Genomic DNA, 143,732 nt, shown 5'->3' on the forward strand with positions numbered 1-143,732 from the left:
CAATGATACCAGGGAAAGAGTGTATGTGCCACAAAATGATCCACAGAGCTCCTAAATAACAAAACAAACATATATGGCAAACTAAAACATTTAATCAGAGAACAATTACAATAAATTTAAATTTTAAAGGCCAGCTCCTGCACTCTTTTGAAACAATATTTTATGGCTGCATTTACCTCAACATCTTAGTGAAGCATCAGCTCTATGAACGCCATCCTCACTCTCCACTTGAGCTCATCATTATTTAAAAAGCTTTCACATATCAGTGAGAGAGGTGACTTCGGCATACATTAATAACAGATAAGGCTACAACAAAAACTCAAATGAACACTGTTTAGGGCAGCGTTTTCACTTTGGATTGAGTTCTGATCCAAGCTAAATTATAATCTGAATAAGATGGTTTTTAAAGGTAGGGTCTGGAGGATTTTCCAGTTGCTGTTTGTAAACACACATTCAAATTCGGCCCCTCCTGTCAGGCTCAACTCTCCCGGGTGTACGGAGCCCGGAGGTACGGAAGAAGGTTTCATTTGTATATGTCTATATTTTGTTTTGTTTGAAAATCCTCCAGATCCTACCTTTAAATGTACAATTTAAGGGACATTTGATTTAACTAAAGTCATCCATAAACAAATCAACAGAAAATTCTTTTGCATTGTTTGGAATATTTAAGCTGTGACACCATTGCAGTTACAACACCATTTCATCAAAGGTCATATAGACGTTGGTATTTGAGTCAGGCTCTTTTGATGTTCTCTTTTGGTGTTACAGTCAGAGCGGGTAACAACATTGGGTGTGGTTAAATACATTGACTAGAACTATCACTATGCAAAACAAAATCCCAAGGAATGAAGTCTATAGAAGAGCAGTGTTAAATTTAAATGAATTTAAATGTTTGCTGCAAGTTTGTTTGGTGACAAGAATCTTGTCATGAATTACTAAAAAAAAAAAAGATTCATCTCCATTTAATGGAAATCTGTCCTGGTGACAGAATAAAATAATCCAAGCTGCTTTTTAATGCAGTTAAACATTGCTAGATTAATTCAAAGTAGAACATACAGTACACATAGGGATCATCATTATATCATGCAGGTCATCTGGGGACATCAGTAGTACGCAGCGAAAATGAAACTTAAGGAAGACAGCTTGTTTTACATGCAAATACAACCATGTGGGGATGACTCACCTATGAGCTCAGCTATAGCGCTGAAAGGCCAGGTGTGGCTGGTGGAATTGGTATGGAGAAACTTGGGACAAAGCTGCAAGTAAAGGAAATTATTAATAATACAAAAAATGCATCAAAGTGGCCTTTTTTCGCATAATGTGTCCTTTAGCTTAGTCAATGCAGTCAAACGAGGAAACTCTGAGAAACTGTTTTTACCCAAACTACAGAGTGTATTGCACTTGTCAGTATCTTACTAATGAGGCTTGTTTTTATTTTGAACAGTACAAACAATGAATGTTGCTCGACTGGCAGAACCTGCCTTATGGGGAGTTTAAACTGCTTTTTAAACCAGGATAACCTGATCAAGGCTAGTTTGTACAAAATCACTCAAATTTTGGTCTTAAATGTGTCACATTTTTTAAAACAGATGCAGCACATAAACATTGCTTGCTGCACACAGATTATGTAAAACACTGCAGAAGTTTCAGTCACACAGGCAGAGGCTTCATGATTTACAAAAAGGAAGAGACAGCATTTGTGCTCGTATGCAAATAAAATAATGTTAAATTGTTGCTGGTTTTGTACCTAGAAACCTCTTGCTGTGAGGTGACTGCTACTGCACAACCATGCAACCCAGCCTACTGGGTGAGGTCTTTTTGCATGGAGCTGGCATGTTTCTCTGGGTTCTCTAGCTTCCCCTTTCAGCCCAAAGACATGCAGGTTAGGTTAACTAGTGACTCTGAATTAGTTGTGAATAGTTGTGAATGTGAGCATGGATGGTTGTCTGTCTCTATGTGTCAGCCCTGTGATAGTCTGGCGACCTGTCCAGGGTGTACCCTGCCTCTCACTCAGTTTCAGCTGGGACAGCCTCCAGCCCCCTATGACACTGTACCAGGATATGCAGTTAAGGATAATGACTGAATGAATGTTTCTGGTTTTCTTGTGGGATTCAGCATAAACATGAAACATTTTCTAAGAGGTTTATGCAAGTCTATTTAGAATAATCTGCCATTGCTGTGTTTCTTATTTACTGGTGTGCTTTCATACTAAAAAAAGGTATTTCTTAACCATACCAATATTCACTTGGGTTCAAACCTTTGAATCCATCTAGTCTGTTGAGTTCGAGCTGACTGAAACTTGATACTGGAACTGGAGACGCAGTTTAAGGAGTTGATAATAATGTCTCATATCAGGCAACATCAATGTAATAGCTCACTTTTGACAATTTAGATAGATGTGGATTATAGTGACAAACTCTGGAGGTACTAATCTGACACCTGAGTCTTACCACGTGTGTTTATAAATGGAAAATTATTCGGGTTTCTTATTTTATTTTATTTTTTTTACTTTCACTTGACACAGTGTTGACAGAGATGGTAAATGGGGGCGATAACAGAATGAGGGCCGGATGTCAAGCAATAAACCCCCAGTCACAGGATGCCCAACCAACATCTTACAAAAGACGCCTTTATGCAAACATACCAGCCCATGTGACATAATATTTTGTTTTCACAAATGTAATAAAAGCAGCGTGTACAGTTATACAGTGTCATGTGACGGGTGACAACAGTCATATCGTGAATACAAAGTTAATGCCTGTTTGATTGTTTTAAGTGGACTAACAAAAGAGACGAGACATTAATAGTGAACTGGCGAACCGGAGGTCACCATTAGCCTTAAAAAACCTCCTGCCCTGACGTGAAATTCACAGACAGCGCTGCTACGGGAGCAATAATAAATCGTTAGACGCTGACTAACATCAGTAACGTTCACTTCTTAGCCGACACCGATAAATGCGAACACATGGCTCTGTGGAGTCTGTTTAAACACAACATGGCTTATGAAACAGTTTATTACGCGTACAATATAATCAACCGCTAAAAATTAAAAAAACAAATGAAAAAATTCTACGAACCGTACTCAGTGGGACCCCGCGATCTGTTTGCGCCGCCATTTTTCTGTCAATAGGTAGAGTAGGAGGACCCGGAAGTGAAGTCGACCCCGGCTTGGTCAATGTAGTTCAAGACAGAATGAAAGTATAATAACAATAATAATAATTATAATAATAGTAATAATAAAAATAATAATGAGCAGTATGCACGAGTGCACCTAGAAAGGTAAACAGCTGTCTGTCAAAACACTCTCAGAAACACACTTTCTGTTTTCATTTGCTAATTAGCTAATTTAGCTTAATTTACACAGCTTGTGCTCAGTTTTCCTCTCATTATGTATTCCAGTTGATATGTAAATAATAAAATGGTAAAACTATATATTGATGTTCATATTAATGTTTATTATTTGTTTTTCATATTATTATTAAACATATTAAATTCTAATATTGACCTTCATGGATTATCTACCACTTCCGGTTGGACATTTTCCAAAATAAAAGCTTTACATCAAATTACAACCCTTGCAATACTGACTAAAGAGTCATTAGCAGTACAAGTAATATATTCTTTACATTGTTTTCTGTGGTGATAGATGTAGATAGCCCAATGGTAGAGGGGTGTGATGGTGGCATTCAAAGGTGTGGATTTTGGCAGGACATGTACGCCTCAGTATTTACAACATGTGCAGAAGACATTTACACCTTAAATTAATGCATAAGAGGCACACATTTATGCATACAAATGTACCCAAATGCAGGATATTGTTCGATGCCAAATTTTCTGGCGGAGGACCCCCAATCCCCCTGTTTCATGTGTCCACTTGCAATTTTGAGAGAGCTGCATTGTAATATAACTACCAGGGGTTCCTGCTGGCAGAGTTTAATTGAAGCTAAATAATGTTTTCTCCTCTCCTCTATTAAACACATTATTCACTCATGTCTGTTTTGTTTTTGTTGAAGTTACATTTGTTCTAAATGTAAGGCATTTTTCAGCAGTATTGTAAAACTGGATTGTACCCTCACTCTCTACCTCATTTGTACAGTTATTTCCCCATTTTCCACGGCCGTCATGGGTCTGAGTTGTGGCAGCCGATTAAGCAAAGCAGTCCAAACTTGCTTCTATGGTACCACGTCCTTCAGCTCCTCCTGTGGGATTTCAAGTTGTGGCAACACATGTAGTATAGAAAACTTTATTATGGAAAAGACATGTTTGCACCATGGCCGAAAGATGTCATTGTGTGCAGTGATGCTGCATTGTATATTGTGTGGATGATGTGCATGAAAATTAACACTTGTGTTTCATGCTCATTCACCTGTTCACACTCAAACACAGACTTAGCAATGTATTTCCAGTGCAAATGCAGACCAAAAAAAGCAACTTAAGCTGTAATTTATGCTTAATATTTAATTTAATGAGTCGTCTTTCAGTTAATTCAAAACTTGACATGGTCCTTTAAACATCCAAAATAAATTACTTGAGCATTCAGCATTGTGGAAAAAAGACAACAGACAGTTGTAAAAACTATCCATGAACAACTACAAAGAAAGGCTGATTCCCTTAAACACCAAAAATGGCTAGCACATAAATTAGCGGAGGTACCCCCAAAAATATTTCAGAGGGTTTTTCCGGTGTACACAAATCACATTCAGTAACTTACTCATACAATTCTTAACATGAATCTTAGCCAAAAGTTTGTGAGGTCCCATAATGATGTATCCAACAACAATAAAAGAGAAAGTACCTCTGCAACAGCAGCCATACACTGGAGTCTTTACATTCTCAGAGTCAGACAGACGTAATTATGCACGCACCAGAGAGTGTGGTTAACCGAAGGTTATGAAAAAGTCGAAAGAACATATTAACAATACTTAATGAGGTTCTTCACAGTGATTCTGCTATCTGGTGTTAAACTAAAAAATATTTACTGGAACGGCTGTTAGTATAGGTTGCATGCCTAATAAGAACAATAGGCAGTCATTTGAATCTGGTTTACATAATACCTGTTTTTGTGTTGACATTTTTTAGTCTAAAACCACGTAAAGCAAAGAGAGTAGACACCGACACAATCTCAATGTGTGAATATCTGCAACTGAGATGATACTCATCCTTGACACAGAAAGAAGCATTCTACAGTAACTTGCAATAATATTTCAACCACGTTTTTTGCAGATAACCAAAAAGCTACATACACACATAGCTACAACAAAGTCCCTCAGCTTTTCCAATACAGACTCAGTGTGAGAGAACCTCAGAGGTACACATATTCATGTGGAGATCAGACAAGTTAAAACATTTAAAAAACAGAATTCCAAAGCATTTCCTTTTTGTCTTGTTCACAATACAACATCGTCATCAGTTGTGCCTATTTTAGGTATTCCACTCATATGGCTGCAGGTAAAAGAGCTTGAGAAGAGGACTTAGTTCATGAAAGCTTCATGCTTGAGCTCTAACTCTCCATGGGGTCCAGGAATTCTTCTTCAGTGATGCACTCCAGCTTGTTCAGGACTGCGCCTGCACTGGCTGCTGGGTAGTCTGCTACTGGGAAGTGGGGCATGGGGTGGCTGTACGGGGGAGGGGACTGGAAGGAACAGCAAAGGGTGCGAAGGAAAGGCAACAGCTGGGTGATGGAGGACAGGGACCGTTGAGTGAGGAGGGGGAACTCCAAATGCTCCGTGGAAGATTCCTCACTGAGCCCATTTAGCGTCTGGAAAGATAAAGAGTAAAATTTGAGAGTCTTGGGCCCAAAAATTGAGGGGGGAAGGGCAGAGTGCCACACTGCTTTGTTTTGTGGAATATATTTACGCCAGGTCCTCTTTATTCTATATATGGACACCTATTAGTGCCCTTAGCCCACAGTTAGTTTTAAAAAAAAGAACTCATTTAAAGTCATTTAAATTCATGGGCCACACACGGCCCAATTTGATCTTAGATGGGCCAGACCTATAAAACTTTTGCACAATAAACTATAAGTAACATCAGCTCCAATATTTTCCCTTTTTATGTAAAGAATTACAAGAACATCATGTAGACATTCACCCTTTTACAAAACAGATGAACAGCCTGAGATGTCTCAAGAAAAAAAAGAGCAATTTAAACAGTATGTCTCTTCAGTTTGTCTTCTTCTCACTGTCATTACATGTGCATTTAACCACACATTTCCTGATACAGATTATTTTGAACTGAAGCTGCTGATTGAAAATATTTTGCACAATGTTCAATATCTTTAAACATGGTCACTGCAAGTATTCATTGTTATATCAGAGAACTGTCAGGGTGGGAAAGCCTCTGAAGCAGAATTTTATTTAAAGTATTTATAACTCTGCTTACCTAATTTGACCTAGGTCATGTTGTCTGTCCCTCAGGTCGCACACACAGTGAATTTTAAAGGGAGACAGTAATCCTGTTTAACTCTGGGGCAGGGAGCAGGATATCTCACCCTAACCTTGGTTGCTATAGAGACTGAGCCAGCCAGCCTTTCCCAATCAGGGAAGCAGCGCTCACCCATCATGACTGAGAGACGGAGAGAGGAACTGTTGCCTTTCTACATTTAGGTTTACAACTGACCTGAATGTGACCTCGAGGCACGACTATGTCATATTACCTTTGGCTTACAGAAGGAAGATCCTTTATATCATGCAACCATATTCTGCTGCAGTGCACACACAGCTCATGTTACGATGCGATTTGTAAGGAGGTTTTGCATTTTGAAATAAGCCGTTTGTTGTGGTGAAAACTCTTGCTCCCTCCATACTGTTTGCCCATTGCACTGGCTCAAATACTACCGACATTTGGTGCATAAATAAATCTATAAAAGGCTTTTTATGGTGGAAATATGGTGGTATGAAAAATACTTTGTAGCTCTGGGGAGGTATTAAGGAACATTCCCTAACATAAAAGCATATCTCGAGACTTGGACAATGACTTTGTTAAATGTTTAAACCTTTGGACTTAAAAGTATGTTTGAGATGTACCTTGACCAAAAATAAAAAAATTCCATTGGGTGTGGTACAACTGACAGTAATTCTAAGCATCTTATTAAAATGATCATTCAAGAGTGTAGACTTTTACATGACGATGACTATCTAGAGGTTTGAAATTGACTTTTTGAACCCACGTAGTATCTTACCCCATATCGCAGTTGTATCCCATCCAGTACCCTGACAACATGGGGTACGCATCCCTGCTCGCCTTCTATCAGCGCATTCTCTGGGCCACTGTAGCGGTTCACGTCCACCTCTGGGACAAATGCCCAACGATACCTGTGCGTAGAACATAGACAATAATCATACACAGACAAAATAATCAATGTAACACCACAGTTTATACAAAGAAATATGTTAGCATGTTTTTTGTCCTAAGCTCTTACATCTGAAAGAGTGGTATCCTCTCTGGAGGAAAAGCCAGCGAGGTGTCCAGAAACTTGCAGGCTGACAGGTACATGTCCAACTCTGCCTGAGAGAAATTCACTGGTCCATTTTTTTCAGGGGCTGATCGCACCACTTTAGCAAGCCTGGGTTGGTACACAAGTACACAAGAAACGACTAAGTACTTTGAGTAAGAGCGTCAATGAAATACGAATTTGTGAATAACAGAATCAACTCACTTTGAGACGTCTTTATCTGGCTGCAGAGCTTTCTCTAGACGTGCAAATATGCGAATCTGGGTAAAGAAAAGATATTTCCATTACGACAGTTAAAACAAACACTTATACAGTACTGACTCTGTGTATAAAGTCAGGCTCTAAGAAGATGGGATCTTACCAGTTCTGTGACCATGATTGGCCAAAGAGATGTGAGGTGCTGGGATGAAATCCGCAACAGGAGAACACGAAACATCAGGAACATCTGGGCTAAAACACCAGGGCTAGGGTTCATGCGCAAAGCCTCGGTAAGGCGCTCTGAAAGGAGGGAGAGTGAAGTTTTCGTTAAAAACACAGTCAATTTGTGTGCCTGTCTCTATCACTAAGGTGAAGATGATTACATAGAAACCTACATAAATACACAGTAACAGCAACACACCTTGGATGAGGGGCAGATACAGATGATACTGGTCGAGTTCGCCACTGAACATGGCAAATGCCTGGCGCTTCAGCAGCATGGGTTTCTGGTCTACGTTGGTAAACAGTTTCAGGGAGCCACTCTGCATGCCTGCAGCACAAATACATACAGGAGGTTTAACTCTCTTTTCTTTTTTATAAATTGATACTTTCAAAGTGTCACAGATAAGCTTGAACCTTTGGACTATAATTGCATCTTAACAGCACCACAAACATTTGTGAGAGGCTGTACTCACTCAAGATGTCTTTAAACATGGTCTTCTCATGAGTCAGCAGGTGGTCAACAATGGATTTCCAACTACACAGGACAAAGGGCAGTCATTAGACATTGGCTTTCAATTCATTTCTAATTCATTTATGTAATATCAAATACACCTGACAGACAAAATATGTCTTTATAAAGATGCAGCTAGAAATATTTAAATTTAGTTTTAGACACTGTATGCACACTGGGTTTTTCCCCCCGCTCCAACAGCCAGAGCTGTGAGCTTGCAACTGCCCCCATGCTGAGCTGAAAAGATGAGACTGAAGTAAAAGAAAGAGCGTCATAAAAAATCTATCAAAAACCCTGATAAAACACATGTGCAGGATTAACCAGAACATGCTGTGATTGCTAGGCGAGAACAGCTATTCCATTAGGGCAGTCAGTCAAAGCATGGGTTAAGGCTGAACGATATGCAAAAAAAAAAATCATATTGAAAATACTTCTGGCAAATACTGTGAGTGCAATATGAGTCGCTATTTTAATGGGAATGGGGATTTTTGCATGTCATTTTCACAGGAAAAATAATAATAATAATGATGATGTGATTTTTGCTGAGCTCTGTAACAAGCAAGCATGTTCCCTTCCATCTGGAATAGGATTTTAAGGCCTGGGCATCTCTGTAGCACCACAATGCTTCATGTATAATGGTATGTTGTGACACATTTTACCTTTATCAAAAAACTGCAGCTCCTGCGATATGGATATTGCATTCGGCCATATTGCGATTTTGATAATATAGCTATCAATTGTGCAGCCCTAGCATTCATTCACTCCTCTGCCTGTCAGGTCTTGCCATAAGTCACACCCAACTACAATTTTCACACCAACATCTCCTTCAAGAGTCCTGGGCATGGCATATTGGATATTAAATTTGATTATCATCAGTCACCACCTGCCGTTTAAGTTGACATCTATAACCGGTTTGAGGTTCCTGTTGTTCAAGAGTCATATGCATACCGACATGAAAAGAGGAGGAAGGGTAATATGAAACTCTCTGAACCTTCAGTCGTGTCAACTCCTGGATTAACTTGGCAAATAAAGCAGCTTGGTAAACACATGACCTTCCCATCTGCTGCAGCAGACTACTGCATGGTATGGCACAGCTCTACTCAACATTAGCACCATCATTCCATGGTTGTGGATAGCACTTGGGACTTTCTTTAAATATCGCCTTGGTCAGCGTTCAAAGCAAGATGAGCTTATACAAGATAGTGGCACTGGGGGGTGGGGGGGTGACACACACACCAAAGGGCCGTGGATTGGACTCGAACCTGAGCCACTGCAAAGGACTCTACGAAGGGAACTAGAGGTTGCCCTGCAACTGCAATTTTTTATTACACTTGACCAGTCGAGCTGAACCATGCGGTGCTAATGCAGCTTTAGAGGCTCTCCTCTACTCTCCTGTAAAACTGGTAAGCCTCAATTCCTGTGTAATATGGCTTTACATGAAGTCCTCTGTCATTGTTCTCTGACATTACTTATTATGACTCTTCTGTGTGTTTGCATGTACGTTATTCAACATTTCTGAAGTTACTAATTGAGTGGTGATTAATTGAAAATAAATTCTATTCTATTCAGCAAATAAACATACTAACCTGGGAGCACAAGAGGCATCCATGGTGAAGAAGAGTGGGTCCATAAAGAGCTCAAAGACCTCTTTCCTCCAGGCCCTTTTGGTATAGGCATACCCACTTAGACTGCTCAGCAGCTGAGCACCTGCCTCAAAGCTGGGCATGTTGTAGGCACTAGACGAGAGACAGCCCAAATTAGAGGAAGCCTTTTAAGACCAAAAAGCCTTTAGATTTAAGACTGTCCTGCAACAAAAGTTACCTGTGGTTCTTAAGGTAGGGGAAAACATAGTACATGAGCCGAGAAATGAGAGGAACGGCTTTCTCCTTCTCATCACTGCGGTATACCATGTCCAGAAGTGGTGCCAAGACCTACACAGTGAGAGAATGTGTTAAACAAGACAAACACACAGAGATTCATCCTTTCACTCTGTCACCATAAATGAAACCTCACCTCAGCCAGAAGTACAAGAGCCTGCACGCTGTACACTGAGGGCGCTGAAGAGGAAACCATGGTGCTAGCTTGAGCCATTGATTCTGAGAAGGACATAAGGACAGAGAGAACAGTGAGTTTGCTTATGACGGTTACCCTGCTTGTAATAATTATGGGATGGAGAAACATGTGCAAATACATATTTTTGGGTTTTGGGTTTTCTGTTTGTTGTGGGTTTTTTTTCCTTTTTTCGTGTTATGCGTTCATGTATAGTCTTGTTTCCTGTTTTGTTTTATAGGTTTACTCTTCATGTGTCATTTCTGGTTTCACTTTCTGCCTTTGTGTGTTTTTCTGCCTTGGTGGTTGTCTGATCCCACCCTGATTTGTTTCACATGGTCCCCATCAACCTTGCTGTCACTTGTCCCTCTTCATCAAATCGATACAGCATAGTATCGCGATATTTAGTGCAGCAATATTGCTCCACTAAATGATTTCGAAGCTCTTGCCATCTGAGCGCTAATAACAAACTCTAAATTGAATTGAATGACGTCAATTTGATATTTTAATTATGCCATCTTGATCCAAAATCAATCTCAGGATTTTTACACACATCACTGAGCACAACAGGATGTTAGACTGTTTATTAGTTATGTTTCTCTACACTGTTATTCAGGTTTGTCCTTTGATTTTGTTCCCCATCCGCATACAGAATGACAATAACCCTTCTGCATATTTCAAATAGTATAGCTGTGCCTCTCCCAATGACACCACTTATCAGCACTGCTTCCAGGCGGTACCTGGGGCTACTGCAGCAGCTGGGCCGCTGGGTTTCCATGGATACCCTGGCAGGCCTCTATTCTCAGGTCAAATTTTAAAACCAAGTAAAAAAAAGTCATGTTCATCCAGGGAATACTAAGCTTAACAGTACTAGGGAAAGTGCAGTGTTTCCATGGCAACAGCAGTGATTTGTAAGCTGACAGAGGGCTTTATTTATCCCCAGGGTTTTGTTTTTTTAACCAGTGGATAGGGATTGCGGATGAGGTCATGCATGTATGTATCTGTCAGAAGCTACCATAATGGTCACCATCGGCGTCTGCGTCGTCAGGCTCCTCTGCTTCAGCGCACACCTGTGGCTGAACTTTGACCTCCAGGCTGCGGCTGAGCCAACTGGTCTGCTCCAGAGAGGACCCTGCGATCCCACCCACTGCCTCGAGGATCCGCTGAGTCACATCCTGCATGATGACATCACCGTTACTATCACCACTGTATCTCACATGCACTCAATCATAGCTACACAACATGCATCATACCTGCAGATCTTTAGTGTCCTTCTTGTTGTCCAGGTTGGGGAGCCTGTTGACAAAGTCATTGAGTATCCTGCAAGACAGAAACCATTGATGAGTGTCATATTGTCCCAAAGGAAATAAACAAATGTCACTAACCCACTGGCCAATTATTGTTAACATCATAAAATTAAATATGATGAATATGGTTTTTAGTCTGAACTGTCTGCTGAGCACAGACATGGACTATAGAGCCTTCTGAGCTGTTTTGGTGTGTGAGCTTTGATACTGTCTGTGTAAGAGTACTCTGTAATACAGAAGTATTGAATATGTTGAAACTAACCCCAGCAGCAGGAAGTGCCCAGGTGGTGCAAGATTGAGCTGAACAGACTCCCGCAACAAACTGAGGAGAGGAGCCACGTTTTCCTGCAGAGTCTGAGCTGAAATGCTACACAGAGAACAGAAATGATGACAAAAGTGAGTATTTGTAGAACAGTCTTATTAAACCTGAGGTGGGGACTTGCACTGTATTCCCTACTTACCTCTGGATATAGGCGTAGCTGAACTGTAACATGGGGATATCTACCAGGGTTGACTTCTGACAGAGAAAAAAAAAGCAGAAAGTGTTGCAACAATTACATAAAATTGACTTCAGAAACTTCCAGAATACAAGTTTTGAGCAGCTCTACATGTATGTTTGTCTGTATACCTGTTCTCCTTTGATCTGATGTGGCTTTTTCACCACCTCCTTCACCAACTGTAGGATGGTATCGGTGTGCAAGGTGTGCAACGATTTCACCAAAGCCACGATGGTTAGACGAGACTCACTGGCCACAGGTAAAACCTAAAGAAGACAGGAGTATAATGAAGCCAACAAGAGCTCTAAAGCTTTTCAGGGACATGTGTGACTGTGTCCTTTCTATGTATCTAGAAACACTGCAGTTCTTACCTGGTTTCTATGTCTCCTTTTACTCCTCCTGCTGCTCCACACTGCTCCCAGTGAAGCCATCAGCTGGATCCCATACTGCCCAGTTAGTGGGACCAGGAACTCCAGTATCCGTTGACGTAAGATCTAAACAGACACCCATGGTGAATGGAGGAAATTTTCCATAATAATCCACAAACACACAACGCTTAATGAAACAGATCTATTATTACACGCTGTACATTTGTATTGGCATAACAAAATGCAGAAAACATGAATATGTAACACACACCTTGGTGCTTTTAAAGTACACAGAGGTAGAAGTGTGTCTGGTGCTCTGAGCAGTGTCAGATGCTCTCCTCTGGAACTCTTCCTTCATGACCACCCTCCACAACAATGTCATGCTACTGAGCATGTGCGGTAGTGCCTCGATCACAGCGTTGCGTGCATTACGGATGTCCATGGGATCACAGGTAACCAAGGACTGACAGGAGGAGAATGGATGTTTACATTCTCATACACATAACAGGTACACATCTGTGTGTGTGTGTGTGTGTGTGTGTGTGTGTGTGTGTGTGTGTGTGTGTGTGTGTGCGTGCGCGTCATTCCTTACCCTCTTGTTGTCCAGTAGACAATAGTGTGTGATGGTGGTCAGCCCTTCTAGCAGAGTCAGAGGGTAGTCAGGAGCAATGTTCTCCCTCCTGCCACTCAGGCTGATCAGAAGACAGAAACACAATCAAATTTAAATTAAAAAAAATCATTCAAAGCACTGGCTAAAATTTAAAGGAGAGAATTTAGGGATTTTGTGATTGATGGCTGCTGCTGGTTCTTGCACATTTACCGTGACACAAACTGGCACACGCAACTACTTACACTGATTATCCTCTTGAATTATGAATACTGTTGGCAAGCAGTGTGTCTTTGCGCTAGTTTATTCAGCTTGTGAAGTGGAAAATATTCTTCCATGACTTTATTTACTTTTTTATATGAGTCACGGATTCTTTGTGGGTTTGACTACTGGTTGACATAAAAATCTCACACGTCAAGAGGGACCTGCCTGGCACCCCTAAACATTAAAAACTTGTCATGTTTCTCTCAATCTTCACCTTTACGTCTGGTTTCAGGCCTTTTCTTGTCTCAGACTATGGTAATACCATTTACAGATTTGCTTGTCCCACTACTCTGACCAAACTTAGCCCACTTCATTATTCCGCTTAGAGATATATTTTAAACTCAGGCTACAGGACTCATCACTGCACACTGTACAAAATGACTGGATCTTTTTTATTTTATAGGCATGGGATGCAGCACTGGTATATTTTAATGTACAAGGCCAGGTTACCCATGTACATATGCTCCAAGTTTGTATTTGTCCAAAATACCTGCAATCTGAAATCTGAAACTGTCTACGCTTAAAGATGCCACCTGTGAGGACAAATGCTGTAAAAAGGAGTCTATTTTATTGATCTTGAAATGACCTGCAGACTAGACTTAATCTAGACTCTATCATCTCTCTAACCAGTTTCAAACAAAAGTTAACAGGTTTTTATCTGGTTGGATAAAGGTTAAATAAAAAAAGCTGTAAAATCGTGACAGTGTCAGTGAGAGTTTGTGTTGTCAGTGGAGCTCAATCTACCTCTGATTTGCCTTTCCTCCATCATGCTCGTAAAGCTTGACCAGCTCGTCCAAGTTCCTGCAGATCTGACTGATGAGCGGAGCCACGATGATGCCTAATGAGCGACCCAAGTAGGGCAGACATGAGCACAGCAGTGAAACCCAGTGGGGGTGCATGGCGTAGCCGTACTGTGGCTGCAGAGCCCTGGCTGCGGCAGAAACAAACATCCCTTGGGCTGTGATGGGATGGCTCTGGACGTACTGCGCTGCCTTGATGGACTGCTGAAAGAGAACCGCTGTTTGCCACTCACGAGCAAGCGGGGTGGTGGCGGTTGGGGATTCCCGAGGTTCCCCGGGCTGGCCAGATGCTCCACCTGGCCCAGCTGCAGAGGCAGCCCCAGCGGGCCACACGTGGTACTCTAGGACTATGAGAGCCTGGAGGAGTTTCAGTAATTCCATTTGTAAGGGGTACTGTTCCTGTCCACCTCCAGCTCCAAGATTCACCAGACTCTCTTCTGACAGGCCTCCCTGCTCATCCAGCAGCTCCAAACCCTTGGGAAGTCCCTTGTCCGCTCCCCTCTGACTGACATACATGGATGCAGAAAGTGTAAGCAGAGCATATTGCTGCACTTTACATCCTGAGAGGAGTCTGCGGATGGGCTCCAGACTGGCCCCGTTGCCCTCTTGTCCCCTTGCCTTGCAGCCAAGCTGGTTCACCATCCGGGTCAGCACCTCCACACTCTTCACCTGAACCTCCCTGTTCCCCTGCAGGTCAAGAGGACTCAGGCTCAGATAGGAAGGGTAATGAGAGCGCAGGAAACGCAGGCACAAGGAAACCAGCAGTTCAATAAGCAGGGATGGGGGCACAGAGGGGGAGGAGGAAGGGGAAAGCAGGCAGCCGTAGAAGCCGTGACCATCCTGCGCCTGTTGGTGGCGCTGCAGGAGGTTGGAGACCAGGTTTAAATGTGCAGCAGAGCTTGTGTCCAGAGAAGTGTAGGACAGGGCATCCACCAGAGGGCACTCAGCACTGCTCCTCAGCAGGCTGTCAAGCAGTGCCAAGCCTTGGAGCAGATGGCGCCAGCCGCCCGCCACAGGATGCAGAAGGACATGGCGGAACAGAGAGTCGATGGCCTCTCTCTTCTCACGCTCCTGTTTTAACAGGCGGGACCTGGCCATAGCCTCCAGCTCCAAATCCTCCTCATCCTCACTTGACAGTGAATCAGATGCCTGCGTGTGCTCGGACTCTGTCCTCCGCAGACCGTTGACCACACCCTCCTCTACGCTATGGGAGGGGACAGAGCCAGAGCTGGAGTTCTCAGCGGATACCTGGGCACCACTAGTGTCAGCTGACTCAGTGTGTTCACTCTCAGCTTCCTCCTCCTCCTCCTCTATAGCCTCCTCCTCGACTGTCTCCTCACTTTCACTCCTCGATACCACTAAAGTGTCCGGCGGCTGGGCCAACTCTGGGCCATTGTCTAACTCTGCCCACAGAGATTCCCGGTCCACAATGCTCATGAGATTTAAGATGGTGACCTCTGTTGCCATGGAATCCATACATGCTGCAGAAGTTTTGGTGGAGGTTCGACTTCTGTTGCTCATACTTTTCAAGTTGCCTTTCAGACAAAAAACAAAACACACACACACAAACAAACCAAAGAAGTCAACCAAGTGAAATTTTACTCATTTACATGACTAATATGACACGTGCTGAAAAATGTGCTTACCAGCAGTGAGATTTTGTTTGATGCTCTGAATGGAGCAGCGCTGAGTGGAGGGGTGAAGCAGCAACAACAGAATAGGCTCCAGGATCCGAATCACGTCACTGAGGGAAAGAGCCCGGACCAGCCAGCACTGAGCTGCTGCACTAATTGAGCCATCTGTAGAGCTCAGACTTTCCACCACAACACACAGAGACCTGAGAGAGAGATACACATGTCAACAGTCAGATTTAGTAAAAGAGGATCCCAACCCCAAAGGAAAATCATTATGCCTTTATCAAAATAATTTAAAACTGTTCACACAGTGTTTCTCAGGATGGTTTATAGATACGAAGACGCAGGCTCACATCTTACTCAGTCTGCAGTTTTTTAACATGTGACAGTGCTTGTGTGGACGGGATTTTCTTTAAAAACGAAAGAGGGAAACACTGTTTTCAAAAGTACGTGAGTCAGTGTGGACTAGGCCAGACACAGTGATATAAATTAGTAAAAATAACCCTCTCCATCTATCACCACCTACTGTCACCACCTACAACTATGTACTAACCGGTCAAAGGAGCGATTGAGAGACATGGTCCTGTTAGACTGGATCTCCCGGGTCAGGTGCCACAGAACTGTAAAGCGGTGTAGCGCTTCCAGCCTAACAGCCTGGGGCAGACAAACACAACTAATCACATTTCTTGGCAGCTCAGTTTATGTTTCCCAGTTAAACTGACACACCTAGGAGATGTCTAGAGAACATTAAAATGTGAATAAATTGTGGTTCAGCATGAGTACAGGCATACACACCTTGTCTTTGTGCAGTAGCGCCTGGCAGATGATGTCTTCACAGATGGATGCTGACGGAGCTAGACAGTGAAGCCTGTAAAAGAGTTCCACACAGGAAGTGTGCTGCTCTCTCCGCTCCGTGTCCAGCTGGCTCCACAGTACCTGGGACACCCTCTGAGACACGACAACAACATCTTAAATAACGCATTTATGTAACAGCTTTGAGCAAACCAACATGTTCTGTTTTATAATCTAACCTGATAGAAATCTGTGCTTTCCTCTATGGCACGAAGCACAGCGGGGGAGATCGGTGGCAAAGTGACCATCTGCAGCCGTCCGCTCAGAGGGTTAGAGTCAGATGTCTGGTAGCGTCTGTGCTTGTCCTGGATGACCAGTGCTAAGGACTGGGAGTGGTTGATGAGTTCCAAGAGGGAGGCCACTGCAGTGTGCTGGATGCTGTAGTCCCTGGACAGGCAGCACAATGTCATCAACGACCTCAACCACATTGGCAAGCTGCTGACGTCACTACCTGTGGAAAACAAAAAAAAACACTTAAATGACTTCTGTGGGTTAAAGTATGTAGCTGACAGTAGTATTAACTCAGCTGGACCATCTATGTGCTGACCTGTGGGGCCGAATATGTCTGCGTGGAGAACCAGAGTCTCCTCTTCAGTTAGGTAGACAGGAAAGGTGGTGCACTCCAGCAGCAGGTGGCAGGTGGCTGTGAAGGCCTGTCGACAGGCCTCAGAGATTTCTGCCTTGCTCCTTGGCATGTAGCCAGCCGCCCAGTCCAGACCCCCTACAGGCCCACGCTCCTTTTTCTTCTCCACAGGTGCTGCTAAGAGCTGAGCGTCAGGTGTAGGCTGGGCTTTAGACTTGTTTGGAATGAACAGTTCAGTCAGTTTGTCTTTAATTTCACGCCCCCCTATGCCTGGCAACAACGTCTTCTGATCCACAGAAGTAGCAGTTAGGTCTGGCTGGGGTACTTCCTCTGGTCCCGAGACATCCTCCACCTGCACCAGCAGGTATCTGAAACATGGTAGGAGTGAAAACATTTAGAAATAACACTTAATAAAAGAGGTCAATATAAATTACAGCTAATTTATTAATGGCTGGGTAGTTTACTTTGTGGCTATGAAGGCCAGGATATCCTGCAGACACTGGGTCATGGTGTCTATAGTGCCTCCTCTCCTCCACACTGTCTCGCCTTCATTGCAAATTCCATTTCCCTCCTCGCCCATCCCCAACCCTGGTGGAAGCTGCTGCTCGGACGGTGAGGCGCTGACGCCCAGTCCGCTGTCTTCAGACCTGAGCGTTGGGTAAATACCATCTGCAGGCTCTGCCTCGTCTCCTCCATCTCTGTTCAGCTCTTCATCTCCATGGTGACCATTAACCTGACCAACGCTGCCATCTTTCTCTCCCTCTGTATCCTATAGAATAATTGACACGATGAGGAACAGTCAAACATCGTAGATATATCTCAAAAATAAACCACATTGGCACAGACTGTAAAATGCCTAACCGGAGTCGTTTTGCTTTCCTCCGCAGGTGACTGCAGCTCCATCTCGTCTGTCTGTGCCCCTGACTCGACATCCATATAAGCCACAGGCATCTGGATTTTACTGAGGACCTTGAAGCAGGCACGCAGACCCTGTGTGACATCTTCCAGGCTGACAAAGTCCATTTGGCTGTGCAGGGTCCGCAGCATGGTGCCCAGCATCTCAGGGAGAAACTGGGACTGGATGTCAGCATGAAGCTCCTGAGGGGGGAAAAAAACAAACATGCAAAACACACTGTTTGTGTATACAAATTTCTTTAAATGTGCGTATGACTCAAGAGTTAGGTCAACCAGTGCTGAATAATAGTCAATATTTGTTTGAACCTAACTGTAACTGAGCACCGCAGGGATGCAAAAAAGGGTCAACCACATAAAACCTTATCATTATTCTCTATTTTAACGAAATACTACTATTTGTAGCATTTGTTGGAGTTGCCAAAATTCAACTAACATTTATTTTACCAATCAAATCTAAATTTTTTTTAAAATATTACTCACTGAATCAATTTTGTTTCACAAGGGAGGGAACCAGTGGTGTGAGAGTGTGTGAGTTGTTTACCAGAGGGAGAACGTCGAGCAGGAAAATGATGAGATTGGACATCTCTGTGACAGACGGAGCAGGATGATTGAGGTCCTGCTGAGGAGGCGTTGGTGGGTCATCTTTGGGACTATAGAGTAAAGAAATAAAAACTACGGATGTACCAGAAGAGTTTGGTAAAGCATAAATAAAACGATGAAAACAGATATTTTTAAATGATAAGGACACGTTCGTGCATTATTTCTTCAAAACCATTCATATCATTGTTGATGGCCAAAACATAAAAATGCACATTCTGTTTGCAACACAGGACTTTGATTTTACTATCTAGTTGTTTCATGTACTACACATTATTGAAAAGTGATCGTTATATTCTGATCGCCCCACTGAGTCAGCACACATCATGTGCTGGAGTAGTGACACAAAACCCCGATGTGGCGGCTGGATTTCTTTCAAAACTCTACAAATTGTGCATCAAGATGGAGCCTAAAACATGTAGGTTTTAGCTGTATGTGTTAATGTCGTCTACTTTAAAAAACTCAGTTGAAATATTGAAAAAACAACGCTCTACCTTGACTTTCAGTCAAAATTCCTCTGTTTAAGATGTACGCTGTATTAGCCATAGGTTTCATGGAATTTTGACTTAGCGTCCACCAACACCCTATCAATTATTAAAAGCTGGAAAATAAATGTGAAACTAGGACACAAAAGCCCCCTGAAATAAATAGAAGTAGTATTTTGAAAAACTTCCTTTAAAAAAAAAAAAAAAAGTACAGAATGGGGATATGGAAATATATTTAATAATTAATTATATGCCATTATGAAAACAATCTGATGCTTTGAAGGCACAACACTTGTGTCTGGTCTTGGCAATGTTTATTTTGCACAGAAACACTATCTAATTCAGCCACTGGCTTTCTATAGTGTCGCCACTGTTGTAATAAAGCTGTACTATATATGATGATATCAATGCAGACTTTTCTCTATAATCTCGCATTTTTGGCACAATATATATTGGGGGTTTTTTCATTCTTTTAACATGCAGAAATCTCATTTATATACAAGGATTGTGTGTCACAATCACTCCTGCCATACCTGAGAGAAGTGCAGAAGCGTCTGGTCATGTACTCCCACAGGTATTCACTGTTCATGGAGCTCACAAGCATGTTCACCGTCTTTATGATCTCGGATGCGTTCTTGTTCTCTTTTATCTTGCTGTTTTAAAAAAGAGCATTGTTAATTTCCTGTCATCCATTTGCCAGGTACAATATCTGTATTCAATTATGATCTGTCCTATCATCTATCGCTCTCACCTGGCTAGCAGGTTGCCTGAGAGCCCCGCGCTGGTGATGGTTTCCTCCCCGACCATCTCTCGACAGTATCTGTAGAAGGCTCGGACCACCTCCAACATCACACTGCTCAAGACCACTGGACCTGCACAGAAACACTGTCATTACTACAGTGATACATACTTAAAGTTAAAGCTGAGACATTAACAAAGAGCGGTGGATCAAGTAATTCAGCGTTCAGCCATAGTTGCTTGCAGAGACATTTCTTTTGAGTTTAATCTTGATGATAATCTCACTGGATGGATTTAAGGCTTTTTGTGAGAGTTAATGGCGTCCTTTCAAAAAGCTTCACACATTCACTGGTTGTAAAAGTACATACTGGAAGAGACACATTATAAAGTTTGCCAATGGTTCTGTTTTACTATGCCTCCTGAAAGAAGAGAAACTAGGTCATGGGCAGGTAGTTGATGACTTTATGTCTTGATGTAGGGAGTCTTTTCTTGAGTTGATTGTGTCTAAAACCAAGAACATGATCATTGACTTTAGGAAGTTGGCACCCTTCCAACCAAACGTAGATGCAATTTCTGAAAGGGTCCAACAACATCTGTTCTTCTTGAGAAATATGAGCTCTTTTAGACCCTATCTAAACATATGCAGATACTTTTGAAAACATTTTTTCCCTCTGTTTAATAAAATAATTCTATTCACATGACCTTTGCTTTACAAAATATCTCTGTCCACACTAGAATGCATAAGGACTCCAAGTGCTCGCAGGCGTTAGCTGTCTTCAGCAGTGTCTCCTTGTCACAAAGGTAGTAAAATGTGCAGGCTAACGTTCGAGATCTTATCATTGTTGATTCACATTCAATTTAGAGATGAAGGAGCTCACTCTAACATATGAGTAAAGCTCTGGACATGCCAAAGTTTTCCTTCCAATCCTAATAAACAACAATCCCACTCTCAAAATGTTCTCCCATCTGTTGATTCGACTGGGCCTGTTACAAAAATGGTCATTTTTGGTGGATTTTACAGTGCAGACGTTGTGGTGGAGCAAAAACAATGGGTGCAGGAGATGCCTCAGTTTGTCCATGAAGTGGTGTAGCAATACTAAGTTGAAGTGTAAATTAATCTTTGACCAAGCAGTGCTAACAAAACATATATAAATGTAAAGTAGTTGCCACTAGTCGGTTGCTTTTAGCATATGCTCATTACATCCATTAAGCAACAATGGGTATGCTCAAGTTAAAAAGTTGACACACTGTTTCCAAATGCTCTGTTTTACATGTCCACACATATGAACAGTAACCTGAGTTTGACAGTCTGCGTACAGACAAGAGGCCAAAATGCAGAGGAAAGTATCTGTTCATTAAAAATATCCAAGGCCTTAATTTGTGCGCTATAATGATGACTCTGTTTGATAGAAGTTTCACTAAGTGTGCTCTGTTTTTCTTTGTTGTGACATGGTTCGGGAACCTGAGTCTGGCCAATAAGAATAGGCTTAGCTGGCTTGTCAAAGTCGCCAGCAAAGTTATTGGGCTGAGTAAACTGCAGGAAAGCCCAGGGTCATATTGAACTGTCCTGCTCAGAGGACTAAAAAAAATACAAAGTCTCTTTCGTTTGCACAGAAATTCATAGCCTGAATTAGCACATATGATGTGGGCACCTCAGCACTTTATTATTGAGCATTCAGCTTTGAAGCATCCGGCATTTGTACTGTTTGTCCCTGTTATCTGACATTTGACTACACGGCTGCAACCAAATTTCCACAGGTGGGATAATTAAGTTTGACCTGACCTGTAAGTCAGCATGCTGACATGTCAGTGCTGCTTACCTATCTCCGGTTTATCCAGCAGACTGATGATGATGCGAAAGGGCCTGAGGTGCCCCACTACATTTTCTGGGTCGCTCTCCACATCCTTCTGTTTGAGGATGTTAATTAGAGCCTGAAGTCACAGAAACAAACAAGAATTAGAGAAACAGGTGACAAAAATACATTGGTACTGTGTTTAAACAGACACACCTGACCAACATGTGACAACTGAATTATGCTTCCTTTAATTTACTCTCCAAGCTGAAATATACCCTGCTCATTTTTTTCTTTATTATCTTTACAGTAATCAGTTTAGACATTTTGCTAGTTTAGTTGGGTTGAGTTGACTTTTGTTTAGTATATTTAGACATTTTGGGAAATATGGTTATTTGCTTTCATGCTGAGGGTTAGAAAGAAGTTATCTGTTGAGAAAAATTCTCTGCTTGATGTAGTCACTTCCTCATTCCTCAGCTGGTTGCCTGGAACCTCACTGTGACGACAGGACACATCACTGCTACCGGCAAAGAAGTATTCCCACACATAAACCTCCGTATAACTACAACTTGTCATTTTCACACTTCTGCTTTTTATGGAGTAAACAAACAATACATAACACCTTGTTTAAAGAGCTTTAGAAGTGCTTGTAGAGGGATTTTGTGTTCTTTGGAGAGAGCCTGTTTCTAATCATTATGCAAAGCTAAGATAACCTGCTACTTAGCTTAGTTTGAGTAGTATTTTAAGAAAAATATGTCAAACTTTTCTGATTGTAGCTTCTTAAAAGTGAATGTTTTCTGGTTTCTTTACTCCTCTATGACAGTAAACTGAATACTGTTGGATTGTGGACAAACTTTGAGTACGTCATATTGGGCTTTGGGAAACACTGATCAACATAATTAAAGACCAAACAACTAATCCATTACTCAAGAAAAACATTGACAAATTAATCGTCAATGAAAATATTTGTAAGTTCCAGCCCTAACTGGCTGCAGCTTCATAATTACCATACAAACATGAGAGTGGTATCAATCTACTTATCTAAATTTCCGCAAGAAGGCAAATAAGCATATTCCCATAATTTCCAACTTTTTCTTAAACAAAACTGACAAATCAGGTTAAACTAAAAGTGAACACATTTATGATTATGTTTACGTGTCTGTGTGGTACCACATGGGTGAGTTACCTGCACAAGGAAATCTCTAGAGTAGGTGTTGAAGTAGTATGATGTATGTTCCTCTGTGGTAGTGGAGAGGGTGGGGTGTGGTGCCACCATTCCTCCTTTTTTGTCGGTCCCTATAACACACACAGAGGCAAACATTACCGAGTTAAGTAGGAAACTGAGATGGTAATTCATTACTGAAGGGTACTTCAGTGATCAGCACCTAGGAGCCAGGCGTAGAGGCGTCTGTTGAGGGACATGTCTCTGCGGAGTAGAGTCAGTGAGGCTGCAGACACCATGGTCACCATGTCTTTACCGCTCAGGGCGATACCGGCCTCAGCTGGGTCCTAAACCGACAATACAGAGAAACAGTTGGTCCGAGGAACAACAGTATAGAATGGGAGCGTGGTGACAGGATGGAAAAGAAATGAAGAAGGTAAAGAGGTGGTATTTGAGACAACTCACAAAAGTAATTCACAGTATTTTCAAGCAGCAGGGTAATTTCTTTTTCCCCTGAATAACCTGAATCTAATGATGTTTGCAGAGTGATTTCAGGAATAGAAATGGAGTAGAGCTTTACTTTGATCACTTCAAAGATGTTGCCCAGATAAACATGTGGTGAGTGTGTGTTTGCACCTACCAGGCATGTAGCAAAGGGAAAAAAGTAAAGCAGGATTTCCAGCATGTTCCTCTGCACCAGGACATTTGCATCTTGCAGAGAGAGACACACCGACTTTATCTGAGGACAGATGGAAGCCAACAGAAGTTCAGACAGATGATAAGAGATGGTGGCAGAGCAGACTGCAGCACTAAACTGACACATGACTGAAATATGTCCACAATACAAAAATATCCCCATATCACATGTGTGTAGTCAGACAAACAAAGACACTCACCACCAGTCGATGGTCGTAGCCTAGCATGTATGATTGCTGGCTCACAGATGCCATGCAGTCAAAGTGTGTGACGATAAAGACGGAGGCGGGCAGTCGCACCATGGGGGTGACCAGCATACTGCCCCATAGTGCACCATAGAACACCTGCTGACCCACCAGCAGTGACAACTTCAGCAGCAATGCATCAGTCCTGGACAGAGAGAAGACAAAATGGAGACAGCTCATTGATTATTCAACAGCACATCCACTGATTAATCTATATTTCTGATCTAATCTAGTGGTTAGTGATGTCATACTAGCCAAGACAGAAGTATCGTTTAGCAGTATGCAATCCTGACAGGTCATCTGACTCACCCAAAATGACCCCTAAAAGTAACTAGAGCAAGTCTGTCAGCATATTAGCTGCTCATTCTGTTACAGCCACATCTGTAGAAAGTCTTTAATCCAAACTCATGTTCAGTGGTGTCATCTTCACTGAAGAAATGACGCAGGTTTAGCACTTCCTGATACACTCTTTGATAACAAGATGTGGCATCCTGTCTACATGCACTACTGTGTAAACTCAAACTCAAACATTTACATCCCTAAGTATACAAAGATTGTCTAATTCCAGGGTTAGAATACCCACAGTTATGAGTCAAAGGGATACTTTGCCAATTTACAACCAGCTTTTAATCATACCCCTGTGGGTAGTACGTGTTATTAAACTATGGTAAACATCCCTCCATCTTCCCAGTGCCCAGATCTCCCCACTCATTTGCCAGCAAAAAATCCACCAGATGATGCATTTCTTGGACTGTTACTTAAACTACCGATTGCGCTTCCTCATTTTTGAATGCCATGCGCCACCACAAACACAAAGAGTATAGAAGTGGACCAAGAGAGAAAACCACCATCCCCCTCTCTCTAACTCAGACACGGTAAAACTAGGCATTACTGATTGAGTGCACACCCACTTTCTCTTCCTGTATTGCCTATTTGTTGCCTAAAATGTCTTCAGGAACATATTTTAGTGCACTGTTTGGCTGTAATACGAGAGTTTGTGAACAGATAATGGGAGCTGGCAATATGGCAATATACCTCAAACAAAGCCATTCCTCTTTAGAAGCTTATTACATACTTAGCCACACTATTGGTATAGGATTATAATGTCATAAAAAAGGGCTGCTAACAAATCACATGAAAGAACCAAAACTGTTTATCTCTTATTTCTTTACCACTTCCTCGTATGTGGCTCTCAGTCCCGAGGTCATTTGTTCCTTTTCTAACGAGTCACTAATGTATACTTTCATTAAAACAAAAAAGGCAACAAAACAGCTGGGGACTGTAGTCTTTAGCTATTATTACTAAACCTTGAGTAGCCTGAATGGTGCACTTTTGGGGACTATTTTCAGCTGCAGATTAAAAAACAATTGGATATTTATGGCAGCAGGAAGGTGTCTGTGGGAGTGACACAAAATAAAAGAAAGTGCCCAGGTTCATTATAATGAAGGAGCATGTCACCCAGTGTGACAGTGTGGCTATTTGATGAGCTTTTAATAGCTTTTGTACAACAATGGAGCTCTATGGCACAGAGAGATAAGCTATATCAGGCTTTCTGTGCTTTGTAAGTAGCACAGACAACACTTGTTAGCAGGATCGGTCATTGTTGGTTTTGGTTTTTCCATGGGGTTTTTTGACAGTAAGAGAAATGCAGAATATTGTCAGACATGCTTTAAAACAATATATGCTACGTACCTGTCGTAAACCTCCAGTCCCTCCTCCAGGCCTGGCAGTAATCCTGTTATAAAGGCCTGAAGACTGGGCAGCAAAGCCCTCTGCAGCGGGAGATAGTAACGCTCGTACAGTGTCAGCAGCATAGGCTTCACTGCCATGGCTGCATGGCCCAACAGTGGGAACAATCCTGAGCTGAAAACCATAAACACACACGTTATACCATGAGACGCTGTGTACATTATCAGGTCAGCTCTCTTTCTGAAATAGTAAAAGCTCCCGACTCCTTACCTGTAAATGAACAGATCCTTGGCCAGCCATTTTGTTCCGATTATTTTGAAAATGATCTCATAGGTCTCCAGAGCCTTGAGGTGCACTCCACTCGGCAGAGCTGGGTGCAGGCACTGGGCGAGACGCTTCCCTATTATCAGCCTCTTGGGCAGGAGGGAATAGCGAAGGTTACTCTGCAAGGCCTGAAAGGAAGAGACAGAACACCAGAAGAAAACAGGTTGGCCATGTACCAATAGGTTTACATATTAACTTAGAATTCGGTACGATCATCCAATAAAACAGTAAACCCACACGGGGACATCAGGTGAGATTTTGTACATACTGTCATTGTACAGTTTCATGTTTAAGGGACACAATGTGTATTTTCCCTCGCATTCTCTGTGTACTTAAAGGACTAATGTTTTTGCATCAACACACAAAGGCACTCCAAAGTAAACACATGCTCTGTAGGAGAAAAGAAAAGTAGCATGTTTACTGCCCAAAACAAATAGCCAGAAGTCTCGAGCAACAAGGGTGTTTAACAGAGGGAGAGAGTCTCAAGAAGAAACAAGAACTTCCCCACAGGTACAGAGAACTGAAACATAAAGCAGCTGTGAAGATGTCACCCCCAAAATATCAATGACAAATATGAAAAGAGAAAAACTGCAAACGGTAGTGTGACTTCAGATCAGATAATAGACTAAATGACAAATAGAAAGAGCATTAGCAGCACATAGATATATCCAGATAAATATATAAGCAGTTACGTATTTCCATGGCATCAAGTCCACACTGTACATCACAACGTACCTTATTGAGCTTGCCCAGGGAGGAGATGAGATCTGCCCACTCACTCGAGGACTCAAAGTTTCGCAGCGCCTTCTCAATGACCGACGCATAGTTACGGTAACGGTAGTCATTCTGCAGCTCTAACTCCTCAGGATCCATGATACGTCAGTCCGATCACAGCATATTCAACACGATATTTCTGGAAAAGAGGCGAGACAAACGAGAGGTTTTGAGGAAAGGGACTTTTTTGAACTCACAAGAACTATCAGCTCTAGGATAGTATCTGTCTGTCTGCAGCCTCCTGGATGTCCCTCTGCCTTTGAGGCTGGATTATGGCAAATAAAATTACCCAATTAAGTCTATTCGCTGATATTTTATGCACATTCTGAGGCTGTGGAGACAAATGTCCTCATTCATGACTGGTTCGTGTTTGTCTAACTGACCTGTCTCTCAGTCTGAGAAGGGAGGAGTTGTGTGAGCACACACTATGTGGGCTTGCGTGCACCTTCTGAGAAAACCAGCTGGTCACAAACAGACAGAGGATACAGTTTGTTTCTCTTCTGCCTACACAGGGAAGTTTACAACAGCATAACTGGGCTTTTTTTGGCCTCCTGAGGGAAAACCTGGGGCAAAATTGACATATGATCACAGGACCTTATGTGCTGTCACATCAGTTAGACACAGAGCAACACTGGCATTCACTTGGATCCATGTTTCTGGCCACCTGATGAAAATAAATCCAACATTCACTATACTTTTAGCTCTCTTTCGGTCTCCACAACATCCTGAAGATAATGTGTGGCTCTTTAGCAGCGAAATGCTCTACTGCGTTCTCTAGCATATGCTAACTTTGTCTGCCGTTTGGTGCTGGTCAGGTAGCGTGTGGATTTTTCAGTGAAAACTGCTGCATGCTGTCGCTGGAGGGTTTATTAGAGCGGTGAGACTGAACCAAAAACAGTAAAATGCAGGTTGGCTGATAATTCTCTGTGGGCTTGTTACTACAACCTATTTCCATTTAATAGAAATGTTGATTAGTGCAAAGTAAAAAAAAAAAGGTCCTGAGGAAGAACTGAAATTGGAAAATAATCTTATTATGGGTTACACAGGGACACAACAAACTTAGAAACAAGGTACCCAACTGCTAAATATATTGTATAATCTAGAAAGAGTAGCTTTCTTGCTTTTAAGCACATGGCAAAGACGGTGGTGTGTGTTTGTGTGTGTACGCGTGCATGTAGTGCATTTGAATAAAGCTAAACAGAGAGATGGGTGGGGGAGCGAAGGCAGGATTAGAGGAGCACAGACATCTGGACTTGCTGTGCCTGAGCTGAGAGAGGCTTTACCATCGTGGACAAACACAACAGCACGTGTCCGTGGCTGCTCTGGTGAAACAATCAGCCTATTGATGGAAAAAGAATCAATGAAAATCAAATTACAGATTAATATTCTGAGTCATTTATGACAAACACCCAGCATTTGTTCTTCGAAGTTTAAAAAATGTGCTCATAATTTGGGTTCACTGTAGCTTGGTCAAAATAATAAGCAATTTTGGAGTGCCTTTGGTAGCTGCATGGCTACAGTGCGTGCCACAGTACTGCAACATCTCAGTCTGATTCCAGCCTTGGGACCTTTGTTGCATGTCATATCCCTGATCTCCTATTTCCAGTGTATATGTCCAGTGTCCAGTGTCATATGTCAAGTAAAGGAGAAAATGCTAATAATAATTATGAAATCATACTAATAGTGAGCAACTTCAAGACATCACTTAACTCTTCTTGAAAACTTACAGACTAAACAAGTGATTACAAATGAAAATCAACAAATAAATAAACTGGTAGTTGCAGCATCAAACTGCCCACAGCAGATTTTTACTTCAACATAGTTTGATTAACCCAAATCTTGACCCGTGGGAGTGAGACAGAGGAAGAGGTGTGCTCATTTTTTGTGGGGAAAGACAACAGGAGAGGGAAACAATCAGTGAGTGAGAAAAATGGAGATTTAACGACATAAAAAAATAAAGTCTCTAAGTATTGCAGAGGGATGGAGACTCAAAACGATTTCGCTTCTCATCTCATCTCTCAGCCTTGAACACAATTGGCAGGTAAACCTCGTCAGTGATTCCCAAAGTCCATCCATTAACTAATTATACTCACGTTCTATAGCTCAACCAATGCTGAATTTTCAGGCCATCAGGCACATCAAATAACATTACAACACAAATCTGTTATGCACTTATTGCACCATACAGACCTATAAAAAACAAAACATGAAAAGTGCGTGGTGTGGACAAGCCTGCAATAAATGGATTTTTGATCATTAGAGTCGACTAGTTTGCATCATTTTGTCCTTCATGTACCAGCACTCTTTTGGGATTTCCCTAATGCAATTTCCTGTAACTTATTGGCAAACATACACACCATTAACAATACATTTGTAATAAGCTAAACTTGGCCTTGTGAGTAATATCGACCAGACTCCCTACCTTATTGAGGATACATTTCCTTACAGCCTTTGCTTTTAGGTGATATGGCAGACTTAGCAAACTGTATGTGCAGCTTTTTGCGTAGGTGGAAATCAAGTTTGGTACTAGAAGTAGCACCCATTTACGATCTTACACCTTGATATGTACACCATGTGGTTAGCCATCTCTGACCAGACCAAAAAACGTCTAATCTGTAAAAGCCACATGCAGTACCCGTGACTGAAGTAATCCTAGTGACAGCCCTCTCAGTGGATTAATCTTTTCAACGCTTTCTCCCACACTGACAGCCTTGCTATCAAAAACAGGAGCAGTTAAAGACCGAATATGTAAAACAAAGTAACACTACATGGCAAACTTCCCCAGATGAGGTCATGCTATTCAACACAGCCCCTGTGCAGATGTTTCTTATTAGACCGACCTGAATTCTCCCTGCAAAGAGACTACCTATTTGTGTGCAACCTTCAAGTAAATGAGGATCTGACAAACCCTGTTTAGTCACAGGTGACAGCTAGATAATCAAATGGAGCAGGCCAAGCAGAACTAAATCTACATTCTCACTTCCTCATTGTATGTATCAGCAAAACAGCAAGTGCGATAAAAACCATGCATGTCTACATGCTGCTGTGAGGAACAGTGATGTGTGCTTCTTTGAGGGTGGACACACACACACACACACAATAATGTGACTGCCGTTCAGCTGGGAGGCTGCAGATGTGAAGGCAACACAAGCTGTGGCCAAATGACAGTTGGCTGCAGCAGCTTTTGGCCTTTGACTATACTGTAGCATCGATAGAGCTGCGTGTATTATGTAACTGCACGACCTCAGGCCACAGACTGGATGATAATATCACTGCCTTCAAGTCCAGGAAACAAGTAAGACATATTAACAGCAAGTCAAGCAGGTTTGTGTACAGCTAACGTTAGCTTGTGCATTTTCGTTGATGCTGAAACTGAATTTAGCGGTTGGGAGAATTTCTTTAACAAGCTAGCTATTAAAAAGGTAGCGATAACGTCATGTTTCAACGTCAGTGTCTCGTCTGTGAGAGTATTTTGGTTAAACAAGGACAATATGTAACTGTTATACATTTTAGAGCATCGCCGTAAACAAAATTAGCTAGCTATCAGGTGCATCAATGACTCACCAACTGTGAAGCAAGATGAGCCGGAGCACCCTCCCTTCAAAGCAGCCCGACTCAAAGAGGCGACAGCCCGGTCCTCATGGTGCATGCTTCACGGTAACACAGCCAAACGAAACAAGGTGCTAAGCCTGTTGTTTGCTTTGAAGATAAGTTTGACACTAACCATCCCCAGAGTAGCAGAAGTGATAGTTAAAACGGGGCGGGATCCTCAAACTCAGCTGATTCAGAGCCGAACGCGGAGGGAGGGCTCACTTCTTGATACAGAAGGGGTGGAGCGGCGGTATTTTATGTAATAAAGGACATGTTTGTCTTCAAACCGTCCTCAGAAAAGTCAACAGAGTGAAAGTTTTAGGCTTAGTTCTCGCCCAGAGCAAAAAGAAACCAGTTTCTCCGCGCGTAGCTTCAAAATGGAGATGCGGAGTTTATTGGGGACTCTCTGCCCTCAGGCTTTGGTATAGTCCAGGATGTGCTGTGTTTACAAACCTCTCACCTCACTGTCAGATATTTGACAGTGAGCTGCACACTGTATTGCACCCATGTAGTTTATTATAGCACACTTAAAACACAACATTGGCATAAATCAGTTTTGTTTGTGTTACTGCAAATAAAAAAGTAAATATTTAATATTATTTTGTTATGAGATATGTAATTAAGGGGTATTTTATGTAGTGTACACGAGCTGTAAATACATATAGCTACAGTGAAATTGTGCACAGCTTAACAGCTTAGTATGGACCTTTTGACATGGCATAGCATTAAAAGCAATCAATATTCTGAGCCTGATACTGCTATCAATATTTGCAAGTTCAAAAAATCAGTGGTGGAAGTACTATATTTACCCCTGAAATGTAGTGAAGTAGATAGATAGATAGATAGATAGATAGATAGATAGATAGATAGAACTTTATTCATGCCCGAAGTGAAATTCAGCTGTCCAGTAGCTCATAAAAAACAACCACCACACTTCCCCTCATCAACAATAATACAGTGATATTAAAACAAACATAACATAAAATAAGTTCAAATAAGTGCATAAATAGAAATTAAAAATTTAATTAAAATTAAATTAAAATTGCACAAAAAAACATAAAAAATAAAATAAATATATAAATAAGAAAAAACAGCACATAACTGAAAAACTTTAAGGTCCAATGTGTAGGATTAAGTGAGATATATTGGTAAAAATAGAGTATTTTACTCATAACTATGTTTTCATCAATGTATAACCACCTGAAACTAATAGTTGCATTATTGTTGAGCTTATATCTACATATGTAGCGTGTCCTCTTCTATGGAGTCCGCCATGTTGTTTCTATAGTAGCCCAGGAGGGGAAAAGCATACACTGGGTCTAAATAGGGACATTCATGTTTTTGTGTAGGCCACTGTAGGTTTCCTCAAGCGGCAGCCTCTGGGGCTGAAAAATGAAGCCAACTCGGAAGTGCCAAAAACTGCAGTTCTTTGGAGGGCCACTTGAGGCTGGCTCCAGCCCCATAGACCCTCAGGTTAAAATGCCCAACTTTACAGTAGAAATAAACATGTTTACAATCTGGTACAAAAAATGTTTTTGGTCTTTATAGCTAATTTCTACATGTAGGGGCTAAGCCAATGCTTTCAGCCACTGAGATGCTGCACCGGATGACTTAACTGAATCTGATGCACTGATTGTTACTGTATCTGATGAATCAAAGTCTGAGTCAGACTTGCCAGTTGACCTCTCTGTTTATTGTCCATCACAAAGTTGTCAGTGTCCATTAAGCTTGAACATGTTTCCAATAATACTCAAAAACATCCACATGTGTAACTCCTGCAGCAACAAGCTGCTTCAGTGGCCAAAAACTGTTTTTGCTTCCAGGCGGAACACCTGACCAGACGAAGATGGTTTCCTGCCATATGTAGTGATGACTGCTAATAACCCTGTGAGACCTGATATCCAATACAACATATACACCATACAATAAAGAATAATTCATGCATATTCTGCTCCTACACTACTGACAACTGTATGGAAGGTGAATTTCTATATAACCCACTGGTTTATATTTTATTAAGACTTAAAGTTACAGATAATTAAGGGAGGGTGACAGGCTGTCTGCTGATAGTGTCCTCAGCCTCTCAGTCAGATCCACCCCTCACTCCTCCACAGCTCCAGCCTCTCGCCCCAAATATAGTCACTTCTGGCCCCAAAAAAACAAGATGGAGACCGCTGTAATGCCAAAGTCGAGGCTTCAGTACACGCTGTGCATAATGTTTTACAGTAGAAAAATAAACTTGTAGGTGCTCTGTGATGGACAAACTTTGTACTGCAATTTCTCATTACTTAGTGGCTGACATGTCAATATTGATATACTGCAGTAAGCATGGTGTGAATATTTGCATACTTTGTCTTCTTACGTAGCAAAGCTTGCTTCACAATTCTGTTTACAAATGTTATTGTTTTCCTCATAATTTCACACACTTTCTCTGTTTTAATGTGTTATGTGTCTGTATGTGTTAGTCATAGGCTGGTTACCCTTTTCCTTAAAAAGAAAACAGCCTACATTTAAAGGATTACTTTGTTTGTAAGGAACAAAACATTCACTGGGAACAAGCTCTCTCAGTTTAGGGGAGATGGGTACCCACAGAGCCCATTTTCATTCAGGTATCTTCAGGTGAGGGTTCAAGGGACCCCTTTGAAGTCCAGTTGTTCCCTCACCAAAATTTAGCCTAGCTTTGGAGTGTTATTTAGCCCCTTTCCTGACAAGCTATGCTGACATGGTTGGTATCACTGGGTCTCTTCTGTTATCTAGTTGCCCAAGATTCTAGCCAGGCTCCATCTGTAATAAGAAGATTTGTAACAGATATTCTGGGTGCAAATATTTCTTTTTTTTCCCATTTAAATTCAGGTCATATTTCAATTAAGAATCACAATAAGGTTTCACAAGGTTTTAAAGCCATCCTACCAAAATACCAATATGAATAATTTGGGGTATTATGTGGCAGAATAAAGGTTCTTTTTTTAAATAATTATTTCCTGTTCGCAACAAAGCTAAAGCAACACATTTTAAAATCCATCATCTGTTTATTTATTTATTCTAGGTGGCAGTAGCTCAGTCCATAGGGACTTGAGTTGGGAACCAGAGGGTCGCCAGTTTAAGTTCCCGTACGGACCACATATGGAGTGTGGACTGGTAGCTGGAGAGGTGCCAGTTTGCCTCCTGGGACATGTGGAGGTGCCCTTGCGCAAGGTACCAAACCCCCACCTGTCCATGTGAAGCCCCTTACTCTGAAATCTCTCCATTTAATGCATGTATTGGTTCTGTTTGTGCACGTCTGTGTATTTTGGGCCTGTGTCTATATGATAACAGAGTGAAAAAATTTCCCCTCGGGGGATTAATAAAGTATATATTTTTTCTTCTTCTACTTGAGTTCTTTTTAGTTCATTTTTATTGGCAAAACAGATTTTGATTTGAATATGAACTTTGCTCTTTCTGAACCTTGAAAACAGAAACTTTTCCCTCTCTTCCATTTCCGTCTTGATTGTTGGGGCTATTTTTATGAATTAATCTTCATAGCCAAATTAATGTAACAGTGAGCAATGTCTGGGATGTGTAAAAGACTATCTTGTGTCACTGCTGGAAGGAAGTCTTGATGGGCAAAACTGAAAAGTGTTGACAGCAAATTGTACTTTTGAACTGCAAAGCTTTTAATCTTTATTTTTTAACAAGTGTGTTTATTAGGTTTTTTCATATATACTACAAACTTTACATCAGAAACAACAACAGAAAGCAAGTAAGGTACGAAATAGAACATTCACAGTAAGGCATCATCTTAATAATAGCTACTACGACAGGGCAATACAATACGTACTTTTCCAGAAATGCTACCTATACAAGAACTGATAGTCTTAAGGAAAGTAAAAGGAAAAAATGCACATAATGTTGCATTCAAGAGAGTAAGACAGGTAGACTTCTGTGGCCTTCTCCCCCTCGAGAAATGTCATAAAACATCCCCATATCTTATAGAAGTAGAATATTTACCCATAATCGTAAAAGTAAGTTTTTCTAGGGCAACAGAGTGTGACAGTCCAGTAAGTCAGGTTTGTAAACTTGGTGTGTGTTGCATGTAGTAAGCAGTAGTGTGTCATTTTCTTATTTGCCTTGCGTAGTTTACAATTTACAGGAAAAATTCCAAGGATACACAGTTTGGGGTGTACAGACAACCTAACACCTATGACATGTGAAAGGATATCCAAAACCTCTATCTGGAATACCTGGATATTTGGGCAGTCCCATAAGGGATGAAATAGTGTGCCTTTTATTCTAATATATATTATTTATTCAGGGGTATGTTTATTTTAAATTTGTGTGAAATACTGCATATGCTTCACAATAAGTCCTGCACTCTTCTCTCATAATGAAAGTGAGACCTTCTTGTTGTCCTTGTCACATACAGGATTTACTTCTGTTCTGCATTCCTAGTTGTAATTCTATTTATTAACAATGTCATCATGGCAAAATTCATGTGTGTGTCGAATGTTATGTTTCTGAAAATAATACATTTTCAACTGAGGTTTGGTTATACGTTCTTTATCAGTATAACAGGTTGTATGTGCACACATGACCTGGCAAGTACATGTTTTACTCTCTAGATGGAGCTCCTGTATTATGCAAACATGTTTTGACCTGCCTGTGCTACAACTACTAAAACTCAGATAAGGACACCAATGACAGTGTTTTATGTGAAAGTATCAATGAATGATTTAAAAGGCTGCAATGTCCTCACATAATACACACATATGCTGTAATTTATGGAATATACACAAAACTAAAAGGTCATTTAGTGATATTAGAACAGCGATTTGGGACTTTGCTTGTAATGACAGCTTGCAATTCATGAAATAAGCAATTTCCACTTTTCAAGATTCAAGATTCAAGAGGCTTTATTGTAAATTCCACAGTTATGTAACAGACATACAGAAAATCAAAACAAAGTTTCACTCTGAATTGAGCCACGGTGCAGACAGTGCAAAAGGATAAGTATAAATAAGGAAGTCAAAGAGAAGAGAAGAAGTAATACAACAATAAAAATACATTTTATGGGATATTAGGATCTGTGTGACACAGGCGGTTATGAATTGACAAATACTGGTCATTCTTCTCTCGTGACTCATGAGCTATATTGACACTGTCAGTAAGGAGTGAAGTCAAACAGAGATCAAGCTTTAACTTGTGACTCTTCACCCACATGTCCTATCAGCGAACATGTAAAGCTGTTTATAATGAACAGCATTTGTTTTAATTTTTGGCTTTCCAAATTGCTATGACCTTTTGATGTGTTTTTTTTTATGTGACCTTTTGATAAGTTGACATCACAGTATTTAACTGTTTACTGTACAGTTTGCATGTAATTGAAAGTGATGACTCAAAACAGGTACTCAGTAGGCCACTGTTGAGTGACACACACACTACGGTAGCCTACGTGACTGTAGGAAAAAAGGACATAGGGCGACATTTTTACAGACCAGTTGGTGAAACTGACAATATGATAAAAATAAATAAACATGATTTATTATTTTATTTTTATTTAACATTTTTTTTTAACTAAGAGAGTCCAAGCTGAAGGTGCAGGATACTCAAATGCCCTTTTTCCAGTTTCCATGCAGGCGTTTGGGACAGAAAGCATAATGAAGTCTTAAGAACACAAAGAGCACTGTCTGTCACTTTTCTGCATGATAAAGACACATAATATAGCTTCATGTTTGCAGCATTTACAGGCCTGTTGTCTACGATGAATATCAAACAGGGCCTCTAACAAATAGTAGGCAGCTAGTGTCCAAAATATTTCTTGGCGTTTTGCACCAGAGAACAGGGGGCGTATTTTTATAATCAAAAATCTATTTATTTATAGACTCAATGACTTAATACAGTATTTACCAATGGAAAGTATGTCAAGTAATAATAGAGAAGCTTTATATAGACAGGGTGACAAAGGAAGTATTGGAAACTCCCTGCACACAAGTGGGCTCGTGATAAGCATCATTCACACTGACACCATCTTAACCGTGTTTGTATAATTATATAAATATAATTAGTTCTAATTATACATTTCAGTAATCCTAGCTATGCCTCATTTGCTTTTCACAATTAAAAATGTTATTCACTTTTCAAACTTATTTATGATAATACTTTGCTTTCTTTTTTCATTCAGTAATTTAACTTCCATTTAGGAGACTGTGCGTTCCAAAATCCATACTTTCACACTATATAGTAGAGCAGGAAAAGATTTAGTATGTCCCAGCACATAGCATGTCAAATTCAGTATGCCAAAAATACCAGGATGTTCTTCTACATCCGGTCCGATTTTGTAGTATGCAAGCCAGCATGCTTTTCTAGTGCATGCTAGTCTGACCCACAATCCTCTGCAGCAGCGGACGATATGTCACATTGACTGTCAATGATGGATGACAGCATGTAGTTTTACTATCGTGGCTATAACATGTTAGAATCCTCAATGTATGCAGTTAAAGCAAAATAACAACATCAGAGCTGTCCAGGTTGACCTCCATCTTTTGTCTTATCTCCACGGTAACGGATATATGAGTAAGAGGGTCAAAGTTCAGGGTGTAATGTTGTGAGGAAGTAGTATGTCCCAACTGTGTGCATAATGCATGCCACAGTATGTACTTTTAAAGGGCAGCTGCGTGATTAAGAACACACCCAGAGGCAAAGGAAATGTATACATGGATGGAACTGGAGGAAGTAGCACATAATGGAGAGCGCTGGAGAAGAATTGTGGATGACCTTTGCTCTACTAGGAGAGACAGAGTTTAAGTCAAGGAAAGGTTGATGTCTTCAACCCTGCTTTTCTGACTATTATTAAAGACAATATTGTTAAAAAACTACTTGAAATGTTTTGTTGAAATTTAGAAAGGCAAAACCATATAGGCCAATGCAGAGCATGTCAGGTTCTAATGTGGATGGCGCCACCATGTGGCCACTTATAAAGCAAAGTAAAGTGTAATTCAGGATTTACTAACACATACACACACACTGAGCCCTGTGAGACTTGTTACTCAACTTCACCATGTTTGTGTTTGTCAGTTTACTCAAAGACAGTGTGGCTTTGGCTAATGTGCTTTGCAACACAAGGGGGGAGCTGTGGTCATGTGTGTATACTGTACGCATGAAGAGTGCGGTATAACAGTACACTGGTGTTTCTAATCAGCCACAACTAAGTCGGACAAAAGGGAAGGAAGGAAACAATGGGTTTATTGTTACCTCCACCGAGGGGGTTATTTCCCCCACTTGTCTATCTGTTTTTCTATTAGTTAAAGAAATATCTCAAAAACTAGATTTCACAGATTTCAATAATGTTTTGTGAAAAGGCAAGGAGGAGCTGTAAGATAGAGCTTTGCCGTGACAAGTTCTTTGTTTGTTTTTAAATTCAATAATATTTAAAACCAGTTGCCTTAATGCTTGTACATGTTGGCACAGACTGCGCTAATTCTTCGATGCGCCAGTTATGTGCATTTGAGCATGTAGGTGTCTCTACAGCAACATGATATATTGAAACAAACATATCTCAGGGGTTATAAAGGTAACTCACTTGAAATTTTGCAAAATTCATCCATGCACAAAACCCAGGATTTAGGTATTCTCTCTCACTCAAGCTTACAGCCTATATTCAATGATAAACTTATGAGGATAATGGCTCAGCACTGTGGTTTTCAATCAAGAGATTTACAGATGTAACCAGGGTTCTATGGACTCTGGATTTTTGACTTTTGTCTCATAAGTCTCTTACACATGCATTGTTGGCACTAACAACAAAGATGACCTCCATCACACAAGACAACGAGGTACTTTCCTGCACATAAGCCCTTATCCTTCTGAAGTTTGTCCCTAAATTACTCTGTGGGGATTACTTCTGAACAGTAATCACAGCCATAAGTCTTCCAAAGGCAATCATAATAGATGGTTATTACTGATGAGAAAGAAGGCAAGGGTAAACATGATGTTAGACTTATCCTATTTCCCCCTTCTATCATTTACTCTCTTTCCCCCAGTCCTTGAATGGGAAGGAATTTGTACATAGCATTAACAGCATGAGAGGTGACGTGAAAGCAAGGACACAGCAATCATTATCTTACATTTGCTGAATACGTTCTTAAAAGTAGGACACAAGTGTCCCACACTCTCCATATGCATTTCTTATTTATTCAGATGATGATTCAGCCCTCAGGCGTTCTTTAAGATCTGAACAAGTTCTGTCAAATAAAAATGTTGTGGTGCTGCAACTTGGGAAAAAAAAAAATCAGTAAGACAGACTCGTCTGACGGCACTTTTATTCCAGAAAGACTTTGCAGAAGAGTTACGCAACCATATGTATTTTAAAAGAAGGTCATCATGTCCTACAAGATCACCTCTCTGCAGGTTTATGACCTGCAGGAGCTCTGTGCCTCGACAAGGTTGTAAGCTCACTTGCTGTTAAAGATGGAACCTGATAGGATTTTTTTGATACCAATTCCATAATCGATTCTGCCAATTGGTCCGATTCTTTATCGATTCACTTCTTGATTCCTGATCATTCTTCTGTGTGGGGGGAAAAAGTAGACCCTCAATGGGTTTTCAGCATCAGCGCAACTGTTTTACTATCTCTAAATGTTAACATAGAAACAGAGCAAAAAGGGCATGCATGTGACACAGGTGTGCAAAAGCTCCACTGTTAAACTGTAAGTCCAAGCAAAAATCTGCTAAGTCTGCCTACATAGCGCTAATGTTATTATAGCAGGACATTTAACCTCTGTAATGGACTGTAATACTGGCACTCGTGTGTAGAGGGTTAAATACATGGCATTCCTGGAGTTTAAACCCATGTTGCCGAGAAAAATGTTTCAGCATATTCCTGGTGTTTCCACCAGACACGACTTTGACATCGTTGTTTCCCGATGTGCAACTGTCAGAAAAACAGGTAACCTGTTCTCAACTAAAACTGGTTCTCCATTTCCATACCTACATGCTCTCTAGACTGATTTGCCAAGATGCTACACTCCAAGGCCTGCTTTAATGCATGTCCATTTCACCTTAATGTATAAGTTGAGAGCATGCTATTGCAAATTAATTGTATATGAATCTATACATACTGGACTGAAAAAAAAACTGACGTCAATTTTAAATGAATGAATCTTTTCTAAAAATAGAACAAGGCATTGGTTATGTTAAGTAGCCACATAGTTGTGTTAGATATGTGAGCAGAAAAAAGCCACAGGGCTGACCACTGACCAGTTCACACATAAGAGAAAATAGACAGATAAAAATAACTGACCGACAGTGGAGCCAGCTACTGTTCTACAGAGAGCTGTGGCTTTGCGGCCTTCCACTTCATAAACCTGAATGGGAAGCAAACCAATAATAGCAAAAATGAACTGCTACTTAATGGTCAGTCCAACTCTACATTTTAAATTTGCAGTAATATTTGTTGTAATGGAATGAGAAATTTGACCATTTTGTGTTGATGGAAGGTTTTAAACTAGTTTGACATGTACAAACTTCTCAGGTTTGAAAAGCTGTAATGATCTCAGTGATGCAGCAACTGAAAGGATCACATGTTAGCCGTACTGTGACAGCAGAGATCTTTCTGTATTTATATATGAATTAGTTTGAGCAAACAAAGCATGACAAAATAATTCACGTTAAATACCAGTGCTTTTTATTTGCTCCCAATTTACACTTGAGTTGCATTCGAATGTAATACAAATAAATGAGGTGCATTTCATATCTCTGCACTTATGTTAAGCCTGCTTATAAATAACCTGCAAGGCACCAGGCTTAAACCAAACTGCCATTTTATCACAAATTCTCACTATGAAACTCAGTTGTTGACTGCTGATTGTAATCAACATGTCTGGTCTCGTGACTGTGATGACAAAGCAAATGCAGGCCAAAGTAAACAGGAGACTGAGTCACCTCAGATCATTAAGAGATGATCTAGACCTGCACAGAATCAATAACACATTGTACAGTGCATGACGGTTGCATCAGGCAGATATGGACAATGATTATCTTGAAAGATTAAAGTGGCAACAGTTGTTAGAGCCTGGCGCTGCAGTTGCTCAACCTTAACTGCATGATGGGAAACCATAGCTCACTGGCACACATGTTCAATCAGCAACACTGTCTATACTCTTTCTTTTAATAAGCACTGCGAGGTTGTTGAAAAACTTTGATCACCACGGAGATTGAATTTTAAATTGTTTTCATGATTGTTAAAATTATTTGGCCACTACACTGGTGTAGTTGTAGTTGATGAGGTGGGTGTACTAGATGAGCAGGTTGACAAGAAGGAGGTGGGTATTATCACCTATGGCCTTTTGGCTGATAGGTGGGAATTCTGTGAATCAGGGATGTCAATCTTATTTTAGTTCATGGGCCACATACAGCTCAATTTGATCTCAAGTGAACTGGACCAGTGAAACTGTTGCATAATAACCTATAAATGACAACGCCTTCACATTCTTTAGTGGAAGTTATTAAAGAAGCAGGTTCAAACCTGCCTTACAAAACATTTACAATGTGAAGTTTTGTCAGTGCCTCAGCAGCAGGGTTCCACCAACATTGTTTTCACATAGAAGTCTGATACAGATTCTTTTGTACTGAAGCTGCTGAATGATAATATTTTGTGACAATGTTCAATATCTTTAAATATGACCACAGTAAGTATTTATTGTTATTTCAGAGAGCTGTATTCTGGTCGGGATGGAAAATAAACGATAGAAACCTCAGGATGTCGTACAGAACAGATCAACATGATAAATTAACAGTAATCCGTATGTCACAATGAGACAGAAAGAGAGACAGAGAGAGAGACAGAGAGAGAGAGAGAGAGATGCAGGACAGACAGTAATGACAGTAGCTTACAACAACATTAATGAAAGTAATAATATTATAATTATAATTCTAGCTGTTGTGGTACAATATGTTGAAAGTATATATTAATATTTGATAGTGTACATATGTGACAATAATCATATGTACAGTAACCGTAGAAGTGTGACTAATGATGACAGCAGCAGCAGCAGGAGGCATCTGGCAGGACCACGGCAGCAGCACAACCTCACACGTCACACTGTCCAGGCACCACTGCAATATAAGTTAACCTGAGAGACAGTGGAGCACAAAGCCTCCGGAGTAGAAGCCGGGTTAGTGACATGCAGTACAGCCGAGTTAGCAAGATGCAGTAACAGGACACGAGAGAGAGAGAGAGAGAGATAGAGAGAGAGAGAGAGAAGGTGACCGGTGTATTATAGGGGGTCCCCTGGCAGACTAGGCCCTAGGGGCTGGCACAAGCCGAGTCTGAGCCAGTCCTAACTATAAGCTTTATCAAAGAGGAAAGTCTTAAGTCTTGTCTTAAATGTGGAGACGGTGTCTGCCTCCCGGACCGTAACAGGAAGATGATTCCACAGGAGAGGAGCCTGATAGCTGAAGGCTCTGGCTCCTGATCTTCTTTTGGAGACTTGAGGGACCACGAGTAACCCTGCGTTCTCAGAGCGCAGTGTTCTGGTGGGATAATATGGCACTATGAGCTCTCTAAGATATGACGGAGCTTGACCATTCAGGGCTCAATTCTGGATTTTACAGGGAGCCAGTGCAGAGAAGCTAAAACAGGAGAAATATGATCTCGTTTTTTAGTTCCTGTTAGTACACGTGCTGCTGCATTCTGAATTAGCTGGAGAGTTTTTAAGGACTTACTAGAGCTACCTGATAATAGAGAGTTACAGTAATCCAGCCTAGAGGTAACAAAAGCGTGGACCAATTTTTCTGCATCTTTTTGGGTCAGGTTCTGGCCCCCAGGTCGTATGTTGAACACCCCTGCTGTAAATGGTCAGAAAAAAGTGGGCATACCCTGTATACTTGTATCCATAGCCTATTCCTGTTTCATTTATTTTTGTATTATGACATATGTGATTTCTGGATTTTTAATGAATGTGAAGCTTAAAGAATGAATGCTTTGGTGATTATCACAGAATAAAATCATGTAGAGGATTATACCACAGCCTACCAAACACAAAACTGTCTTAATTCACATAATAAAAAAATGTATTTATACTTTTTTGTTTGCCACTGTTATTAGCTTATACCCTGATTTGTGACAAACGTTGAGTCAAAAAGGTCGAGTGCAAGATACACTCACATTGTTGGGCTTTTATAGACAATATATTATTTATGAATATAAGTCGGCTTTATGTTATTGCAGGGTGTCTCCAGGTATCAGACAGTTAAATATAATGCTTTTTAAGACCCATTCAAGACACCTTTTAACCAAATTTTTGGGACAAGCATCGCTGGTAAGCATTGCAGCAAAGTAGTTTCTATGTGGTCTTGTGCAGAGGTAAGAGTTATGTAGGAATATGGTTATTAGAGTGAGTTAAGTCAGTCAACATTTTGCCAACAGGTAAGTGCAAGCATGAAGTGAAATTACAGTATTATAGTTTTTAAAGATTTGTTACATCAGATATGTGGACTTTCACATAGAAAGGCTTCACTCATTTTCATAAATACAAAGACTATTTAATGACTTTTAAGGCCTGACTGTAACACTTAAGACTAAAGACTTTTTAAGGACCTGTAGACACCCTGTAATGTTCAGGTTATAGCCTACTTAAATGTACCTGCTTACATGTTTATGATGTGTCGGCTGTATATGAAGAAGCGTTAATGAATGAGTGTATTTTTTTTTCAAAAATAAACGCATTTGGAGGCACGATAATCCTTAAAAATAATACAAAACGAAATTTCCGAGAAACAAAAAGGAGAAATGCAAAGCGATGCAACACAAACAATGAATTCATTCATTCTCCCAGCTCAGGCGCAGCCATTTCTCCTCGCCTGACCCGCTGTCGCTCGACAGACACGTCACACAGACGCGCAAGGTTTTCTGGGAAATGGAGTTTTTCACGAAATGGAATTTTCCAAAATATTGTCGAGAGGAGTGAGTGGAAATTTACTCTGTTTCCCTCCCCCTGTAGTATGCATAGCTGTGTCTGTTTTGCAGGATGTTTTGTTGGAAGTCAACCATGTATGTGACCGCTGAGACTGACAGTTACTATGATGATTGTTTTGATATGGCTGTGATTATAAAAAATTATGTTTATTACAATTGTGTTGCTGTTTATGGTGTGGCATGTTTTTGTGTGTCATATTAAATCATGCCATATTTTTTTATTATTATTATTAGTAGTAGTGGCTACTGTTGCTACTACTAGAAGTGATTGTGATATTTTTAAAGGTGTCAGTGCAGGTCTATCAGGTTGGCACACACAGGATCACATTTACTGGAGGGCTTTCATGTTAGAATGAAGTGCATCCAGTAAATGGTGCCATATCTTACACGTTCAAGCAGAAAAATTGTGCAACATTTTGTCACAGATGCACACGTTAGTAAGCTGAAATATTTGATCGGGTCCCAAATGTGGAGCCACTCACCGTCATCCCACGTACACATTCATTTTTTTTCTAAATCTTTTTTTCAGCTGCCCATTCTGCAATGAAGTGTTGCTGTCTGATAGGAACTGCTGACGTCCATTGCTTCCCTCTTTCATATATTTAATAGACCACTTATTTTTCATAGACTAAACTATAATATGGCTTACCCCTGATTGAACAATAGCTCCCATATATTAGGTGGTAATGGTGGTAGGCTATGAACAGTGCGTTTCCCCCCCATTGCTCTAAAATGACAACCATTTCCTCTTGATCACTTGCCTGATGCTTTCCAATGAATAGCCTCATCTGTGCCAGGTCACTTGAAAAATGAAAACATGTGTGCTTGCAAAAGATAAGTCTGCATACTTGTGTCTCTTATGGGCAATAATATTGGCATACGAGATGAAATTCCATTTTAGGGGAGGCTGCAGGAAAAAAATGTCTGAAAATATGAAATAAAAAGTAAAAAGAGGCAGCAGTTTCTTGATTGTTCCAGGTTGCAACCCTAAAATCAGATTAAAAGTTAAGACTTGTGTAATCAGATAGAGCAGGGCAGGGTTTCTGGTTGTTTCCATGACACAATACAGCTTTATTTCAGGTTAATTAGTCAACTTCATATCTGTTTGTGATTATCTGCTGGAGAAGATTGCTGAAATGATGTTGATATGTTTGATACTGTAAACTGTGGTGCAGATATACACATATCTACATGTCTTAATTTGCAGTAAAGTATTGCAATGTTTATAAAGGCTGTCATTTTTAAATTCGCATTAGTTTGGCACAATTTCTAAGTGTAATTTCATGGTTATTTAAGTGGGGAACTGTGTGGTACACTCTCTTCCGCAATTACAAGAAGCTGTTGGAGGGGGGTGTGTTCACTGACTGGAGGCTTCCCATTTTGAGTGACAATAAAACATACATTGTGTCCTTATTATTAAGTTTATATAAACATATAGAGTAGGTTAATACAAGAGTAATTAGCCAGAGTCATTTCCAGTTGTGGTTTTTGCCTCCGAACAGCTCACGGGTGTGTTACACGTGTGATGTGGGGCGTGGACTGGATTGAAGGGGTGCGTTATAAGGAGGACAGGCAGCATTGTCTGGCGGGCTGATGTATAGCGGAAAAGCACGGACGAGAAATCGGGCTGCTGACCTCAAAACAACACCCTGACGGAGGAGCACGGTTGTGGCTACGGGGACGCACCTATCCTGCGGGTGTTCTTCAGGAAGGAGTCACCTCTTCTAATCATTCACATCTACCTGCTGCCCTGAATGCCGCTTTAGCATCATTAGCTGTAATGCTAACACTAGCCTACAAGGTATTTCTTTAGTGTTTATGTGTGTTTAAACAATGAAGCCATTGAGTCTTTGTGTGTGTGGACTACCTGTGCACTTCAGTGGCTTTGCCTTCAATGAAAGTACATGGTTTTATGTCAGTGTTAGGCTCGTGCAGCTGTTTTTTCGGTTATGACAGTTGATGTCCCATTGATTATCTGTGTCAAATGTCTTAGCTGACAGTTACTGTTGACGTCAGCCAGGAAGAAATACTTCAAATACTTTAGTAACGTTATACCTTTTGCCAGACTTTCCTGCTGTGGTGCATGTTTTAATATGAATCCTCCAGTGCATGTTAGAGAGATAATAATGAGTACAAGCTCCTTGAAGATGCGTAGCGCTTTGCAGCCGGAGTGACTGTTCTAGAAATTTCCACACGCCTCATAGGTGCATCTGTGCACCACATCCTGACCGTGGACCGGTGACACCTCTGCTTTGTATTCACAGAGGTGGTCCCAGGCTGTCAGCCACACTTGGCCATTAATTAAAGCTGCATTGTTCAGTGCACCATTCATTTATTATGCCCCCAGCCTGGGTTTAATATTGTGTTCATTATTGTTATTGGAAGCAAAGAGGGGTAAGCATTCAGTGTCTCCATTTGAGCCATGTGGATCTGTGCAAGAGTAGGATTCATTTGAAATTTATTCCAGCTGTGCAAACACCATCATTAGTTTGGCTTTAATTGTTTGGGGAAGTTTGTATTTACTTGTGTGGGCAGTGGTTTCTAGATTGTTCCAGATTACAACTCCGAAGCTGATAAGACGTTAGACCTGTGTAATCAGATTTCTTAACTAGGTTTCTAGTAGTTTCTGTCACTTGAGGCGTTATTACTGTGTTAATTCAGGTTAATTAGTCAACTTCATCTGTTTGTGGTTTCATGCTGGAGAAGGTTTGCTAGACTTAAATGAGCTTTAAAGGGGAACACCACTTAAATTAAGAATTCCAATATGTTATTTACACGGCTGAGAAAAGTCTAATCAATAATTGTAAACATGAGCAACTCTCTCTCAAAGCCAGAAACCAGAAAAGTAAGTCTCAAACTTATGATGTCGTCAAGTATAGTCTGGAGCTGCTCCATAGACAGGGAATGGAAACCTGAATTTGTGGACCCGCACTGTTCTTTAAATCCAAATGAACTTTATTCTGTGTAGTGTTCTCAGTTTTTAAAACAGAAAATACTCAGAACATTTCCCTAGGTGCTCTCTGTGTCATCTTTTCCAGTTTATGTATGTCATTTATACCCTATGACATCACAAATTTGAGATTTAGCACTTCAGCTTTTAGATGTGGGAGAGAGATGTTCATTTTAATTAAAATTTTTGGACTGTCTTAGACCACAGAAATACGATGTATGGGTTTTGAAAATGGGCATAGTTCTCCTTTAGTGTTTAGAAGTGCTGTCACTGTTTAATTCACATCAGTTTGATCCAATTTGTAGGTGTCATTTATTAGTTAGTATCACACAGCCAGACCTATCCTCACACCTTGTTTGTGCCAGCACTGGCGAAAGGTTGAATCCATCATAGCTGCACACTACGGAAAAAAACACTCTGGGTTGTCTGTATTTCTTAAAACCATGGGTGGCGTTCATGGTGCCCATGATGCACTGATGATGAACATGCTATCTATTACCAGTTTGTAAAATTTTTGAGAGCGATGAGCAGAGTTTGAAGGTCAGCAGGTTTGCTCAAGGGACTGAGGGGTGGGTGGAGATAGAGGTGGGAATCAATTTGCATATTCATACATCCATTCATACTAAATGACGCAAAGGTATAGGGTAACATCGAAGCCATTTCAAGGTATGAAGCCGTGGTGGAATTTAGCACCAGACACCACCCAAATGCTGGTAAAATATGCATGTGGCTGCCAGTTTGTTTCCCGCACCAGCGAAAAATAGATGTAATCTGTTGAGTGACTGGTACATTTTGGAATTCACCAGCCAAAGTGGCAGGTGAACAAAAAAAAAAGGAAATTTCCAAGCCTGTGAGAGGATTTATTTTGTTATGATAAAGATGAGAGAGATGAGCGTTTAAGGCTTTGGTCAGTGCCTGGAGCGGAATTTTAAAATACACATTGCATTGGACTCAACTGGAAACAGGATTTAGTTGAATAACTTCTGTGGAATACATGCATGTCACAGCCCATTTGACTCGGCATCTCTCTTTGCTTTTGAATGTTTAGCAGAACTCAGGTTTCATCACTAGTGATAGAACGTAGTTGTTGGCTTTGCTTGAGTCAGTAAGTTGTTGCAGAGAGGGGAAGTATATAAAAATTGCACTTGCTATTTTTGTTTAACCCAATTATAGGTATCAGCCTGGGCTAAAGTTAGTGGCACTGGCAGCACCATACATTTTGATATGAATGAAATAGAATGGCAGTGATGATGTTTGAATCCATCATTATATAACTTTGCAAATTAAAGTATATAAATCTGTTTAATGGCATTACTGTATTTCAGAGCCAGAGTCTCCTGGACATGAACACATGGAGTGCAACCCTTGATGATGATGAGATGGTAAAAATGAAAACAAAGACTTCTTTTATTGAGAGGGATGGTTATGCATAAAGCCTGGTTGTGGACACAAACGTGTGGGGTTATTTTCTACCATGCATGGAAGGCTGAAAGCTCAAGAGAGGCCAGACAAATCCAAAATTGTACGAGTATGTGTTTGCCAGGTTGACACAAAACAGATGTGCTCAAGCATCATCATGCATATTACTTTTTGCTGACATGTGGATTCAATTTGAAACACCTCACTGTCATTACATTTATGAATCTGTTGAATTAGGATATGCAGATCAACAAAATTTAAGTCTGTGATTTCACTTCTAAGCTGAGGAAGCTACTGCTAGGCTTGGGTTTAGGTTGTTTTTTCCACTTCTAGGCTAGGGTTGAGGGTGCTTTTTAAATTCTAGGCTAGGGTTTAGGATTTTTTTCAGTTCTAAGCTGAGGTTTAGGTTGTTTTTTATACTTCCAGGCTAGGGTTTAGGTTGTTTTTTCCAGTTCTAGGCTAGGGTTTAGATTGTTTTTTTCCAATTCTAAGCTGGAGTTTAGTTTTTTTTCCACTTCTAGGCTAGGATTTAGGTTGTTTTTTCCAGTTCTAGGCTAGGGTTTAGATTGTTTTTTTTCCAATTCTAAGCTGGAGTTTAGTTTTTTTTCCACTTCTAGGCTAGGGTTGAGGGTGTTTTTAAAGTTCTAGGCTAGGGTTGAAGGTGTTTTTCAAGTTCTAGGTTAGGGTTTAGGTAGTTTTTTCAGTTCTAAACTGGCGTTTAGGTTGTTTTTTTACTACTTCTAGGCTAGAGTTTAGGTTGTTTTTTTACTACTTCTAGGCTAGAGTTTAGGTTGTTTTTTTCCCCACAGTTCTAGGCTTGGGTTTACGTTGGTTTTTCAATTCTAAGCTGGGGTTTAGGGTTTTTTCCCACTTCTAGACTAGGGTTGAGGGTGTTTTTTTTAAGTTCTAGGCTAGGATTGAGGGTGTTTTTTAAGTTCTAGGCTAGGGTTGAGGTAGTTTTTTCAATTCTAAGCTGGGCTTTAGGTTGTGTTTTCCACTTCTAAGCTGGGGTTTAGGTTGGTTTTTTTTCTACTTCTAGTTTAGGGTTGAGGGTGTTTTTTAAGTTCTAGGCTAGGGTTTAGGATTTTTTTTCCACTTCTAAGCTCAGGTTTAGGTTCTTGTTTCAGTTCTAGGATAAGGGTTGAGGGTGTTTTTTAAGTTCTAGGCTAGGGTTTAGGGTTTTTTTTCCACTTCTAAGCTCGGGTTTAGGTTCTTGTTTCAGTTCTAGGATAAGGGTTTAGGTTGTTTTTTCAATTCTAGGCTAGGGTTTAGTTTTTTTTCAGTTCTAGACTAGGATTTAGTTTTTTCAGTTCTAGGCTTGGGTTTAGTTTTTTCAGTTCTAGGCTTGGGTTTAGGTAGTTTTTTCAGTTCTAAGCTGGCGTTTAGGTTGTTTTTTTTTTCTACCTCTAGGCTAGGGTTTAGGGTTTTTTTTTTTTTTTACAGTTCTAGGCTAGGGTTTACGTTGGTTTTTCAATTATAAGCTGGGGTTTAGGTTTTTTCCCCACTTCTGGGCTAGGATTGAGGGTGTTTTTTTAACTTCTAGGCTAGGGTTGAGGGTGTTTTTTTTAAGTTCTAGGTTAGGGTTGAGGTAGTTTTTTCAATTCTAAGCTGGGCTTTAGGTTGTGTTTTCCACTTCTAAGATGGGGTTTAGGTTGTTTTTTTTCTACTTCTAGCTTAGGGTTGAGGGTGTTTTTTAAGTTCTAGGCTAGGGTTTAGGATTTTTTCCACTTCTAGGCTCGGGTTTAGGTTCTTGTTTCAGTTCTAGGCTAGGGTTTAGATTGTTTTTCCAGTTCTAGGCAAGGGTTTAGTTTTTTCAGTTCTAGGCTTGGGTTTAGGATTTTTTCAGTTCTAGGCTAGGGTTTAGGTTGTTTTTTCAATTCTAGGCAAGGGTTTAGGTTGTTTTTTCCAGTTCTAGGCTTGGGTTTAGGATTTTTTCAGTTCTAGGCTAGGGTTTAGGTTGTTTTTTCCACTTCTAGGCTAGGGTTTAGGTTTGGATTTGGTGACAACAGTGTTACAGATGTAGGTGTGTGTGCATAGATTAAGATGTGGTATACTTAAATTAGAGGATGACATTTTGAATCTGTTCTATTTTTTGTTTTTAGGCGATGTCCCGTTGCGTCCCTCTTACTCCACAATTTTAGCTGCCTTTTCCAAAAATGCTACAGACCTCCTACGTGTAGGCATGTTTGTTACCTTAAAGAAATGCAAGATTTTGAAGATGATATTAGTCAGGCCACATATTAGGTAGTGTAGGAACTTTATAGTCTTTGGCTACGTGTTTTTGTCCCGTCTTGACTCTTGATTTCTTACATAATGTTATTAAGCTTCCTTTGAAGTTCTTACAGGCTTGAGATCTTTGTGTTAAAAAGATTAAGGAGGGAAGTAATAGGCCAGCTAAATCCAAGGAGAGGTGCTGGAACAAAAATGCACACTTCATGTGCTTTATAGGGCACTATGCCAGTTTTTACCATTTCTTTCATTTCTTTTATGTAAACTAAACAGTTTGTTTTTCTGTCCTGATTTCAGAGAGGCTGTTGTAAACTTTCAGGCGTGTGTGTTGGGTGTTTTTCCCTCTTAAATCAAGGCTCTAATGAGATGTTTTTCTTTGCTTTCTCTGCTGTCTTGCAGGAATGTTAACTCTAGGCTTTTCTAGACCAGAGGCCTACAACATCCTCCTTTAAATCTAGAACGACCTCAGTGCCGGTGGATAAACCACTCCGAAGCACACCTAGTGAATTTGACCTGACGGTGGATACTACAGCTTCCATCCAGACAGCAAACCAAAGCAGAGCTTTTCCATTGTTCCCTTTTTGATAAGTAACTATTCGTAAGGATTTGTATAGCTGTGAGTTTTATTTCCAGGAGATTTTTTCGAGTTATCTGTGAAAATGGGTCCTGGAATGGAAGCAGCGGACATAGCGGTGGTAGCACTGTATTTTGTCCTGGTGCTAGCCATTGGGTTTTTTGCCATGTGGAAAGCCAATCGCAGCACTGTGAGAGGCTACTTCCTGGCTGGCCGCTCCATGACGTGGATTGTGATAGGCGCATCACTCTTCGTCAGCAACATTGGCAGTGAACATTTCATAGGCCTTGCAGGGTCAGGAGCAGCGAGTGGTTTCGCTGTTGGAGCTTGGGAATTTAATGCACTTCTACTTCTGCAGCTGCTTGGCTGGGTGTTTATTCCCGTGTATATACACTCGGGAGTGTACACGATGCCGGAGTACCTGTCGAAACGCTATGGTGGTAACAGGCTAAAGGTTTACTTTGCTCTCTTGTCTGTATTACTTTACATTTTTACCAAGCTGTCTGTGGACTTGTATGCTGGAGCTCTCTTCATTCAGGAGTCCCTGGGGTGGAACCTTTATGTGTCTATCGTCCTGCTCATCAGTATGACTGCACTGCTCACTGTCACTGGTGGATTGGTGGCAGTACTGTACACGGATGCACTTCAGGCGGTGTTGATGATTGGTGGAGCCCTAACCTTAACCATCCTCAGCCTAATCAAAGTTGGTGGGCTAGAGGGTGTCAGAGCTAAGTACATGCAGGCAGTTCCCAATGTTACTGCTATAATGGCCACTGGAAACTTCACCTACTCCAATTCCTGCCGCATTGAGCCTAAACCAAACTCGCTACGCATCCTTCGAGGTCCCCTGGACGAAGACATCCCATGGCCAGGCTTCATTCTTGGCCAGACCCCTGCATCTATCTGGTACTGGTGTGCAGACCAGGTTATTGTTCAGAGAGTACTAGCAGCAAAGAACATCGCTCATGCAAAGGGCTCTACACTCATGGCTGGATTTCTCAAGATCCTGCCCATGTTTGTAATAGTCATTCCAGGAATGATTTCCCGTATCATGTTTGCGGATGAGATCGCCTGCATTGGGCCAGAACACTGCATGGCTGTGTGCGGTTCTCAGGCTGGCTGCTCAAACATTGCCTATCCTCGTTTGGTCATGGCAGTGATGCCCGTGGGTCTCAGAGGTCTGATGATGGCAGTCATGATCGCTGCCCTGATGAGTGATCTAGACTCCATCTTCAACAGTGCCAGCACCATCTTCACACTGGACATCTACAAAAATGTTCGAAGGAAGGCATCTCAGCGTGAGCTGCTGACTGTGGGCCGCATGTTTGTTGTGCTCATGGTGGTCATCAGCATTGCCTGGGTCCCTGTTATTATTGAAATGCAAGGTGGACAGACATACCTCTACATCCAAGAAGTTGCGGGTTACCTCACTCCACCAATTGCTGCCCTCTTCCTGTTGGGTGTGTTCTGGAAACGGTGTAATGAGACAGGCGCATTTTGTGGCGGCATGACAGGTTTTACACTCGGTACCCTACGACTGATCCTAGCTTTTATCTACCGCCAGCCTCGCTGTGACCAGCCAGATGATAGACCTTCCTTCATCGTTAATGTTCACTACATGTATTTTGCCGCTGGGCTGTTCTGGATTTCAGGGTTGGTGGCAGTGGTGGTCAGTCTCTGCACCTCTCCACCAGATGATGAGCAGGTTCGCACCACCACATTCTGGGGGCTCCGCAACATTGAAAAGGTTCCTACAAAGGACCCAAAGGAAACGTACAGGCTGACTGAAGAGAGCTGTTGTAATGGCGATGGAAGTCTCCATAAAGAATTGCCCCGAGACGTCAGAATGGAGAGGTGTTTGGATGGGGCAGATGTTAAACTCCTGGTCCCATCCACTGACCATGACCCAGCAACTCCTAGTACGGAAGCATCCCCTGCCACCACCCCTGCAGAACGATTTAGTAATGGAAGGATGGAGATGGTCAAAGAGGAAAGCTGCCATGTTAATGGGGAGAGTAGCAGGTGTATGCGTTTACTGAACTGGTTTTGCGCATATAAGGACGGCTCACAGAGTGCTCAGCAAAAAGTAGTGCAGGAGGACGAAATCATTGCACAGATGCTGTACGAGCCACCTAAAGTTAAAATACTCCTCAACACGGGTCTGCTGTTCGTCTGCTCTGTGGGCATCTTAATGTTTGTTTATTTCTCATTGTAGTTGAACTCTGCACTGAACTAACAGGGACTGATGTGGGGGCTTTTATTAAGGTGGAGGTAATGTGCGTGTGTGTGTGTGTGCGTGAAGGGGGAGGGGGGCTGTTACAAAGAAACAATTGAATTTTCAACGATTTGAGAAGCTCTGTCTGTAATATTTACAGTTGTCTTTTGTAGCTCTCTAACATGAGTCAAATCTTATTCTAATCATTTTTTTAAATGATTGAAGCTTCTCCACATGAAAACAGTTGTACTCCTTAATGACTATGAAGCTTATTTGGCACTTGCGTGTTCATTTTGTACAGCGCCTGTTGTTAATCCTGCATTCAGTATATTTACTGGGGTGGTAGAGTTGTTGTACTCTTAGTGAATTTAATATTTGCCTTATTTGACATATGCACTTGTCTTTGTTTGTTTTGTGAAAAATAATTGTATTCTGTGATTTAAGCTTCCCCCCCATTTTTGTTGACAGTGACTGTAGGCGTAGTTGCTGGTGCAGCATACATATTTTTGTAATAAGTCAAACACTATTTTCAGTTATGGTCCATGACAGTTTTGTACAAGTTTCTGCCGCTGAACACTTTATTATTACTTCATTATTTTACCAGAACTTTGAGTATGTGATTATTATTTAAGTTTTACTGTGCCCTTGACTGTCATTTTAAGGTTATTAGCAAATTACCTAATACATGTCCATTTTATTTTGCTGGAGAGAACAGGTAGAGGTGATATCTAACTCTAGTTAATAAGGGGACCATTGTGAAATTTGTTAAACAACATCTAACATCAAGTGCTAAGAGGCATTGCTTCTCTGCTGCTGTTACATATCACCATTATGTTTATGGCGATTATCAAAATCACGGTTTTGATTCAGCCCACTGGAGGTATTGTGTAAATATCTGGCATTTAGAATATGTATGTTTTTTGCAGCACAGGAAATAAGAAGAAGAAGCACAACATTAGAAGCTAACTTTTTTTTCTATTTATATTTTTTTTTTCATCTGAAGAGAAGAAATAGCCAAATGTAATATAGTATGGTACGTGTTTATTTTGATTGGCTGTTCAATTTGTTGTCACTGATGACTAAATCCCATACACAACAGGAGCTGTACTGCTATTTTTGAAAATGTTTTTATATATATATATATGTATATATATATATATATATATATACTTTTTATGCACTACTGTTGTATCATAACAATAAGCCACAAATACCAATGCTCATGATTCTGTATCAATTTATGTTTTATGCATATCTCATTTTATGTTTCACATTGTTGAAAAGTCGAGTCTGTTGCATTATGTTAACCTACAATATAATTCAGGGCTCATTGGATCACCTACAATATACATGTCTTCTATCGCAGGCTATCTCTTGTGTATCTACTGTGTGTCAATGTACCTTTAGGGCACTGCGGTGCATTTAATCTTGTTTGAAGTGCATCTTTTATAAACCTCTTACCAAATGTGTCTTAGTGTGCAATGCTAAAGTGAAAAAAATAAAAATAAAAAATAAAAACAAAGAATTCAGTTTTACGTCCTGAAAATGTCGTGCAGTGAATACCACGTTTGTTTAAAGCCATGTGATAAAACAGCTTTTGTTATGTAGTACATTTTCAGGGTACACATTCACGTTTCAAAATTGCTGGCCTTCTGGACTGATCATTATCTCAACACCCCGACCTCCAGACTACAAAAAATTAAATTAAAAAAAAATTGTCTTTTATGTGTTTTTCGGAATTTTTACAACAGTGTTGAATGACCTCAGTCCACAACGCCAGTGTCATAATGTGACAGGCCAGTCCTTATTAATGTCAGGCATAAATGATGCATAACATATGGAGGATTGACAATGGATGATTGCTGTATGGGAAAGAGCTTTAAATATCTTTCTTTCTTTCAGAGAGAATATACATTGTTATTTTTATGGATTTTATTTTTAGAGACTGGAAATAAAATTTCTGTGGAGACAAAATGACAAATGTGTTCTCATTATTTATCATGTGACAGAGGAGATAAGGGAGGAGCATTTCTTAATTTTTAATTTTAATCTTTTATTTAAACAGGTAGTCTCGTTGTTTTTCAGGGGACCAGTGTACAAAAATAGCATCCAGTTTAAATGTGGATGCCCATTATACATATTTAACCTTAAGAAAAGCAGTTGTAAGTGTGACTGAAAGCACAGCTTCATTCCATTTGCATTCAGTTCAGTGTGAACAAGAGATACAGCTAAAGTTAATATGCCCTGAGACATGACATCATAAGCAATGCATTCAAATACAACCAGAAAGCAGAGGTAACAACAGTTTTGCAGTGGAGCCTTACAAAGAAATAACCAATTTACAGTGTTTCTCCCATAAAGTCAGTTTTGCTAAACATTAACGAAACAAAGCGGCCTTTTAAAGTTTTTTTCTTGTAAAGTCACGTAACTTGTTGACTTGTGGTGGACTAAAGAGAATTACAACCCCAGAAACATTCCTTTTTGATCACATGGTCATCAGCTGGCTCCAAAGACATCTCAACATCTGTTCTAATGAGAGAGCAAAATGATTAGTCGTGGACCCAACTTCGCAATTAATCACATGTGGTTATGTCGGTTATTACAACTCCTGAATGACTGCATTATGTGTCAGTGATATTCTGTAGCTTTTTCCTGCATGTGATTAGATGTCTTAAAACCTCTAAAGAGGTATGAAGGAATTCATACCAGGCTTGGGTTGCAACAAACCCACCCTCCCATGCAGTGTTTACAATATATGTTTTGGGGGCTTGTTGTAGACCAAGGGTTACATAAACCCCAGCACGGCCTTATTAATCTGCTCAGAGCCAAAAGAGCATTGGGTGATTTCAGGCTTCTTGCAGCCAATCAAAAAGCCAGGATCAGTGGCTTACAAATCTCCACTTCTTACCAGTTTAGGCCCATACATTCCTCTATCCTCAGTTTTCTCACATCTCTGTAACTTTACACGATTGAATAAAAGTGGAGTTAATCTGTGAACCTGTACTTAAGATTTTATTGTATTTTTTTAGGAAGCAGAGATACGAGCAATATAATGATTCATATGGTTAGATAATGTGTTTACAAATACATTTTTAAGAACGACACAGCCAACACTGTTGTGGCATTTGCAGACCATGAAATGTCATGTCACTGATGTGCTATGACTCCTCATCACAGCGAGTTAAAATGTAGCACGCACACTCTAAAGGAGAGTGTGTGTGGGTAGCAGTTGGGACCAAATTGAGCAAATGACCTTGGCCTACTTTTCCTGACAGGTTTTTAGCAGGTGCCTTGACTGAGGCAGGTGAATAAATAACTTTATCATTAATTCGCTAAATGGAAAGCTTGTAGTGTCACCTGAAAACCCCACCTTCAGCTCCTCACTTAATCTTAGGAAGAGCACATTCGTTAGGAAGATATGATTGTGCATTTTTTACTCTGAGTTAATGACTGACTTTTTTTTAAACAAGATGGACTTAATTCACCTCTGCTTAAGGATGCATGCCTTCAAGCATGTGTCAAGTCACTGATTAAGTGGATCACTGTAATGTTTCTGAGCTGATCCATGTCTTCTCTGTCCCTGAAAAGTTACTGATCCTATGGCATCAGTGCACCTATTTTCAGTAGTGGAAAGTATGTGTACATGTTTTAATTTAGCAAGGTTACATGCCAACATTTGCTAATTAGCAAATAGCACCAAATTCTAGTTTTGACTTGATGATGGGACTGGAGCAGGGGTCAGCAAACTTTACTAGACCTATTGTTTGCCAAAATAAGTGAAAAAGAGAAAAAAAAATCTGTCTGGAGCCACAAAATATATTTGAGTCTTATAATGAAGGTAGGACAGCTTATTAAAGCGGGATTTATACTTGTGTGTCAGCTCTCTGCAAACCCTACATCATTGTGAGCATTAGGGGTGTGCAGTGGTCAGTCAGTGTCACTCTGCAGTTACACTTCCAAAAAACTAGTCGGCTGCAGGGTTTCTGTGACGTGTTATAAAGTTTAGCTGATTCAAAACACACATTAAACATGGCTTAATAGAGACAATTTCAAACACAATTGGCTTCACTATAACTCGCAGCATTCACAGACAAACACTAGTCTTTTGCTGGACTCACTTTCCCCACAAATACAATATGTTAATGTTTTTAGCACAAGCCTATGGCATTTTACATTGTATAAATTAGCCTAGCGGCTAGTGGACTTTTTCCTCTACTCATATGAAGCCACAGACAACAGTGACATTTAACAAAGGGAACGCTAAGTTGTGCAGGTGGATAGGTCTCAGGTAATAGAACTCATCTAACAGATACTGTACTCTACTTGTGCACAATAAACTGTGTTTGTGTTTCCCCTCTGATTGTATCAAAGCTGCAGGCTCAGCTCTCTGTCATTGGTGTTTACACCACCGCTGTAAGACACAACACACACTTTGGGTTTGACAGCGCTGTAATTCAAACTAGTTTGAATTTTCTTTGTCACTCATCATTCCACGTCTTTTACATGCTTTGCGTACTCCTCCACTAACCCCCACCCGACTCATACCCTCCCTCTATACTGGAGGAAAGTAATGATATTGTCCTTGTGGAAAAGTACTGGCATCCAGGCCATGCTTTGTTCATTGTCTATTTTGGACCATGAAAACAGGAACAATAGCCTGAAACAAATGCTCCAAATAGCTGCACAGCATCAGAATGATGATATTATTAGATGGGGTTAATAAGGCTGTTTGCATTAAAATCTGTCAATAGCTATTGTGTAACATACATAAGAAATATTTTTAAATTGTTGTAATTTCATATGAATGTAATTATTTATTGTATAGTTATTTTTCATACAGGCTTGCAAATTTGATGTAAATATTAAGACCTGCCAAAAAAACGCATAAGTCACATACTTACAGATATAGAGGTACATTTCTTAGAATACACACCATCTCTAGCATAATACCATATCAGTATTAGATGGACTCTGAAGATGCCATTTGTTTGCCTGATAAAAACAAGCTAAAATAGAAAAAGGCAGGTGTAAAACACAAGAATAAAAGTTGCAGTGCAGTGTAAGAAATTAATAATTATTTGATATAATAAAAGGCAGCGGCAAACAGAATAGTCTTCAGTTTTGATATAAAGGAACTGAGTGTTACAGCAGACCTGCAGTTTTCTGGGAGTTTGTTTGAGATATATGGTGTATAAAAACTGAAAGCTGCTTCTCTATGTATCTGGGGACCTGAGTCCCAGATGACCTGAGAGGTCTGGATGGTTCATATGGTAGCAGAAGATTAGAAATGCATTTAGACTCTAAACCATTCAGAGCTTTATAAACCAATAGTAGTTGAGTCAGGAACATTTTAGTCAAAGAAAACTTTATTTACATTTACAGTATTATATTTTACAGTATGGCTCTGTTCTGGGGCCTCTCTTCCTTTCCTCGGGCCTACGCAGAAAGCCTCTTCCATGCGTCTACGTGGAACGCCTAAGGTGGAGAGAGTAAACCTCTTCATCTTTCCACATCGTCTGATCCTGATCCCGCTGAGACATAAGTCCTTTAATCTTTGAGATATTGTAAAGGTGATACTATAATTATGGTAACACATTTTGTTGTTTTGCATTATCTGAGCCAGTGGAAGTATGTAGATGTGAAATGGAAGAGGCCCCACAATGGAGCCTTGGGGAACTCCACGTGACATTGTTGTCAGCAAAGATGTTTGATTACCTATAGACACAAAGTAGTCCTTATACTCTAAGTATTGATTAAACCAGGTTAATACTGTGCCAGAAAGTCCCACCCAGTTTTCAGACTGAAATTCTGCCACTAGAAGATGACATTGAAAACCTCAACAAAAGCAGTCTCAGTGATGTGGTGTGGTCAAAAACCTGACTGGAAAATATCAAAACAGTTGTTTAGTGCCAAGAATTTGTTCTGCTGTTGAAAAACAGTGCATCAATTATTTTAATTAAAAAGAGGTGGTTTGATACTGGCCTGTTACTGTTCACTAGTGACATGTCCAAATTGTTCTTTCTTAAGAGTGGCTTGAACAACTTAAACATAACCTATTTAGTCTTTAATTACATCTTATTGATAGTGTGTTAATGTTGGCAGTGACTCGGCCTCCTCCCTAAATGAGGTCTTTTTATTATTACTGTTTTGGATCTTTCAGGGTTGTAATCTTTTGGCAGGGATGCAAAACAAAGTTTATTCATGCCCAGAACTGATCTCCACTGGCAGCGCTTCCTGACATGCTGTCCTGCTTCCAACATGGCATACTAATCAAATGGTACAGGATGTGGGATGTTTGGGGTCAAAGTCTGTGAATCGTGGTAGGATTGATGACTGTCTGACAATACATTAGACTGTAAACAAAGACCAAAGTCCTTACCTGTGGAGGTGAGGTAAAGGCTGTTCCCCTGCATCCAGGGGTGTGCACATTGCATCTTGTTAAGCAGCGGAGGATGTGGCAAGTGGGTTTATGAGACACATGCAAGAGTGCCTTTATAGCTCCATATGCCTTTCACAACAGTGAGGCAGTACCATTCATACAACAACTGGGTTTGATTGAGGCTAAGTGGCAGTAAGGCAGTTCAGAGGTGGAGAAAATGTGTGTCAGGCCTGCTTACCTCTCTGTCACAGAGCAATGCAAATTTCCCATCACTCCGACCAGGATTATCTGCTCAGTATCAGTACTCCATTACAGGGAGCCCTGGGTACAAATTAAACAGCAGGAACACTCAGCACAGTCAACACTTACATTTGAAAGCTTGTAGGCCTCAGCGGGTTTCCTTAAGTGGCACTTTAATACTACAGAAGCTGCTCTTGAACACAGCCTTTTTGGGTGAAATTAGGATCCTACATCTCAGAATCCTTTGCTGTTGACTGGATGTGACTCTTGCGCTTGTAGTGAAGCTCACCCAAGCAGTTCTGTCAGGTACTGGGGGCCAATATGATACACAGATTTGATCTGAACACTGCTGTAAACACAGTTACTTAATTCTCAAAGTCAAAATATATCCGTTTCACCAAGGTCTTCTTCCCATTGATGGAAGGCCCCGGGGCAGACCGAGAACACACTGGAGGGATTACATATCTCATCTGGCCTGAGCTGGAAAGTGTTGCTGAGGAGAGGGACGCCTGGGGTGCTTTGGATGGACACTGGAGAGGAGAGTTGGTTTATGAGACTGACTGAGTGGTGATGGATAAGTATAGAATAGAGATAGGATTAGACAAGCCGTTAACTTCTTATTACTCCTTTTCATACATAAAATGTTAATTTATGTTACTTATTGAAAGTCTGTTGTATGTTATTTGTTTTTTTTTGCACATACATGTTGTCTTATTTTATTTTTCAAATATCTAAAATAAAGTATATTAAGTTCAATTTAATTCAGTTTAATATATAGATATTATTGTTTCTGTTTTGTGTTTTGTTAGTATTTTGAATTATCTCCAGAATATTGCAATTAAAGGATGAAATCACGTTTTTTCTGACTCTTCTTTATCACAAGTTACTTTTTTCCTCTTTCTTTGCTATAGCAGGTTTGAAAGTAATGTTTTTGTTTTTCCTTCTGATTGGGATGACAACGGAAGCAGCCATGTAGGGAATGCGAAGTGACCTTTCAAATATACCACAAACACATAGTCAATGCATTCCTGTCATTCTCCATTCACAGCCCTGACTAAACTATGGCGGCATGCCTGGTATTCTTCCATTAATCCATGGAATAAGGCTTCAATGGCGAAAGGCAATATTTACCTCCCTTAGTAATAACAGCGGAAAGAATAGTGTCTAGGGCCGCAACATAATGAATGAGAATCAATGAAGCATCCACTGATCAGGCCTTCTCTCGTCTGGGACAAACTGACCAATGACAACAAGTTTGTTTATTAGTGACAAAGTAACAACACAGCTGATACTATCACACGTGAACTGCTGATAAAGACCAGTGACCTTAGTGTATGAGTAATGAAGCAAACTTTATCAACAGGTCTCATTCTTGCAGGTCATAATGTATAAAGAGAAAAACAATCCTGACCACATTTCACACGTGGCCCCTTAATAACATGTGACTGTAGGCACGTCAAAAGGGTATAATATTTCCATCCTTCTTGTTTTCTTGCCCGAGCATGACCTAAATTCTTCTTCTAACATTATCAGTTATCAATCATTAACAACTATTGGAAAACAACTAATAAATCCGTGGATCCATTTAGAATTTTACTGAAATAATAGTCAGCATGATAGCATTGGCAAGAGAGCAATAGTTTGTTGTTTATTTTCCCTATTCTCTATTAAAAAAATCATACTCATTTCATCCATGCCTCACCTGCAGTGGCTCTATGTCCCCCTAGGGTGCTTGTCCCACAGTTTGAGAACCACGGGAAGAAAGTAAAAATTCATTTTAAATGAATTATTCCAAATTACTTAAAGATCTTGGAGTCTCAAATGTAGCCTAATGTACACTCAATGGCCCCTTTATTAGGTACACCTTGCTAGTACCGGGTTGGACGTCCTTTTGCCTTTAGAACTGCCTTAATAATTTGTGGCATAGATTCAACAAGATGCTGGAAACACTCCTCAGAGATTTTGGTCCAGATTGACATGATAGCATCACACAGTTGCTGCACATTTGTCAGCTGCACATCCGTGATGTGAATCTCCCGTTCCACCACATCCCAAAGGTGCTCTATTGGATTGAGATCTGGTGACTGTGGAGGCCATTGGAGTACAGTGAACTCATTGTCATGTTCAAGAAACCAGTTTGAGATGATTTGAGCTTTGTGACATGGTGCGTTATCCTGCTGGAAGTATCCATCAGAAGATGGGTACACTGTGGTCATAAAGGGATGGACACGGTCAGCAACAATACTCAGGTAGGCTGTGGTGTTTAAACCATGCTCAGTTGGTACTAAGGGGCCCAAAGTGTGCCAAGAAAATCTCCCACACCATTACACCACCACCACCAGCCTGAACCGTTGATACAAGGCAGGATGGATCCATGCTTTCATATTGTTTACACCAAATTCTGACCCTACCACCTGAATGTCACAGCAGAAATCCAGACTCATCAGACCAGGCAACGTTTTTCCAATCTTCTATTGTCCAGTTTTGGTGAGCCTGTGTGAACTGTAGCCTCAGTTTCCTGTTGTTAGCTGACAGGAGTGGCGCCTGGTGTTGTCTTCTGCTGCTGTAGCCCATCTGCTTCAAGGTTGGAAGTGTTGTTGGTTCAGAGATGGTCTTCTGCAGACCTTGGTTGGTTTGGACTTCAGCAAGTCGTCTTGACCACGTCTACATGCCTAAATGCATTGAGTTGCTGCCATGGGATTGACTGAGGAGCAGTTGAACAGGCTCTTCAGACACCCCAGACTGTACTAAACATATCTGATTTAACGGGAAGACAATTATTATAATTTTAAATCAGTCATTATTATCAGTATGTATGTGTATGTATGCTGACCCCTAGCTCCAAGACAAATTTCTCTAAGGAGACCAATAAATGAACTGAACTGAACATCATATTCATTTTTACTTGTTTATATAATCGTGTCCTCAGTCCATGAATGAACAAGTACATTCACACACTAACATGTGAGGTAACAGAACATGATTCATATGAGCATGTTCCTGCTTATGTGTGCATAAAAAGTGGACACAGCATATCCGGTCAATATGTGTGAATCTGCATTTCAGCATTTATGTAACATTTGAGCCTATCAGGGTTATAGTTTATGGTTCACCGGCTCCAGTGGCACTGCCCTCTGCTCTGCATATGTCAGACTTGCCTTGGGGTTTCTGTTGCTGTTCTGGTTTATCTCTGACCCCTGATGTTTAATTCAGCCAGGCTTGTGATGATGTCTGATGGCCTTTGGCTATTTCAGTCATAGCTTTGCTGTCCTTAGCTTCTTTACACCCAGCAGCACCTGAACATCACAATATTTTTGATGTACTTGGAGTTAATTAATATTTGAATCTTAACCTTTCTGCATATTTTCCTTGATCACATGTTGGTATTGTACATGCTAATCCATTATATTTATAACAATCTCTGTAATTTCATTATCTGCAAACATAGTGATGGAGCCAGGTGAGACAATGTGACCTAAACAGGGTAGCACAAAGATATGCATTTAAAGGTATACCATGTAGGATTTCCCTAAAAAAGACCCTGGCTTTCTTCATATTTTACTAAGTTCAGTGCGCTCCTGGGCACAGTGCACAGGTGAGACTGGGACATAAACATATCCCCAGGTATCAGACTGAAAGCAGCGCACATCCAAGAGGGAGCCAAGAAAATACATTTCCATTCCAATACACCTCTGTCTTCCCCTGTTGGCTGGCTACAAAAGGTCATAAGGGTCATAAACATGGCCACCTCCAGGGCCACATTAAAAAATCAAAGAATATGTCAAATACACTTTTCCCAAAGATGGTTTCTATCACTTTAGGTAGTTCCTGTCACACTGATGTATGCCCAAGTGTTTGTTTTTCTGATAATTTTGGGGTAATTAGTTATTTGGTGCTATTAAAAGGAGGGTTGAAGTCATAATTAATAGCTATATGTGCTATTCAATTGCCCACGATCAGTGGTGCTGCTTGCGACTGGTTGGACAGCAGGAACTCAATACCATGGAGATCGCTACTGCACAGACTCTGGCTCCATATGTCGTCACCAGCACAAGATGGCAGCGGCCCTATCCGAGATATTTTGGCTTCATTTTTGTACAGTGGGAGGAAGTGGAGACGTGTCATCCATCTTTATATAGGCTACTTATTGCCTTATTGCATTAAATGTATATACAGTGGCATGCAAAAGATGGGGTACCCATGGACAAAATCTCTCATACTGTGAATAGATAAGTCAGTAGAAGATGAGCTGATCTCCAAAAGGCATGAAGATGAAACATGCTTTTCAACATTTTAAGCAAGATTAGTCTATTGTTTTTTGTTTTGTATGATTTTAGAGTGAAAAAAGGAAAGGAGCACCATGCAAAAGTTTGGGCCCCCCAAGACATTTGAGCTCTCAGACAACTTTTAACAGAGTTTCAGACTTTAAGTAATTTGTTAGGGCTCTAGCTTGTTCACAGTCATTGTTAAGAAAGGCCATTTGATGCAAATTTAAAAGCTTTATAAATACTCTGCTTCCTGAAACCTTGTCCCAACAATCAGCAGTCATGGGTTCCTCTAAACAGCTGCTTAGCACTCGGAAAACTAAAATAACTGATGGCCACAAAGCAGGAGGAGGCTGTAAAAAGATAGCAAAGTGTTTTCAGGTAGTTTTTCAGTTTATAATGTGATTGAGAAATGGCAGTTAACAGGAAGTGCAGAGGTCAGACTGAGGTCTGGAAGACCAAGAAAATTTTCCAAGAGAGCTGCTCCTAGGATTGCTAGAAAGGCAAATCAAAACACCTGTTTGACTGCAAAAGACCTGCAGGAAGATTTAGCAGACTCTGGAGTGGTGGTGCACTGTTCTACTGATGAAGTTAAAACATGACTTTCTGGACACAATGAGCATAAAAAGATAAAAAGAATACCTGTCCATCTGTTAAACATGGGTGTGGATCAATCATGCTTTGGGCTTGTGTTGCAGCCAGTGACACGAGGAACATTTCACAGGTAGAGGGAAGAATGGATTTTGTTAAATTCCAGCAAATTCTCAAAGCAAACATAACACCATCTGTAAAAACAAAGCTGAAGATGAAGAGAGGATGGCTTCTACAACAGGACAATGATCCTAAACACACCTCGAAATCCACAATGGACAACCTCAAGCGGCGCAAGCTGAAGGTTTTGCAGAGAGGCTCTTACAGTCACTTGACCTACCTGTAAACAACAATAAAAATCTTTGGATTGACCTTAAAAGAGCAGTGCATGCAAGATGGCCCAAGAATCTCACATAACTAGAAGCCCTTTGCAATGAAGAACAGGTGGAAATCCCCCAAACAACAATTGAAAGACTCTTAGCTGGTTACAAAAAGCGTTTGGAAGCTGTGATACTTGCCAAAGGGGTTGCAACTAAGTATTGATCATGCAGAGCGCCCAGACTTTTGCTTCAGGTCCTTTTTTGTTATTTTGAAACTGGAAAATATTGAATTATTAAGTAATCTGTGTCATCTTTAACCTCATGCCATTTGGAGATCAGTTCGTCTTCTACTTACTTTTCACAGTAAACTAAATTTTCACTGTGGGTGCCCAAACTTTTGCATGCGGCTGCACTGTATAATGATATTTAAGATTTATTTTATAGTTATTTAAGATTTGTCTACAGTTTACTGTTCTGGGTTATTTTACTTCATACATAATGTGGGAAAGAAAACAAAGCTGTTCAGGTTGATACAGAATCTCTTGCTTTTATTGTGGAAAGCATCAGATGTGCTGGTCTCCTGGTGTCAGTCTATTTCAACACACATTGTGTTGTAACGTTCTTCTTTCATCACACTGAGCCAACGGAAAAATTCCAGATTCTTTTTTTAATTCTAAATTGTGAAACATCAACATGGACAAAAAACTCCACATATGCACATGCAAATTTTGATTTCCATAAGGCACGTTTTGCATGAGATTTTTTTGCATAGAACAGTTTTTTATTGCACATCAGATAAGGGGCTTTTCTGTCCACCTTTGTCATCCTTTCCCTTCCCTTTAGGCTGCTTTTTCACCTGTTACAGGCTCATTTTCAGCTCCAGTTTTCTGCATTTATGTATGTGTTTCTTTGTGCTTATGCTCTTTCCACATACTGTCCCCTCTATGTCTCACTTTACAGAGCAGAAAGCCGGCAAAGCATCCACCCGCTGGCGCTGCACAGAAAAACATAAATGATCCCAGACTGATCAGAGGTGGTGGGAGTCATCTGCTCCAGCAGTGTGGCTCTGAGGGGGAGAGACAGCAAGTAGGATCCTGTTTCAAGCATTATTGCCAGACAGATAACACACTGAAGTGTCCTTGAGCAAGACAATGTATCTTTATGACTTCAGGGTGCAGCTTTGTGACTGACACTGATACCTCATTTGAACTCAAATGAAAATCACGTGTTTGCTTCCCCACGGTAGACAAACAATATTATATTAATAATAATCATTGACACATTTCACTAAAAAATACATGACTGCATGTGTACACGAATCTAAGATGTACTTCATTTTGCTGCCGTCTGGGGAGAGCTACAGCAAATATACTATAGACTGTCTATGTCCCCTTGTAGTGAGCTCCCTCTGTGTGGGCAGATAGGGAATTGCAGGCAAATAAACACTAACAAGCCACTCTCAAACCATAGTATTTAATTTCCTGCTCTGTATTTGATGCTGTTATTTGGATTTTAATGCATATATTAATGTATTTTGCATGTATGGGTGTGTCAGGTTAAAACGACTTTCAGCTCTTAACTTTTCCTTATCAGATAGAGGAAATACCAGCACTTTGTATGCCTAACATCGTCAAGGTCATGCCCCAGTAACTTTCCTTCTCACCCACACACAGAATAAGTGAACACACACGGTTCAGCCAAGCAGAAAAGATTAAAAAAGTAAACACAGTATGAGCAGTGGTCGACTTTCTATGAGTTAATGACTTTGTTTCTTACTGTAACCAGCTGCTGTCTCTCTCAGTTCCTCTTTATTTTTCACGTTTTCACGCCAAGGTGACCAATATCATGATGCGGCCTTTGAAAACCTGGCAGAAGGTTGGTACCGTAAAATGAAAAATACTGTATTTTTCATTTCTGTTTAGGTAAACGATCATATGATTTAAGGCTGCTGATCCTGTTTGTCATGTTCTCTTGGCTGTAGAACTGCGCTTAAATGAGTGTAATTTGGTAGGCAAAATTATTTTGAAGCAATCAAATATCAGCTTAGGTACTGATGATTTGGCTTTTTTTTTTTTTTTAAAGCTTGATTACTTGTTGCATGCAGCTTTAGAGACTCATAACACAGTATTGATTTCCAGATTCAGCTGATGTTCCTTACTGGCCTTCAAAGCAATATGATCCACTTTTTTTTTTAGCAGTGTTTGCTGTAGTCACTAAATTACAACACAGTTTAAAGGCCCTGAAGCCTACAGAGTCCTGATGAAGCAGAATAGCTGCGTTTTTGAATGTTAAAGAATGTTAGTTTGGATTTTTTGAAGTTGGGTTGTATGACGTACTTATCCATAGTCAGTATTACATACAGTAGATGACAGTCAGTGTGCCCCCAGTTTGAATCTCCTGCTGTGAAGGGGTAAGCAACAAAACTAAAAGATAAGTATCAGTTGAAGGGTATGCTATATTTAGAGTATTTTCACAGCTTTACCTTTCTGTCAGATAGCCAGTTTTGACGGGGAAGGTGTTATCGGCTACAGTTCTCCTTCTTTGCTCTTGTCAAAGCCACGACTCCATTGACAAACCCAGTAATTTTAGCTCGCTGTACACAGGAGCTGCTGGTGTACCGCTGTTTTGATCAGTTAGTTGGTTTGTGTTATTGTGTGACTTTGGTGAATCTGAACTGACCCTTTTAAACGCCAAAGTCACACAATAACACAAGCTAACTAACAGATTGAGGCAGGGGTAGACCAACAGCTCTTCTGTGCAGCAATGTTAAATCATTGTTTTTCTTAATGGAGTCTGGCTTTGAAGAGAGCGATATAACTGCTTCATTTCCAACACATTCTCACTCCAACCTCGTCACATATTGACGTTTGGTCATGGACTTTACATGTCCAGATATGACTTGAAAGGTACCCTGGGTGCATTGGATGATGACGTTCTGGGACGCCGTGTCAGCTTCTGTCTGTTACATGCATTGTCTTCTTTCAAAATACACTTCCATTTACACAGGAAATTCTCTTAAAATATAAACACACAGTAAAACACCATGAATGAATGTTTTTTTGCCGTTAACAACTAACGCACCTGGTTAGGTTTAGGTACAAAAGCACGTGGTTGGGTTAAGAAAAAATAACAGGGTTTGGCTTTGTAATCTTATGGGACGAGAACATCGACTCCCGGGTTAAAGTCTGTATTTGTTGGATTTCGACAACCTTGGAGTGAGACCAGATTGTCATTTCCTGTTGGAAATCAATGTCTAACATTAGGGTAAAGCCGTAAAAATATTCTGAATATGCCATACACTGGAACTGATATAGACTTTTTTAGGTGGGACTTTTTTTAGGCCGCTAAAATATATATGTTTTGTCTAACCCCTTCTCAGCAGTAGATTGCTTAGCCTCCATGTCGGACTCCAGCCTGCTTCTCCAAACTGGGGGCGTGCCAGGTGATAGCTATTGTAAATTATATACTGTCTATGGATAAGTACCCCATACAACCCCTCTTAAAAAAAACTATAAACTATCCCTTTAAATTCCTGACTAATAAGAGCTACGGTTGTTTTTTCTTTATCTTAATCGTTGCTTATTTAGTCATGACTTTTGTCTACTGCTGCAGAGAAATACTTACAATGTGAAGTTTTCCAGTGAAATGTGTGCATTATTTGTTTACCCATAGTTGTTGGGTTACTTTAAATCTACTTTTTCCTCTCTTATGCATGCTGCAGAACTGAGTTTACACAACTCTGAATTTGGATGCTTCATAGACAAGTGTAATATGTCTTAAACTTTCTGGAAATAGCAGCAAATAGTTCTTCATATTTTCTCCAACTAGATGAGTGCATCTGATTGGTCCAACCTGACCCTTCACCTGGAGAACTCCCTGACCAGTGCTTTGGGCCATTACCTGGACAGCTGGAGGCGTAATGCGACAGCTGCAGCCGACGCTCTGGATAAGACTCTGGCTGAGGAGAACTTCAGGAACGTCATCTGGTATCTGGCAGTGATGATCGGCATGCTGGCCTTCATTGTTGTGGCCATCCTGGTGAGCACAGTCAAATCCAAGAGGGGGGAGCACTCTAATGACCCCTACCACCAGTACATCAAGGAGGAATGGACTGCTCAACAGGGTGATGTTGTCACCAACTATGGAGCTAGATAATGCAAGACTCACAGCAGATCATCATTATCATCAGGTGCGGCCAAGACAGTGGAGCCTGTCTGGATGTAGAAATGCAAAGCAACAGAATGAACGTTATATTCTTAATATAAGCTTTTTATAGAAAATAATAGGTGTAATCCCTTTGTAATCACCAACATTTTGATTAACAACTGTAATTTAATCCCATTTTTTTTTCCTCTGTAAGGGATTACAATTATATTTATTTTTTAATTTAATCACATAACTTGCTGCTGCTAATCAGAATAATAAAGTCTACTCAATATTGTACATCTAACTTGTGCTTAGCTCTATAAACCTCTAGATATTATAGATATTATAACACTATAGACTAACATCAATAATACCTTTTTGCCATAGGCCTGTCAGATGAACTCAAGTAACCTGTTACTGACACCACCTGTGATCCTCCAAATGTGCTCATTCTCTGACATGTTTGTGACATATGAACCTTCTAGGACCCTGGGGACATTTGGGGCTGGCCTACTGACCGTCCCAAAGGTCAGAACAAAACACGGTGAAGCAGCGTTTTGTTATCATGCAGCACAGTGTTGTTAGACAAGCCCCGACTCTGACCACTTTTAGGTCAAACCTAAAAACATTTCTTTTTTACACTGCCTACTCACTCAATTTTAAATAATCTCTTTATCTTTGCACCTCTTGTCTGCACTTTTTCCATTTTTAATAGTGATTTAAAAAAAATTGTAAATCATTTAGTAAGTAATTTGACCTTTTATATACATTTTTTCCTCATTACTCTTGTCTGTATCCTCTGTAAATCACTTTATATTGCCCTTGTGTATGATATGTGCTGTACAAATAAAGCTGCCTTGCCTTGCCTAAATTAATTAAGATTTTGATGTTATTTAACACTGCTGATTATATAAAAGTGAATGTTGTCACTATAAAGTTTCATAGTGATCATAATATAATAATATTTAAAAGGGCTGAATTCCATTTTTTCTTCAGTTCAAGGGCCCTGGTATTGTCTCACTCACTCTCTTGGACACTTAAATAGAACCATCGTTAACGTTATTAGTAAGACCTGTGCTTTTCCTGCTGTGACAAGACAACATGTCTGCTGTGGAAAAAAGCCTATTGACAATAAATAAACCAGAGATCAGCCTGTTACCATTTGGAGTATTTGTGTGTTTATTTTTTGCAAAATTATTATATTATATGCAGTGTTGGGTAATAATAAACTACATGTATATAAACTAGTATTTTAACTACATGTTGCAGGGGCTCGCTGATCTTTCAACTACACTCATATTTGCAGAGTGATTCAACTAGTAGCAGTTACTTTTTTGCCATATTTTGTGTAGTTAACTACTGAAACTACACAATTATCTGCCATAAAGGGAAGCAAATGTTCAGAGAAGTTGTTGCATGCTATTTTAGAAGTTACCTGACTAGCTGGGCAATCTGGCTTGGCACAATATCTCCTCCTGGACTCTGGTTTTTAAAAAGCAGGTGTCTGACTGATGGACATTGTTTGCAAAACATAAGCTGACATTTCTCTTACTTTGTCATAAATAGTGGGGTATTTTATTTATTTTTATTTTCATTTTTTTCTTATCTATGCAGGGGTGCAGCAGTCTCTGTGGCCCCTCCGCCCTTCCTCTCTTGATCTGTATCTCTGTCACACACCTTTCAAATTTTTTTTTTTATTACAAAGTCAGTTTGCTTTCTTCCACTCTCCTTCCTTCCTTCCTTCCTTTCTTTCTTTCTTTCTTTCTTTCTTTCTTTCTTTCTTTCTTTCTTTCTTTCTTTCTTTCTTTCTTTTCTTTATTGGAACCCTTATTTCCCTTTCTTGGGAAAAGACATGACACATGACAGGAGTATGCTTGTGCACCAGCAGCATAATCAGTCACTGACTTGGCTCAAAATACTTTTCATTCCTGGGTTTTCAAGGGCCCCCATACCATTGGAGTGCTGTGTAATCAGTTCCCCTCCCTCACTATGACGCCACCGCATGTGTGTAACACTTTTAATGACACTTGTAAACTCAAGTGAGTGGCATTCTATGCTGGCATGTGACTTTTTGTATTATATTTTGTTATAATTTGATACCACCGTCAATTCTGTCTTTTTTCTATAGTTCAGCTTCTTTCAGTGTGAACAGATTGGTACCTCACAAAGCTGTGCTTTCAAAGTAGCTTCCCTAACACTGATTATATTTTTTCTTAAAAGCTGAGATACGGCATAATTCACACATCCCCTTGAAACTGTGGAAAATACCCACTGGGATACAAGTACCTCTGTTTGGGAATCCCTGCATGTCTTAATTAAGCAGGTCATACTTTGTTTTCACCTGCAGAGGGCAGAAGAGGCTCCTTCTTAAGCAGCTAGAGAACTATTGTACTTCAGAATGGAGGTGAAGAAGACTAAAGAGGAAGGCAAAAATAGAGGTGCAGCTGCTGCGGCTTTGTCAGTGATGAAAAAATGGCGAGTGTGTAGACTAAATATAGAGTTGAAGAGGAAGATCTTTGAGCCAGTGTGCAGGTTTGTGAAGAGTGAAATTAGGAAAGTTGTTTAGAAACCAGGAAGGCACAACCAAAATGTTACATGTAGATAAGAATATATTCAGTTCATGGTCCAATGCACATGCTAAACTCATGAGACCATATCTGCAGAGCGACCACCACACACAGATTATTAGAGCTGCCCTTTGCACACCTGTTGCTGTCACTTAAAATACACCATCATTCTCTGCTCTTGCACCAAACCAAACATCCACTGTGTTTTTGGTCCTTACAGACTTAAACACCTCAAAATAACTGAACCCTTCAAATCTCCAGGGCTCAACTCCCTCCTCCCACATCCCCGACTCCCTCAAAGAGACATCAGAGACACAGAGCAAGAACTGTACTCACTATTAAATCCCCCGGTGCTATCTCTCTTTCTCACTTGCAGCTTTATTTTTAGCTTTCAAACAACTGGTCTCCTAAAAATGGGCCTGTCCTGCACAAGAAGTGGGAGAGGAGCGCTGCTATGTATGGTATCCACTCCCCCAGCACCTCACAGGCCCGACAGTGCTCCTCTTTTGCCTTTGTGTCTGCAGAGAGAAGGCTTGAAGGAGTGCTCACGGGGAGAAACAGTTGCTAGGTCCTGAGGATGCTTTTAGAAGTTGGATTTCTCTGCACGACTTGGGATGCTTGAGAAGTGCTGCTGACGGACCAACTTTTATCTGCAAAACTTTTCTGCAGCATTTCCTACACTCCCCTTCCTCTTTTAAAGGGCTTAGGTAACCTTTTTGATTGTGTAGTTTTATACCGTGAAACTGAACCCAAACTCGGGGGTGTGTGGTAGCTCCGCACCATGCTCTCCCTGTGCTTGTTCCTGCTCTCCTGCCTGAGCTTTGTGCCTCTGGCCCCGGCCGAGAAGGGCCTGGAGTTCCCACAGTATGACGGGAAAGACCGCGTCCTAGACATCAATGACAAAAACTACAAGAAAGCCTTGAAGAAGCACAGCATGGTGTGCTTGTTCTACCATGGGCCCATACCAGACAACAAGGAGCTGCAGAAAAAACACCACATGACTGAGCTGGTGCTGGAGGTAAAGTATTAAGAAGAGGGGAAAAGCAGGTACAGAAGAGGTGCCGGGGTGCATTTAAGAGACAGGACAGAGGAAGAAGAGCATGGATCAAATTTGAAATGTTTAAAAAAGGTTGTCACTACAGGAAATGGAGGAGAGAGAAAATGGAAAGGACATGGTTTGTTTTGGTGGCAGTGTTATGAAGGAAAGGACACTAATAGTTCAATAAACCAGACACATATAAAAGATTTAGAGTATAATAACTCCATATCAGTGCCCAAATAATCAGAGAGCCAGCTGGTGAGATATAAAACTCCAAATCTTTCCGTCTTAATCTTTGCATGTGTGAGTTTCGTCAAGGTCAATGTGTATCTGTACCCACTGTATTTCATCGCCTTAATTCAATGTGCGCTTCTGTCTCCTTATAAATACATCACCCTAATTCTCCCTGTGGTTCCCCTCCGCTGGCAGAAACAGACCAAGAGCTCATGTGTATTATGTTTTAGAGCGATACATCTGAAGGGCACAGCTACTTTCTCCTCTGTTGCAGTATTTTGGTAGTCTTTGTTGGGGGGTGAAAGCCAATCTAAAACAGCTCGGACTTATTTTGCATTCAGGCTCAGTCAAACAGCTGGTGCCTGACGTCTAATTGATAGACTAAATTAATCTCTTTGTTAGAATCCCATACAGTAGGGAACAGTGTGCACTGTGCCCTGTCTCATGTTACACATGGCTGAGGGTGAGTTGCTCTCTGATCTGCTGAAGGTAATCCGAACCCAGTCATGCAGTCCTGATATTAGCCTCACTTATTTGACACAGCACAGGTGGGCCATGTTGCTACAGAGTCAGGCACTCACGTACAGTCACTCTGCACAATGATGAACTTCTTAAAGGTCACATAATATTTGACATATTTGCTGATTTGTTCCAAATATTTAGAACTTGCAGATGGTTTAGCAGCTTTACAACCTGTTTGAGATCTACTGACTTCATCTTTGTTAGCGGAAAAAACTCAAAGGTGCAATTTAATTCTGCACTGCCATTTTTGGTGCATTGTTGGGTTTGTTGGTGCCACCAACTGTAGATCAGTGGAATAGCATGAAACAGATGGCAGGACCAAGCTGCGACCTCCAGGGCTGAAAAATGACGCAAACGCTGAAGTGCCAAAAAACCCTGCAGCTCTTTGAACAACCACTTGAGGCTGGCTCCAAAAGCAAGTCAGTCCTGATAATGTCAAAATGGCCAACTTTACAGTGGTACAAAAAAAAAGTTTCAGTCTCTATAGCTACTTTCCCCTTCACGACAACTGCACAGGGAAGTTAATTTTTTTTTATCAAGGCTTAAAGTTATGCAAAAATAAGGGCAGGCTGCTTTGAATGACAGGTTGTCTGCCAGTGTATTAGGTCAGATCTACCCCTCGCTCCTCCTGAACTCCACCCTCTTGTCCAAATGTGATCACCTCTGGTCACTTCTGGCTCCAAAAATCTAAGATGGTGACAATCAAAATGCCAAAACCAGAAACTTCAAAGCCACAAACCAATGGCTGATGTCACGGTGTCTACTTCCAAGAGCCAACAGGGAGTTAGCTTAGCATAAAGACTGGAAAGAAGCAAACACATAAAGACTGAGAAGCCGATAGTGTCCTCAGTCAGATCCACCCGTCGCTCCTCCGCAGTGCCGGCCTCTTGTCCAAATATGGTCTGTGTGGTTTGGGGGCACCATCACGGCTAAAAATGCTGCTGGTGTCTCACTAAAAAACAACTAGTTTTGTTTGTCGGTCTCAAACACTGGTTTGCAGCTTGGCAGCCATCTCACCAAGGTGTCAACCCATTGACCATCCCCCTCACTTCCTGACGACAAAGTCAGCTCATATGCATATAATCAGACCAACGCCACTTAACTTGTAGAAATGTTGATATGACACATGATATGAAGCATACAAATTGAAGGTATCCATGATTTACAGAAACGTACAATGCCAACATTTTCTTTTGGCGACTGGGCCGTTGCATAGCGGTCAAAACTCCACAGAACACCTTTAACTTTATGCAACCAAAGCTTGTCTCTGTGCAGTGAAGACAAGGGTGTAGGTTTAGTTTAAACGTTGAGGGGGTGGGATGGGGGACACAAATGAAGCCGGAGCAGGAAATTTTGAGCATCAGACATTTAATATCCTGCATTCTAGTGTATTTTCCTGCATCAGTTTGAGCCTTTATTGCAGTAATTTCTTTATTTTCAGCAAAATGAAAGTCCTCTCCATCTTCACTACTTACTTTACACATTGTAAATATTGAGGGGGACATGTCCCCTGCATCGGCCGTGAAATCTATGTCTGATAAACACATTAATCATAGAGTGGACAACCTTGTTCTATTCGTGGCAGGAGGATCTCACTTTTCTCACCTACTGTACTTCCCAGAACAATTGCCACAACAATTATATACTGTAGCTTTGGTTATATTTAGAACAAGGCAGCCTGGGTGATTATGTAACCGTGTCTTTGTGGCTCCTGCAGCTTGAGCACCTCTGTCATATTGCCAACTTTGGGATTCTTAAGACCTTAACCAAACCTGCAGTCAAGCTCCCATTATTTATTTAATTCACAAAAGCTGCCTCGATGAACATTTCAACTGACCTGGGACTTTTTGTTCTCAGAGCTCAGAACGGAAACGGATATTTGTCTTATGTGATCTGTCTTGTTCGTAGCATTTAGTCCATCATGATCTCTTTCTTTTGGCTGCAGCTTGTAGCTCAGGTTATGGAGGAGAAAGACATTGGGTTCGGAATGGTTGACTCGCACAAAGATGTAAAGGTGGCAAAGAAACTGGGTGAGTATATGAATACAGCATCACATATCTGATTGATACTTGCAGCAAAATCCTGAAAGTTGTGTGCCCTCAATCACAGGCCTGGAGGAGGAGGGCAGTGTGTATGTCTTCAAGGCCGATCGGGTGATTGAGTTTGACGGCTTGCTCTCGGCTAACATTCTGGTGGAGTTCTTATTGGACGTGAGTAGCCTGATTTAAGAGGAGATTCCCAGCTGCTAGTACCAATCAACACCAGTCTCGTCAAGCTTACTCTGTTGCTTCTCTCTCTGTCTGCATGGCTGTAGCTGTTAGAGGAGCCGGTGGAGTTGATAGGAAATGCTTTGGAGCTGAGAGCCTTTGATAGGATGGAGGAAGACATCCGCCTCATCGGCTACTTCAAGAACGAGGACTCTGAGCGTGAGTGTGTGATGCATGTTTGTAAAATGTTTTGCTGTCTGAACACAGCTCTTGTTAGCTGGGTCCGTGATGGGCTCTCCGTGGCTCATGCCTTCCATTATAACACAAGTGCATTTTAACCCCCTCATCTCCACGGGATTTACAGATCCATTTTTACCACTGTTGCACACACAGCTGCCACTGCCTGCTCCCATCTCACATGCTGTGGAAGAACTGAATCTAGAGTAGTATACTTGTGGTGATGAGCTGCAGCTACATCCTGTCTGACCAACTGTGGGAGCATTAAGTGGAGGTCAAAGTTCAGCTATTTCCGCTCCCTTATGTGCAAATGTCATGTATACAACAGCCAGAGGAAGCACAAACAGATGTGTCACTAGGAAAACACGAGTAGAGCTAAATCCTGTTGCTTACAACACAATACAGTCTAATAACACTGTATACTAATTCCTTCTTTCTCCCTGCCCTCTTTCATCCCCAGACTACGAAGCATTTAAAGAGGCTGCAGAGCAGTTCCAGCCCTACATTAAGTTCTTTGCCACATTTGAGAAATCTGTAAGTAACAAACAAACAAACAAACAAGTAAGCCGATGCCTCATTTTTCTTGACTGATCCGTGCTTTGTTGCTTCAGGTGGCCAAGGAGCTGACACTGAAGCTGAACGAGGTGGATTTCTATGAGCCCTTCATGGAGGAGCCAGTCACCATCCCGGGCAAACCTCACTCTGAGGAGGAGCTGGTAGAATTTATAACCGAACACAGACGGTAAACACACAGTTTTGTTTTTTGTTTTTTTTTACTTTAGGTCTGTTTTTTAAATACTTACTCTAACCTTTCATGTGTTTTCTGTGCTGTCAGACCTACTCTGAGAAAGCTGCGCGCAGAAGATATGTTTGAGACCTGGGTGAGTGATTGTCTGGCTGTAGACATTAACAAGTTTAAATTTAGTTTTCCCAGACACTTTTAGTAACATGACCTTTATACTTGTCTTCCTCTCTGAAGGAGGATGACATAGAGGGCATCCACATTGTGGCTTTTGCAGAGGAGGAGGACCCCGGTAAGGGTTTGCTATATGCAGTGCCACTGTTTTATTTTGGAGGGGATAAACATCAGTCTGTAGAACATATAAACACTGGAGATTTACAGCAAATGGCTTGATAACTCTTGTGTGACATTCAGTTAATAAATCAAACTTTATATATTTAGCACTTGTCATACAAGGGAGCCTTTATGTGTCTTAAAAATGCAGTTGCTAACAAGTGGCTAAATAAGACTACAGAACATCATCATACCCATGCTCATGTGACCATATTGTAGTTAGTTTATAGCCTTACATTAGCTTTTGTACTTCTGGCAATTGCATGTATGCTTTAAAAATCATAAGAATAGTGTTTATTTGTGAATATTATCTTGCTGAACAAAACAGTAAGTATAAACTTGTTTGCCACAGAGCTTATTTTCTGCTCCAATCCAAAATCCACTGGAAAAAAATCCCACTGGCTTTTTGTCGAGGGAACCAGGGGAATGCTAATTTCAGAGTTGGTCTACAAAAAATGTTATCCTTGCAGCACTCTATAAAGCAGATAAAACACTAATAAATAGAACAAAGACAAACTAATACAATAGAACGCAGAGCAAACAAAACATTTAATAATAAGAATATTAAGATGTTATGTTAAAAATCTAATAATGTAATGACAATGGCCATAAAACATCCTTTTGTATAAATTATAAGTCAACACAAAAACTGAAAGGCAACAAATGTAAAGGCTTCATAGCAATCATTTCAATTTTACTTTGAGTAAACTTATGTTTGTACTGAGCCGCAAACTGCAGGGTTGAAAAATGAAGCCAAGGCAAAAGTGCAAACGCATGCAGTTCCTCAATTGGCCACTTGAGGCTGGCTCCAGAAGCGAGTCAATCCCCATAAAATGCCCAACTGAACAATAGAAATAAACATGTAAACAGCCTGGTGCGAAAACAGTTTTGGTCTCTACAGCTAATTTCAACATTCATGGCAACTGTGGCTGTGCTTGGCTACTTGGAGTGAGCTGTGTGCTAGGTATATTAGGTCAGATCTACCCCTCACTCCTCCCAAACTCCACCCTCTTGTCCAAATGTGATCACCTCTGGTCACTTCTGGCTCCAAAATCTAAAATGGCGACAATCAAAATGCCAAACCATAGGCTTCAAAGCCACAGACCAGTGGTTGATGTCATGGTGTCTACTTCCAAGAGCCAACAGGGAGTTAGGTTAGCTTAGCACAAAGACTGGAAACAGGGTGAAACACTTAAAAAGTCACTGCACAAAACTGAGAAACAGAGAGCCATGATCAATGTGCTGGGTGAACAGTTATTTTTCTTCAGTCTTTATTTTTTATTAGTAAGCTTTAGAGGTGCTGGTAGGCAGATTTTGTTACCTTTGGACAGAGCCAGGCTAACTGTTCCTCTGTTTCTAGTGCTAAGCCGAGGCAACTGGCAGCTGGCTGTAGTCTAGTATTTCATTTACAACCATGAGAATGGTGCCATTACTCTCATCTAACTCCTGGGAAGAATGGAACAAGCATATTTCCAAAATTGTCAAACTATTTCTTCAGTTATTTCAGCTGCAGAGTTTTATATAACTCGATGTCATGTGCAAATACTTCCAGATGGTTACGAGTTCTTGGAGATCCTGAAGGAGGTGGCAAGAGACAACACCCACCTACCTGACCTCAGCATCGTCTGGATCGACCCTGACGACTTCCCCCTGGTGAGCTGTCAAATAAAAAAGAAATCATGGAGAAATATTTAGCTACATGCTGCATGTCTAATGGTATTTTTTGTTGTTTTTTGTTGGTGACCCCTTTCAGCTGATCCCCTACTGGGAGAAGACCTTCAAGGTGGACCTGTTCAGACCACAGATCGGAGTTATCAATGTCACAGATGTGAGTCACCCTGGCACCCTGTCTGACGCGATAAGAGTGTTGTGTTGAGTTTGTCCTGACAGTGTTTGTCCACTCTGTCGGTGTGTCTGTGAGCAGGCCGACAGCGTGTGGATGGAGATGGACGATGAGGAGGATCTGCCCACTGCAGAGGAGCTGGAGGACTGGATCGAGGATGTTCTCTCTGGCAAAGTTAACACTGAGGATGATGATGATGACGACGATGATGACGACGACGATGATGACAATAAAGATGGCGATGATGACGATGACGATGACGACGACGACGACGATGATGACGACGATGATGATGACGATAGCGACGACGACGACGACGACGACGATGATGATGATGACGATGAGTAATCTAGCCTAGCAAACTAGCCTAATGCTAGTAAGTGTTGACTCTTCTGTGTTTTTCTTCAGGCTGAGTTCAACATGGATTTCAGATAAACTACTGTACAGTAAAATGACTTTTCACAAATAAAACAATGCCAGATTTGTACTGAATATTTCTGCTGATATTAATAAATCTATTTAATATCCAAAATGTCTTTTTTGACAATGTAAATAAGCCTGGAATGGGTTTTAGGTTTTAAAATAAAGAATATATGTACTTAAGTTTCTGGACTACTCCACATTATTATGTTGGCCCTGAAAGCTCAATGCACTGCAGTTTATGAAAACAAATGCAAACAGACTACTCGAGCAAATAAAGAAACATCTTCACCAATATGATGACACGTGAGCAACATTTAGAAGAAGCACTGCAAATACAGAAATGCTCTACATGAAGTTCACAGCACAGCTGATGGGTGAGGCTGCTGTTTCACGAGCGATGCAAATATTGCCTCAGTTGGTTAGTTTTAGTCACCTACCAAAGGGCCACTTGCTTTTGCTTTATCTTGCTGTCAGATAGCCCTTTCTGGCGAGGAACTGAAGTTACAAATATCAATGTTCACCTCAGGGTGATAAAGCTCCTTATTATTTCAGAGTAAAGACTGGAGTCTAAAATATCAGTAAAACATTATGCAGCAGGACTTTCTCCTTTCTTCTCTTATCTGATCTATCATGCTGAGAACCCTCTATATGATATCTGCCAGAATAAATAGTTTTACTTTTACACTTTAATTACATTTTGCCAATAGTACACTTGCACTTTTACTTGAGTGAAATGTTGAATGCAGGACTTACTTGTAGAGGAGCATCTTTACATTGTTGTACTGGTAATTTCATTTAAATAAAGGATCTGAGTACTTCCTCCCCCGCTGAGCAGCACTTTCAAAACCTAATCTCTTTTATTTATAATCTCTTCAGTTACATATGTTGTGGCTCATTGTCCTCAGTGTCCATAAACCAAACTGGGTGGTAAATATGTGTTTGCATTTCTCTTTGCTTTCATTCTCCAGCGCCCTTTCAGGTAATACAACTTAAGATTCAATGTTCGGTTTACCTCAGTGTATTTTCTACCCGGGGGGTTACAGCTTTGAAATTGTAAAACCACATGCTGATCAGCCTCCATTTTCAATAGCAAACCTCTAATCTCTTTTCATCTCTCACCACTTCCTCTATCTCCATCGGCTTTATTTCTCACCTGAATTAATGGGCCAGGCAGCAGCTGCACGGGGAGATAATATTGTCGTTACACCACTGGATTGACTCTGGAAAGCTCATTACGATGCTAATTCTTTGTGTTGCTCTTCCTCTCTTGCATTCCTGTAGTTTCACTTTGCTTTGCTGTGTCCTCTTTTCTTTTGTAACTCATTGCTCTCTTCTTGTCTCCTTCTGCACACAGTGAAATAAAAACATGATTTTAAACAACAGGAGAGGTTTTTTAGCACTAAGAGGAGGCTTTCTTGATTTTGGGGTGAACTGTCCCTTTAATAAAGGATACAAGGTGTCCCACTTATCAATTATTGCTGCATAAAAATACAACAATCAAATGAGTTGAAAAGGTCGATACAAATATTTATTATTTTTTTTACAAATGTGACTTTGACACAGCTGCTGTGGTTTTACGTGTTCTGTTGTATAAAAGAAAATCGGGACAAAGCATTTGGGAAAGCAATCTCTTTTCTTCATTAAGTTCCCTTTCTGTCTCCTTTCTTCACTCTCTCTCACACACATCCACACACACACTCGCACACACTTAAAAAAAACACTACACATGTATGCTGAACACATCCCAAGAATGTATAACTGAGGCACATGTGTAGTCAAGAGCTATGTACAACCATCAGCACTCTAAAAGCCTAAACAAACTACACTGTCAGTGACCACAGTAACACTCGTGTAAATATAAATTTACAACATGACAGGTTTCATAAATACAAAAGGTTGTAAAAGCACAGATCAAATATTCATACAAATCAACAGTTTGAGTGAAGCTCAAGGCAGTGTTGCTGTTCCAGTAGCTGCAGATAGGTGGCAGTAGAGTGACACTGAGACAAAATACTGACAGCAGAAATACTGACACTGGGTTGAGCTAATTAACACTAAATTATTTAACTTCTACACTTGTTTAAATAGTTGCAAACATGAGATAAGTGACTAGAAATTTGAGTGAAATCTTTGAAGTTGCTGAATTAATATTCCTTTAGGTTTTGTGTCACCTGATGGTCCAGGAGACAACACATTACGCAGACAAATGCTGCAAAACTGCACCCTCCACATGAAGAGTTAAGTTGAAAATCAGGGGCACAAAGTTGACACGAGATTTAAAAGGTCAACCACATGAACCTCATAGCCGTCCGAACATTTAATCTCTCTGCTAGCCTACAAAAAAAATCAGTGTACACTGCACACACTTAACTGTACATACATAATAAGTAGTCACATGTGTTCGTTCACAATCTATTGGCTAGACCATCTATATTCAGCTGTACTGTAGCTGGCATTCAGTCCAGGAAATTCCAGTGATTTGACATTTGCAAACATATCGTCATCTATTTACAGTCCAGTCATCTCTACAAATACAGCGCAGACTGACAAGGTAAAAAAAAAAATCTTTGACAAGGTAAAAAAAATCATACAAGCAATGCACAATTTTGATATAAAAAGTCTGGAGGGATAAAGTATATTCACACATAAATACTGTACATACATCTGTAACACGGGACAGTTAAATAATCGAAGACTGAAAAAGAGCAGGGGTTCAGGTTCTATCAAATGTCCTGGTTACTATAGTAACGCTAAGGAGAAAGAAGAGACAGGTCGAGACAGATCCCGAGTGTACACAACACTCACAACACACATGCCTTTTCATCCTAAATCACACACACTCCTCCTATAATCATGAACTCTCCCACGCAGGCACACACCGGCACATGCAAAAGGAAGGAGAGAATGTGTGAGGGGTCATCTGTTGTGCATAGAGGAATACCTGAACCGTGTTCTGCAGACGTCAGGACAGAGAAATCCAAGCATATTCCCTCAGGACAAAGAAGAGGACACAAAGATACTCTATGTCAGGACATTAGATAAACAGAAGTACAAAAAACAGTACAAAAAGTTTTTTTTGTTGTTGAAAAAATTCAGTCAGATAACAGTCCTGTGAGTCCAGAGTCAGCGGCATCAGTCCGCTGTGTTAAACTGAGGTTTCTGATTGGAGCAGCAGTAGAAACTTGTGAGACTTGGGGTCGATGTACTCCTCAGTCAGTCGGATGTATGGGATGGCCTTGATGGTCACAGCTAAGCTAAAGTCAAGACACCTCAGCAGGAACTCTGAGCCCTCCTTTATGCCGCTGGTGACGGAAGCCTCGCTGACCAAAGTCCACTGGTCGGCCATCCAGCGCTCGGGGCCGTACTGCAGGGTCGGACCAGGGGCCAGATAGGCCTCAAGGAAGGCCTGGATACACAGAAACAGCCAGTGATAGTATTAAGTCACCAAGATAAGAAATTTATTTTAAATTTATTGAAAGGTTAAAATGATATTTTAAGTTTATTGCATTCTGAGTGAAACAGGAGTTTAAACAGGTATCAGACACTTACTTTTAAAGATAATTTTTATCCGAATTTAAGACTGACTTTTTGCACAAATCACATTTTTCTCATTCAACCACCACAGGTAAGTATAAAGGTAAGTAGTATACAGTACATGTAGTCCAGTGCAGAGGTAGGTTTTATGTAGGTATTAGAGTGAGATAGCTTAATCTACATTTTGCCAACAGGTAAGTATAAAGTAAAAAGACAGGCTGAATCCAAATGTCCAGTCTTCACCGCACTTCACCGTACTTCCAGACTCGCAGACTTTGCAGGCACATTCCCTGGAAGTCTGGGAGTGCTTAGGGCTGTCCAAATCCACAATTCAACCAGTCCACAAGGGGCCTCAAGCGGACTTTCTGCAGACTTCCAGGGAGTCTGCTTGGGGTGCAGACTTCACTGATTTAATAACCCACAATTAACTGCAATATGGAGGTGACATTGTGGGTTTTTCAATTGCCGAAAAAAAGTATGAATGTGTAAAGTAATTACTGATAGTACTGATAGGTCTATCAAAATGTTAATTGAATTGTGAAGGCCAGAAATAATATTCAACCACATCATGATACTGGGATATGTTGAAGTACAGGCTGTAGAGGGACTGAAAATACATTTTATTATTGCAGCCTATCAGGCTGTGCAGTGTAATTGGCTAAAAAATGTCCGAAAAACACAAAGGACAGCCTTCTAAAGTAAGTAATACCCAATTTATTGAGTTATAGTCCTACCCTTGGTAACAAATATTTCTGTTTTTGAACACCTGTTATGTAGAGATGTATTAAAACACAAAAAAGGCTATACATGGAATTTATATCTTGTTATCTGCAGGGACAGATTAGAAGGCACTGTTCATCAGCTTACATAACATATATATGAATATGACAGCAAGGATAGTTGAACGTTTCCACGGCAACAAGTAAAACAGTCTTGAGGCTGTCTATCAGCTGCTTACAATCTCTGCCCCCGCAGACTTTACAGGATGACAGTAAATACGTCACACTATGGACAACTGAAGTCTGCAAGGGCTCAGTCTGCAAGTCCAGAGGGTGAATGTTTGGATTCAGCCACAGTGTTAGATTAAGTGGTAAGATTTGTAATGTCAGAAATGTAGGTTTTCACATGGAAGAGATGGATTAATTTTGACTAAAAGAAATTGAAAGACGGATAAATGAAATTAGATATAATCTTCGTGGCAATTAAGACTTCATAAATTCAAGACTTCATTTTTTTTTTGACTTTTTAGGAGCTGCAGACACCCTCAATACAGAAGTGACACTGTTTGATTGTGTCCCCAGATTAAAGCAATGACATGTAGTATGTTATAATATCTGATATACATGAAGTATAAAAAAACTGACTCCTGTGGTTTTAAATATTATATAACACATTATCTAATTCCAGGTCCAAAGCCACACTCACCTTAGGGCTCATGTTATTGACGAGGCAAAAAGCCAGGTGCTTCTGGATGCTCTCCATGCTGTGGCAGTGCTGCCTCCTGGTGGTGCGGAGGTACTTCTGCAGGGCCCGGGCCATTGAGGGAAAAATGGCCAGAGCTGCTTCACGCACATCCATGATGTCAGACGGTGCTGCGCGCTCATCCTCTTTCTTCATTCGCCGGACGTGTGTGAAGGCCTCCTCCACAGCCACCACCAGCCTGACACAGAGGGAGTATACACACAGTAATTAGCTCACTGTCAGCTCTCACTTTAATCCTTACTCTACCAGTGTGACTGTTGAGTACATGATATCACTGGCTTCATCTATCATCTGTTAAAGTAATGGCCTTTTGTCTTTCAGTCAGTCAGTTCTTTTGCCTTGAACCATGAGGGGGGAAAATACATTTTATAGACTAATCTGACAGGACAAGAATCTTCTCAGCAACATAATTTGCAGTTTGCAGTTATTATTGGCAGGTTACAATGTTTCCTGTTTATTAAACTGATTTCATTTTCTTTATGGGTCAGAGATGATAATTAAGCTTCAAGTTTATGACAGTGCTCTCAAAGGATAGGTGGACAGTTTTTCAAGCCTCTGTTAAGGTGCCCATACGTACATTAACACAGGTTTGCTGTAATTATTCCTCCTGTTTATACTGGATAATAAGAGATCCCTGGGTTTTTGAATCCGAGGGGGGTTCGAACCCGGGGTGGGGGAGCCCTTCTGTGCGGAGTCTGCATGTTCTCCCCATGTCAGCGTGGGTTTTCTCGGGGTACTCTGGCTTCCGCCCCTAGTCCAAAGACTTGCAGGTTAATTGGTGACTGAGTGATTGTCTGTCTCTATGTGTCAGCCCTGTGATAGTCTGGTGACCTGTCCAGGGTGTACCCCGCCTCTTGCCCAGTGTCAGCTGGGATAGGCTCCAGCCCCCTTGTGACCCCCAACAGGATAAGCGGTTACAGAAAATGAATGAATGTCTGTACACAATATCGCCAGAGAAAGTGAAAGCCAACCCCAGATTCCCTTCACTTGGCATTTGACCTTGCTTGCTGTGCTTTGCAATAGCTCTCTCTTGGATGTGTGCACAGCAAAATAAGAAGAACATAAGGAAATACAGGCAGAGGGCAGAGTCTCTGGAGATAAATACACTAACACACTTATAGTGGGTCATAAGCGATGACTGAGTGGGATTATTTTTGTATGAATCTATACTTTAGGCCCACCACTATATTGTTATTTAGGGGAAATCCTGCATAGTAAACCTTATGGAGGCAAAATGAGATGTGCATTCAGACCAATGAGCAAAATTGCACTCACATCTACATATGGAGCTGCAGTTATGAAAGGGTCTATGGATCATTAAGTTGCCCTCTGACATGCTGTCGATTGTTTCTGTGACTCACCTGGCTCTACGTTTCCGGACCCTCCTCTCATAGTCGGCCTCTTCGTAGTAAAGCTCATTGTGGGCGCTGTCTTTGCGTTTACCGGCAGCTGCAACCATGGCCCGTGACTGATTCCCATTACCAGGCTGCGCTCCTGCTGTGTTCCCAGGGGCTGCACCGAAAGGCGAGGACAGAGGCAAATTGGTTATATCATTTTGAGCAGAGGGAAATAGCCTCTGACCTCACCGGGGTCTCTGACTCTGATTAATGGGCTGTATCTCAATCTGAATCACGGAGAGAAAAGGTCAGACGGGAGGAAAGCTAAGATCTTACACATCAGTGAAGGAGTACAAATATGAATCAACCTCTTTGGTCAGTATCATGTATTTTATAGGTTTGAGAAAGACTTGAGAGGAGTGTATGTTAATCTTTGTTACTTATCTAGGGCACCCTGCCAGATCATGTATCTCAGTCACAGAGAATGTTAATTATAGCACTGAGAAAAGAGACAGCATCTTCTCCTCGGAAAGTCTGATGCACAAACCTTTATATTGCAGGGTGGTTTAAATATTCATCATTTTACACATCAAAGGCCACACTTCTTGCCTGATGTGTGAATTCACTGGTTAGTGTGACAAACCCATAAAGCTAATGCAGCTTGTACGGCAGCACATTCGAGTTCTTGGGGCTTTATTGAGGGGGAGTAGGGTCTGTCCATATTAATGAAGATCAGCAGAGTTTGGGGGGAGGTTGTGGAGACTAAACGCTGCAGGTCAGGTGAGGATGTAAATCATTAATAATCTGATCTGCATATCTGCACATATGTGTGTGCAGGTGAGGAAGAGATGCTGAATGCAGCAGTAAAACATGGATGAAAAGCTATCCTTGTGTGTGCTATGGAGAGAATGCTCCATAAGATAATTTGCACACATAGCATTGTAGATATTTTCCACTGAAAATACAAGTAAACACCAGCCTCTTTAACTTTCTGTCCTACATATTCATGCTATGAGAAGAGAGACTTTGAGTGACTGTGAATGAGAAGGAGAGAAGGGGAGGCGGGTGGGGGTTGAATTGAGTGAAAAATGAAAAGAAAGAAGGGGAGAAAAAAAAAAAGGAAAGTGAGAGCGAGCCGAGCTGGAGACGGGCTGAGCGGGAGGAAGGAGAGATGTGGGAGTATGTGAGGAATGAGCGTTAGTCTGATGAATTATTTAAGGCTTGAAATTCCACGGCCCCCTAGAGGCCTCTCCGCTGCACTTTGATAGGGAAAGGGGGGGTGGGGTGGATGGGAGGTGCTATGAGGACACCATAACCCACACTGCATCCCGCCCATAGATCATCAAATCCACTGTGCTGTGTAGCAGGTGGGGGATCTATGGGTGGTGAGTGGAGGACCCTTTTAACTGCAGGAAAGAGTGCAATATGTGGCATCACAGGATATGTGTGCGGGTGCTGAGAGGCTATATATCAAGAGCACTGTGTGTGTGTGTGTGTGTGTGTGTGTGTGTGTGTGTGTGTGTGTGTGTGTGTAGTGGGAGTGCTCGCCACTGATGCAATATATACATTATGTCAGGGATGTAGGCTTCAGAGTGCAGTAAAGATGGAGTGAGCTGAGCCGTGAAATCAGCGGCTTCCTGTGATAAAGTGCTGCGTACAGTGATGTTGAGGACTTTTATCTGTACTTACTGTCCAAAAGATATTTTCTCAGTTTGTTCTTAAAAGCTGATCGTGGAAGAGATGGAGATGGAAAAGAAAACATCACAACAAGAAAGCAGTAGCAGCATGGGACATAGTTAAAGAAATATTGTACGACTGGGATGATGGTCTTTTTATAAAACTAGCCTGGAAATGGTGCTACAGGACCAAAAAAAAACAAACAAAGAAAAAGAAAACAGAGAAAAAAGGGCTGTGGCATTTGCATTTGTACAAGAGGTAGAAAACCTACAACTACCAGAATGCAATGCGCCTAACCGAAGCAATAAATTAAACAGGAAAGTAAAAGAAGTGCAGTTAGGAAATCTTGGTTTATATTTGATCAGCACTGTCTCGTTTTACTGTTTGATTTCAGTTTTTTCAGCCTCTATTCTTACAATACAGGAAACAGTGTGGCACCCATTTCCTGTTCATACATTCTCATATTACAGTCAAACAGTGCACCAAAGTATGTTTCTGAAGACATTTTAGGCTAGAAACAGGCAATACAGTAACATAATCTTGGTCTATATTTGATCAGCACTGCCTAGTTTTACAGTTTGATCGCAGTTTGAGAGACAGAGAGAGGGGTGGTTCTCTCTCTTGATCTGCTTCCATACTCTTTGTCTGTGGTGGCATCCATCCATCTTCATCCGCCTATCCGAGGCTGGGTAGTGGGGGCAGCAGGCCTAGCAAAGCACCCCAACATCGTTCTCCCCAACAACACTTTCTAGCTCCTCCTGGGGGACCCCAAGGCGTTCCCAAACCTGATGAGATGTGTAATCCCTCTAGTGTGTTCTGGGTCTACCATGGGGCCTCCTACCAGTGGGACGTGCCCGGACCACCTCTAATGGGAGTTGCCCAGGAGGCATCCTGATCAGATGCCCAAACCACCTCAATCGACCCCTTTTGACGCGAAGGAGCAGCGTCTTTACTCCGAGCTCCCTACGGATGTCAAAGCTCCTTACCCTATCTCTAAGGCTGAGCCCAGCCACCCCATGTAGGAAACTCATTTTGGCCGCTTGTATTCACAATCTCATTCTTTCGATCACTACTCAGAGCTCATGACCATAGGTGAGGGTTGGGATGAAGATGGACAAGTAAATCAAAAGCTTTGTACAATCTGTAGTTTCAACAACAACCATAGAGCCAGTGAAAATCTGAGCTGGAAGTGAGCTGGAAGAGCTGGGAAATTAGCAGGGAGAGTTGTGCTCTGGTAAGATGGAGGGAAATTTACCATAGTTCATTTACACATACTACCCACATTGTCTTGATACAAAGTTGGTTGAAAATCAGCAAAGTATCCCTTTAAACAGGGACCTGTTTCACACAGACGGACTGTGACTGTGACTTAGATATTACAAATAATCAGACTTTAGATAGACGGCTGTGGCTCAGTTAATAGAGCAGCTTGTCCGCTGATTAGAAGATCAGTGGTTTGTTCCCGGCTTCCTCCAGGTGGCATGTTGCAGTATCCTTGGGCAAGATACTGAGTCCCAAATTGCTCCTGATGGCTGTCCCATTGGTGTGTGAGTGCGTTTAAGCTCAGTAGATTTAGGCTAAGTAGCAGGTCGCACCTTGAATGGTAGCCTGGGTGACCAGTGTGTGAATATGTCATGTAGTGTTAAAAGCGCTTTGAGGGGCCAGAAGACTGGAAATGTGCTGTAAAAGTGCAGGTTCGTTTACCATTAGTCTGTTGCACAAAGCTGTCAAGTTCTTGACTAGCTTCAGTAAGACTTATTTGCTGTAACGCAGTAACAACACTTCACACTAACTCCCTCAGAACTGTTGTTTGTCTTCTGGGAAAATTCAACTGTTACAAGAACTTTTCACCTGAAAAATCCAGTGAGGTGTGTAACAACACAAAAACTTGCCCAATATAAAATGTGCCCGTAGCAGAGCTGACATGTGGCTTCTTAATGTGGCAAGGCTCACTACTTCTGAGCCACGATTTCCCCCTTTCTTATTGTTTGTTGCCGCTGGTCAGCAGGTGTCACTGACTGTTACCATGGAAACACGGCTATTTAGTTCAGACTCAGCCCGGGGCTAAGTCAAAACAAAATATATCAGTCTTCATATACGTGAAACTGTCAAGTGTAGACTAAATAAAACTGGCCCTTGGGAACCAATGAAACACTAGGAGAGACATCAAGACACATGGTATAAAATACAGGAGGTTATTTTTGGGACAGATGAGGCGACTCACCGTCCACGTTGTAGACCTTTAACCCAGCCAGGTGTTTGGCAGCTCGGTGCTTAGAGGCAGAGAGAAGGGCTGGGTTATGGAGCGGGAAATCTCTGTAGTAATACTCGAGAATGGACAGAGCGGCCTTCTGAATGCTGTGAGATGAGAGAGAGAGAGAGAGAGAGAGAGAGAGTGAAAGACAGAAGAAATATAATTTACATCATGGCTGACTTATATAAAAAAATGAATGATGTCCTTTCATCTACTGAACACTGAGTTTTTAGACGAACAGAAGAGGTTCTGTTGATCTGCTTTTTTTATTTTTGCATGATGAAGCCTGACAAGGGTGTGTAATTAAAATGTTGCTTCAATTAAACGTGTACCTCACCTATTTACTAGTGCACAATGTCTGACTCATGATGGACAGTTAAAAGGGATCTAAATTGAGGCATCAGAACCAGAGATATTATCTTTTTTATTCCTATTCTTCTTTGTCATAGCATGCCTACCTTACCCACAATGCAACTTGATATCGATCAATATGGAAAAAAACTGGCATGATCATATTTTTTGCCATATCCCCCAACCCTAACCTGCAAACAGACTCTGATGTGTAAAATTGGTGAGGTTCCCCTTTAAGTGTTTAGAAGCTATTATTATAGTATTTATTCTTAGTCTGTTTCTGCCTCCTGTCCAGGTTTTAACCTTCATGTAAATTATAAGCCCATTAAGCTTTTAGCCTCATCACACAAACCTTATCTAATGACCGCAGTTGTCTCCCAGCCCTGTCGTAGTCACACTCTCGATCAGCACAGAAACAAAGTGAGGCAGCCGTAGGACGAGCGCCTGTGTCTGGCACTTTGTCATCCCTCCCCCGAAACTCCGAGAATAGCTTGCCTTGAGCTAGCTAGACGAGGAGGCTGATGAGTAACTCAATTACTGCCTGTGCCAGTCTTCCCTGTGGACACTGGCCTCCAATTACTGTGACCAAGTTCTAGTGTGTGTGTGTGTGTGTGTGTCTCAATGCGTACTGTATAGAAAGGTCGTATTCATATGTAATTCTAATTCATTCTAATATGCTTGTAATTATAGTTTCTTCTTTTCCTCATTAGGAGGTATATGAAGCTCATAGAGGAGTTTAATAACAGTGTTTGCGTACCTAAGCTGTCCTATGTTGTAGTGACGTGTCTCTCCGTCTGTGGAGCGGATGACACACACGCTGTAGCAGGGCTGGAGGTGGCGGAGCTGCAGCAGCACCACGGCCAGGTAGTGGACAAACAGCTGGGAGTCCACGAGGGACACAGCAAACTGGACGATCCCATGGTAATCCTCGTCCTGCTCAGAACACATCACAGGTTCAGTGAAAACATTGCTGGATGAAAACCTCAGATAATATTTCTTATCTTTGGAGCCATAAAAATACTTTTAATAATCTCAAAGTCACCTGTGCATCGAGGATCCGGACCCCATAGAAGAGCCAATAAGACATGGTGAGCAGGAGTGTAAGTGTGGTGAGGAAGGCACGGTACACACACACTCTGGGCAGGCTCGCACGGCCTGGCTTAAGAAACAAGGCCCACATGGCCAACAAGAGGATGAGGAGTTTGAAGGCGATGGAGAGGAAGAGGCCCTCGCAGGCTGCACCACAAGCCTGCAGCCTGTCTGGCCACATTACGGCTGGAAGAAGCAGGAAGGCCAGGGGCGTGGCCAGCACCAGCAGCCCCACACATGAGCCCACAGCCAGGGGAAGATAACGGCGGAAGCCTTGGGTCCGGTCCTGCATTCCTTTCCCCAGTCCAACAACTTCCTCCTGAGAGATACTCAGCTCTGAGGTGCCCGTCACCGCGGTGGTGGTTTCCCCCCAGTTATCATCCTGAGGGACAAAAGAGGGAACGTTAAGTGAGGGTACACTCAAGCCATGGATGTATTTTTGAATCTGTTGGATTGTCTGTGTTGGCTCTTAAAGGGTCGATTTACCCAAATCACACAGCAGCACAGAAAGTCTATACAATCAGCACAGTTTCAAAGTGAACTCCCAAGATGTCACCAATTCAATTCCTGAGGTATAGTGTTGAGTAATGACCTGAAAACATTATGATGTCACAGTGAAGTTGACCCTTGACCTTTTGAATAAAATGTCATCACCTCATCATTAGATATCTGTGTGAAATTTGTCTCAATTAGTGGATAAATTCTTTAGTTATGGCCAAAGATAATGTTTTGTAAGGTCACAGCAACCTCGTCCTTTGACCTTCAAACACCAAAATCTAATCAGTTCAAGTAGATGTTTGTGCCAAGAAATTCCCCCCAAGTTTTCTTGAGATATTGTGTTTATGAGAATGTGATGGATGAGGTCACAGTGACCTTGACCTTTGACCACCAAAATCTAATCAGTTCATCACTGTGTCCAATTAGGTGTTTGTACCACATTTAAAGAAATTCTCTCAAGGCATTCTTGAGTTTACAGTTTCTTATTTGTACAGGTTAGGGGGTGGGTGATATGGCCCTAAAATAATATGATGATATTTAGGGACCTTGGCCTCGTTTCTTCTTTCTTTCTCCCACCGCCTCTTTGAGCTCCAATTTGACCCCCTAAACATGCTCAAAAACTCACCAAAATTGGCATGCATGTCAGGACTGGCGAAAAATTCGATAAAATGAAAAAATGAACCCCTAAAGTGCCAGAAATGGGCTCTCTAGTGCCACCTAGGCACACTAAAATGGCCACTGCGGCCCGTAGGAATGTCGTAGAAAGGTCAAACCACAACTGGCTTGTTCATCTCATCAAGACCTACAAATCACTGGCTGAATCCCCTGACCTTAATCCAACAGGAAGTGAGCTATTCGCCTATATTTCATGCTGAAAACAGTTACCTGCTGCATCTGGAAAAGGTGGATGAAAAAACAAAAACAATGACCTGCAAGATGCTAAAATGCTTCATACAGCTGAGGGGCACAAATCTGGATGATCATTTTCTGTGGTTTGTCTCTAAGAGCGACCCCATTCACATTACATATAGTTACTGTTGCACTGAAAATGTAAAAACATCGGCCAGTGCATAGGGTGACCAGATCCCAACAAACCAAACATGAGACAAAGAGTAGTTTGTGTGGAACAATGCTGAGGTAGTCTAAAAATTTTCATATAATGTCTAATGTAAAATATAAACACTTCTGTTCTTCTTGTGTCACTTCATGTCGTATTCCCCTACTCCAACGTGACACTGAAAAATAAAATAAATAAGCAAATTTCCCCCAAAACTATTTGACAATCTCCTTTTACTAGCTTCCCAGTCTTTGTTCAAACTGCATTTTGTTTTCTTTGTGGTACTTTCCATCATACTCTGCCTAAATCTGCATATCTTGTAACTCTGTGGTGACTGTTGGGCTTTGTGTATGTGAAGCTGACAGGTTCACCTGCACTTGACCCACGTGTGCGCGGTTTGATTGACATCAAACACGGCCTGTGATGACAGCCTTCCTGCTTTCTTTACAGACGTTAGATAAAAAAAGACAGATTTTAGAAAACCAGAGCCAATCAAAATGCGGGACATCATCTAGAAAGGGATAAAAAGCTGTGCAGCACTGCACAAAGTGGGACACCTGGTCTCCCTATTAATGCAGCTGTATATGTCATTTTCTCACAAATTCTGTTCACCTGTACTGTACGAGGGTAGAGGAGACAGATATCTTCTAACCTGGGCAAAGAAAACCATAACTATCTAAATTCCTAGACACCACGAGAGGTAGCTAAAAGAGATGTCTTTGTGTCATTTTGAAATAGCTGACATATTAGACAAATCAGGGTAAAATTCATAGAAAATTGGCAAATCAACCGAAGAATATAAACCGGAATCTGACAGCCAACAATGTCTCCATTATCCTATTTTACTCCCGAGCAGTCATAGATTTTATGCACCGTGCACACACAGCACATCCTTCATGCTATTTAGAGATGTTTTCTTGGAGTTTTGCCTCATTATGACAGGCCTTCAAAGTCCCATTGAAGTAATGTAAGATGACAGGTTGGGGAGTGCTGTAACGTTCATGTTGGCAGGGAGATGCCGACATATGCGTGCACACACACACAGACACACACACATACGCACAATGACTCACAACAACAAAGCTGGAGCTTTCCAAGCCCATCATCGCAAATTAGAGTCATTTTTTTTCTTTCTAGCCAACAGGGTCATTTTAAGCATAAATCATTCCAAGAAAGAGAGACAAGGAGTATAAATTAATGACAAGTCTGCTCTAAAGAGGTATTTAAATTTTTGTGTGCTTGTCATTAATTCATATAATTAGCCATTCATTGTTCCCCAGAGTGTCACTGCATTGTATATCTCTCTGTGTACAACCAATCACAGGAGCAGCAGCTGCAGAGAATGGGATGAGGGCTCCGATAAAAAAAGACAAGCTGAACAGATAAGCTTTTGTGGCTTCACACACGTGTGCACACACACACCTGGGCACATCAAACAATCGGTAAAGCCTCAAACTGGAGCCATATGGGCCGAATGAAGCTGCTGGGAAACCAGACAGAAGACGGTCACATTAATTCTCACCTGTGTATCCCACTGTAAACCGTGCCTATTAATAAGTTAATATAGCTCACTTTGGCAGATTAACTGAACCCTGCTGCTATATGTGGAATATGAAATTGACATTGCATATTTCCAATCAGGAAAATGCAGCATGAACGTGGTGCATAAATTCGAATTCTGCCCTCCATTACCATTCACAGCTAATTAACTCAGCCATGCTGGAGGAGGGGATGCCAACAGGAGCCAGAAGATGAATGAGCGTGAGCAGAGGAGAGGGAGGGAAAGTGAGAGGGGGGGAGGGTGGCAGTGGTTAAGGTGTGAGATATAAGTAAGAAAAGAGGAGGGAGTGATGTAGAGGCAGCATTTAATACTGTCTGCCAGACTAATGTGTGGGGCCAGAGGTTAGCTATGTAAGTGCAGTGTCAACTCCATTTAGTATGTGATCCCATTTCTATTTCTCACACATCTCTCCTCCTTTGCTCCCTTTCTTTCTCCCTTAAGCCGACTCATTTAATAGGGTCCAACCTCTGGAGCAGGGTCTGTGAACAATCAACGTCATTCCACACTTTGGTGAGAGAGCTGCACAAGTGGGAATAGAAAAACAATATCCCATTAGCTTGAGAGTTCATTCTTTACCGTGGAAACAGCAGTTGACTTTACAGTCTCCACTTAAGGCCCATTTATTCACCTTTTCTGGAGCTGTTGACAGCATTACATGGTATTCAGAGGCAAATAGAGATTGTTTGGTTGCTATTTGTGCATAGACCTGTGTCTTTAAGAGTATGCATTGTGTAAATAAGAATTTTACTCATATTTGGCCCTCTGTCCACATTAAACTTTTGTTTATCACATTAAATAAATGTCCAGACATACAAAACTGACACCAAAGAACTAGTGTCGGCAAAAGATGACTGTTGTGTCTTGCCAAAAACATGCACTTGAACACAGCACAGAGAGTACAGCCAACGGCCAACTAACATGTATGTTCTGCCCCTGTGTGAACAGAAATAACCCTCCATACCAGCAGGGAGTGGTCTGTATTTCTCATTCAAAAACCAGAAGACTGGACGACCAAATTCAAGACACAAGTTAGGAAACAGGCGACAAACGTTGAGTAGTTCTTATGGTGAAGGACACACCGCAAAACTAAGTGGAAATACAGCGACATTGACCAATGGCCGACTTGTTGACTTTTGCCATACGTAATACGTAATATGGACAATGTGGATTTTCACAATCTCAAAATAACGATTTGACTGTTCTGTCACAGGCACTGGAAATATTGTTAATTATTTTAATAGGCTGTATTAATGCACCAATATCAGATTAGCATTTTATTGTTCTGTTTGTTGTTTCACAACAGAAGCAGAAAAATATGCACATGAAAGCGACTTAATCTTCAGTTCAGCTGTACTTAAACACAGAATGGGCGATTACAGAGCTCAGGAGAAACCAGACTGTCTGTATCACCCATCACCAGATGTCAGCTATCAGGCACAGTTTTGTATTTACTGGTTAAAAAGAGGAGGTAGTAGACGAAATTTGACTTATTTTATTTTCCTGTATTTTATAAAAAATGACCAAAATTGACACCTAGTAGGTGTCAAAGGTTTAACTACATGCAATAGGGCTTTTTCAAGGAAGTCATTTTGACACGTTGCAGCAGGGAAAGCACAGGTCTAAATAATAAAATGGATGTCCTGGTACAACAGAGCCACCTTTATGTTATTAGTAACCCAACAGTTCAGGAAAATAAAAATCAGCATTCTTTAATCAAAACATTAAAGGTCCAGTGTGCAGGATTTTTGGGGGGATATATTGGCAGAAATGGAATATAATATAATAAGTATGTTAGAATGAGAATGTCTACAAAGGGAGCAGGTCCTTGTCATGGAGATCACCATGTTGCACTACCGTGTTTCTACAGTAGCCGAGAATGGACAAACCAACCACTGGTACTAGATAGGGCCAATCATGTTTAGTCAGTGTCGGAAAAAACATTTATTTTTTAAGCGTGAATCTGCTTTATTTAGTGTTTTTACTGCTTTAAATCAGTGGGTCCATTTTTTTCTGGAGAGTAGAAGACCTCTGTGGATAATTCGGCTCCTGGTAAAAACCCTCTGAACATGTGGATCTTACATTGTCAGAGAAAAAAGGTGAGCACAGATTAGCAGGTGCTTGGCTAGCAGCTCATCTCTGACAAGCTGAACGCTGTAGGAGAAACACTGCTTTGTAACATGAAACAGCTTTATTCAGGGATTTTACCGATTTAAATCACCAGGTCCATTTGTTTTGGAGAGGAAGAGACCTCTGTGGATAATTTGGCTACTGGTAAAAACCTCCTGAACAATGAACACTAAGGGAAATCTAACCAGTTTCAGCTGGCTGCATCTGCAATCCTCACTGCTAGGTGCCTCTATCCCCTTAAATCTTACACACTGGGCCTTTAATTCACCTTATAGGAACTCTATAGGTTGTTCTGCATATGTGATTCAGAGTCTGATTCAAGTTCTCAGTGCATGGTTCTCAAAATGGGCCAGCAGCTAGTAAGTAGCTGTGCTAGTGCAACAGTGCTGACAGAGCCAACAGTGTTAACCTGGGGAGGAACCAGAGGGTGGGTGCTACGCTTCTGCAATGATGCTATCCCCATATCAATGGTAAGCGCCGTATGACTGAAGTGCAGATTGCCGGCAATTAGCAAGCCAGTGGGATACACACACAGGACTCACATGCACTAACATGCACATGCAGCTGGACCTACTATCACAACAAACCACAGAGAGACTTGCCTTAAAACACACACAGAGGGAGCGTGATTTTACTCTCTGCTCAGATGCCATTACTCCATTATACCTTTACATAGCAAATAGTTGTTTGCTCATATATTAATGCTGTGAATGTTGGATCTAGAACCTTTAACAATTCCTCTGCCGAGGCATTTATACAGACAAGCTTTTATGCTGATGTCTCATCTAGTGAGAGAAACAGTGTCTCACCAAGCTAATACACTAAAACCAGCCATTAAGTCTCAGTGGATTAATCCCAAAGATTAATGCTACACTAATCAGGTCTGATCTCTACATACAGTAAAGCGAGGAGAAAGAGTAACTGAGAGAGAATGACACAGAGAGAGGTTACAGGAGAGAGGGCCAACACGACTGCTGCTGCTTCCTTGGCAGTGTTTCATCTGGAAGGGGGTGAATATGGATTATAGTTAGGCCTGTTCCACCGTCACAAAGCACAACTACACAACAACATACTGATTAGCACCGTTCACACACACTCACACATACACACACCAAACAGTCTGCCAGCTACAAAACACAATGGCTAAGCCCCAATGGCCTGGGTGGAGGTTAAAATGACATTCACACGTTGGTGTGTTTGTGAGCGTATTAGTGTCACTGTGTATGTGCTGAAGTGAGTCATCGGGAGCTACGGGACAAAAACAAATGGCATTAGTTTAAAAGGCCTGGCAGGTTTCCTACAATTTACTCCAATTGTGATGTTTGTTTTTACATTACATAAAAAGCTGTGTGTATATCTATTCAATGAAAAGGGCACAGAAGTGTGAGACACCAAACAAGAGTATGTGCTTCTCCCCATACGCTTTAGTGTTGCTAGAGCTAACATTGTGAATTGAAGCCACTGCCTTCTGGCACAAAGTCACATGTCTCACAAAGCAGCATGGACAGTCTCAGTAACAGACTTGGCGTTCTCTCTATGACTCACTCACACACACACACACACACACACACACACACACAGAGTAGCTGTGGTCCAAGACCGTATCCTTATGTCATAGGCATGCGTGTAAACATGGAGGATTATTCATATCAGCTTTCCTCAAAGTGGCGTTTGGCTGGATGCTAAGGCTAATCTGTGTCTCTGAGAATGTCTCTCTGCTCTGGAGCCTGTTAGTGTTACAGTGTTCGCTCCGCCGTCTAGCAGAGCTGCTCCAAAAAAGCTGGACTTCGGTGGTACTGACAGTGGTGGTGTTGTGCCATTTGGACGCATTTGTCTGGAGGGCGATAACGGACTACAATGGCAGATTACCTTACACTGCGGACAATGGATGTAAGCAACAAGCTGACAATCACATGACATCGTGGAATGTGGCTGCCCAGCCAGAAGGGGATGCTGAGTAGAGACGGCAAAATAGGTCAGACCTCTGAGAAACTGTCAGGAAGTCTGGCTGAGGACATGATCGTATCCTAATCACATTAAAAAAATACTCTATGGTGCATGTTTTGCAGACAGGATTCTGCCACTCCACATTTTGCTTGTACACACAAACCCTCAGTACATACACAATTACAAAATGCTCTCTATTTACTATAGATATCAAGTAGGTCAGAGAGCATGTAAAGACAGCCCAAGGCAGAGTTCTCTCTAAAGAGCAATATACTGAATATAAGTCTTTTTTCCCCTCCTGTGGTCGTCTTTGTGCTTCTCGCCCAGCTTTCTTTAACTTTCATTGCTGCCCATCTGCACTGACAGGAATAGTCTGATATTTTGGGAAATACCATAGACTGTATAATAATGAAGCCAAAATATCCTGGACACGGCTGTTGCCATCATACGCTGGTAACGTCATTTGAAGTCTGAGCAGTAGAGATCGAATTGGTTTCAAATTCTCGCCTATACACCTTTTGCGACCTAGCACCACTGATTGCAAGCATACTGAATGGCACACATAGTAGTCAATCATGATGTCACACCCCCTCTTTCGGCATCTAATAGCTAATTAAAACCAAATGTACAAGAAAAATGAAAATTTAAACTTACAACAGTTTGATATGAACCTAGAACCTAAAATGTCCGAACCCATCTTTAGGACAAATTAACTTGATGCGTACTTTACTATGTTCCATCCGCTAACATGAAGGGGGCGGGGTTTCTGACCTTTACTGCAGCCAGCCAGCAGGGGGCAATCAAGATATTTTGGCTTCATTTTTATTTTTAGGGAGTTGTCATATTGTCCATCTATTATACAGTTTATGGGAAATGCGCTCATTTCCTGTCTTGCAAAATAGTTTCTTCTTACTTAGACAAGAAGATCGACACCAGTCTCATATCTGTCTGCTAAATATGAAGCTGGGGCCCGGAGACAATTAGCTTAGCATAAAAAGTGGAAACAGTTTGCTGGGCTTTGTCCAAAAGCTAAAGAAAAATGACTACCAGCACCTTGAAAGCTCACTGATTAACATGTAATATCTTGTTTGTTTGATAAGCACAAACCCAAAATGTTAACCCAACAAGTTGCTGTTTTATGTGGGGCTGTATTTCAAAATCCCACCGTGGCAACAGGACTCCAGGAAGTCCTGCTCTGGGTAAAAAAGGAAACAGTCTGGCACACAACGCCCCATAAAACAACACACTGGTTTTTCCACTTTGGTTTTTGTACAGATTAAAATGAGATATGACATGTTAAATAGTGGATTTTGGAGGGGCTGGTATGAGGATTTCTTTAAACCTTTGGACAGAGTCAGGTTGGTTTCCAGTCTTTGTGCTAAGCTAAGATAACCAACTGTTGGCTATAATAGCAGACAGACATGAGACTATAATTGATCCTCTCATCTATCTCGAATAAATGTATTTGTCAAACTACTTTAAATAATGATCACGATGAGAGTGCATCTTTAATCCCTGCAGCATTGACTTAGCTAAGTATCCATTCTGCCTTTGAGCTGCAATACAGCATTGTGCTTCCCTGTGTCTACTTAAAAACCTATTTTGCTTGCAGAGCTCAGCAAAATCAGCTTTATGGAATGCCTGGTACCAATTTGCTCTGCTTTCAAAGCGACCAGGCATGACAGTTATACCCAGTATCACACAGACACACACACACACTCACGCTGTAACACAGCGCTGTCCGTACAAATCCGCCTGGGCCTACAAGAGGGATACTAATCCTCTGACCTATTTGATCCCTTGTCACCATTGTTATTATGTGTCAGGCACTGTGGCGATGGGCAGCCAGCTGCTGTGAGGACGAGTTTATAAGGTCATGGTACCGAGTTCATGCTGTAGCTGGATTACTGGGCCTTCTGATTTATTCTAAAAGTTAAATGACTTCTCTATAAAAAAAAAAAAAAGAAAAAACCCAGCCTGCATTCCTTCACAGTTTAGACATCCCATTTTTGTCGCGTGAACAGTTTCCTGTACACTGCCATGGAAAAATACCTGGGCCTCATCTCCCTGATCCGCTGCTGGCGTGGGCTCGCCTGGCAGCGGCTCTCCATTGTGAACGGGGGAGTCCTGGGAGGGCGTGTCAGGGGGGTTAATGACCACGGACCTCTCAGAGCGACTGCTGTCTTTGCTGCTGCTGGCCTTGTGCCGCTCACGACTTCGATCCCTGAAGGTGAAGAAACACACAGTGAACACAAACAATAGCACAAAAGTAATATAGACACATAAAACATATTCTCATGCAGAAAAATGTGCTATTGATTAATATGTAGATGATTTTCTTAATTGTTTTGTCTATGAAATGTTGGAAACTCTTTAAAGCCCAAGTAAATGTTCTGTTTACTTAGTTCATTACTCATATATGTAAAAGAAAACTGGATATTTAAGATCTGAAAATGTCCATATTTGAAGAGCTGGAGCCAGCAAATGTTCTGCATTTTTGCTTGATAAATGATCAGAGAATCAAAATATCAGCTCTTAAATTTTCTGAAACAATAACTCAATTGACAGAAAATTAATGGGAAACAATTATGATAATATTTTTTCATTTAAATCATTTAGGAGCAGGGCATCAGTGGCTTAGTGGTAGAGCAGGCGCCCCATGTACAAGGCTGTTGCCGCAGTGGCCCAGGTTCGACTCCAGCCTGTGGCCCTTTGCTGCATGTCACTCCCTCTCTCTCTCCCCTTCACACTTCACTGTCCTATCAATTAAAGGCAAAAAATGTCCATAAAAATATCTTAAAAAATCATTTAGGAGCAAACATTCTTGGGTTTTAGATTCTTAAAATTTCTTAAAAATTTGCTGCTTTTCTTTGTCTTTTATTATTCTAAACTGCAGGGACACAGGTTTCTTTCAGCATTTGGGGGGACAAATATTAAGTGGGGGGTCTGGGAGTCCTCCCCCAAGAAATTTTCACCATCAAACACTTAATTTTCTGCATTCTGTTGAATTTCTATGCGCCAGTTTGTGTATTTTCTGCATCAGTTAATGGCGGAAATGTCATGGTATACTTCCTGCTTCAACTGTGCATAGTTGCTTCATCTTCTGTCTGTTTTATGGCAAATTGAAACCATTGCTTTGGAGGTAGCACTGCCACCACATACTCTACTGGAGGCACTGTAGCATCAATGAGTCGTGTTCTAGGAATTTGTTGAAATAAAAGTCCTCTGCTTTTATCAGGTTTTTACTGGGTGGGCACAAATGCACATGTTCTACATATGGAGGGGAGCGTGTCCCTTGTGTCCCCTCCAAAATGTACGGCATTGGTATACTGAATATCTTTGGATTTTGGATTATTTCTCTGCCAGATTAAGACATCTGAATATGTCACAGTTGACTCTGGGGACACTTTATAGGCCAAATGATTATTCAACACATAGAGACAATAACAGGCAGATTATTCGATAATGAAAGATATTGCTAGTTGCAGGCCTACTTGGCAAAAAGCTGGTTGAAAGGGAGGGAAAAGAATATTGAGGAGTGGACAGGACGGGAATCAAAAGACTCATTTGCAGGATAGACTGAGTGAATCACTGAAATAGGTTAGAGCCACTCAGCTGTGACGACCCTAATCCACAAGCTCTGTCTGTCTCAATCTCTATCTTGTTCTCTACTCTGTCTCTCTCATAGTCTCTCGTCTGATGTATTTGGCTACAACCAGCACGTGGCCAGCTCAAACTAGATACAAACACAACAAACTCAGTGTACACTGAAGTCATTATATAGCAAAAGGTGCTGGGAGAGATGCAGCGAGTGATCTAGCAGTAATCAATGCCATGGGAGGGGAGAAATAGACAGCTACAGTGGAGAGGCGTACAGTCAGATGGAAAGGCAAACAGACGGGAAGCATACCCATGTCGGTTTGATCTGCCCGAGCGGCTGGAGTGATAGGAGTAGCCTGAGTGGGTCGACTCGGTGTCCATTCCAACGCAGTTCAGAGCCGGCGATTGGCCAGGGGGATGAGGAGAGATTCGTCGTGTGGCAGAGAGGGTAAGTTGGCAGCAGTACTCAGGAGGAGGAATGGGTTGCTATAGAGACGAGGCTCAGGAATCCACTACGACTGACAACTACCCCAGAGAGTTGCTTTAGTAGCCACATTGACCTGAGAGATAGAGAGACAGAGGGTGAGAAAACTTGCAATGTCTAACAGATAATGCATCAGATACATTCGTCTGGCAATATATATCTGCACAGAGTGAGAGAGCAGAATGATCAGTACTCAAAATATTATAGTCATCATCTATTTTCATTATCTGTACTTCAGCACAGACAGGGCAGACAGATACACAAGATTATCCATCACAAGGGTATGGACAGTCTATTCCTCTGTAAAATGCCCTTTTCTGCCTCTAACAGCTGGATGGATAATGTTTTTTGTCCTCTGCACACTGGGCTTGGAATAATTTATAAGACAAACTTTATTTGGAAACACTGCCGTTAAACCACACAATCAAATGCCACATTCACACGTTTCATGAAGTCATTGTTTTAAATAGTCAAGCTCTCTCCTTTAAGCCTCTTAAATCAATTATGTATGTGTGTGTGTGTTTTATGTGACTGTGTCTTAATGATGTCATTCTGTCCTGGTCTCTCTCTTGTAAAAAAAAATAATGCATCTCAGGAGACTTCCTGGGTAAATATAGATTAAGTAAACAATTACATCAGAGTCCTACAGACATGCTGCAGGAGCTTCAGGGAGGGAACCACAGACTGTATCATTAAGTCACCCATTTGTTTGTGGACTACCATTTTAAAGCCTTGTGTTTGGCATTTTGGCTGCCATCTTGAAAGTTTGGAGCCAAAGGTGAACCGAGGAGACCATATTTGGCCAAATCGGTGACTTATATAAAAAGTAACACCCTGTACAGTTGTCATGAATGTGGAAATTAACTTTAGAGACCTAAACAGTTTTTGTACCAAGCTGTCAACATGTTTTTATCTGCTGTAAAGTTGGGCATTTTAAGGGGTCTGCGGGGATTGACTCGCTCTTGGAGCCAGCCTCAAGTGGCCATTGGAGGAACTGCAGTTTTGGGGATTTTGGTGTTTCAAATGAAGCATTTCGATGCTTCATTTGTCAGCACCGGAGTTAACCACTTGGAGAAAACAGAGGCCAGTGCAACCAGTTTCAACTAGCACTATAGAATGCTCCAAGAATGAGTCCTGAAACCTGTAAATGAGTTAGCATTTTTGCACTTTTAGCTCTGTTGTCTTGAAGTCAATGGGTTTTTTGTTAGATGCCTGAAATAAGGTCTGTGGTTAACACAAGCTTCAGAGATTTTGTTTTGTACTATGGCATGAAATGCATCAGTAAATACCCCACTCATGAATTTTGAAGCTTTTAGGTGTCTCAAGAAAGTGGCTAAATGAGACTACAGAACATCATCACGCCGATCATGGCTTCCCTGCCTAGTTGTGGAGGTGACGGTGAAGTCATGCGACTGTGGTGTAGTTAGTTTGTAGCCTGACGTTAGCTTTTTACTTCTGGTACATTTATGCTATAAAAATCACAACAGTGATGTTCATTTGTGAAGATTATCTTGCTGAACAAATGCAAGTATCACAAACGTTTGTTTGCAGCAGAGCTTATTTTCTGCAATAATCCAAAATCCAATGAAAAAATTCCATAAGCTTTTTGACGAGGGAACCAGGGTGAAACAAACTTCTGCATCAGCTCACAGAAAGAACAACATCCCTGCAGCAATCTCCTAGAAGATATGATAAGGTATGCGCTCCAAATGTGATAATTGAAACAATATTGAGAGCAGAATGACAAGTAAACATAGCATCTTATAGAAAGTGCTCAAGCCAAATAAGAAATACTGCAGTCCACTTAGAAAATACCCAATGTACACAATGTATGATGAAGATCAGACTGAGGGTGATTTTCATTGTACTAACTTATGCTTCCTTGAGCTCTCTCTCCTCCCGTGACCCAGAAATCGTCCTCCCTCTGCCAAACATCTTTCAATCCCTTAAATGCATCTCGAGGAGACGAGGAGTTCGGAGAGAGGAGCTTACACTGGTGTATCCCACACCTCTGTTCTTCACATCTCTCTGTCACATCCTTGCTGGAAGGAGCCAAGATGTGAGGATGAGACATGGATGAGGGAAGTGAGGAGACATGTAAGCATAATAAAAAGCACCCTGAATCTACCAGACTCACTCTCTGGGCCCTAATGTATGCTGTGTAATGCACAGGGACGTCTCAGGGCTTCACCATGCATGACCGTTCATTTAGACCTCAATCTACACTCTGTCTGTCTCCCAGCTGTTGTCCTGACAACCGCCTGCCAATCAACATCCACAACCCAGTCTCATCTTACTAACTTGAATTACTCTCCTTCTTCTCCTGTCATTTACAGGCTATTTGTTATCTCTGGAGCCAATGGTGCATATAAACAGTGAAATAGTCCAATCAGCATATTAGGATGTGAATCCTCGCAGTGGCGTTGAGATCATGCTCTGAAAACGATGTTTAGAGGAAGACACAATGTAGCTGATTTCCATTAAGATGATGCAGACAGGGCTGAATGTTTTTCTCTCCTTCCATTACCCATCATGAGACTTGTGGACAGCGCATATGAGAAACCACAGATTTTCCATTAAGGAGTGTCATACAATGCATATAAATGATGTAATAACATCACCACTGTCTGTCTGTGGGATCACATGTGTCAGACAGGAGCTAGAATTTGCAAATGATGGCGTGGTGACAAAATGCATAGGACATCAGTCTCCACTGATACAGCCATGTATGCTATTGAGAGCAGGGGAACATATGCTGAACGAGGCAGGGTTGTACATATACACAGGGCTTCAATAAATATTGTACTCGAACATACTGGTGCACTCCACTCGCAGCATCAAAGCTGATGTTGCAGCATCAATTTTTAAACACAAACCAGAGTTTTGACAGAGAGAAAGTCATATCTCTCATCTCTACCCCACATCTGGAGCGTCCACTGTTGCCTTGGCAACACCGGAGGCAGGAGCAGGAGGCCCCGTCTAGCAGCAATAATCAATCACTCCCGCTGAGAGTAAATTTGTGTATGAGAGGGTGAGTGTGGGGGGTGGCACAGTGAGAGGGCACAAAGAGCAAACAATGGCTTCTCACCACATCCAGCGCCAGTACGGTTAAATGAATAAGCCAATGATTTGAATAAAAGCTGTTAACCCCCTGAGTGCTGATCTCTGAACGCGTGGCAGTGGTATGTGGGCCAAGATGATTCCTCTGAGAAGCCACTCATCCACGAGGCGAGCATGAAGAGGCATAGTGAACCAGGCCATGTGGAAAATCGCAGCCACGGGGTAAGAAAAACTATCAGTTACAAACCAACGGATAACTATGAATAAAGCATAACAAGGTGCATCTGAGATGAGCGGCTGCACGCTTATTTTGAGTCGGTCCATCCAAAAAAATGCGGTAGTCCCCTGTGAGGGACTCTGCGTGGAAAATGGGTTCTCTAGTGAGGCGTAATAGCCTCACAGTAGACCGTTCTGGTTGGCTGCACCAGGAAGAGATTCACAAGGGCAGAAAGTGACACTAATGTAAAACAAACACTCATTAACGTGTTTGTTTAGTGGATGGAGGCTGTGGCACAGTGGGAGCTACTGTAACTACACCCATGGATAGTATCATGGATTTTTTTTTGCTTTATCCAAAAAGGAGAATATAACAAGACGGCACCATCGCAGCAAATATGTGTGGGAGTCCATGGGGAGAGCTGTAGAATCCGATAGGTTTGGTTCTTTGCAGCATTTCCCCCCCCGCTGACTCAACTCATCAATTAATCATAAGATAAGAATGTGGGATTTTAGCTCCATGTCCTTGGCTGCAAAGACTTTGGCCTCCAATCTGGGCAGAGAAAATAGGTGTGGAATATGAGATTCCGTTGAAGTGCCCGATGCAGTGCTGGCACCCTAAATGGCACGGATCAGTCTCGTAGCTCATCTACAGCACATGCTGAGGCCTGGTTACCATGGCATCTGTGCCCTCCCTCACACCCATTAGCCCCTGTGCCTTCCTTCCTTCATGTGCGCCCTGCCCTGGTGGCATTATGCCATAATCTGCCAGATGCAGCAGCTGGCAGTCTGCTGTGTTAGTTTATTTCCCTTTTTCAAAGCAATCTACAAACTACAAAACCTCATCTACGACATATACAGCGGATATTACTCTAGGGCCACGACTAATGATTATTTCCATTTCCGATTCATCTGCTGATTATTTTCTTTAGTGACTGATTATCTGTTTGGTCTATGCCCTGTTATTTATAGTGACACAGTTTTCCAGAGCCCAAGGCAACATCCTAAAATGACTTGTATCATCCAAACAACAGTTCAAATGCCAACGATGATCAACTTACTATCACAAGAGACTTTGAAAACCCACAAATAGCAGTGCTGTAGTAACTGAGATCACTCTTGGTTTTGAAACTGGACATTAGACCACTTTTTTAAGATCTTGGCCTTGTCTCGGAGTCGTCATCTCAACCACATTTTTACTTGGTCTTGTTTCATTGTCAGAGAAAGCAGACTTTACCACAACTGCGGGGATATCACTAAATTGCCTGGTGTGTTGAATAAAGATGGTTGAGTTAATTTCAGCTCCTTAGTGTTCATATTTCTTTGCTCATAGAAAATAAAGGACATAAAATCACCTTTGCAATGCTATTTGATTATCTTATTCTTCATGGTAGTGTTATATTTACACATATGTCCCAATAAAAGACATGAATAAAGAGGAATCTTCATTGTGGATCTTTCAGATCAATTTGAGAAGTGCCTCTGGTTTACATGTTTCACATTTTATCGTAAGTGTGTCATGCAGTGTGGGACTCGCACTAGTCTGTTCTTGACTTCGTCTTAACCCCTCAAAGTCTTGGTCTTGTCAGTCTCAATACATTTCTGGTCTTGGTTAAGATGGTCTTATATTATATTATTATTATTATTTTAGTGTGATAAGAAATATTCTTTGAAAGTGGCAAATAAATCACAAACACACACACACACGTGAGTAACACAGTCCAGTAAGCTGCATAAGACCTCTTTGACATCAAACACACTGTGTGCCAGTGTTATTTATAGTGATAACAATCTCCAATCCCTCCATGGACTCCAGATAACCCAGGGGAGCAGCTGCTGATTAACATATTAAAACATCCCTGTTAACTGACTAAAATCTCATGAATGGAGCCGAAGATGCAGAGAGATGAAAATCTCATGGAAATGTCATGTTTTGTTGTTTAGCGGACCTCATTAGGAGCTCGCTTCCTGTGTATTTTCCTTTCATTGTTTGCTGTGACATCTGATTCTTGGCACAAAGGTATTTGTCAGATATGTTCAGAGAGCAAACCTGTGACCTTTGAGTGACTGGAAAGAGTCTCAGCCACTCCCACCCTGCTGTTCTTACACACACACACACACGCACACACACCCCGCAGTAAAAGGAGAAAGTTAAGACCTGACACAGTTCTCTGGAATGCAAACTTAGTCCCCCCTGATCCGCTCATGTGGAACTAAATAAAAGTACAGTACAGGGAGAGGGAGCGAGGTGGTGAGAGATATACCTCGGTGCATTCCTACTTTAAGAGCACTGCTTTTATGCCTGTAAATACACTACAGTACACTACCCTACAGTGCATCATGCATTACAGCGTGCTATCCAAGCTTTGCAGGATCCTAATGCTCCTCCGTAGCCTAAAGGTAGCTCCACTTTCCACCGCTCTTGTGGCACTCTGCCCTGCCAGCCAGAAAAACATGCTTTAAAAGGAGAACAATGACAAAAAGCATTGCTGGGACTCTCTTTTGATCATCCGTGGCGAGAATAGCTTCCAGGGGGGATGACTCATTTATACAAGGGGTTCCCATACCTACCAGTGTCTTTATCTTTACACCTCTCTGCACAGGACCTATCAGCTCTGATCAATAATAAATAGGGCTGCACAGTTTCACTGCAGCATCATGACTCTTAGTGAGGAGGACAGTGTCAGAGGAGGCACGTGAAGCAGTCATAGTAACACCTCATCCAGCTGTGCCCTATGCGCGCTCTCCAGACAGCTGCTGATGATGGCGATACACACCATCACCCTGCTGCATCCAATACGCCCTTTATTTTATAGGCTCCTGGGTGTGAGAGAGAGGAGCTATGGGATGTGATGTTACTTCTCTGTTACACAGCTGCAGTTTCGGTTACAATAGATCTGGTTTCAGTCGCATCCTGATCACCATTAACCACACTAAGCTGCTATCACCTCAAATAATGCATGCATTATTATGATTCTATATATTTGTCCACACATAACAGACACTGAGGCAGTTTATAAATATAAACTCCAATATCAGCCCCACATAAATATAGGTGAGGAGGACTAAAGGCTACATCTGTCTGATGAGGAGGAAACCATTTTTCCACGACGGCAGCATTGAACTTCATCAGTAATTCCTGCGAGGGGTTGTGTCTCAGGCTTCTGGCAAGGGTATACACGGTGTAATGAACGCAGCATTGCGATGATCAGTTCATTCACTTACCTTTCTTTTCTCAGATGTGTGTCATATTCCTCCGCTTGCGCCTCGGTGTCAGTGTTTCGGTGACGCCGTCGCCTCCGCCGCTGCTGCCGCTGCTGCTGCTGAGGGTGCTGTAGTGACAGGGGCAGCTCCCTCATACGAGCCTGGCCATTGTGGTTCCCAGCACCAGAGAGAGAGGCAGCATGGAGGTACAATACTCTTCAAGTGCAATCAAACGAGTGTTTTCAGCTGCAGCCCACAAGAGGTCGTCCTTTAGGAGAGATGTTGACCTGTTAGAAGCAGGAAGTTGGTGCATGTTTCCTGTGAATCGAAGTTAAAGACCCTCTGTATAAAAATGTGTTTTATTGTCACTTGGATGTTTGAGCTTTGCTTTGCCGAATATGTGCAGAGTTTGACAACAGAAGATCACATTCATCTGCTGAAGGGGGAAAGCTTCTCTGTGCTCACCTTAAAAGACCAAACACTTTAACACATTAGATCAGCTCATTGTCTGTCTGTGGTTCAAAACTCATCAGTCACTTTGTTGAGTCAAGGATACCAATTGCACTTGGGATGAGGGACTTCTTAAATACATTTTTGGTTGCCTTTGGTTGGACTCTATAGTGCCTCCCGGAGCTGAAGAGCTCCAACTGGCTAAAGAGAGGGTGGGAGCTATCTGCCAAGATGGCAAAGATAGATCGCTTTCTTCCTTGTCCTTCCTGTAAAGAGCTGGGTCAAGGGCTTCTGTGGCTTGCCAACTATTAAACTTGCTATTGTCACAATCCTAGAGAGTTTATTCTTGGATGTAGAGGTAAGGTGACCATACCAGACAGAAAGATGAAAAGGTAAAACACTCTCAACCATCGTTGGGTACATCAATTCTTTAGTCTTGGCCACATTAATCTCTAATTTGCTGATGCGACACCATGTTTGAAGGGCCGTAGTGTGGGCCAGGTGGGCAACTACACCTGATGGATCTGTTTGCTATTAAAGACCAACTAATACCATTTCATCAGCATATGTAAACAATCTGAGATATTTCTCACTGATCATAAATTCATTAGTAAACAGAGAACCTGTGCTCACAGTGAGCTCCAGCTCTAGTTGCTCTAGAGCTCTATAAAATTGACTTTTCTGTGAAGCAGACATTTTGTGTCCAGCACTTTAACTTCTGAAATCTGCATATTCATTGTCTGGATTTTTCAAAAAGGAAGAACAAGTAGATGCATGAAGTGGATAATAATAAAAGAAATATTCGAGAACTATCTTAGTGATTTTTACTAAAACATTATCAGGTGTCACCTAAACCATTAAACACCTGCGAGGCTGGATGACCACAATCAGGAATGTGGTAAGTGCCCTCGAACTCAAGATCGCCAAGTTCAGTGTATGGCAGCTGTTTTGTTGTAATTTTGTTTTGGGAATACGCTGAGTATACACTACTAAAGCAAAGTATCTCCTGAAGTAATAACAGCCTTAAGGTGGTGCCTGCTTCAATACCTGGGGCTGCATTCACAAACATTCTGAGAGTACTCCCAGAGAGCTCCGAACTTAGCCTAACCATTTTAGTGAGGAGTCCTAGCTTAGGAGTGATTTAGGAAAGTTCTCAGAGCAACTCTGAGCAAGGATGTGCAGAAACTTTTACCTTACTGCGGAGGTGTGGTTGACCCCATTGCTAGGTATGATGCATTCTTTAAACAGATGTGATTGGTTGTCAGAGACACACCCCCTTTGTGAGCCTGCAAGGTGTGGATACCCAGTGGAAATCAAATGAACTGCTGAATGTGAAAGTGTTGTCATTGTTGGTGTGATCACTCTGCTGATGAGAGATTAAAACAGACCCAAGTCATCACTGTTGCATTTTCTCCAGTTTTCCAAATATCTTAGTGTTGTGATCATTTTGTTTCTGGCGTCATAGTTTTATTGCACTGGGCGGGAAATGTGTGTGTATCCCTAATGAGATCGACCACAAATATTTTTCCTGCATGATCTAATCTGTGGCATTTCATTTCCCCACTGTCATTCATTGTTTGGAGAATATTTCTCCTATCTCTGTGTGTTTCCACCATTTTCTCCTCTGCTTAAGAAACTCCCAAGCCTCTTAAAAGCCCTCCTCTCTACTCCTAACAGTTTTTCACCTTTAGGGCTAAGATGCTTTATGAATAACTTCTATCTTTACCAGGACCTAGTCTTAACTTTAAGGAGAAATTCTTAGAAGATGTCATTATTCTAAGGATTTTCTTTCGTCAATTTTCTCAATAGGAGCAACTCTATCAATGCGGCCCCTGATTTTGAGGCTGTCTTGAGAAGAGGGTCCCACCTGCATTTGATTACCATGATTACTCACCTGATAAGTGTCACCCAAGAAATGTAGTTTCTGTAACTTTGGTGCCAAACAATATAAGAGCATAACTACTGTAAGCCAGTAAGGGGTCAAGATGTGTCACCTCTGGACTCTGCAGGGCAAAATCTGCCCTAACTTCCTTGTGATTCGGACAAATTGGCTAAGTTAGGACATTCCATCTCTGGCCAGATGACAGAGACAACATTTAAGGGACCAACACCATTTTTTTTAAAAAATGAAAACAGTCACTTTTGCACCTCGGAAAAAAGGCCATGATAGGCCATGGTGGTAACAGGTTGCAGTTTGTAGGGAAAATAAACACTTCCCTAAGTGTCTAAAAGATGTTTGCGTCATTAGTATCAGTCATACACAATTTAGCAATGTTGTGCCTTGAAATTTATTTCTGACCTTACAGCAGTTCACATATAAATATCACCCCAAGATCCATTCTGTATCTGCTCTAGGGATTTCGATGATATCAAATCTTCAACCGATCAAATTTCCCTTTTCATGCACATTTTTTAGCCAGCGTGAACAAAATGGACATTAGAATGCCTTTAATTTCATGACAACTGAGCAAACTAATTGCTGATGAATCTCATGTGATATGATCAAAAGCTCCATAGCAGCTGCTAAATGCAAAAAAAGCAGTGTTTTCAATGACTCAAGGCACACCAAAGACATGTAGCTATAACCTTTAATATCATCTGAATGGAAATAACTCCCCCTTCATCCATGACTTGGCTTAGGACCCACTGTAACTGATGTAGGCATAATGATGGCATAAATATTGTTACACCTCAGATGCCAGATGAAATTACAGGAATGCTTAACTTCAAATGGCCATTTGTATAACAGTTACTCACCCTGTGTTGTGTTGAATTTGTGAAGAAAACTTTGCTTTTCTTACATGTCTCCGTGGCGAAGCAAGAGTCCAAAAACAGACAACATCCTTGATGAATTTAAGTCATTGGGGTCTGTATTTAACAACAGGAAAACAATATCAAAAACACACAATTCAGGTAAGGTAGTACAGTCCAAGTCTCATTTATCCAGTTGTATGCTCAGCACTTCCCAAACACATGCATTTTTGCTAAAATCTTAGTATTTAGAACTAAACAGAAAGTGAAAGTCTATGCTCTCCTCAAAGCCAGACTCCATTGACAAAAACAATAATTTTACCTTGCTAAGCTTATTAGCTGCTGATCTACTGCTGTCTCAATCAGTTAGTTTTTTGGTGTTATTGTGTGACCTTGGCGAGTGCAAACTAACCCTTTAAAACATCGAAGTCACACAACTACAAACAAAATTACTGATTGAGGCAGTGGTAGACCAGCAGCTCCTCTTGTTCAGTGAGGTAAAATTACTGTTTTTGTCAGTGGAGTCTGGCTTTGATGAGAGTGTAGATACATTAAGTCTCACTTTCAGCTCAGTTCCCTGCTGGAAAGGGTTCCCTTTTTTAGGGAAGTACAGAGCATTTGACTGGATAACTGACACTTGGATTATGCTACACGAATTGTGTGAGTTTTTAAATAGATGTTTTGATATATTTTTGCTGCTGATAAACGTACTACCAATATTAAAAATGACTCAGCAGAGTATGCAACCATTACAGATAAACATGCCCATACAAGTGTCTCAAATATATTTTAGGAAAGGCCTCTTTTACCAACAAAAAAGTGCAAGATTTCCTATGAGATATTTATGCAAAGAGGATAAACTTTTTACAGTTAAAACTTCCCTTGATGAAGCTCCATCAGAGGGCAGTGTTGCTCCTTCCAAACACAGTCTGTGGTGTGTGACAGAGCTGCATGTAGACTTAAATAGCCTACAGTTCTCACCTAGTTCCAGTATTTGACCCACATTGGATAAAACTACACAGCATATTTATAACCATCTCCTTTACAACTTTCCCTGCCCCATTTATCTTAAAATCTGATGTTAGGCTCGGCCTCTCTGCCTCCACTCCCCAACATACCTATTGTATCCAGTGTGTAGACCAAGTGTGTAGTGTGTGTAATGTGCAGTGTGTAGACAAAGGGCTGTCACTCTTGCTGCTGGAGTGGACATGAACAATACCTCGAGCCCCTTGGGCCACATTACACCGCAGAGACTCTCATAAAGGGACGAGAGAGGGAGCGCAGACAGCTCCTGACTAATGGAGGGAGAAATCAAAGGGAAATGCGGGAACTCGTGCCCACTGCCTGATGTCATATTTAAAAAATATAAAAGGCATATTTTGGTAATGTGCAAAGCAGAGGCAGTGTGTCAAAGCACTGAGGAAGCCTTCAAATGTTCAGTGTGACCATAAATTATGTATATTCTCATGTGGCTAATTGAAATAACAAAAAGGGCAAGTGCTGCTTTACAGACGCTGCTGATGTGAAGCATCAGAACATATAATGGCAGTTTGCTTTTCATAATGTCGTGGTAATCTTAATCAAATCATCAAAACGACTTCCTTTTAAAATAGAAATTCGTAGACTTGTCATGAAAAATTCGGACTTTGACTCTGGGCTGCTGGTTGTAGGACAATCTTGCACATCTAACATCACCCAAAATGTTTTGCAGAATATTTTAAAATGTATATTTGGCCCACTCTCACGGCCACTGTTGTCCATAGTGATAAGTGGTTGTTATATACGTATATACGCTCACATTACTGTCTCATTTGTACGTATGTGCATGTGAGTCCCAGGAGAGGGAGCAGACGGGTGGCTGTAATGTGGTTGTTTTGGTTTTTCTGGAGAAACACCTGCCCCATCCAGAGGGAGAGAAACCTCTAACCTGAGATTGAGGAACAGCCTGTGTGGTAGCTTCCTTTAAAGGTCCAGTGTGTAGGAATTAGGCAGATATACTGGCAGAAACTGAATATAATAACTATAGATATCTACATAGGGAGCAGGTCCTTGTCCAGAGTCCACCATGTTGCATTGTCATGTTTCTACAGTGGCCCAGAAAGGACAATCCATTTGCATTTTCAAATCAACCGAAGTAGTTAGCAGCCCTTCTGTGACAAGTAGCATGGGGAAAACACTGATTTTTTTAAAAGTGAAACTGCTTTGTTTTTACCAGTTTAAATCGCTGGGTGTGTTTGTTTTGGAGAGGAAGGGACCTCTACAACTAAATTAGCTCATGGTTAACACCTCCTGAATGTCTGGATCTTAAGTTATAAGAGAGGTAAACACACATAAGCAGGTGCTGGGCTAGCATTTTGTGTTTTTACTGGTATACACATCTGTTTGTTGTGGAGAGGATTAGACATTTTGGCTGATGGTAAAAACCTCTTGAACCATGAACACTGATGGAATTCTAACTGGGAAGAGTCTCAGCCGGTTGCAATGTGCAATCCTCACCACTAGATGCCACTAAATCCACCTAAATCGTACAAACTGCTCCTTTAATGGTGTTATTTGAAATAAAAAGGGGAAACAAAAAAACTTTTAGAAGACATATTCGAAAATAAAATCTGATAAAGCCTACAAATCAGATCAGAAACATATTGTACTATAACTGAGATCAAAGCAGCACCAAACAGGTTTCTTAAACATTTCTTAGCTGTCACAGTTTATTTTCAACATACGGAATTCAAATGCTACTTAAGCTGCGACTGAATTGCACCACTGAAAGCACAAAAAAAGTCCAATAGACTTTTTGTGTAATTGAAATAAATATATTTACAAATTGGTGCAAACAGGAAGTCACATGGAGAGACAAGGCAGCAAATTAACGGTCAAGCACACTGCAATGTTTTAGTAGTTTGGCAACACAAATACATACGTCTTTTCATCTTTTAGATGACAGTGTGTCTGTAGTCCTGCAACTGTTTCCCATGATAAAAAAAATCAGTGTGACATCACTGTAATTGGTATGTATACAGTAGTCAGCAATGTGACATTAGTTTAATAGAACCTTATAATCTTATTATTTGAGCATTCCTCAGATCTCCTGGTATCAGTATCCAGATATCGTTCCTCCAAACATCCTGCCTCAGTCCTCCCGTTGGTCCTAAACATCCAGCACATGGTTGAGGTAGGAGATGTAACAAATCGCCAGTCGCAGTATCTCAATCTTGGACAACTTCTTGTCTGGTGGAAGTGTTGGGAGCAGTTTTCTCAGCTCTGCAAAGGCCATGTTGAAGGCTACCACACGGACACGCTCTCTGGTGGCGTGTGCTGATCGATATTTAGCTGTGGCGCGTCTCCTCCTCCTCTTCTCCTCTCTGCTGAGGTTGGGCACGTGCAAGGAGCGCGCCTTGCCCTCTCCATCCTTAGGTTCAGCTGGCACGGACCCACACTGCACATTGAAAGTGTCCAGAAGGGTCTCTGTGTCTGTTTGTCCCCAGGGCAGGTCGGACTCAGGCTGGTCAGGACTGAGCATCATTCTTCTGACCTCAGACTGGAAAGATCCTGAAGAAAAAATAGTAGAAGTCAATAAAATACTTCCGGAGATGCATGGAAATTATACAGTTTTAGCTTTATGACTAATGTGGACAAATACAATACCACTATTAGGCAAGGCAATTTTATTTCATGCACAATGTGCTCTACATCAGTGCATTTATTTAAGGCAGATGTGTACAATTTTGAGGTATTTACTTGATTATTTAAATTTTCTGCTACTTTATACCTCTAATTCATAAACATTGTCTTTGTTCTTCTCCACTACATTTATTTGATAACTTTAGCTGCCACTAAATAGAAGTTATCAACACAAACGATAATCAAAAGCTAAATGATGCTGCTATTATATCAAAAAGACAAGGGAAATTCACAAATATTCTGTCATCTTAAAATGTGCCCTGATTATGATCCAACATCATATATGTGGCATTCTACTGAATATCATATACCTCCTTAAATAAGGACGTGTCTCCTTGTTACCACTGCTATTTCACCTTTTTTTTTTAAAAACGGCAATATAAACACATGTGATGCTGATAGTTTAAGAGTCTAGATGAAATTGGCTATTCTGCTAAATGAGTACTTTTACTTTTGGTTCTCTTATTATATTCTTATAATATTATATTTCTCCTATATTTTTACACTTTTATTAAAGTAACATTTAAAAGGCATGGCTTAAGTATTGAGTATTTGAGTGAGTACTTTTACACTGTGGTATTACTAGTTTTAACAAATTAATAAAGTAAAAGTTCAGAGTTCTTCCTCCACTGATGGCATCTCACGTAGACGGAGGATCTCAAACTTTAACCAGCTTTTAAACTCTGACAGTGGCTTACTTTTAACTTTTAATTTAGTCTGTGCTTGATTTACACTGCCTGCAACATATATTATTTTATAAGACAGAAATTAATATGATGGGCTATTTCGAAAATATACAATTAAGCTGTTGAAATACATTATGATAACAGTCTGCTTGTGCTCATTACATCTCTGGTTGCCACCTCTTTAATAACGAGATTTAGATTTAATTGTAAATGCAAAGATAAGGGACAAAGGAGTCTGAAATATGAGGGGCTCGTGCTGCCCCCTGGTGGCGGATCTACACACTTGCTGTTAGCAGAAATCAGCGCTGTCCGAGGTGCTGAAACAATATTAAGACTACAACAACTAGTTCGACTTATAAAACCATTATCAATAGCTTTTGTCATCACAAAACAGCTGAAAAATGCAATAAACAAGCGTTGGCGAGGTGAACATATTCTGCCAGGTGGAATCACTTCATCTGTGGAGATGGATGGAAATGTTTTTGGAATTTTACCTTTTTGTTTAAGGAAAATCTTTTATCTGCGCCGAGCTTCTTATTTAGCAGATGGAGTGCCTTCTTCAAACGAGCAGGAGCTTAAAAGGTAGGATTTATTTTCTGTGTTAATTGTCTGTGTGTTTGAATTCCATTATGTTTCAAGTTTCGCATTTTATGCTTGCAAAACGCTAAGTCTATTTAAACAGCTTAAACCTCCGAAACTGCGCCGCAGAGCAAAGACTGAGCAGAAATGCATAAGTAGCTAAACATGAAATTTAACTTACCTTGCACATTCAGAAAACAGAGACAACTGATTTAAGAGTGGCACATATTAAAGCCAGTGCAGGTACCTGTGCGTAAAGCTATCTCTCCATCAGCCTGTTTTTGTTTTGATTTAGCTCAAAATAAAAATAAATCAAAGTGCCTCAAAACAGGACATGGGGTTTGGTCTGACCTCTGGAGAAAGAGCTCTGCAGTCCCGCTCGTCTTCGTCCCTGTCCGTCATGGTGTCAGATGCGCATCACATCCTGCAGCAAGTGACGCTCTGGCTTGTTGCTCTGCCTGGTTCTCCAACCTCGCCTGGCTGTGCGCAAGATACAAGATAACACACCCCTATCTCCCCATAAAAGTGACGACACAGCGGGATAATGAGCGTTTGTTGTCTGAAACTCCACTCAGCTTTCACCTTAATTCCCAGCAAATGAAACGCAAGTAGAGCTTTATGGGTTAGATGTGTTTGAAGTGAGGATGTTTCACTCTAAAGGTTACAACTCAGTGAACTTATTAGCAGCCTTAATGTCGATGAAGGTAAGTTGATTATAGTCGTGAAACTACTTCCAATGATGCCATAGTTTCCTGGATCCTGTTAGTATAAGGTCAAGTGAGCACCTGTGTCTAAATGGAAAGAAATTGTGTCCTCAGCTCATTGCACTGTTTGTCTGAGGAAAGATTGGGTCATATCTGTGAAGCCTGAGCTGCTGATGAGAGTTTTAAAAGCCCAGTGTGCCTGTAGCTGGGAATCTGTAAACCACAGTGCACAACATCCAGTTTGGTCATAAGCTGTTAATTTCACCATGAGCACATGCTTCACCATTTGCAGCACTTTAATGGGCCCAGTGCTGATAGAGTTACAGGGGTGGGAAAATTAAGGCGAGAGTGTGTCAAAACCTCATTTATCCAAGCAGGGAAAAGGGATGGGCACCAAGTTTAATAAAGGCTACTCAATCTAGTGCCTTTTATTGCAACACGTGTGGTGTTTATGTACCACAGGAGAGCAAAGCCTGATATTGTGGTTCAGTTTGTATTTGTAGGCTGCTGGTGTTGGTGTGGTGTTCCTGTTCTGACATTTTGTTTTTGATCCGCTCATATCTCAGAGGGAAATGTCAGTGCTAATCATTACTAATGTAATGATTGTGAGTAAATCACCAAAGGGCCTCCACCTCTGTGCCGGCGGTGGAAAATGTTTCCTCAGACGCTGTTAGAAATGGCACCGTAAACTCTGCGTGGGGAGCATGTGTGGTTATTGAGAAGCCCGTGGCATATGGGTAAAATCATTATCATTCTCTCCGAGATGTGACCGCTTCTTGTTGTGTCGACTGGGAAAATGCCACAGTGGATACGCTGCTCATCACAGGAGGAGAGATAGATCACAAGATGAGGATGATTTCTCAGAGATGTTGTTAGTGAACACTAGTATTTGCACAGCTTCTCAGAGAGGACATGATTGATTTTGCATTTCTTCAGTTTGGTTAATGTAGCTTAGTCATACCCAACTTATGGCAATCAACTTAAAATGCAGGGTGGCTCACCAATAATTTTCTAATTGATTTAGACTGGGATTTTTTTGTACTTTGAATGTAGGGTGCCAGAGTCCATAAAAAGCATCAAAATAGGGCTTGTGTATTGTGAAGAAGTGACATCGAAAGATCCCCCGGACTCCCCCGACACAGGTCCAGGCTAAGCCCTCAGCAGGATAACACACCATGTCACAAAACTCAAATCATCTCAAACTGGTTTCTGAGTTCACTGTAATCCAATGGCCTCCACAGTCACCACATCTCAATCCAATAGAGCACCTTTGGGATGTGGTGGAACAGGAGATTCACATCATGGATGTGCAGCCGACAAATCTGCGGCAACTGCGTGATGCTATCATGCCAATATGGACCAAAATCTCTGAGGAATGTTTCCAGCACCTTGTTGAATCTATGACACCAAGAATTTAGGCAGTTCTGAAGGCAACAAGTGGTCCAACCTGGTGCCAGCAAGGTGTACCTAATATATGATGTTGGATCATAATCAGGGCACATTTTAAGATGACAGAATATCTGTTCATGCAGAATCTACAGTATGTCATGCTCCTAGCTGTGAGGGAATTTTGTTGTGTTACAGCCTTTAGCCTCGGTCAGTAAGGAAATGGATGATAGTTACGCTTAAGGTAACAGTCGGGTTAGCAGAAGGCCTAAAAGAGGCCTCGAGGTCAGGCTACTTGACCTTTGTTATAAACACATACCATCTATTGTCTCCCAGTTGTGGAGGAGGGAGTACAGCTGCCCGGATAAGGGTAACTAGCTGGCTCCGTTGCCATAGCTCCCAAAGTAAAGGTGACGATAGATTGCCCTATGCTCCAGGCTCAACAGGCAAGAGTCTCTTTTTAGATATGTGCATTTTGTTAGAGACAGTAGAGGTGATTTAGAGTGAGCCAGGTGAGGGTGCTTGTTATTTAAAGCTAGCAACTGTAGAACAACCTAATCTGGGACTGTAGAGTAATTTGCAAGGGATTACTGTTTGGGTTAAATGCAGGAACTGAGCAAAATCTCTTGACTGTGTTACACTCTGGGATTCTCCTCGACTGAGTCGTCATGAAATACTGTGTGTGATCCACTGACGTCTCCTGAGGCCTTCTTCATCTATTAAAGCATCAGCTCTGAAGTTTCTTCAACATCAGTAAGGTATAATTTCCAGGAAAATGAATGGATGTGATGATATGAGGCAATCTGTCATGACTTATTTGAGCTGATACATTTGCCATAATCAATGATGATCAGTGTCTGTCTGTATTGCTGACAGGCCTTTCCTTTGACCTCAAACACTATAATGATCAAAGAGAAATCTGAACCATGATCAGTATTAAGACGTCCTTTCTGTCCATCAAAACATTTAACTTTTCATATATTATAATCATATAAATTGTAAATGTATTACTATCTAACCATCGATAACACAGAGCCATGCAGCTGGGTGTTGGATGGACAGCTCCTGGTGCTGAAATGAAGTCCAGAGCCATTTGTTATTAATGAAAATAAGCGACAAAACCAAGAAAACTATATCCACAGTAAACAATAGTAGAAGTCTTTAATTCACACACATTATTTCACCAAAAGAGATTTTTGTCTGATTAGTCCAAATCTTTTTCTTCCTCTGTCTTTGGGCTGACATTATTTTTTAGCAATGTAAATAAGACACTCTTGGCTAACTTTATTAATTGTCCTTTAATAAACAACAAAGAAAATACTGCAGCTATGCAAATAAATAAACAAGTAAATAAATAAATAATTAAAATTAAAATTATTTTTCTGGGCTTTTTGCCTTTAATTGACAGGACAGTGTGTGAAATGCCTCTGTACGTGGGGCGCCGGCACTATCCACTACTAACTAAATTAAAAATTAAATTAAAATTAATATTAAAATTAAAATTAAAAATTAATTAAAATCAAAATCAAAATCAAAATTAAAATAAAAAGAAAATAAAAATTGAAATAAAAATAAAAACACATAAAAAAATAAATAAAAATCATGATAAAAAAAAGGCTAAATCAGGGTGAGACACACATATTAGTCAGCTTGTTCTCTGAAATTCCTGTTTCATTCATTATCTCAGTTTTGGGAGAAACCTCTTTTATCTAAAGGCTCCAGCTCTGACTGCAGCCTCGCTTCACAGTATCACAGTAGGTCTAATAAATAGATAATGTCTGATCCCTCTACATCTGTCAGAACCTTAACTCAGGATAAGCTCTCACACCTGGCCAGGACTAATGATGCACTGCTTGAAGGTTTCAAATCCCACCCAGACATTTTTAATGAACTATTTAATTTCCAAATGCATCAAGAATATAAACAAGATGAGTCCGTACTGCGGTCTTAAAACTGGACCTTCACTCAAAAAAAACAACAACCACTTGATTTCAGACGAATTCCTTGTGAACATATTACAGGAGGACTGTCATGTTCTGTGCCCTTCTACACTTCATCTCGCCTCTCTTGTGTCCTCTCCTCCCCCTTTTCTACACCAATTCTCCTGGGTTTAACTCCTTGTCTGTCTCAGTCTGGACACACCATCTGTTTAAAGGCCAGAGCCACAGAGCTCACATTTTCATCTCCTCCTCCTCATCTGCTCATGCGTGCACGTGTGGAAATGAGCATGCATGTACGAAATCTAAATCTAAGCTAAATGTGTTTCAGTGTGTTTTCTAGTTCAAACTTCATGTCGAGACTCTGTGCAAGATCTGTTTTTTAGTGTTGAAAAGTTTGTGTTAATCTGGTGTGTTTATGTTTGGATACTATTACTGCAAGTTTCGCTCCAACTGTCTGTTCCTCCTCGTTTCCTCTTACTTTCTATCACTTTTACCTTCTGTCATGTTCATTTGCCAGTTTCTGTAACCCTCATGTGTAACCAACAAATCACACACTGTAAATTCAAATGAGCTGAAGTACCTTCCCTCCTAATTTGCTCCCTATTTTTCCCGTCCCCTCCCTCAGCTCTCCTCTCTGCCTGCTTACCATCTGCTGTCATTTATTGTTTCTGCTGATTTGGAATCGGATGACATCTAATCGATGAGCTTTGTCACCATGGCTACAGCGGTGAGGAGGAAGAGAGGATTGGATAAGGGGAGGAGAGGTGAGATATTACAGGAGCTCTGCTGCATTTCTTCAGGCTTTTGGCACAACTTCCAAAAGTGCTTCATCTTTTCTAATTCATTATTAAAGAAAGATGAGACACACCAGAAAGTCAATAAAAAAAGCATTCATAATAAATTACAGTCTCATGAATAATGCATTTGTTGAGTTAAAGTTGAACAGAAGTTGACGTATTGGGTCAGGGCTCAAACAAGAAACAATATTTTCATTGTTAATTATTCTGGTGATTAAAGCTGGGGTAGGCTGTTTCCTGCTGTTTCCTGCTCTCTCTCTCTTATCAAACCATAAATGAGACAAGACATAAAAACATAAACGCAAACATAAAGCTGCCGTCGCAAACCCTTGGCTGCGTTTAACAGAAGGCTAAACTATTAGCAACATTTACTCCCCATCCCTGAAATACTTTGCTGATAGTTACATGTGTTTCGTTCACTGTCAGACTCTTTTAGACTCACTAATTAAAATGTCCATACAGGAGCCATGCATGGCGTAAAATGTGTGTAGGCTGCTAATTTGTCCTGTAGGGGTCACTGTATTGTCATGGGTGTCTGCCAATGTAGGTAGGAACCATTCAATGAGGGACAGGTGTTGCTAGACGGGGGAGGACACATAGTTTTTGACCTCATAGCTGGGCCATGTTAAGTCAGGTTTATGGTGCTCAATGTAATGCTGAAAATTTGTACGTTTGAATAGTTCATGAGCACAGATTCGTGAACGTTTGCAAGGTTTTCTTTGAAGACTAAAGTGGTGATAAATAAATTATGCATCAAGGAAGAAGAAGAAGTGAACTCTTTGTCTCACCTGATGAGCAGTGGTCAGCGGACGCATCAATAAGTAAGTAGCCTGTCTATGCAGCCCCTCAGTGGCTTTAAGTTTAGGCTTAGCCGCTATCTTCCTTCCTTCCATCTTCCTGTTTTGGGTTGCTTTGCAGGGTAGGCAGGTGTTGCCAGTGCTGAAATAGCAACTTTTTCTGCAGGATTTTCAGCCATTGAGTCAGGCTTTCACTAAAGGATGAGCAGGCACATTTGCTATTGTCAGACAGCCAATTGTAACGCCCACTCTCTGAAATGACCTGTGGGTGGCCAAAGTCTCCTGTCACAGGCTAGATTTTCTAAAGCCTGCAAATCTAGCCTGAGTGTCAGACTGAAGCTCCCAGAACCTTCAGTCTGACATCGCCTCCATTGAAGGCGATTTACAAGGGGGAGGGAATTTGATTTTTCCCTAACCAATCAGTAGAGATCAACGACTCACCCAGAATCTGACGTCATTAGTATCCATTGGAAGGATTTGTTAGACACCTGAGAATAACACGGGGTGTCTCCGTCTCCGTCGTCGTGCACGCCCAGCTGCATCGCCGTTAAATCCAGTTTAGCAGCTTCCTTAATTTGGTCCTCCATTAACGCGAGTAGTGGCGAAATACCTCGATAGCATCGTTAATGTGGTCTGTAGGATCTGTAGCAGTCGCCATTGTTGCTATCCTCACCACTTACCCACTGGCGCACAGCTTAACATCAGCACGGCGCTGATTGGCTAATCGCTAGACCCGCCCCCACCCCTGGCGTTCATTGGTCTGTCCATCGTTTGGACGAGATAAATCGCAAATTCATTGCAGTATGCCAGACCAGAGATGCAAGCCTACTCAGTTGAGTGGGCGGGGTCTATGGTCTGGAACCAGGCTACTGAAAACCAGCACAGTCTCACGCTGAAGTTGTCGAAATCCTGCACTTGGTCAGTGACTTTCAGCATCAGAAACTGACGAAAAAATCTGTCCTTTCACATCGGTATGATGTGAGGCCAATTGCCATTATTATTTAATGGTGCGCGGTAGCGTGAGGGGGAAACAGCGGGACAACAGTGAAGGTTAGGGGGGTGGTAGTCCGAATAGGGTGAGTGGGAGTGGTCCGACAAAGGCCAGTGTTCACTTCCCAAACCCTGTTCTTTTTACCGAAACCCAACCACGCATTCATTCATTCATTCATCTTCTAACCGCTTCATCCTCTTGGGGGCCGCGGGGGGGCTGGAGCCTATCCCAGCTGACATCGGGCGAGAGGCAGGGTACACCCTGGACAGGTCGCCAGACTATCGCAGGGCTGACACATAGAGACAAACAACCATTCACGCTCACATTCACACCTATGGACAATTTAGAGTTATCAATTAACCTAGTCCCCAATCTGCATGTCTTTGGACTGTGGGAGGAAGCCGGGGTGCCCGGAGAGAGCCCACGCTGACACGGGGAGAACATGCAAGCTCCACACAGAGGGGCTCCCACGCCCGGGATCGAACCGGCAACCCTCTTGCTGTGAGGCGAGAGTGCTAACCACCACACCACCATGCCGCCCCCCAACCACGCATGTGTGTGCAAAATGTAACCACATGCGTTTGTTTTTGAAGGAAAAAATATATATATTGCGGTGTCGTGCTAACATAGTGCGTTTATTTTGAAAGAGACTGTACGAACACGGTACACTTCCTGTGAAAATGGAAGTGTATTTTGACAACAGACAATGCATGTAACAGGCAGAGCTTGACACGGTTGTCCCAGAATGTCAGCAACCAATGATGCACTCAAGGCACCTTGCACATCGTATCATGACATGTAAAGTCCACGACCAAACATGTTGTGCTGTGAAAACAGGGCCGAGAGATGATTCCGAATTGCAGTTGAATTACAAAATGCTGACAGGTTAGTAGAGAATATTTGCCAGGTGACACCAATATAAAACCAGCTTCCACAGCTTTAATTAATTAATCAAGTATTTAGTCTTTTAAATAAATGAAAATTAAAAAATTGCACATTGTGAGCTGCCAGAACCTGAGGAAATGTCCTCCAATTGCTTGTTTTGTCCAATCAAGGGTCAAAAACTCAATGTACAATAATACAATTACCTGAAGCAAGTGTGTAATTTGTCTATAGGAGAACATACAACATATATGAAAAATAAAGTTTCTATTAGGACAGAAAATGAGTGATTAATATTCTAATACAAATGGAGCTGTTCTTTCAAGGAAATAAAAGTGGTTCCAAGTTTCTGCCATGCACTTTGCAAAAGTAAAGTGAATGTAAAAGCTTTTCCACAGCATGATCTAATTTAGTGGAGTTGTCTCCTTGTCTTCTGTTTATTGACATCATAATAAACAACCAATCTAGACACCTTAACAATTTTTTTTTTATCGTTTTACTTCCAATCTGGCACAGCTCTGTTTTGTTTTCAGGCCTGGGCACGAATTTCCCAACTGTAAAGTCAGAGAAAGAGCATCCCAGAGGAGCAGGACGAGGCAGTAAACAGACCCTTTACAAAATATAATTGACTGAAGTGAAGCTTAAATGGAAAAGCAGAGTGGAAGGATTTGTTAGACACCTGAGAATAACACGGGGGAATGCCAGTATAAGGTTTTATGTGAGTTAAAATTCAAGGTATTATCTCCTTCAGCCATTTCAATAAGACATTTCAGAGGACACCTGTTTCTACCTCCTCAGGGACAGTTAATGGACAGTGGAGAGGCGCAAGACATGCTAATGCAAATGCGAGGAAACAGCGATTTACTTCAGTCTGAGAATTTACTCTGGAAACAGTGAGTCATATCTCAGTGCATTCCTGTGCTTGACATTAAATAAATATACACAAGGTTTCTCTGTCATCCACTCTGTTAACAATGTAACTCAGTGTTTTGCTGCTAGACGCTGTCACAGTTCAGTGAACATCACTTGATCGTGTTGCCTTCAGGGACTTTGACTCAGGAAACCCGACTTGGCTGACAAACATAATAAGTCACTTATTATCCTGACGAGGACGGAGGAGATGAAAAGTTGAGCAGAGAGTGAAATTATAAGTTGCATTAATTGGTCCACTGAATTATAGCATAAGCACAGCAGTAAGTGCATATATTAAAGGGTAAATGTTGCCCATGTCAAGGAGCATTTTAAAATGAATTCAAATTGGAGGACACAAAGTCATGAAAGTCACAAAGTCGTGTCAACATTTTCAGATTGCTTATTTCAACTTTGCAAATGTCAATTTTCTTTCCTTTTTGTTGTTGTTGTCAGAAGATGCGTGCATCTGTCCTTATTCTGTGACCATCTGTTGTCAGGAGATGCTGCAGTCACGGCTGTCAGCTATAGCAGACACTTATTGGCTCCTCATAAGTGAACGGAGGACAGTTTATTGGTCTGATATGAGCACAAACTGATTAAAATACCTGGTCACAAGCCAGGCCAAATGAAATACAGACATAGTAGTTTATAAAAAATATTTAGCTGTCGTAAAAGTATCCACACTGTGAGATGTTAACGTTAATCCAAATACAGACTTCCACAAATGTGGGAGGAAGTGAAGGTGAGAGAAAGATTAGATGAGATGGCACTTTCTTCTCTTGAGATTTTCATAGTTGAATACTTTGATATTCTTTAAAGAAAGTGTTATTTGATCCCGTTTCTTCACAACATATTTTCATTTTCTGTGATTTTGAGAACTGAAAACTATCTCATTGGGGATGTTTCTACCCATCCCACAGTATGAAAGATTACAGAAAATGATCATAATCCACTTTGAGATCAGTAACTGCTGTGACAAATGCATGTCTTTGGGAAATACTGAGAATACAATTGGATAAATGACGCTTGGATTAGTCTGCATGAGTTGTGCGAGAGTTTGTTAGACAGACGTTTCTCCTCTAGTTTTGCTGTTGTTAACCGTGGTCCTCAACCAATCAATAAATCAATATGTTCTGGGTTTTTCCATAGAAGCATGTGAGAAATTCAAGGTAACATGGCATGGCTTACTGATTTTAGAAATTGCAATTTTGTGGGAGAGGTATTCCTTAACAACAACAACAACAAAAAAGTCAGACTTTCAAGGTGACGTCAAGGCTATCTACAATTAAACATGGCAAATGGCTGCATACATGCAGTGTCATTTATATGCATACAAGTGACAGACTCCTGCTTGTTAGCACTCTTAGTTACCGCTTCATTTTCTCATTTCACTGTCTCACACAAAACTTGAGGTAACAGTAACATACAGTTCCTCTCTGGGCCTAAACTGTGATCCAATTATACTCCACACATCACTGTCTGGGACTGCTGTGCCATCACAGAGAATCATACACTTTCATTACACCTTCAAATCGCAAACTTTGTATGAGCATCCAACAGTGGTGCAGCTGCTGCAGGAGCGTAAATACTGTAAAGACAGTGCAGGCAGCACAGTTGCACTGAGGCCCATGGGGTGGAGGGGCCCTTGCAAGTGATTCAGATTTCCACCTTGAAAATATTCCTGTGTTTAAAGAAGAATAAATGTTCCTAATTTAAAAATGGTGCCATTTGCTATTTATGTCCTCCAAAAGGCTGGTTTGCTTTTTTATTTTTTTTTAACAGTCAGTCGCTATCCAAAACAAAATTATATGCTTTTTCTACATAAGCTATAAATCTATTAATGATGATTGTTGGGTAATATTTGCATTGATGGTGTCCAATGTCAAGTCTGTATTTGTGTCAGGACAATACATGCATAATAGTGTGCACTGGGGCCCATTAAAACTTCCTTACAAGCTGCTGCCATGCCAAAGTCATAATGAATGGTAACGTCTTTCCTGCAGGTGATGCAAGATGGCGCTTGCTGGTGTATGCTGCTCTACTGTATAACTCCTTTGCTGGAGATTTTGCCTGTCATGCACTGATGATAAATTCACTATCAACTATTATCTAGAGTTAAGTGAAAAAAAGTGCAGCAGGGGATGGTGACATTTTCTTCAAGATCAGCTTTCGTTATTTATCTGATATAATCTGATAATTAATGTGTTAGATGACAGTGAAACAGGAGAGGAAGTGCCTGGTCCAGCAAATATTTTGAGGATATTTAACAGCCCTCTCTGCCATACCTAAACTTCCTCCATCTGAAACAACTTGAATGACTTTTAATTCCTCTCCCTGTCAGGCAGCAGTGCTGATAGTGCACCAAAAGTACACACACAGTAAATCCTGGAGCTCTGTTTACTTCTGGTCATTCCAGTGATTAGATCAGTGACATTAATCTGCTAAAGGTTGCAGTTTGCATGCTTTACAGTGATTCTGTTCTGCCAATATACAGCCACAATTCATGATGCACCATCTGGATGGCTGTTACTCACTTTGGCCTTAACCTCCTCAAGCTCTGGCAGATATTCACCGACTGTGATTAAACCATAAACGGCATCAAATCAATCTCTCTGCTGGAAGGGAAACTGGGTACTGTCTCCATCTAGTGGGGAAAAGTAGGAAGAAAATGGATGGACCCTGGGGTAATGAGCTCTTTGGCACAGATGCAAAAAAAGAAAAGGCACTCAGCATCGTGACTTTTCATTGGTTAACCAAACACTGCACCTTAAACTTAGTATTCTGTTCACGCTGCAAAGATAAAGAGTCCACAGTGATATGGATATCATACAAGGAACTGCAGGATACGATAGAAGCATATTTTTAGACTCCTCAAAGGGAACCTGTAGGTTTTCCTTACCAACTTATAGTCAGTCTTCTGCAGCCCAAGCATGCACTCAACAGCTGTAAGAAATAAGTGTGAATTCGCAATGGCTGCAGCCACCATGTCAAATTTCAGCCTCGTAGGCCAGAAAAACTGTGGCCAATAAATGGTGGAGAAATTTTTGTTGACTGACCAACCAGCCACAAAAGAGTGAGCTATAGAGCTGCTGGTTGCACCTCAACAGTAATTATATGCACATGACAAGCACAAGATGATTAGAGAGCAGTGTAAACAAAGAAAAAGCAACATTTCTCCATGCCACAGAAGTTTAATAAAGACAATATTTTGATACTACATGGAACCTTGCCAGGTGAAATATTTGGAAAATGGAAACTAAAATAAGATAAAAACAAAGTTAACGACACTCACTTCCAACTGATGCTCTGGTTTAGGGGCCTCTTAAACCCTTAAGGCCCCTGATAGGCCAGTTTGGTAAATAAGTCTGAGTTCTGCTTGTCACATTTCCAAAAAATAATATATTTTACCTCTGTAGCATCTGAATACTGCAGCAACTTATCCAGTAAGTGCAATAGATGTGAGCATTATATTGAGCAAACAGCTGTAATTCCCCACATTAGCCACATGAGGGCACTGTGGGCTACACTTTCACATCATTATCCAGCATTTATTTAATGACAAACAAGCTTAAAACCTCTGTGCATACAATATGTGTATGTACCTTCTTAAAGCCCCTATATACTCTATAATGCACGGCTGTGGTTTTGTGTAAAGCATCACCTAAAGGTGGGCTGCAGATGTTCCGTCAAGCCTCGAGCAGCACACGCCAAATACCTGACATGTAGAAAGTGTGAAACATACTTGGGAGCACTTCATGCAATGTTGCAACAAATCAGTCCGGGATCACGTAGCTCAATACATCACAAAGCGTGAAAACACACCTCCAGGCAAAACACATGATCCCTTCCCGTCACAACAGAGGGAATGCAGCCAGAGGCTTAATGTGAAGCACAGCGAGGACCAACACTGGTGTGGGGATGGTGTAAAAAACACAGAGGCCGCAGACATGAAAGGAGTAGGCCTCATAAACACCAGAATGCCTCATAATTTTGAATTTGAACAATGCGTGTAGCAATGTGACAAATACCTACCGACCTCTGAAACTTAAAATGTCAGTGAGAGAGAAAAAGGAGACAACAGAAAGAAATCTGACAAAGTGCATCCATATGTCTCACTCATGAGGTAGCTTACATGTATGTGCGCCTATGTGCTAATATGTAGCAGTTGTTTATTAAACCCACCGCCCCACAGTGGCTGGATAGATGGGACTTAGGGGGTGATTTTGGTCCCAGATGTGTGCCAGCTCATGTCTCACGCCTTTGATGTCCAATGCTGAGTCCATTTTTTTTTTTTTTTACAGGGCAACATTCGTGAGCAGACTCGACCGCAGGCAACTGTTTCTTTAGAGGAAAGTAATATAAAGAAAAACAGAGCTGGAAACCAGCAACAGTAGAGTGAGAGGATCACTCAGCCACATCTGCTTCATGTGGTTGGAAGACATCAGGAGTGGCACACAATTTTCAAACATCTTGCACACAGACAGACACAGACAGACACAGACAGACACGCATGCTCTCAAATATCCACACAATCGCTGTGTAAAAGACACAAAAAACGGAGACAGGCATCATCTCTGTCTCCTTCTGGTTAGACTAAAATGGGAAAAGCAGACATTGCCTTGAATGAGATGGTGTAAATACAGGAGTGTTATTGTAAGTTAATCCTGTAGTTACAACAGGAAGATTTTGCAGCTGGATTCACTGATACAAACCTAAATATTCTTGGCTTTTAGTTGCACATATTTTCCACTCCCCTTTTAAAAATGCTGTCCAAGCTCAATAAAAGATGTGTAGATATGTTGATGAGTCCTGGAAGATGCCAGCTGATTGATGACCTTGATTACTGATTGACAGCACCTGTGAGAGTGCAAATGAGCCAGAGGGCTTGGTGTATTTAAACAGCGTGCTGAGTGTTGATCTGGGATGAGCTGCTCTTTCCAGCAACTCACCAGCTAATTTAAAGCTCATCATTCACAGTTTGACATCTTGCTTCAGAATGGGTGAGTTTGCAGCTCTGTGCTCTTGTATTTGCTGAGAGTTTTGACAGTATGTGAAAGGTTGGAGCTCCTAAATTGCACTAGTGTTTAACTCGCAAGCTTTCAGATCTAATGTGTGTTAACTCTAATCTTTATTTCTTGGTTTAGCAGCAAAGAAAGTGTTGATCGTGTATGCCCACCAGAGCTCTGGCTCATTCAACGCTGCAGCCAAAAATGCTGCTGTGGAGGTTCTAACAGCTCAGGGCTGCACAGTAGCAGTATCTGACCTATACGCCATGAAGTTTAAAGCCACTGCTACAGCTGAGGACATCAATGGTATATAAATATCTCACTGACATACAGAATGCTTTCTATTGGCCTTCAGACTTACAGGAGTGTATTTTGTCACTGCAGGAGAAGTCAAGAATGTGGATCATTTCCGTTACGCAGAGGAGACCAAACTGGCATGGGAGGAAGGAAAACTATCTGCTGACCTCACTGAGGAGCAATGCAAACTCACTGAGGCAGACCTCGTCATCTTCCAGGTAGAGCTGGAGTGACAGTAATGTTTGTGTGAAGCCCTCTGTGTAAAACTAAAATTTTAAATTCTACTTTTCAGTTCCCCATGTACTGGTTCACTGTTCCTGCAATCATGAAGGGCTGGATGGATCGGGTGCTCACACTGGGCTTTGCCTACTCACAAGAGAAGCGATACAGCCAGGGAGTCTTCAAGGTAAAGGTCAAAATAGAGGTTTGCATTTTATGGTTTAAAGGGTTTTTTCCCTCCCTGTAATTTGTTGGCTTTCTTCCCAGAACAAGATGGCCATGCTGTCCTTCACCACTGGGTCTCAGGAGTCCATGTTCAGTGCTGATGGCATTAATGGAGACATGAATGTCACACTGTGGCCCCTGCAGGTACTGCATCAGGATGAATGGGTTTAACCAAGCGTTAAATTAGCTGTTAACGGTGGCAAACATAACATTCCAAATGACTACATCAACACTAATGTGTTTCTCCTTCCAGAATGGCATCCTGCACTACTGTGGCTTCCAGGTTCTGGCTCCTCAGATCTTCTGGGCCCCGTCTCACGTTGCCCCTGAGGTGCGTGGCACCATGCTGGAGGGCTGGCGTACACGGCTGCAAGGTCTCCTAGGCGAAAAACCACTTTCCTTTATTCCCTTGGACTGCTTTGATAAGGAGAAGGGTTACCAGCTGAAGCCAGAGGTCCACGAGAAGCATGCTGCCAAGGAGTTTGGACTGACTGTGGGGATCCATCTGGGAAAGGCACTACCACCTAACAACCAAATTAAAGCTGGAGTCTAAATGTCAAGCAAGTCTTTTAAATTATGTGGTGGAAAATAAAGGCTACTGCATGTACCTGCTGATGTTTCTCAGAAGTTATTTTTAGTTTAAGGTGCTGGCTCCATGTTGCACAGAACTTTTGAGCCCATCTATTGTTTGAGGTTTTGCTTACTGGGAAAATTTTACAACATGACATTAAAATGGCCTACAACTGTTTCCAGAGGATAACTCATAGCAGTAGCCAACCTCCTGCCCCTTGTATATTTCAGTGCCCCCGAGAGAGGACATGAGAACCTGTCCAATAATCTCTTAATCATTGAAATCATTATCTGGCATTCAAGGGGGCCTGAGGCTCACATTTTAAAAGGAGTGCTGTGTGGCACTACTTGACAAAGGTGAAGATGGGTGCCATATAGCAACAAAACAGGTTCCTGTGATTATGAGCCAAAGAACCACTTGGGGCAAGGAGGTGAAAGACAAGTCATTGGGGTCATATTGCATCATGTCACTGGGGTAATTCACATGCAGTTTCAGAAGGGCTCAATAGCTGGCGTGCTGTGAAAAAACATGAGGATGATTTTGTTTCACTGATGTCCACAGTTGACCTTGGTTCAGAATATATAAAATTTTATTCAATACATAGGTGAGGATTAAAAATCTGCCATAATTGAAATGGTCCTTGATACAAAAACAAATGCGTTCCATATTAAAAGTGTTCTCGTAATCAGGCGCCTCAAGTTCTGTCAAGCTAGGCAAACCCAAAAACGCTAAAAAGTGCACCCAAACAGCAACTGAGTGGACACCATCGCTTTATCTAGCGCAATCTGCTGTAACCCTCCAACATTGCAGCTCAAGCAACACTTCTAGCCTTGTTTGGATGCTGTTTAACACCATTTCTTTTTTTTAGAGTTGAGTGTATTGCAACGTGTGATAAAAATTCAGTCAAGAGCTGAATTGCTGAGTTCATGTTCTGGGTTTTGCATGTACAAAGGTAAAGCCAAGAAATCAAGCTAAAGGACTGTCTGTACTAAGTGGTCAGCATTTCCATGATATTTCAGTCAGTTAATGTTCACCTCTGAGTTGTCCTATGACTTATTCAGCATTAGTGATGTACAGTACATGTCACTGTGGCAACCAGAAGTGCTACAGGCAATTGTCTGTACGAGTGGTAAGTGTTAGGCCGCATGACGTCCCTCAAGCTCCTGTTGGTATTTTTCTATACTAAACACTGAGCAAAGTTTTTTTCTCTTCATAACTTTTGGCTCTGCCAAGCAGGTTAAATGTTCGCTGAAGTTTCTTAAAGTGAACACTTTTCCGAGGTCTTTCTATTCAGTTTCGTACTCTGGTCTCTTGACAAAATGCATCAGTAGGCTTCTTAGTCAAACTCAAAAGATCATGACACCCAGTCTTGCTGAACATATTGGTCTAACTTGTAACTGTTCAGTGTTTTGTATAGCTCCTTTGTAGCTCTCTTAGCACATATTTTTGTCCCATCTCTAAAATAGTATCCTCGTTCTGACCCCAGAGATCTGCTTGGCCTCTTGGGAGAAACACCCTTCCTCTGACTTCTTTGATGGGGAAAGGGTTTCCAGCTGAAGTCCATTTGAAACCTGCTAAAGAAGGAGTTTGCCCTGACAGTGGGAACCCACCTGGGGAAACCGCTCCTACCCAACAGCTAGATCAAAGCTGGAGCTTAGTGATGAACACTACTCATTTGCCTCTGCGAGTGTAATAAAAGTTGATTTCTTGCTGATCCTTGTGGAAGCTTTGATTCAAATGTTTGGGTGGGCTTCTGCATGCTTTGTTTTGGACTGACTATTTTGAACAAATCAGTCATCTTGCATGTCGTCTTGTTGAAGCTAAAGTGCTCTGTACCTTGTTTACAGACACGCTGATGACCAAAGAGTTTGCATGCAAGCAGGTTTGGCCTCCACACTGAAACATAAGTGGCTGAGGACTTTTCCCAGAGAGGCAGCTTTTGTTTGGGTATGGAGGAAATGAGATGGGGGTGGGGGGGTGGGGTGGGGTGGAGATGGGGGGGCACACTTACGGAAATGGCCTTGTGCTCTGATGTCCAGACCACAGCCTGTGACATGTAGGGACTCCGCAGTGTGCATGTTTCACAGCTGAGGTTTCACAAGGTCACGGCGTGTTTGTTTATGTTCAGTCAGGTTCAGTTTCATAATCACCTGTCTCTGCAGCATGAACATGATCGGTTCATTTCCTTACTTTGCTGTCAAGAGAAAGAATGAAAGAAAGAAAGACCAAAACAAAAACAAAACAAAAAAAATAATAATGCAGCGATCCTGAGTTTCCAGTAACCAAAGTGAGACATTTAATTACTGTTCTTTTGTGCTAAGAATCGAGGCCTCACTGCTAAACACGCTCTCCCTCCCACATGAGAGGAGCTGCACTGACAGTATGCTTAAATAATGTCTGAGTGTAAAGTGTTTGAAAAGTGTGAATCATTATGCACTAATTAACTTCATCCTTATATGTAAAATACACAGACTCTGCATCAGTACATCTACACAGTAACATGCACAAATCCTACTATTGTCAGTTTGAAGTTGTTGGAGTTTGCTTTTTCTATATGCGTCATTGTCCCAGACAGAAAACCATAGAGTTGATGTTTGTATTGCAGGGCTTGGGGGCATTGAGTGTTTATGTATGTTAGGGCTATACCACAGTCTCTGATCTGGTGTCCATCCTGCTTTCCCATTGTCCATCCCAGTTCTCCCACCATGGCTGCAGGGAAGGCCATTTTTGGCTGGTTCAATGGGAGGAAGTGGGCACCGTTTTATACCAGATATGGGACAGAGTCGCCGGAAAAGCTGCCCTGCTTCACTGAAAGCTCAAATACACACAATCACTCAGATAAAAAATAGCAGTATAATGTTTAGACAAAGAGTGGGCCTGGAGATTTTAATCAACATCGACCTTTAACTTCAATTAAACGTAAAAGCTAAGTTGCTCCGAGGAAAAAAAGCACCACTACTCTGATGTCTGTTGGCTTAGCTTAAAGGAGCTCTGTGCAATATTCAGAACATATGATTCAGAGGTTGTCGGCACAAGGCTCTCAACGTGGAGGTGGCATAGCTGCCGGCCAGCAGCTAACAGTGCTAACAGTGCTAACAAAGACAACAGTGCTGTCAGAGAAAGCAGCCACCTCTGGGGCTTTGGAATGAAGCCAATGCTGAAGTGTCAAAAACTGCAATTCCTCTAATGGCCACTTGAGGCTGGCTCCAGAAGCGAGTCAATCCCTATAGACCCATACCCACATTTACAACAGAAATAAACATGTTACAGCTGGGTACATAAAACTTTTTTTCTCTACAGCTAATTTCCACCTTCATGACATTTTTATATAACTTCCCAGTTTACATTTTATCACGGCTTACAGTTACGCATATTTAAGGGCAGAACCACTGGAGTGACAGACTGTTTGCAAGGTGCCGCTACAGTCTATTAGTCAGGTCCACTCCTCGCTCCTCCACAGCTTCACCTTCAAAACAAAGCGCGCACAACTTAGCCCACCCAAACATTCAAATCAAAGCTTCCACAAGGATCAGCAAGAAATCAACTTTTATTACACTTGCAGGACCAAAAGAGCAGCGTTCATCACTACCCTCCAGCTTTGATCTAGCTGTTGGGTAGCGGTTTCTCTAGGTGGGTTCCTGCTGTCCCAATATCAGTGCTAACCACCATATAAGCACAGTGCACAGTGCACTGATTAGCTATCCAGTGGGATACACACAGGCCAACAAACAGAAGCTCAGATTACAACACACACAAATTGAGTGTGACTTCTGGACACCATTACTCCACTATATCTTTACATAGCAAATAGCTGTTTGCTGCCATATTTATGCTCTGAAAATAGTGTAGAGCCCCTTTTATACAAAGACTGGAAACAGAGGGTTCCCAACTGGTGGGTCGCAGACCAAAGTGGGTTGTGGGTCCATTCTGAAAGGACCGCAAGTGACTCATGAATGTGTCAGGTGTGTAAAAAAAAACCCAATTTATTTTGAAGTACAGGGAATTTCCAGCACAGAGGTTTCATTTTGAACCTGTGTGGACTTTGAACTAATGACTAAGGAAAAATCTGGACCCCATGGCCACACCATGTTGGGAACCACTGAGCTAGCCTGCTCTAACAAACTATAAGCTAACATCTGCTTGCGGTAGCTTAATGTACTGTACACACATGAGCATGGTATTGATCTTCTCATCTAACTCTTGGAGAACAAATAAGCATTTTTCACAAAATGTCAAACTATTCCTTTTAGAAAATCAATTAAGTCCAAAATATGAAAAGTATAAACAGGCATATGCAGATAAAGGCATGATTTCTTGTGTGCAGTGCTGAGCCAGATGTGATTGATTGCTCTTCGTTGACTTTTGGGTGTTTTGATTAGGCTGTAAATGGGTCCCTGTGTTTGCACCAGATGTCATAGGGTTAACAACAGGCCAGCCATTAAACACTATGACTCAAAATACACAGGAAGAAAGAGAGAAAGAGAAAGAGAAAGAGAAAGAGAAAGAGAGAGATGGCAAATGCAGGAGAGAAAGAGCTCAGCTGAGAAATGTGGAAAATTATTTACTGGTGTATCCACCACCCTCTTTTCTTTCAGAGGCTACATTAAAATCCAATCAATTATACTTCAACGAAAACCACAGCTTGTTGAACTTTGCCTGTGTGAATGTGAGTGTGTGAGAGAGTGTGAGAGAGTGAGTCCATGTGCGCATATACATGAGGAAACGTGAGGCACAGTTTAAGGCTGTTATATTAAGATTGGCAGCAGGAAAGGTTTGTAATGAAGAACTACGCCGGCGTTTCCCTTTATGCTTAAACCGAGGTTCTAGCTGCCCCCTTTACCTTTGTATCACAGAGTGTCCATTGTGTGTTCCCCATCATTATAAAACTCGGGAATTCACTCTGACATCTGAGTACAATCATCCCCCGAACAAGACCAATCACAGTGGCCTCTTAAATCAAGTTTCTCCTGCAGCACATAGATACGTTCCCACACTCCTTGTTGCAGAGAAAAATGATGAGATTGATGGTCCAATAAAACACTCCTTTACATTTTTATTTCTTAAACATTTTTAAAATAGTTTTACTTCGGGGATTAAATTCCCATACCTAAGACAAAATATTTCAGATTGATCTACCTTTGGCAGGACAAAAGATAAAGTATTTCAGTGGTTTTGTTCTCATAAATTTCAGGTGTAAACGAGTATCTGAAAATGTGTGCGTGTGTGCATCAAAGATAAATCTCCCATGGCTCTCTGTTTGTGATCACAGTCTGAGCAGCTGGTTAGAAAAATGATATGAAACAGTGGACTAAAACAGCTGTGGAGGAACACAATCACAAATAGAGCCAAGGAGCTCTTTATGCAGGATCCAAAAAAGGACAGAATAACAAGGGTGAAAAAATAATAACAATCACCGCCTCCTTCCTCTTTTCATGAACTTCTGCAGGATATGTCTTTCATGCCTCGCTCTTTTCATCCTCACCTCCATCCTTCTTTTGTGTTAGTCTTCTCCTCTCACCAGTGTGAAAATGCACAGGAAACATTTACCACAATGGGACTTTTCACACATCTTTTGCTCATTAGGGATTTGAACGTGCACTCAAGGCGTATTCCTCTGGGGGAACTGACTGTATTTTACCACATATAAGCAAACACTTTCACAAATCAGACTCCTGACATGCACTTCACTCAGTGACAGGGCCCAGGCAAGCCTGCACTGTGCAACTTTGAAACTCTTACACGGAAGGCCTGCCACCGTGGGTTTGATGAATGGATGGACATGAGGCTATTGGCCTCCATTCGGTCTCTGATGTATGGAGTGCCTGGTACTGGGAAGCTGACATGAGGCAGCAAAGCTGTTTCGTATTTACGAGCCAATGTTTGAGTGTGCCTGGGAGGTTTGGGCTAGGGTCTTGGTGGTTTGGGGCGTCAGAGTGACAGGGTTAAAACTGCAGTCAGCCATTATGCTCCTCTCTAAATCCTTTTCTATATTCTAATGAGAAGCAGATCTCCACTATCTCCGCCACAGCCTGCAGAGGGATGGGAGAAACAGACACATGGTGAACACAGTACATCCTGTCCCTCACTTCTGTTTGATCCCGTGCTCTCATGTTGACTCTTCTTCCCTTGCTATCTCTGATTCAATCTTCTTCATGGTTTGTGTTTCATTCATCTCCCTTGGAGATTTCTCCTACTGTCACACATCAGTGTAAACAATGACTACAAATGGCCTCATATGTTTTTGTCTCTGAGTTATAGATGTAGCTGAAGCTAAGGGTTGCAGATGAGACTGTAAGGAAAGACTAGATGAATGGGAGAGTGCCCCTCACCAGGAGCTCCAGGCGCACAGGGCTTAACTCCAGATGCTGCCTGGGCTGCCACATCCTGACCGTAATTCCCCCGCAGTGCCACGTTCACTTGTGTGTATGCAATCGGTGGGGAGACCGTGAATGAGAACCACCTGGGACAGAGAAAAATGGCTTGAGGTAATTTTCCATCACATGTTGCCCTGGTGATTTAGATCATTTTGTGCCGCAGGGTCATTTCGAAAGGACATGATATTTACAGTGTATCTCCATTTAGATCTTTCCCCATTAAAGTGAGTCAGGCCTCATTCTGCTAACATGTTTATCTACATTATTTATTCCGTCATCTTGTTTGAGTGCTGGGGAGTTGTGTTTATATCCAATAAAACCTGCAGTGTTTGGTTTACCCTGGTGCTCACGCTCGTACAAAACTTGACATTTCTTGTTTGCAAATGGAGCGTCACTTTGTCTACGTTAAATCAGCCTTTTTACCACTGATGCAAAGTTTCAAACTCAAGTAAAACCATAAACCTGATCCCAGTGACAGTGTGTCAACACTGAGGCTTTTCTGCACAGCCATAGGCTAGCAAGCCAACACCTACAGGTAATGTAGCTGGTGAGGCGATTACTGCAGGCTCCCCCAAAACACCAGCGCATTCCAGCAGTGCTGATGTTCCATTTTTCATTTAGCGTGACAGGACAATAGGGGTGAAAGTTAGCCACCTTATCTGTGAACTCCATGTCAGCAGCATGGAGAGGCAGTGTGTTGTGAAGCATACACCAGGATTGTCAGGATAGGATTACTAGATTAGAGCTACAGCCCCCAGGGAACACACTGAGACGGACACCTTTTCGTGCAGCCCGTAGACAGATTCTGTCATTCACTAATCCATACTGGACACTCACTGTCCCCTGGGGCAAGACTTTTCTTCAGCTTTTACCCATCATCTGCATGATCCCAATGACCTGGCTCATATTCATGAACATGATGTGTGTGTGAGTACGTGGATGTGTGTGTGTGTGTGTGTGTGTGCAATAGTGGTTAGCGGGTGGGGTGAACAGAAACCTGAAAGGCTTAGAAAAAGCAAAACATGCACTATTTGAGTTACTGCTGCGTGCAGAGATGACGGACGAAGTCAATGGACTGTATGAGCCACAGCCGGTCATGGCCAAAAGCTAATCATGAATTCACTGACAGATTCAGTGAGGTCAGAGCAAGAGACGGAAAAAAAATAAAAGAACAAAGAGAGAGAGAGCTTTGCAAGGCAGGCAGAGAAAAAATATGTAAAAGGCAAGATTTTAAAGCTGCTATAATCGGTGTGTTTTTTAGCCATGCTAATGGCATGGCTCTAGGGATGGCATTATCTGTCGACTGGTCCACCACTTTGGCCCATACCTACCAAAATATCTCTGGATGGATTGCTATGAAATGTGCAAACATTCAAGGTCCCTTCAGGATGAATCCTACTGACTTTGGTGATCTCCTGACTTTTCCTCTAGCAACAACATGAGGTTGATAGTTGTAGTTCATGATGAAATATCTTTTCTACCATGCTTCAAGAATGACAAAGCGTTTTACTGTATGGATTGACACAAAACTTTGCACAAGCATTCATAGTTCCCTGAATATGTATCCTCAACCTGGTCTCACTGTGACGTCGCTGAAATCCAGCGCTTGGGCAGTGACTTGCGGCATCAGACACTGGCGAAGAAAGTCGTCCTTTAATATTGGCATAATGTGTCGCTGTTTTAGTTTAACGGTGCTCAGCGGTGTCAGGAGGAACCGCAGTGGGACAAGAACGACAGTTAAGGCAGTGAAAGTGTGAATAGGGCAAGTGGGAGGGGTGGTGGATGGGTCCAACAAACACCAACTGTCACCCTGGAGAGCTGGGTGACCCTGCTCTTTTTTCCTTAACCCAACCATGTGCTTTTGTTGCCTATATCTAACCATGTGTTTTTGTTGCCAAAACCCAACCATGTGCGTTAGTTGTTGGAGGGAAAAAAAAACATCAATTCATGTTGTTGTGCTGATGTAGAGAGATTTTGAAAGAGACTGTATGGAAACAATACATTTCCTGAACAGAAGTATATTTTGAAAGAAGACAATAGACGTAACAGTCATGACTTGACACGGCGTCCCAGAACATTAAAAACGAATGCACCCAGGGTACTTTTCACGTCGTATCTGGATGTGGAAATTCCATGACCAAATGCTGATATGTGACGAGGTCAGAGTGAGAATGTGTTGGTATCCTATTGACCTTGGTGATACCCTGACTATAGTACCACCATGATTTTGACTCTAAAGTCCTTTATTGAAATATTTCATCTGTTGCTTTGAAATAATGCACAGATTCATGGTTCCCGAGGATGAATTATATATTTATTCCCTTTCATGTATTGCCACCATTTGGTCAAAATTTTGTTTTGTCCAATACCTGCAAAACTCATGACAGTTGCATCAACCTCAGCTGTTTTGTTTAGCGAACGTTAGCATGCTAACACGCTGAACCAACACACTGAACATGGTAACCATTATACCTGCCTCCACATGCATCAACATGCTAACATTGTCATTGGGAGCATGCATGCTGATGTTTGCATTAATTTCCAGTATAGCCTCACAGAGCTATTAGCATGGCTGTAGACTCTTAGTCTTGTTTGATAACAATGGATTGAATGACAACAAAGGTGTAGCAAAGCTCTAAAAAAAGCCCATTGCTGCTTAGCACCAAATGGCAGACAACAGCTAAGCACTAGGTGATGAAGATAGCGATAGATATTTCCCTCGGAGTTAGTATGAAGCAAAAAATGCAGATATGAGGGCCTTTTTACACATGAAAGCCCAAACCAAAGTTAATATTTTTCTTTCACTGTATGCATTTGATTTGATTAGTTTTTGTTTCACACTGCAATTATGTGAGCGCACTAATAAATCATACATGACATACCTACATCCTGTCGTCATCACCTACATTAGTGGCGTCTCTGGATACTTGACCTCTCGCATCCCTTCTCTCTCATCCTCTCGGAAAATAATTGAAAAGTGTCTAAGTGTAGGAGCGTCTTTATAAAGATGTCGCTTCCTCTTCCCATTTGCTACCATGGCTCATTATGTTATTTTGCATTGTTCATGGACAAACTAAAACCTACACTGTGCCTTTAATGTCACTTAACAACTTCACTGCTAATTTCTCCTCTGCTCTAAACGCCAACACCTGTCTGCTCTGTGTGCAGCCACCATCAATCTCCCTGCTGCTAAACTACTCTTATCGCTTGACTGTAGACTGCCAGAACTTTCTGTAATTGGTCTGAAAGTCCAAGCCGTCCAAGAAATGTTTTCACACCAGAAAAAAACAAACCATAGTTTAGTTCAATCTGGACCAAGGCCACTTCTTTTCGTCGGACCAAAGTCTGGGTATTTGGTCCAGACCGTGGCCCGAGAGAGGTTACACACCTGTAATTAAGCTTCAGATCAACATGGAGAGCCCAAAAATTTCAACCAAGTGAGGCAGGGGTGAAAAAGGCCCGAAAGCTAGAGTGAATATTGAGGCCCGTTTTCACTGAAGAAGTTCCTGGTACTATTTGGGGGGCAGGAACTACTACAGGAACGTCCTCTCGCTCGGCCCTCTCAACCGCCGTGTCTCCACTGAGAGAGCGGAGTCGGAGGCCATTAGCCGATAGCGGCATCTGTAATAACTCACTAAATGGCCCGTGAAAAAAATATTTTTTCCAGCGGATGTCTTAGTTACAACATGATTGAGCTAACTGGAGTAGTTTCATGTTGTATCCGACAACGGGAAGCTTTTAAGAGATGACGTCCTGATGTTAGCTTTGCTGCTGCTGTTAGCTGTCCCTGTCAGCTGATGCTTTCTAGACATCGTGATTTCCCAAAACTGAATAAATACCACACATATCAACACAAAACTGCTTTGCTAGCTCAATCATGTTGTAACAGGTCCGCTGGAAAAAATATTTTTTTCACGGGCCATTTATTGAGTTTTTTTTACATGGCGGCGGAAGCTATATGACCGAACTAACCCTTGTCTGCTGAGTTTTAAAAATGCCGGCTATTTTGCTTTCTGTTGTCGTCACATCCCTCCTTGAGTATATCCAATCAGCACCAAGTAATCCCCAAGCCCCAGCCAGGAATCTTTCGGGGCTGTTCTGAGTACCTACCCCGAGGCAGGGACTTGTTTAGCCCCTGTAAAAGTTCCGGAACTCTGTCTTTCGGGGGTGGTTCCTGCGATGGAGACACGCACCAATGGCCCCGGCCCCATAAAATTACCCCGAAGTTCCTGCGGTGGAAACAGGCCTTTGGACTGACATTCATCAGATGCTACTCCATGCAACACCATGCTAACATGGCTCTGTGGCCCACTAAATTTCACCATATCAACTTAAAAGATGACAGTATGTCAGAACATCCTGTTTCTGCTGCCACAAGATTGCCAAAAAAAATCGGATTTTAGAAATTATTCATTTCACATTCCTGTTTAACACAAAGCCTCTTGCTATATTGTCACTTTTTTTGCATGTTTGACATTGAAGCCGCTCTCAGGTTTCACTGACATTTGTGGGCTAGTGTGAGGGATGCTCTGTCAACATGAGGAATGCCTTGGTTGCTACATTCCCCGACAGGGACGCACTCTTTGTGCCAAACACTCACCTGCATGAACATATCCTCTCAGAAACACAAAAGATCACCTCATCACGAAGCTTGCCGAACATCATCGGTGACAAAACGCTGGCTCGAAAAACCCGAGACAAAGCCCAACTGAACAAATAGCTGCCAATCTTTTGTCCTTTGAATTTTAAAAAGCTCCATTGCTTCCTCATGTTCACACACTACTTTCACAGGCTCCATCCACTCCTTGTGAGTTCTGCTTTCAGCTTCGCTCACACAGACCCTCATCCTCCTGAAAGATAATTGCAAATGAATAAGTAATTAAGTGAAAGATGAGTGAGGTTAGAGGAGCAGGGGATAAGGAGGAATGTAAGGGAGAAGAGAAATGAAAGAGGGCGCCTCAGAGTAGGAGGGAGGGCGACAGTTGATGGTAAAGATGTGGTTGAGAATGCATTGGAGAGGGACCCTCTGAATGGAGATTTGCACCAAAATAGATTGTGTCTGTCAGACCCCCCACTGTGACGCAGGCCTAGACTACAATAGGAACGGCAGTCATTAGGAATAACTCTCTCAATCTTTCTTCCTCTGTTTTCCTCAACTTTTTTTTCCCTCCAACACCCCCATCCCCCCGTCTCACTCTTTTACGTCATCGCCACTCTGTTTTCCTCTGGCAGTCGCCGACCCTTTTCCAGCTACTTATCTCATGATCGTTCTGTTTATCTTGTGTGTGAAAATGTTTACAACAAACCTGGCCTTGTCTAAAAACTGTAGGAATAGCTGAAGCTGTAGGAATAACTGTAGTAGTCACACTTGTGTTGAACTGTGGACGAATTAAACTCCTCATGAACACATGTGGAGCAACTGTAGGTGTCTTTTAGCATAGACAGATGCACCAGTGGTGGAAAGCAGTACTGAAAAATGGAATTAAAATAATTAAACCTGCATTAACTGATTGATTTTTTTGGCTACTTTGGCGAACAAGCTGTCAACTCAACACTGACCTTTCACCTTTTAAGTTTATATGGCAAACTTTCACAGACAGTTGCCTATTTACACATCCAGCAGACGAGGAGCAACACTGGCATCAGTCAAGTTGTGTTTGTGTCCGCCTGGTCAATAAAAATCCAGCATTCACTCTCTTCTGGCTCCACCAGCGTCTGGGGTAAATGTCTGGAAGCATAACTCTGTCTGTCTGTTTATTGGTGCTACACAAGTAGTGTACAGTGGATTTTTATTAAACACTGGAAACAGCCAACTGCTACTTCTGGAAACAACTCAGTGATGAGAGTGAATCTGTAAAGTTGCTGTAAAACCAAAGCAATGCGCTGATGTTGGAAGGAATTCTCAGTGTGTTTAGAAGAATTATTGTAAAGTATGTCACATAATATTTAGCAAAACTTAACTTTGAAGGAAGCGGCAACCAGGGCTGAAGTGCTATAAACTGCCGTTCCTCTAATGGCCACAAGGCTGTCTGCGAGGTGTAGCTACAGTCTAGAGCCCCTTCCCCACTGCACAAAAAACCCACTACCACCCACTAACGTTTGGCTTGTATGTAATGAGAGAGTTTACCATCGGCATTCACACCCAAGTGAAATGACTGTGGCAGTCACGGGTATTTCTCAGCTCCAGCTCCAATCAGCAGTGAGGGAAATACAACACCTGGGTGAACA

The 143,732-nt window shown here is 41.4% G+C and overlaps 8 protein-coding genes across 13 annotated transcripts in view; 4 read left to right on the forward strand and 4 right to left on the reverse strand.

Moving 5' to 3' along the window:
- morc3a (MORC family CW-type zinc finger 3a) overlaps nt 1-3,136 on the reverse strand; it is a 14,977-nt gene extending 11,841 nt beyond the window's left edge. The window contains exons 1-2 of the mRNA XM_050048991.1: nt 3,078-3,136; nt 1,184-1,256 (exon numbers count right to left, since the gene is read on the reverse strand). Of these exons, the coding sequence (XP_049904948.1) occupies nt 1,184-1,256; nt 3,078-3,116 (112 nt within the window). The 5' untranslated portion in view covers nt 3,117-3,136. The remainder of the gene's footprint in view (nt 1-1,183; nt 1,257-3,077) is intronic.
- A 1,307-nt stretch (nt 3,137-4,443) lies between these two features.
- dop1b (DOP1 leucine zipper like protein B) lies at nt 4,444-30,529 on the reverse strand. The gene is made up of 38 exons (XM_050048392.1): nt 30,328-30,529; nt 26,725-26,902; nt 25,936-26,117; nt 25,669-25,839; nt 23,932-24,121; nt 23,676-23,774; nt 23,259-23,382; nt 23,060-23,169; nt 21,901-22,012; nt 20,094-20,214; nt 19,876-19,995; nt 18,802-18,910; nt 18,207-18,443; nt 17,810-18,114; nt 17,310-17,713; nt 16,942-17,213; nt 16,706-16,858; nt 16,464-16,564; nt 15,923-16,113; nt 14,221-15,811; nt 13,198-13,297; nt 12,877-13,068; nt 12,609-12,731; nt 12,369-12,503; nt 12,202-12,257; nt 12,003-12,107; nt 11,687-11,753; nt 11,449-11,608; nt 10,398-10,480; nt 10,206-10,315; nt 9,971-10,120; nt 8,347-8,408; nt 8,073-8,201; nt 7,815-7,951; nt 7,658-7,713; nt 7,421-7,564; nt 7,181-7,313; nt 4,444-5,758 (listed from the first exon to the last, which is right to left on the reverse strand). Exons 2-38 carry the CDS (start codon nt 26,860-26,862, stop codon nt 5,501-5,503), a joined length of 6,930 nt encoding a protein of 2,309 aa, XP_049904349.1. The 5' UTR covers nt 26,863-26,902; nt 30,328-30,529; the 3' UTR covers nt 4,444-5,500.
- Nucleotides 30,530-44,853: 14,324 nt separating this feature from the next.
- On the forward strand, nt 44,854-53,671 carry slc5a3b (solute carrier family 5 member 3b). 2 transcript variants are annotated; one of them, XM_050048957.1, is made up of 3 exons: nt 44,854-45,104; nt 47,579-47,635; nt 50,301-53,671. In XM_050048957.1, exon 3 carries the CDS (start codon nt 50,561-50,563, stop codon nt 52,688-52,690), a length of 2,130 nt encoding a protein of 709 aa, XP_049904914.1. In that variant the 5' UTR covers nt 44,854-45,104; nt 47,579-47,635; nt 50,301-50,560; the 3' UTR covers nt 52,691-53,671. The 2 variants fall into 2 exon arrangements, with proteins under 2 accessions (XP_049904914.1, XP_049904915.1); XM_050048958.1 differs by lacking the exon at nt 47,579-47,635.
- A 12,539-nt stretch (nt 53,672-66,210) lies between these two features.
- LOC126393097 (potassium voltage-gated channel subfamily E member 2-like) lies at nt 66,211-69,012 on the forward strand. The gene is made up of 2 exons (XM_050048959.1): nt 66,211-66,360; nt 68,314-69,012. The coding sequence occupies exons 1-2, from the start codon at nt 66,331-66,333 to the stop codon at nt 68,638-68,640; spliced, it is 357 nt and encodes a 118-aa protein (XP_049904916.1). The 5' UTR covers nt 66,211-66,330; the 3' UTR covers nt 68,641-69,012.
- Nucleotides 69,013-71,669: 2,657 nt separating this feature from the next.
- Nucleotides 71,670-78,887, forward strand: casq2 (calsequestrin 2). Its single transcript, XM_050048956.1, has 11 exons — nt 71,670-72,216; nt 74,939-75,023; nt 75,103-75,203; nt 75,308-75,419; nt 75,898-75,971; nt 76,049-76,179; nt 76,273-76,318; nt 76,417-76,471; nt 78,065-78,165; nt 78,266-78,340; nt 78,437-78,887. Exons 1-11 carry the CDS (start codon nt 71,980-71,982, stop codon nt 78,701-78,703), a joined length of 1,284 nt encoding a protein of 427 aa, XP_049904913.1. The 5' UTR covers nt 71,670-71,979; the 3' UTR covers nt 78,704-78,887.
- A 128-nt stretch (nt 78,888-79,015) lies between these two features.
- Nucleotides 79,016-108,475, reverse strand: LOC126393093 (vang-like protein 1). Its single transcript, XM_050048955.1, has 9 exons — nt 108,278-108,475; nt 101,603-101,852; nt 99,745-99,916; nt 90,456-90,884; nt 90,171-90,346; nt 89,033-89,166; nt 85,156-85,306; nt 83,738-83,972; nt 79,016-82,184 (listed from the first exon to the last, which is right to left on the reverse strand). The coding sequence occupies exons 2-9, from the start codon at nt 101,671-101,673 to the stop codon at nt 81,924-81,926; spliced, it is 1,629 nt and encodes a 542-aa protein (XP_049904912.1). The 5' UTR covers nt 101,674-101,852; nt 108,278-108,475; the 3' UTR covers nt 79,016-81,923.
- A 5,661-nt stretch (nt 108,476-114,136) lies between these two features.
- LOC126393081 (helix-loop-helix protein 2-like) lies at nt 114,137-116,889 on the reverse strand. Of its 4 annotated transcripts, none has more exons than XM_050048936.1 (2): nt 116,755-116,889; nt 114,137-115,006 (listed from the first exon to the last, which is right to left on the reverse strand). In XM_050048936.1, the coding sequence occupies exon 2, from the start codon at nt 114,978-114,980 to the stop codon at nt 114,606-114,608; it is 375 nt and encodes a 124-aa protein (XP_049904893.1). In that variant the 5' UTR covers nt 114,981-115,006; nt 116,755-116,889; the 3' UTR covers nt 114,137-114,605. The 4 variants fall into 4 exon arrangements, with proteins under 4 accessions (XP_049904893.1, XP_049904895.1, XP_049904896.1 ...); XM_050048938.1 differs by having other exon boundaries at nt 116,651-116,881; XM_050048939.1 differs by lacking the exon at nt 116,755-116,889 and adding an exon at nt 116,585-116,689.
- Nucleotides 116,890-129,741: 12,852 nt separating this feature from the next.
- LOC126393085 (NAD(P)H dehydrogenase [quinone] 1-like) lies at nt 129,742-131,166 on the forward strand. Of its 2 annotated transcripts, none has more exons than XM_050048944.1 (6): nt 129,742-129,812; nt 129,957-130,124; nt 130,203-130,333; nt 130,408-130,521; nt 130,602-130,703; nt 130,813-131,166. In XM_050048944.1, the coding sequence occupies exons 1-6, from the start codon at nt 129,809-129,811 to the stop codon at nt 131,110-131,112; spliced, it is 819 nt and encodes a 272-aa protein (XP_049904901.1). In that variant the 5' UTR covers nt 129,742-129,808; the 3' UTR covers nt 131,113-131,166. The 2 variants fall into 2 exon arrangements, with proteins under 2 accessions (XP_049904901.1, XP_049904902.1); XM_050048945.1 differs by having other exon boundaries at nt 129,749-129,812; nt 129,960-130,124.
- Nucleotides 131,167-143,732: the final 12,566 nt, after the last annotated feature.

The sequence above is a fragment of the Epinephelus moara genome, chromosome 7 (genome assembly GCF_006386435.1).
Source record: "Epinephelus moara isolate mb chromosome 7, YSFRI_EMoa_1.0, whole genome shotgun sequence".
NCBI classification, from domain to species: Eukaryota; Metazoa; Chordata; class Actinopteri; order Perciformes; family Serranidae; genus Epinephelus; species Epinephelus moara.

What these genes read in the sequence shown, in the direction of transcription:
- LOC126393097 (XM_050048959.1), top strand. Translation starts at nt 66,331, where the DNA reads ATGATGCGGCCTTTGAAAACCTGGCAGAAG. An exon ending in CTTTGAAAACCTGGCAGAAG is followed by an intron (nt 66,361 to 68,313) that starts GTTGGTACCGTA and finishes TTCTCCAACTAG; the next exon opens with ATGAGTGCATCTGATTGGTC.
- slc5a3b (XM_050048957.1), top strand. Translation starts at nt 50,561, where the DNA reads ATGGGTCCTGGAATGGAAGCAGCGGACATAGCGGTGGTAGCACTGTAT.
- dop1b (XM_050048392.1), bottom strand. Translation starts at nt 26,862, where the DNA reads ATGGATCCTGAGGAGTTAGAGCTGCAGAATGACTACCGTTACCGTAAC. An exon ending in CTAGAGATTTCCTTGTGCAG is followed by an intron (nt 22,013 to 23,059) that starts GTAACTCACCCA and finishes CTGTGACTTCAG; the next exon opens with GCTCTAATTAACATCCTCAA. An exon ending in AGGATACCACTCTTTCAGAT is followed by an intron (nt 7,314 to 7,420) that starts GTAAGAGCTTAG and finishes TTCTACGCACAG; the next exon opens with GTATCGTTGGGCATTTGTCC.
- LOC126393085 (XM_050048944.1), top strand. An exon ending in CAGACCTCGTCATCTTCCAG is followed by an intron (nt 130,334 to 130,407) that starts GTAGAGCTGGAG and finishes TCTACTTTTCAG; the next exon opens with TTCCCCATGTACTGGTTCAC. An exon ending in TCACACTGTGGCCCCTGCAG is followed by an intron (nt 130,704 to 130,812) that starts GTACTGCATCAG and finishes TTCTCCTTCCAG; the next exon opens with AATGGCATCCTGCACTACTG.
- LOC126393081 (XM_050048936.1), bottom strand. Translation starts at nt 114,980, where the DNA reads ATGATGCTCAGTCCTGACCAGCCTGAGTCCGACCTGCCCTGGGGACAA.
- casq2 (XM_050048956.1), top strand. Translation starts at nt 71,980, where the DNA reads ATGCTCTCCCTGTGCTTGTTCCTGCTCTCCTGCCTGAGCTTTGTGCCT. An exon ending in AAGATATGTTTGAGACCTGG is followed by an intron (nt 76,319 to 76,416) that starts GTGAGTGATTGT and finishes TCCTCTCTGAAG; the next exon opens with GAGGATGACATAGAGGGCAT. An exon ending in GAGTTATCAATGTCACAGAT is followed by an intron (nt 78,341 to 78,436) that starts GTGAGTCACCCT and finishes GTCTGTGAGCAG; the next exon opens with GCCGACAGCGTGTGGATGGA.
- LOC126393093 (XM_050048955.1), bottom strand. Translation starts at nt 101,673, where the DNA reads ATGGACACCGAGTCGACCCACTCAGGCTACTCCTATCACTCCAGCCGC. An exon ending in TCCGGATCCTCGATGCACAG is followed by an intron (nt 90,347 to 90,455) that starts GTGACTTTGAGA and finishes TGTTCTGAGCAG; the next exon opens with GACGAGGATTACCATGGGAT. An exon ending in AAAGGTCTACAACGTGGACG is followed by an intron (nt 85,307 to 89,032) that starts GTGAGTCGCCTC and finishes CTTTCGGTGCAG; the next exon opens with CCCCTGGGAACACAGCAGGA.